Here is a 144,179-nt window from a genome sequence, read left to right as displayed (position 1 = left end):
ATTTACACTTGAACTTCCTAGCACTAAGTGGTGGTTTTGCTCTCAGGTTTCAGGAGTGGTGATGAAAGGTATTTCCCACAACACTTGTGAAATTTAAATGAAAATGAGTCCCTACATTAAAGTTTTATTATACTTCAAATGTATTATTACAATAATTGGATACTCTTTCTCAGGCTTATTATGGTGGGGCTGTATGGTATTTCTTGACTTTTGTCATTAATTTTGCCTCAGATTTACACATTTATTTAATGTTTATCTGTATATAAGGATGGGTAGCTAGATAGCTAAATATTAATATATTTATAGTTTGTTTCTGGACAATTGTTGTCCTATCTGAATACTAGTCATGAAAAAAAATAGAAAGAAAGCTAACAGGAAAATATATTTTCAATTCCAAGTGGGTGAAAAGTGGGGACAGGAGACAGGAGGCAGAAAGGAAGGAAGGAAGGAATCAGTGAATAGTCATAACAGAGAGGTGAAAACACACATATTAAAAAAATCAGTAAAAGCTTTAGATTCCTTCTGTGTTTTTCTGAGGCCTTGAAACAATTTAAAATATGAAAAACCTAGACTGAGAACATTGTATTGATTGGCCCTGATTTCCTTTCTTTCTTTGTTTTCAATCCAGCCTCTCTCATTATAGCCTCTTAAAATAAATAAATAAAAACTCTTTCTATAAATATCTGAAAGAGTCATTCTTATATAATAGCCCTTTCTTGCAGCAAAATTTATCATTATAACAATACTGTAGTAGTTTTGCTGGCAGAATCACAGCCAATCAAAGCTATTACAATAATGGAACATTTCATGGTTTGGAAAATTAAATGTGTAACCATGGAACTGAAATGTCTCTTAAATCATATTTGGAGATGTATTTTTCACCAAGTGATTTGCACATTATCTCATTCCATCTGAATTTTATTTTCATCAATATTTCACCATTGACTTTTTTCCTTTTTTGTTTCTGCAGTAATTTTGCAATAGAACTTCCCATCTGCTTTCACTTTTTGCAAGCTTGATCATATTTGCTCAGGAAGCAAATCTAAACCTTCTTTTATCGCAAGGCATAATTTAACAGCTGACTAATGGTCAAGCTGTAAATTGTGCTGTAAATAACTAGCATGCTCAGTTCCAGGAGTGAGTAATAGTGTTCTCAAAATTAGTAGCTCTTTTTGTTTCCATACATAAGAAAGTGGCTGATACAGTCATTGTTCCAAGACCTGAAATCAGCTCAGGGCACAGGAATCTTCACAAATTTGACCTGTTGGAGAATCATGGGAGCCAGGTACTTTTGAGTAACTAAGGTAGAAATCTGCAGGTGTTTGTTCTCTGTATATACACCAAATGTTTCCCGAGGTGTTTGCATGCATCTGGAGCCATTTTTGGAACTGAACTAACATGCAGTCTCCTATTTCCTATGGACTGTGTCTGTCTCCTGTGCACAGGCATTTCATAAGGTTTGTTAGTAGAACTCCCTGGACAACAGGAAGGAAACATAAAATAAAAATTGAAAAACATAGAGAAAGTAAAAATATGCAGAGAAGATAAAAACATATCTGTGGCATGGCCACAGACTACATTTTAACTTGTACAGCTCAGGTGGAGCATCTTTCCACTGGAGAACAGAGAATTAGTATAATCAGTGCCTGCAAAGCATTCACATGAATATATGGGTTTGAACAAAATGTTGAATGAGGAAATGAAGTAAAACCTCATCTTGGTTTTCTTTGTCAGTCATGAGAAAATGTTTTCTTCAGCTTTATAATTTTTGTTTATATGGAATTGAATGACATTTTTGTAGATAAGGGAATATATGAATATAATTTGCATTTTAGTTACATCTCAAAATGGAGTGAACAAAACTGTTAGTGATATTAAGATGTGTGGATTTTTCTGGACCTATAGATTACTCGTGACAATGGCAGTGGCTTGGGTGTGATTTGATTACAGACACACTCAAGGTAGTTCCTCCTGGAAGGTGCAGAGACACCAGACAGGGTTGGTGAGAGTCTTTTTTGTGAAAGTGATCCAGCTCCATCAGAAGAGCAGGCAGGGCCATTAATTTGGGTGCAGAACAAAGCTCTCTGGGCTGGGGCATGCACAGGCTGCTGTGTGAGGTCAGGCAGCCTCCCTGTTCAGGATCAGTCAGCCTGGGATTCCCTCACCTTTGGTGCAGGGATTGCAGTGCTATTCCAGGGCACTGGCCTAGTGACAGGGCTGTTGGGATGTGATTTCTCCGATCAGAAGTGCCATCTTGTATCCAAGAAAATGTTCCAGACAAACTTAGTGTGTATATTCCTGCCAAAAGCTGTGGTTTCAAGTAATTGACATTTTCTTTTGAAAAACATCTTAGAAAATGACCAACATGCTCTGGTTTCACACCCTCTCATCTGACCTGCTTAATGAAGTCAGGGTTCCAGTAGTTCTTGCTGCTGGGCTTTTAAAAATCTTTTAAGCTGCCTTCTGCTTTTGTCTACATTTCTCTTACTTCACTCATCTGCAGCTATTTTCCTCTCCTTAGGGAGAACCCTGATTCTGCTTTAGTTTCTTTTACAAAGACTGCCTGCTGGTTTGCTGGCTTTTCCCTATGCCCCTTTCCCCCCCAGAAGTGTCCATAACTAAAATGTAATGGGAAAAGAATCACCCCAACCTATTTGCAAACTCGAATTAGGATTATGCTGATATTTGGCAAAGGTTCAGATCATGTTTTCATGTGAGATCTGGATATGAATCCTAAATCCTGCGTCCTCTGTCTGGTTGGTTCTTGCAGTACTGTTCTCACAAGCAGTTCTAGCAAGCAAGCCATTCATTAATCTGATTCATCATAGGCTAAGAATTTGCACCTTGTGATTCCTACTACTCTTTATTTTTGAGGGGCTAACTTATCTTGGTTTTAAACTTCATAAAAAAATTAGTAAATTTTGCCCTGGTTGTCACAGCATCCTACTCCCACAAATAACCAGAATGTATTCTAGACTTTGGTGTTTGTAGCTGCCAAAGGTAATTTCTTTATACAGTATTTCATGTTGAAGAGGAATAACATCACATGATGGGGAAGGGAAGTACAGGGGTAATTCTGGATGTGTTGTGCTTCAGTGAACAAAAGCATTTGCAAATCTCCTTGCTGTGATATAGTAGATTGCAGGAATGCTTTACACATATCTTTCTCAATGTGCCCATAAGTTACACAGGGTAAAAAAACCTCCTCTAACTAAAACTGGCAAGTGTTCAGAAACCACAACTATTCAGTGTATTGCCTGGCCATTTTTTAAAATGTATTTTGCACTTTTGGTAGATGTTGTAATGCATTCAGCACAGTGTGAAGTCTTGGCATAGATGCTGGATTCTAAAATAAGATGAGCTCTGCCTTTTAAAAAAGAAATGTTTGCCTGTAAAATACCTTTGCTATTAAGGGTTTTTGGGAAGGGGGATAGGAAATGATTATGATGCTGTTACCACTGAGAAAACAGATTTATTTTGAATTTTGATAAATAATCTAAGCAATGGACAAAGCCCTTCTCAGTGAAGACTGGGTGGGCAGAATTTTATTGTCTTTATATGTTAGTCTCCTTCCCCAAAAACCTCTTAACAGTCAAAGATGCTCTTGTATTTTGCATGTGAAGGTGGCATGTGATTTGGTAGAGTGGGCAGAGGTCTGTCCCACAACACACTGTTTCTGAGATTGTTTCCTCCTCTGCAAATTGCACATCAGCAGCTCTGTTCATGGGGCCTGGTTCAGCCACTGGCTGGGGGCAGCCTTCAGAAATGCTGATGGGTTGGCTGAGTCTGTCAGACTCCTTTCAGTGAGCACAGACCTAGATAAATGTGCAGAGCATGAGAAGCTATGGTTGACAGCAGTGGGATTTGCTCACCTTCAGCAGGGCTGCAGCCTTGGAGGGGTGTAGGGATGTGGGCAGTGTGGTTATTGTGTGGGTGACACCCCTGAGAGCTGCAGTGCAGTGTGCTGGGATCCTGTCCTTAGTGTCTGCACAGAACATAAAGGCTATGCAGATGCTAAACTTTTGTTAAAGGTGGGAAGGTTTTTGGAGTAGAAAGGAAAGAGGGGGATTAAGTATGCCTGTGCAAAACTTGTAATGAGCTCCATAAAGGTGAAATTCCTGCTGTGGCAGTATGAAGAAAATATGTGAATATAACTGAAGAGGACTGAGCAATTTGCCATGCAGATGGAAACTTTCCAACTTGTGTCAAGCTGGAGATTATTGCTCCCTCCCAGGCTCTCCTGTGATGTGTTTTGTACTTTAGTTGTCTTTGAAATTTCCTATGCAAGATCCCCATCCTCTCTAGAGGAATGAACAGTGGAACAGGGTTTTTATGAAAGCCCTGAGATGGCTGCCCTCCAGACTCTGCCAGTGCTGCTGGTGGGTGTTTTATAGCTGTGGTGTGAGGTGCTGGTTCCTGCTGGTACACACTGCAGTGACTGCTACAGGACTTTTTCTCCAAAGGAAAGGTGTATGCCAGCCCTGCTCTGCTTTAGATGCAAAATATAATGTTTCTGAAGTATTCCTATGAGAAAGAGAAAGGATCTGGAGAGTAGCTGAAGCCTCTTCTGCAAGAGAGACTGGTTGCACCAAGTGACTTGGCCTCAGCCACTTTATGGTGCTGAGAATAATGTGGTTATTGAAATCAGTGTTTAAATGAGGGCAGAGGTACAGGGTGTCCTTATTCTTGTACTGTCAGCACTAAGATTCTCTTCTAGGCTTAAAGTAGTATGTGCAAGAAAACAAAACAAATGAGAAAGTACAATCAGTGACATAAAATACTGTAGCCCTTTCTACCTTCTCCTTTATTTTTCTCCATATTTTGGTTTCTTTCTAAGTCAGGTTGGAGCTAATTGGTGTAAGAAATCTTTCTCCTCCTGAGAGCTGATCACATTTGTACTTTGACCAGAGCGCTTCTGGTGGTCCTGAAGGGCCTGAGGAGGCAGCAGGGCTCGCTGCAGCAGGCGCTGGCTGCTCTGCCTGGGGAGCAGGTGTGTCACCCTGCAGTGCCAGGGGATGTAGCGGCTCTGGGCAGTGCCATGTTCTGTGTGCCTCTGCCAAGGGCAGGCCTTGTTGCTGTGCTGCAGGGTGGTCTCCTCATTAACATGGTTTCACCCTGTTACCCGTGTTGTTCGCTTCCATACATGATCCCTCCTGTGTGCTCCATCATGATTACGAGCGCAGGGCTGGTCTGGGAGCTTTGCAGAGCACCTTTGTCACTGCAGCCAAGCTGCGGTGACAGGGGGGTGTCTCCCGGCGCCGAGCCCCTTTGGCTGCTGTCAGCCCTGCAGTGTGCTGCCGCTTCTGCAGCTGCGCCGTGGAGCAGAATAAACCTAAATTGGTTTGTTTATGAGGGCTCCAGGGAGCCGTTCTGCAGCCCTGGAAGCTCGTCTCGTGTGCTTCCCTTGCAAGTGCCGTCCCTGTCTCGCAGGGTTTGCCTCTGAAGTGCTTCCAGCTGCTGGCTGCACCTCTGAAGTGTCCTGCTGGGAACCTGCAGCCCATCCCCGGGCGGCACGGCGGGCAGCAGCCGCTGCTGCTTCGGGAGCCCGGCTCATTGTCCTCGCTTGGCACAGCCCGTCTGGCTCTGCCGTGGCTCGCTGTCTGTGCCTGCAGGCAGGACTGCCTCTGGAGATGCAGCCGGCCGCCTGCAGGGTGCGGGGATGGCAGCGCTTCCGAGGGATGGACTGCGGCCCCTGGATGTGCTAAGCGCTGCAGGGCGGCTGGAGGTGCCCTGCCGCAGGGCCGTGCCATAGGGTGCCATTGTCCCCGCTGCCATCCCCCGGGCGAGGCAGAGCGAACACGGGCCCCTGGCGCGGCTGGAGCTGCTGCCCGGGCTGCCAGAGCTCCAGGCACTCCCCTGGGCTCTGCGCTGAGGCTGGCCCCTGCCCAGGTGTGCTGGGGAGGGGAAGAGGGCTCCATCTGGCCTCCTCTTTGTCTTGTGCACCTCTGGGAAAGGAAAGCATGATTTAGCTCCCAAGCATTAAACAAAAAACCCCTGAAAGGCTATCCCTCCAGAATTGTCTGACCCTTTATGGCTTAATATAAGCATGCCTGAGGATTGATGAGGAAAGGATGTTGCTCGTGTTGGTAATTACAAGTTTGCTCCTTTCAGTGGTTTTTTTTTTTTTGTTTTGTTTTTTTGTTTTTTTTTTTATTCTGATTGTTCCATTTCAGCATTTAGCCTTTGTCGTAGGTGTGTGCAAATGCATTCTGCTGTGTCAGGAGCTTTACTTAGCTATTCATGTGCTCATACCCTTGGTAAGATAGTTATCCTTTCAGGCAGATCAAAGACGTATGTTTGGTCGTTTGGAATAGGTAAGCAGGAGGAAAGAAATCTCTTAAGAGTGATGACATGGTATAACTGCTAAGTAACAAATACAGTTACATACATATATGTGCTCATCCTTCTAATCGTTACTGTTGCCCATGACACAGAAATACATTGCAGTTGAAATCTTTTAGTTAATTGCAATGTCTGTCAGTCAGCCTGTCTTACCAATCATGATTTTTTTCTATTTCAATGATCTTCACTCTTCTATTCAAGAGACGGGCTTCTGCCAACAGAGAGAAAATGTAAGTTTTGCTTTAAGAAGCAATGTTTAGACCTGGGTGATGAGACTAAAGTGCAGAATTCTTCCCCCTCCACACAAACCTAAAGGCAAAAGAGCTAACAGATGATTGCTGGGATTCATTTAAAACTCCATGTTTCAGTCACAATATAAGCACGTGATGTAGTCAGTGTTGAATAGGAAATGTGGCGAGATGCAGGTGCTCTGTTTATGTGTAGATTGCAATGTGTGGATAGATAAATAAGTTTCAGTTTAGGAACAGACATTTTTGCATACTGAAGTGTTTAGAATTCAGACAGCCGTGGCACTCAGACAGCAGTGGGTCTGCAGGAGCAGGCCTGTGATGTGTGGAACAGATAACATTCAGCAGTGCAGAGACAAGCGAGCTCTGTGCAGTGAGGGGCTGCCTGAGCTGCAGAGGAGCTCGTTCTGGATCAAAGCAGTATAATGCAGAGCTAGCCTGAGCTCATTAGCCTGGGCGTAATGCCATGCTAATATATCTCTACTGCTCCCAGGACCCAGGCTAATGGCTCAGCATGGCGCTATGCTGGGCACTCCCACCAGCTGGTGCAGGGATTTCTGCATTGTATAGTGTGAACATACCATAAGGTTTTCACACCAGCTCTGTAAGCAAAGAGAAATGGATTAAGGGAAAGATGTAGCCCAAGACTTTAAAGAGCAGACATGTTTAAATTTGGGTTCCTGAATCCTTGTTCATGAGGAATCCAGTGTAAGTGTTATGGAAGTCAAGAACAGCCTTTGGATCAAACTCAAGAACTCCAAAGTCCCCAGTAATTCCTACTGATGTGATTTTTCAACACCATTTAATTGTATCTCTGGAAAACAGGCTTGTTGAGCTAGTCAGTCAGATGCTGTGCTGCCTTTTGAATTTATCAGGAATGAAAAGTGACTTCCACCCTTGTTCAGGGAACACTTATATGAAAATTAAAAATAATACCCTGTTGTGTCTCCCTCAAAACCAAATAGTAAACAAACAAGAAGTGGTTGGACTAGCTGATATTAGTTAATAAGGATCTAACTGCCCATCTCTGGCTGAAGATTTTTTTTTACAAAAAGTAAAAGAAGCACTAATGCTTGAGTTATATTTTTATTGATATTTTCACTGACTTGATTATCTGCACTAACCTGTACTTACTAAGGCTGTAACTCTAGGTGTTAAAGAACCCCCCAAGACAAACTCAAACTAGAAAAGAAATAGTTCATGATATCATTGTGGCCCAGATGCACCCAGGAAATATAGGAAATTGCAGAATGAACCTGCTGTCATACCCAATCAAGCCTTAGATTGCTTAGTGAAGAGTTTAGGCCCAGTAGACTCAATGCACTACTAATTCCCAACATAGCTGGTATCAACCAACTGATGTACATAGGAAATACAAAATCTTCCAGCGGGAGTTCTGCCCAGGAAACTACAAGTTCTGGTCTCAAAAGAGCAGGAGGTAAACAGTTTATGTCTGAAAAGAAGTTTTATATTATTTTAGAAAATGCCACACAGACACTAGAACTCCAGAACAAGAGATTATTGTCACTGGGTGACAATAATAAAATGTTTATAATGTGCAGTTGAAATCCAAACTATTCTAAAATGTAATCTGGTGGGATTTCAGTGAATAAGTAAGGAGACAGAAGTGTGAGGGTCAGAACTGGGTAGAGTTGTTTTTCAGGGAGAGAGGATTAAATAGTTTTTCTTTGCTAAGACTCATGATGTTTCCCTTTTTTTAGCATTACTGAACACATTCTGGAGCTAGATAATAAATTAAATACCTATTTTACCAACTTCACAGCTGAGGAAAGTGAGGGAGAGAGATTAAATGTTGGATTTTCCATGTAAGTAACCTCTGTCCCACAGAAAGTCTAGCCTGGGATTTTTGTGTCTATAATAATGCCCCAGAACTGCTCTTCTGTGTCATCAAGGTCATTGATGCTGCAGTGATAAAAACCCCACTAAAAATCAAGGCTGATGTGTTCTTGATTCCCACTCCTCTCACTCCAGCAGTAGTATACTTGACTTTAATACCTGCTTTTTTGATTCCTTGGATGCTTTTCTATTCCTTGAAAATTATTGCATATGCTTGTGCTTTGAACTAAATGAAAACGTATAGTACTATAATAACCATAACTGATATCTTAAATACACTGATTTAAATCTGTCAGTTATATCTTCCAGTAGCATTTCTGTGATTTTGTAAACATCACAAGGTAAATTTCTCTTAGAAAAGTCAGTTCTGTAACACTGTTCACAACTGAAGCAGGATGTGTGGAAATAGTGCCTGCTGCAGAATGTCAGGAGGTCCTGAGGTCAAATCCCTCTTGGGAAATGGTAATAAATGGTAGCTCAGCTGCTGTGTTCTGAAAATATTTGTCAGATAAAACTGTTACCTATCCAAGAAAGATTAGAATCTTCTGTGGCACAGATGGGAGCATGCAACTGTCTGATCAAACATGTGATTAAGTATGTGCCAGTACCCAGAAAGCTGTAGCCTTAAAATGCAGCTCATGCAGCATCAACAAAATTGTATTTGCTGTCTAAACAGGGAGCTGTAAAGTGGTAACAGTGGTAAATGCTTGTGCTCTAGTGTGCCCCAAAGGTTGTCAGGATGTGTGCTAGGGGACTGTAAAAAGGATTAGAGAACATGGAAAGATGTTTTTGTCAAAACAGGATTCATAATAAATATTAATCTTCCATGTGATTCTAAACTGCATTTCTGGAGGAATCTTGATGATGGCTCTCTGGTGCTTTGGAGCTCACAAGAAGTACTTATTGAGAGTAGTATTTTTTAAAAGTCCCTGGCTTCTTGGACAACTTCTTTGTATTCCTTCCAGGTCACCTGTCTTTGTTTCCACCCTCTGTAGGTTTCCTTTTTGTGTTTGAGTGTTTGACTTTGAGCTGAGTGTTTGTGTTTGTCCAGGAGCTCCTTTTTCATCCACACTGACTTAGCATTTTAACCTGACTTTTTCTTTGTTGGGATGACTTCCTCTTTGTTGGGATACCTCCCTTCTGGGTTTGGAAGAGGTGATTATTGAATATTAACCAACTTTCTTGGGCCTCTTTTCCCTTCAGAGCTTTTTTTCATGGCACTCTTCAGATCCCTGAAGAGTGCAAAGTTTGCTGTCCTGAAGTCCAGGACAGGGAGCTTGTTGTATGCCCTCCTCAATTCCCCAGGGATCTTGAATTCCACCACTTAATGGTCACTTCAATTTTTTTTAAATTTAAACTTTTCAATATAATTTCTTAGTGCTTTATTTAGTTTCCCACTTGCTAGAATTTGTGGTGGGACTTGAGGGAGAAGGTGACTCCTGCATCAATTTTCTTTCACAGGTTTGAAAGTCATTTAGTGTTTCTCACGGGGCAGCAAAGCTCTGGAGTCATGTGTTTAAAATCAGCCTCTTGCCAATGAACAGGCCCGTTAGAAGGTGTGTGGAGGACAGAGCAAAGATCTTTGTTGACTTCCTTGGAAATAGCAGTTTAAGGAATGAATTTGCAACTCTTCCAGTTTCAGCACACAGTCTTGAAATGTCCTTTTCCTCAAATTTCCTGTATTTTGTGTGTGTTAACTGATGACCCTGTGCTTTCTGACAGCAAGCATGGATTCTAGAGTTCACCATGTGCCCAGGCAGTCTACCCACTCTAAAGCCCTTTTTTAGCACAAAATGACACTTTGTAAAGCCAAGAAAATGAGAGGGTGCTGCTGCTGCCCTTCTGGGAGGCACCATTGCCTCATTGCTCCCAGAGTCTGAGGGGCTGTGAGCAGCAGGCTGAGATGGCCAAAGGCTTGTGTTGTTCAAGGGCTTCAGGCAAAGCTGAGCCCCATTTGTCAGTTCTGGCACTGTGGACAGACTCCTTTGGGGCAGAGCAGTCCTTCAGTGTCCTGGAAAGTCACATGCAGTGACCTCCTTTCATCTGCTGTACAGCAGAGACCTGTGGACTCAGCTAGCAAAGGGCAGGAGGAGCAGGATCTCTTTCTGGGAAAGGGGGAATGGCATCTTTTTGCCTCATGCTTCTACCTCTTTGCTGAGAGGTATGTAAAGAGTTACTTCTTTTTGCTCTTCAGTAGCTTTGTTTAATATTAAGAGCATTGTTTACTGCTAACAGAAGGTGTCCTTTGGAAAGGACACGTGCCTCCTTCTCCTTTGTTTGATTCTAAACAACATGGAGAAAAAAGAGGTTTTGTGCCACGTTTTGCTGACTCAGTGTGTTCACGCTCACAGAATTAGCGTCACTGCTGTTTCTGCTTGTGAAAAATTTGCTGAGGTTTGGGAGAAGGTAAGCAGGGGAATGGTGAGAACCAAGGATGCAAATATTTATCCTCATTTCAATCATGGCTTTTCATTTCAAAATTACTAAGCAGCAAGTATTTTGGCATTTTCTTTATTTTGCTTATTAGTCTCATGAGTCTCAACAGGCATGGACCAATCCTGTGAGAAGATCTCTCATAAGTATCTGGGATGAGCTATACTGCATGATGTACTCCAAAGAGCAAGGGATCTTAGAGGCAATGGCTTATGTCTGCTGTTTAGGTCACCAGCTTAGAAATAATAATAAAATAAGACTGTATCTGAATCATTTGGACTCCAGAATGACTGATTTCAGAATGGCTTTAGAAGCATAAGAGTGGTAAAAAAGGGATCCCCTTGGATGGCCCATCTGAAAAGCAGCAGTAAAGGGATGAGATGCAGAAGAAAAAACCAAAAGCTGTTGGTGTTGGGAGGGGTGCCAGCAAATTAGCCTGTGTCAGATGTGTGTGGGATTTTCACAGAGTGAGAGCAGTGGTGTCTTCCCCTAAGTATTAGACAATTTCTGAACTGCATCTTTCCTCTGCTAGCAGGACATCATGTAAACCATGATCAAGCCTTGGTAATTCTTGTGCTCTTAGCTGGTGTATCTTGTCCCCCTGGCAACAAAAAGAATGAACTTAATGAGCAACACTCATTTTGAAGTGGTGTCTGTAAAACCACACCACTTCAAAAAAATTAATATTTCATTTTTCTTCTAAAAGACAAGAAATTCCTTAAAAAACATAAAGCTTGATACTGATATCAGTGCAGTGATTTTCCTGGCACTGAAAAAAGAGTTTTCGGGGTCATATCACCAGAAACAATGCTCACAGTTAGGAGATGATGGCACTAGTTCATGTTTTCCCTTTGCCATGGGGAACTGTTACTGTAGGGGAAGCTGGCAACTATATTTTGTTTCCTATCCATTCTGCTGGATCACATCTATTCAACCTCAGCTGTATTTGTGTAAATATGTTTATATACATTTGCATACATTTGAATCTCTTTATCTCGCATGCTATTCTTGGATGTCTGAATGAATTAGAGAAAGAACTAATACAGAATTAAGAAGGAGTTTTCAGATTGTTTTCTGTGTATATATTTAAACCATGAAGAGCTGTTTACTTGAACACATCCAGTTCTAAGGTGTGCAGGGATTATTGTAAGCTATGGATGTGTCTCTGCTGGTATAACAATATAGATGAGATAACACATGTAATGAGGGGCATTAAAAGGATTTATAGCACAAGTAGCATTATAAAGTATTCTTTGAAGATCTGAAGATCTTAAATGAGGAAAAAAGGGTCTGGTTTTCATATTCTAAACTTCCTAATTTCCTTACTGATAGTTTTAATGTCTGATTTATTTTTTTTTAGTTTAACATATTTGGAGATTTTATGAATGTGATCCCTGTTCCTCCCTAGTGTTGTCATGTGTTCAAAATAATTTTTTTTTATGCCCACAACAAATTAGTAGCAGAATCTGGAGACTTAGGTCTCAGTTTCATAGTTTTCAGTGAGAAAGAATGGGCAATGGTAATTTGAAAAAAAAAAACAGTCAAGTACTTTTAGTTTGGGTGCTTGGAAAATCATTAGCATTGTGTCAGTACTGAAGGATTATATACTGGCTGAACTTTCACTGAAATTTCCTTTATGTGTCCAAAATACTGACAATGAGTGTGTCTGCATATGAGAGTTAACCCCAAAATGTTTCTATTTTGGCATTTTTGCAGATGGAATTTGGAGATTTCCACATTTTTCACCCCTTACAAGAATATTTCAGCTCCATTCCCTTGAACTGCAAAGACTTTATTTCTATGCACCTCAGATAAAGGCACTCTTTGTCTTAACAGTTTTCTTCTCACTTCCTTAAATGCCATAATGAGAAATTTTTATACCTACCTGTAGGTCTGCTAAGTTACTGTATGAATATGAGAAATCAAATCCTCAAAGGCAGAGACTTGCACAAATTCTGGACCTTCACTTTTCTCTCAGCAGGGCCCTGCTGCTACAGCAGGATCTGCTGTTAGTAAAAGAAAAGACAATTGGATCTGGTTTGTGCTCAGCTCACTAAAGGAAGGATCTAGAGCTGGAAATAAAATATGACTTTTATTCTTTTTCTGAGCTCGAAGTTTCGGGATATTTGGAGTCAAAGGGCTTGGCTTGGCTGCTTCCAGGCTTTGTAAACAATATTAGCATCTCTGTTTGGTTGCTTCCCCAGAGGCCACTGATATCCTCAAAAGGAGAATTATCAGGGGCTGCAATTGCTATTTTGGCAGTACTTAGTGGTCAGCAGGCAACTTTACCTGTGCTTAAAATGTAAAGTTTATGTTGGGGATTTTGGAGGTGTCTAAATGAGTTCGGCAATAAATGAAATTTGATGAGAGCTTTGTGCCAATGCTCCTTATGCTTCCTTGAAAGTTCCAGATTAGTTTACATCATTCTGGCCTCCTGGGCCAGTATGGTGATGAATCACTGTGAGAAACCAGACAGAGTTGCTGATAGGATTGCCACAGAAACCCATGTTGAGGAAATATATGCATAGTTTCATCAGCCAGCCCTCTCTGTGGCTATGTTGCCCACTTTTTAGGAAGAAAAAAATCTGGGGTACATTTCTCCTTGATATTGAACATATGCTTTTATGTTTTTATATCTGTGATGCTAAATAAAGATGCTCACTTGAGCATTTTGTTTTGGCTGAGTCTGCCCTTTCAGGATCCATGTGTAACCTCTTTGTGAATTACTGAAATAAAGGAATTGCCTAATGCAAAAGAGAAATTCCACAAATATGAAACCCTTGGAATGTTTTCTACATCAACCATTTCCTTTTTAGCTTGTGCAATATGTATGGATTGTCAGCATGATGTGGTCTGTGGTAACCAATATGTGCAGGAGGCTATTAATCTTACAGTCCTGTGTTCGTGTAAGATTTGAGAGAGAAGTGGAATTCTGTTCAAACACGCTCAGCTTGTACTTATCTGCCCATATGGATCCTTTGCATGCTTTCACTAATGTGAATCTACTTTCTGTGTGTATCAGCATGTTCATCCTTCCCTTACACTCTGGGTAATCAGTCAGCTCATGGATCTTGATAGGCTTTATTGATCTATTCCCTTTGTGGGGAAGGGGGTTCATATTGTCCTGAGTATGCTCAGGGTAAAGAGTATGGTGGAAACAATTAAGTCTGACCTACCACCTATGGGATTTAAATGCCTGAGGCCATGTGCTGTACTTTCAGATATGGAGATTTTGAGTTAATTTATAGATCAAGATTTCATTCTCCAACAACTTGCCAGACAGTGAAGCTTGCAGATTTGTTATACTGCAGTTGAAGTTTAAATAAGGGCTTAGCTGAAAAGGAGAGAACTCTTAAAGGCAAAAACATTGGAGGAAAAGTGATTTATTCAACTTTTTATTTCCACTGTATTTGCAATTATAAACTATCACATTGTATAGAGTTTTCTTCCCTACAATGCTAATACTCCCTCTGGTATATGTAGGGTATTTTTTTTTTCTGTGGTGTTTAAAGTGTGAGACTTTTAGCAGTTTAATCCAAACCAAAGCATCTATATCATGGGACTTGCCTTTAATTCTCTCTTAGATGCTTTTTTCCTGTATGCAAAATTAGATATCATTCTGAAGGCATTCTTAATTAACATTTTTTTAATCAATGGCTGGATTCTCTGGAGGATTTTTTTTTCTATGCATCATTATTTTTCTCTTTCCACAGCAACTTCACAAGCAAATTAAGTAAACAGAAAGAAACACTTTGTGGATTTTTCTTGTGACAGCCTGTAAACCTGTGAACTTTTTTTTTTTATTTTTAAGTTGAAGCTGCTAATTGTGGAACTGTATAATTAATGCATTATCCATGACAACAAGGTTACACGGTTTGTGTTTAGCAAACATGCTTTTTCTGGAGGGTGAAAAATTACATAGTGAAAACTTATGGAAACACTAGGCTGCTTTTTACCACTTTGCATGACAGCCAGTCTCTCAGCCATCATTAGAGCTGTGTGCCTAATCAGACTCTGAAAAGATACTCTGAAAATTGGCTGGAGCCCTGGTATCACTGAGTCCATGGCTCAAACCTGGTGTTTTCACCTTCCAAGATAGGCCATTGCAGGCAGATATTCTCAGAACTGGAATGTTTGCTCTGCTAATTGGCACATTCCTACTTAGATTTGGTAGGACATGCTGATTTGTAACATGACTCAAGAATTTACTTCTTAGTGGATAATTGCCTCATATTTCCTTAATCTTTCTGTTTACCAGCCTTTTTTCTATATTGTGCCTGTCTACTGCTTTCAGCATTTGTAATCTTCTTTTATTAACTAGACATCCTTCTGATTATTTCACATGTTTTTCACTGGTTTGAAAATTTCTTTCCTCCCTGGCCTTTTCATAAATCAACTATGCGTTGGTGTGTGCTGGAAGTGATGGAAGCTTTTCCTTAAAGCTTGCAGCAAGTGATGTTGTATCAATGCTGACTTTGTTACTGCAGTTGTAGAAACATTTTAAACAAATTGGATGATGTTCTGTATTCATAATTCAAATGCAGTGTGTTGAGGGACTTCTCTGTGAACTGAATGCTTGAGAGCCCCAGAAACAGCATGACCTCTTCCACTATAAAAATTAGAAGCTTATTCGTGACTTACACAAGTCTTAATGCATTTCCCAGGTCAAAAAATTAGTGTAAATACCATAGATTTCACTGATTTGGTCTTTTTGGCAACTTCTGTTAATGTAATTTCCCCTCATTTACTCCTGATCATTTAATTCTCTTGATTTTAAGATTGTAGTGAAAGGAAAACCTTATTGCAATTCTTGGATGAGTTTCATTATTATTGCCATTGTCCTTACATGGTTGTTGATATCTGAGGGTTTCTTGCTGAAACACTTATATCACTATTCCAGATTGAACTACCTGCAGGAAAACACTTCTGCTCTCAAGCGAAGTTTACACTGGGTTTGCTCTTTCCATGCCTCTGCAAAAGTGCTGAAAGTTCTAGAGGTGGCTTTGAGAGCAGAGATATTTTTTCTTGTCCTGACAATTTTCTAATACTTAATTTGGTTGGCTTTTCCCAGGATGACTTATGTGGTGTGTCTATGTTCATCAGCACTCAGAGTGTGTGCAGGGAGCCACTGAGCAGCACTGTGGGAGAAAGGAAAGCTTGCTCTGCTCCCTGCATAAGATTGTGTCTGTAATTCGTTGCCTTTGAAAACTGTCTTATCACAGCATCGACTCCTCAGCGCTTTAATACAGGATAAGCTTATTAGAGATAATCTGTTTACTGAATGTCCTTAGCACAAAGCAATCTAGTTAACAGCATCTTTTGAAGCTTTGTCTTCTGGATATATCTTTTAAACTCATCCCTGTTTATTTATCTATATCTGTATCTTTAGATCCTTTTCTTTAGACTTGTATCTGCTTTGGCATGAAATTACAGTGTCTGGTGAATACACTGATAAACTGATTAGTCTTGTAGGGAAATAAGGCAAACCAACACCAAAATGAGCTAGTCAGGGCAAATAATTCAATCTGTTCATACTTCTTTAGGCTTCAAAATAATTTTTCTTCTCTAAAGATCTACACTGATACCAGACATTTCCACAATTTCCACAGTGCTCTTCACACAGCAGCTTGTACGTCCAGATGATTCCCACCCAACTCTTTAAAGTCTGGACCACTGTTTAAGATGTACAAAAGATGAAAGGAAACCTGGCAATTCATCCTCAAATGGCTAGGTATTTTTGGAAGATATTCACAAGTCATTGTATTAAAAAAGACAAGATGAGGAAAGAGCATTACAAAAGAAGTGCTCAAGAATGAAAGGTGAGAAATGTAATATAGTGAGCCCATTTTACCTTTGGATTTCCTGACCATTGGAAACTGCTCAATAAAATTCTGCCTTGATAGTCCAAAATACCTTACATGTCTCTCCTGACACAAAAGCAACTGCACCAGTTACTGATGAAGGCAGTGTTAATGTGAATAGTGCATGTCTCTCTGCTCTCCCTCTTTTCTCATGAAGTTTAGCTGTGTTAAACAGAATTACAAATGATCAAGCAGCCTTTTCCCTTCATGGGAAAATCAATCACAAACTTACCAATAAAAACAGTGTCTGAACACATGAAGAAATTGTTTTCTCCAAAAGGCCCAAGTTTGAGACATAAAGATAACTGATGGAAATTTTCCTGTGATTAATTTTTAAAGTGAAGTGACTGTTTAAAAACTTGTGTTATGCACTCTGTACCTCTTGCTTAACTGATCCTTTAACTGCTGAGGAGGCCTGGATGCCAAGGATGTAACCAACCTGTCTGAAACCTCCTGAGGCAATCACAGATTTTTGTGCAGCACTTAGGCTAATTTTGCTTTGATGATTATTGTATCTGGTCAGGTCATAGCATGTGATAAGCAATAAAAGTGCTGCAGTTGGAGGGAATTGCATCTCAGGTGCAGGGCATACTAGATAATGCAAACTTGATTAGTGTCTTGTAGGCAAAAATCTTAGAGTGTCTTGACAAGGCAAAACAAGCACCTTGTCATAGACAGTTTTTATTTTGGATCTTCCTTAATCTTTCCTTTTTCTTGGCATTATTAGGTACATGCACAAAAGCAGGTGCAAGAGAGAATAGGCTGGAGTTGATATTTGTGCACCCAGGTGGTATTGTTTTAGATAGTGCTCAAAATCTGAAAAAGCTTTCAGTAGGAGTGACTGGGTAACATCATAGGCAAATTCTACGAAGTTCATTCTTTTTAGTGGAAAACATAATCATTGCAAGAGTAAAAAAACTTTTGTGTACATCAAGAGGAAAAGGAAAAAAAAACCACTTTCTTGCCAATGTTTTTAGAAATGTATTACCCATTCTTGCTGGTGTGGACTGAACATTGCTACCCCAGTTAGAATATGGCTGCTACATGCTGCAGGAAAAGTGGAGAAGTGTTTCATTGCAAACACTTTAAAGCTACTATTGAATTTCTCTAAGTCCAGAGAAATCTAGTACCTCCAGCCTGTAAAACAAGCTTCTCTATTTGGCCTCATTAATGTTTAGTCTGTTTTTTCTTGGCAAAATTACTTCAGTGACAGTCTCCACCAGACTGACACTAAAGTGTTTTCTTTACTTGCCATCTGTCTGGACTGATTGGAAAAAGTAAAGTGGGGCTTGTTTAGAAAAATATATAAGCAGTTCATTTGGCAAGTTTGTTATAGATGTATGAAAAGCAGCTGGGTCCAGCTCAGGAGGTTTTAAAAAAGTGTTTTATTGCAGAGGGATGACTTTTTATGTACAAGTTCATGCACTAGATCTGTTCTTTTGTTTAGCTTGCAAGAAGTGACTAAATAAATTAGCTATGGCATTTAATTGGTTCTGTTTGTGTTTTATCAGGTGACTTGTAATATTATGGGTGAATAGGGATGTGATGTTACAAATGCCAGTCAGTTGCAAGTACAACATTTAAAAGTAGCAGAATAGAGCTGAAAGCTTCATAAGCACTTTCTTCCATCTTAAGTCTGCAAAGCACTCAAATACACCAAAGTTAGCACTTTTACTGGATTGATTCTGTTTTCTTACAGGTTACTCTGACAGATTTGCAGCTTCTTGGTTGTTTTTTTTTAAACATTGAGAAAATTTGGCGAAAGATGGCTTAGAACAGTAATGAGATCTTGTTCAAATCAATGCTTTTTCTAAAGATGTTGGGATGTGTGCCTATAAGTACCTGTATGTGGACAGAGAATAAGCATGGTCACATGGTGCTGTTTTCTCCAGCTATTTGCATTGCTTAGCTTCCCCCTTATTAGCATTCAAAATCCATTATGATTAGAGGTCAGAATCAGTCTTTAAACCAGCCATGTTTGGCCCAGTCTTTTCCCCTCTCCTCCTTTGAGCCATCCATAGCTGTCTTTTGCTGTGTTCTTACTCGAGACTTACTCTCTACATTTATTGGCTGAGCCTCTGCCATGATGAATGTAAAGCTGAGCAAAAGTCATTTTTCTATGGTTCCTGAACAAGAGAGGAAGGCTGAATTCTAACAGGAGAAAAAATAGGAAATAAAAATTTCTTTCTGCTTTCTGAGGAACATTAATTCCTGGTGGGAATTGTCTACTATGTATATTCTGCTTCTGCTTGATCACAACTCTCTCATTACAATTTCTTCTAAAAATTAATCAGTTTTAGGAAGGAAATTATTTTTCAGGCTCTCAGGTAGGAGGGGTCAGACCTCTGTCTTCTGTATTTCTGTTTGTGGAGATTTTGTTGTTTGTTGTTTAGGGTACATAATTGTTACAGCCGAATTGTCAAAATGAGAATTGATTTCCCTCAGGTTTAAATTCTAGTGCTGCACCAGTGCTAAAGGTTAGGCCAATTTCTCGTTCCAGAAACAAAAGAAACTGAGTTAGCCCTGCTGAACTACAATTTTGTTTTCTCTGTGTTTTATAATCATAGACAACACATCTGAATGTGTTTTTAAATTTCAGACCCTCTGAAATGTCATATTTATATATGCACTTGTTAACATCTTTAACTGAACTGGGAATATTTTGCACTGTTCTAATGCTTTTCTCTTCCGAGACTCCATTTTTGGAGGCATTAGTCATGTTGTGTGGTAATTCCTGAGTTAAATACTCAGGCCTCATGGATTAGGTCTCATCTATTACTGGACAAGAATTTTCCTTTGATTGTGCATGTTTAACATTGTTAACCTCTTCTAACACATGAAGATTGAAGACTCACCATGGTCTAGGCAGCTAACTTTGGTTTTCTTAATTTGGAAGTATAAAGTGGTAAGGTGAAGTTCATCAGTCCCCTTCTGATACAAAGATTGGCAGAAATGATGTACCTGGAGATTATTTATGAATAGGTGAATGTTTTCATTAATGAATTCAGGTACTCAACTGTGTAAGACACTATCAGTCAGCAAGGTAGAGATATCTGTACAGAAATTATTTGTATAGGTTGTACCTGCATTTCCTCCGTGGCTGAATTGGCAGGTGGGGTTTTTGCAAATTCTGTTGTTCAAAGCCAGATGCAGCTGTTTTGATGCTTGCCAATATATTGATTTTTTTTCTCTTGAGACTTTGATTAACATATAATTATTGTTGCCATTTTCCTTGTTTTGCAGCATCTGTTCTACATGACATGTTTACTTTGTCTCATCTTGGTCTCTGTGGCATGTTCCCACTCAGTATTTTTCAAGTATTTTCTGTTGGGGTGGTTGATTCATGTTTTTGCTGGACTTTTATTGGCTCAATTTACTACTGCTTTTACTACTGTTTGTTTTCAGTTCTAATGTAAAGCCTTATTCCTCCTTTCTTCATTAAAATTATTACTTTCTGTACATAATGTCTTTATGGATGAGTCAGTTATCTTGTCTAGATGGAGAGGCTAATTTTCTTTGAAATCTCATGTGTCCATATGGCACTTGATTTGTCTTTGTTATGCCTGTTTTCTGCTGTCATGGTTCTACTAATGGCAGTAGAAATATATTTATATAAAATTTATATAATAGTCCTTTAGTACTGATGGCACATATTACAGCATCTTTTCTGCATATGGTAGGACAGGGTATAAGTATATATACTTACATACTTATTTTATATATATATATATACTTATTCTATATAGTATATGGCCTATTCTGTAAATTCTCTGACTTAGCAGTTCAGAAGATCTTACCACTGAAGTTTCATTTTTGTAAGTCTAGCTACTTTCATAGAGGAATTAGTAGGAATCTGCACCTTGTTCACTCAGTGTTACTGGTCACTGAGCAGTAATAACATTCCTGCCTCTTTACACAAGCTATTGATTGTTTTGTGTGTTGATGAACTGGTTTTGACTACACATAGGAGTCTGAATTCTTTATAATAGAAAGAATATCATGCATACACAAATCACACCACACTAGATAAACACAAGAGGCATGATTGATTAGACTGGTAATCATGTGTGCTTTCATTTTAGAGCAGAGACAAATGAGTTTCTTCCTACACATAACTTTGAAGAACAAACTCAGTTTCCTGTTGTAAATCTACCAAAAAGTTGAGGGATACTCTGTGGTTTTCCTGCTTTTTGCATAAATAATTGGGTATTAACATAAACGTATGGGATAATAATATTCTTGACAGATGTAGTGTGGGCAGAAGTGTTACAATTGTCCTTCATAGTGGGCTGCTATTGAGTTGCAGGCTGGTCAGGCAATGTTGAATTAAACTTGAAAGTCCTTTTGGTAGAGAAGGCAATTTTTGCTAAGTTTTTATATGATAGTTTATGAACTGAACAGACAAAGACTAGAGATTTTTGTTTAGTTCTATTGTGTACTCCTGCAAAATTAATCCTAGTCTCATACAGGATGCAGTAAAAAAGGTAGTAAGGAAAAGGAGTCACTGTTGTGTGTTTCAGGAGACTGTATTGAGCACATGGCTCCAACTTAGCTCTCATTGTATGGGTCTAGATGTGATAGGAAATACCCTGCAGAGGAACTCAGATTATGTACAATGTACTGTTTTAACTCACATAAAGACTGTCACTAAGGACTTGCCAGGTTTCCTTATACTGCTCTAATCAAACAAGTATGGGATTAGAACACACTGAACCAAAGCTATTTGAGAGCTGAGGCAGTCTAGGAAAAATTCTCTTTTCTGAAATACTTTCTCAAGCAAAGACCATCTCCTTTGGATGGTAAATTTGCCTTACTCATCTATGACATAGAGTTCTCTGTTCCTGAAAACCATTTTGGCACCTATGTTCAGCTGTGAACAACCAGCAGCAAGAACTCAAGAAGCAGACTGGAGGCAGTGGATGGTATGGCCCTGTGCCTTTATCTCATAAGGTTCATCTTGGTCAACTAGTTTCTATTCTAGTTTTTTAGCCCTGGAAAGTAGGGAGTGGAGCAATCTCCCTTTGGCTTACAGAAAGTTGTTCTCGTTTTCTTCCCATGCAGCTTTGAAAATCCAGCTGCAATTTCTTGCAGTTCATCCAGATCTCACTGTGTAATTTGTGTCAGGACAAAAACCCTGCAGCTGGTTTTGTGCACTGATACCAACTGAGATGGTTGGTCGAGACCCTGTCTGTAGTGAGGGATGAATGAGAGGGATGGGTGCTGGAAACTCAGTCCAAAATTTACCCTGGGGTTTTGTTTCTGGTGAGGGTTGTGGTTGCTGGAGATGTTTAGTCATTAGGGAAACTAATGCTGGTTCTCATCTCCTCTAAACCAGTCTGTTGGTGTCATACCAGCCTAGCACAGTGGTGCTGAAGTTCGCACCAGGAGTGATTCCACATGAGGTACCCCACTCACAGCCAGCTACCACTTACATCAGTGCTTGTGTGCTGGATGCAGAGAAAGGTAACAGTCCACTACATCATTTGCCAGGTTTTAATTCTCATGTTTACTTCCCATTCCAGCACTTCCCTACAGAATTCAGACTTTCTTCTGTGAGTTTGGGAAGTGTTTTGCTTCTTCCTCATCAAGTGAGAATGATGGCTTTTTTAATTCCTTCAGTATTTGAATTGTATATGTGATGCATGAACAGATGCTCTTAGGGCTCAAGGTATTTTGGACTTTCTGGTATCCTTTTCCCCCTAAAATTTTGCTTGTCCCATGGTTGAAACCTGAGACTCATAAGAAAGACTAAGAGGGAGAAAAAGAAGCCAAATTCCCATAAATACTTTTGATAGATAGGGAAACAAAGGCATAGGAGACCACACAGTAGTTTCATGTCCAAGCCAGGAGAAGCTTCAGATGATCCAACTTGTGCTTTAGCTATGAGAAAACACTGTCTTCCTCCCCAGTGTCTTAGCTGGTTAAAGCTCCTTCTCTGTCATGGAGTGAGATTTCCACGTACAGAGCTTCTGAGAATCACCACTCTGGGGATTGCTGTTAACTCCAAAATGTGTTATTTGCACATTGAAGTACTTAACTAAGGAGCTTTTCTTTTTCCAGCTGCAGTCACTGGAGGCTTCATGGTAATAGAGCTGTCTTCTGCTCTCTGCCAAGTTTAATTTCCAAAAGAAATATCTGAAAGAGGAAACAATGACTAAAGAGGATATGTGAACTGTCTAGCATACTCCAAAGGTCCACATATTAAGAAGAGAGAAGACTTTTGGATGGCTGAAGGATGCATTATTATGACTAAATTAATCCTTGGTAAAACTGAGAAAAAAAAAGAAATTGGCTATCAGGAAACACTTTGAGAAGGGATTTTGTGAAAGCCTCATGACCTGAACAGTTCCAAAGGACAGAAAATCTTGGGACCAACTCTCAATTGATGTGAGGTGCACTTTGTAACCAAACAGGTATTTTCCATCTCTCCACTTCTTTTTAACTGATTCTGTGTTCAGCATCAAATTCATGTGTCAGTGTCAGGCTTAAAACAATTCCTATGAAATTGGGCATGATTTCAATGCTGCTGGAAGAAAGAGGCAAAAAATGTTTTAAACCTGGGGGCCGTTGGAAGCTCTGAGGGGAGAGCTGAAGGTGGGCTCAGCCCATTTATCACACCTGTTTCTGAAGTCCCACTAACAGTTTGCAAAGGGCAGGACCTCAGAGCCTTGATTGCCCTGATGGGCCCCACCTGGGGCCCACCCGGGTTAAATCCTGAGAGCCTTGATTGTCCTGATGAGTCTCACCTGGGGCTCACCCTATTTAAACCCAGCGCAGAGCCTTTGTTCTCTTCACGTGGTCCCTCTGCAGTGCTTTGTCTGCTCCATCTCTTGGCTGGTTCCTGTTTCTGGGGCAGGAAACAACTTTTTTTGTGAAGAGACTGTTAGTGGTGAGTCAGCTTTTGTACTATTTTCATATCGTACTTTTAATTTGAGACTGTTTGTTTGTTTTTGTAATTTATCCTGTCAAATCGGTTCATGTCCATAGAGCAGAAGTGATATTTAGGCCAAATTGTCTGAGTGCTGAGGAAGAAAATGGGATACCTCACAGAGGAGAGAAAGAAACTTGTGTTATCTGCCAAGTTTCAGGCTCAGATGGGACTTAAAATGTCAGCCAACTGGGCCAAACCACAAACTGTGATAAACTCTGGCCTTCCATGGAGGTTGCTCTGTTTGGCTTAGTTTGGTATGAAATCACCTTGCAGTAGCTTGGAGTAAAGCTCCCATATCTTCTCCTTTTCTTCTGTGTAGTGCTTACTACACCTTAAGATTTGGATGTCTTTGTTTGATTGAACAATATGCAGAGTGAAAAATGGCCTTCTAAAGTGAATGTCCTTCCTTGTTCCTTCAAGAGCCTTTTCCCAGTCCTTAGTAGTTTTAGCAGCCATTTCTGTGACCTGTGTCACTGTTTGAAACCCACACAAGTTGTAAGGTTTGAAATAGTTCTGCTATAGTGCCTCAAGCTTCACCTGTGTTGTAATTTGGGGATTGAAAGCAGCTGTGAGAGCTGGTCAGGTGTGCTGCAACCAGGGGTCTGGAAGAGCTTGGCTCTGAGAGCTGCTGTGGAAAAAAACTGCTTTCAAAACTGTCCTGGAGCTTGGGCATTGCTTTACAAGGTAGCAGTTTCTCTTGTGTCAAATTACACTAAATGCACATTGTACTGTTGGTGACTGTGCTGTACATAAAGACACACTTTTCTAACAGCACTCGCAAAGGTGTTGAACCATTTGTTGGGATTTTGGATTGTTATTCACAGATACCATTGGTTAATTCAATAGCCTTTACAAGTTGTCAAAGTTAGTTTGAAGATTCTCAGGTTTCCATGAGATTTTCTGTCAGTAAAGGTACCAGAACCTGGTCCTTGGCCAATATTTTACAAGGATTAGAACAGTAAAAATTAAAGGAATCCTGTTAATCTGCCTAAACAGTTACTGCAGACATTTGAATTGTGGGGAATAGAGGTGGATTTGTTAGTTCTTTGTGAGAGAGAAATATTTGAAAAAAGGCAATTTTGCATTCTATGCAGCTTGTTGCAAGTCTTGATTATATAATACTTCTACAGTAGAGCAATAACAAAATCTTGATAGAATATACTTACAATTTCCAGTGGAGAACTTTACTGGCCACAGGAAGGTAAGAATGGCTATTATAACACATAGGAGGAAGATTGAGAAATGGAATAAATTAGTGAAAACATGGCCTGGTAATGCTTTTGGGAGAGGCAGCAGGTTAAGTGCATCATGCAAGGGGGCCACATGCAACTGCAAGCCCCAGGAAATTAATGGAGTCTTGCCAGGTCAAGACCCACCTTGTACAAATGCATTTCAAGTCTTTGAACACACAAGGTTTTTTTCTGCCATCTTAACTATTTCTTCTATTAGTATCAGCATAACTGGAATTCCTCATAGTATTTGTTCAGTGCTCATTTCATCCTATAATAAAAGGATCTGTCTTTCTTAAGATAAGCCTATTTTTCCACCCCAAAGAGAAAAGCAAGAATGCTTGACAGCTCCTTTCTTTCTTTCCTCTACTCACTATGCAGCAAATAATCAATCTTGGCTGAATGACATTTTAGAGAAATTACAGTCGTAAATGTGTCAGTACTTAAGAAAAGTGTAAAATGCCCCTTGCATTTGCATGGGTGGGAAATCAGAATTTAGCTAAATATACATGTGGCTGAAGAAAGCATAGAAATAAAAAGGATCTTGTAACAAGAAAATTACAGGGCAGCTTTTTGAACAAAATTGCATGAATGGTCACCACTATGAAGATTTCAATGGGTGGCTCCCAAATAAATCCTTGAGAAGCGTGAGGGTGCCTAATTCTAGTGGTGCTGAGTGTCCTTGGCATCAGACCCTTTCTTAGAAAAGGTTCTTCTTGTGCTCTCTTTGCTGCTACAAGATGAGACATCACATGCCAAATGTAATTCCTCTTTTGTGGGCTGGTCTGCAACTGTGTCTCTTCCTTTCTCCCAGGTTTTTGGTACAATGTATTTACCATTATTTCAATAATAATGTAATAACATGTATCGATCCTTTAAACACATTCAGTTTAAGCTTTTTCCCAGTGGCACCTCGGCAGCTTTGCAAACAGTGATCAATCAATAACCTTCACAAAGCCCTCTGCATCCCTCTCTTAGTTACACAGTTAGAGAACTGAAGGATAAGGGTGTTGAAAGACTTGGCCAAGGTCACACAAGGAGTTGGTAGCTGACTTTTTACATCTCAGACTCCTATTTCAGACTTCAGACCACACGTCCTGCACATAAGCATGTTTATATTTTGGACAGGGTATAGGGAACAGTCTTGCCACAGTGACTTGCCAGGTCAGTGACTATTCCTTTACAAATTCTAAGCTTTCCAAAGCCAAATGTCCGAAAAGGAAAAATATGAGGGATGCTTCAGGAGTGAGAAAACTGATGTTGCAAAGATGTAGATTTCTCACCAAGGGAAACCACTGAAGTGTTCCAACATAATTTGGTTTGCCACCAACTAACAGGCTGGTGATGGTGACACTGTCTTGCAGTCAGCCTGTGTGAGGTGTTGGTAATGTTGCTACAACACATATTCATTATAACCTACAGTTACCCACAGTTTACTCTGTTTATGCAACCATTTAGTGGTTATTCATTAAAAATAAAATTTATGTATGGTTATTGGATGTGTATTTTGGCAGGGAAGTGACCTTGGCAGAAACCTGTCTGGATCGACACTCAGCTAGCAGTCACTGTTTATGTTGTCATATAAAACCTTGTTAAATAATATTTTGTTTCTATCTTCAATTGCTGTTATATAAGACCAGTAATGAAAGTCTCCCAAAGGATTGGTAAATGGAGTGAGTTTTTCTGTGCATTTTCTCGATAAAATAAAGAGCTAAGCCAATGAGTGTCAACATTATTGCCTAGTTGAAGTGCTTGCTATAAACTCTGATAGTAAATTGTTTACTTTTAGATTTTTGCAGGTTTAAAAGGGCTCTACATTTAAATACAATTTGAATGGCTCTTGGAGAACTAAGGATAATTCATGCTCAGAAAGCATTTAACTTTCATTTCAGTGAGACTACTCACATGCTTAGAGTTAAGTGGTTGGTTGAATTGTTTAATGCTCAGAAAAGACACTAAAAATAAAGCCAGAGAATCTGTGGCTTTCAGTGCCAAAACTGATTTCAGCTGTGATATTTTAAAAAGACACCTTAATGTCAATGTGCAATGTCATTGTGTTTTACTAATTTTCATTTACTTGATGTCATTTCAATATAGCTTCAATTTCACCATATTTTTCCCTGGCTTTTGTGATTTATTTTTGGCCCTTTAAAACAAAACCTATGCATGAAAATCAGTGGATGGAAAGGTGCTATAAAGCTAAGAAAGAATGTTGATTCCTGCATGGATTATATTTAAATATATTGGTACAAGTTATTGGCAGCTTGAGGATAGAGGAAGGCTAATTGTGATGTCAGTTCATCTTCATCAACATTATCCAGAGTAACTAGGGCTAAGGGCAGAGACATGTTACATGGACAGAAAGAAATGGTTTGTCAGCTTATGGACAGCTGAAATTAGGGGTGGTGCAGAGACAACCTGTTCTTCGTTGGCTGTGATCACAGGACAGGGGGAGGAGAGCTGCAGCCATGTGGCTGCAAGGCCCTTCTGGGGAGCACCTACAAAGCTTCCTCTTGTACCGAAGGGTTTGCACAGTTGATAAGGTGAAGAACAGGCAAGAAGGGGTCCCTACCACTACTAGCTACACTGACAAATGAGGGTAAATTCTATCCTTAGATATTTTCCCAAACCAGGGGATATCTCCCTTGTGGCACACCTGAGGCTCTCTTTCTTCATTCAGATAAATAAGTAGTTTGTTTCTTGAGTCAGGAAAATCTGCCATAGAGCTTTGGTTGGCGGGAGAATGGATGATGAACCTGCCCTTGACTTCCAGAACAAAAGGAGTGCAGTCCCTAGTTGTCAGGGGAAAGCAAATAAATCAAGAGAAACCTCAGGTTCTTACTTTGGGGTAAAAACAAACCAAGAAGCGTCTTTGCTCTGGGCTGCCTGTGGTAGGCACCTTTTGGAAAAGTCAAACTTTACCCACACTTACCACATGGCAAGAATTATTTTCCCTATGTCCACAGGGATATCTGTCTGTCAGGTGGGAAGTGGCTACATGGTGACTTCTGAATTGTGACCAGCGCTGTTGTGTGTGCCTCAGATCAGTGTAGACTATGGCCCTTTCTGATTGATTGGTGTTAGGAGACCAGGGCAGATTCAGTTTCTCCCTCCTGGGGGGGTCAAAAATAGAAAAGGAGGAATGCAAAACTGTTTTAATGATGTTTCTTTTGAGAGAGTCTTTATGACTGGCTTTTGCAGGACTCTCTGAATTGTTTAGATTATAGCCCTTACCTACCTGAAGGGGCTAGTAACAACAGTTTCCATGATTATTTGCTCAATCCCCTGTCTTTGAGCTGAGATCTTCTTTCTCACTGTTGAATTGTGCCCATATGGTGAACAGAACAGTTTATGTAGTCCTAACAGAAATTCAAAAATGACTTTTGCCTCCTGGCCCCTCAGCACTCCCCAAGGTGTTCTGCCTCAGAGTCCTTGCTCAAGGCTCTCCCTGGCACTGTGGCAGGAGGGTCTGGCTGCCTGGCCTCAAGCTGTTGTAGCCCCTGGCTGTGTGTGTGCTGAAAGGCAGCACTGTTCAGTGTGGCATTTCATCTTCCCACAGTGGCAGCACATCTACCTCACCCCATCTTTTCTCTTTGCAAGGGAGAGGCATCTTTGTCCCTCAAAGCAACTGTACTGGGAGGTGTTTCTGAGTGGTTCAGTGTGTGAGAAGGACTCCAGATCACTTCTGTTGCTTTCCCTATCACAGCATTTTTGTGAGAATCCATCATCTTTCCAATGACGCTGTAAGAATCTCTTGGAAAAATCTTGCAGCATTGTAATGCAAAGGAATCATCAATATAGGTAAAGGATATAATGCAGTGAAGAGAAAGTCTTTAGTTTGATAACTTTGAGAGCTGGAATTTGAAGCCTTTCAGAAAGCTCTTACAAAATTTCTATTGCTTTTGTATTTATAGCTGGTTATTTTGTTATGTGTTTTCTCTGTACCTCATGTAATGTTGTACAGGATGTTTCTTATATTTAAGGAGAGAACTATATGCCATGCTAGGAGTAGAATGGTGAAAGGCCTTTATCCACAGGCCATCAGGAGCCATCAAATGAGCACTGCTCTTCACAGCAAACCAAGGCATGCAGTTAGGAGCTAGAGTCCAGAGCCACACTTTTCATTTGTTCAGCTTCAAGGGATCCCAAAGATCTACTAAATACTGGGGGGGGAGGAATGTATAACAATAAAGGGGTCACTTCATATGACTAGATACATTGTTTCTACTGCACAAGCATGGCTCTATTTGTGGTATCTGGATGTTTATCTACCAGAGCCTAAACATGCACTTCTCCCACCCTTTCATTTTTTTTTTCTCTACTGTAGAACAACTTAGGAGCTGAGTAAGCTGTATCCTGGAAAAACACATTGCAGGAAATGGTATTTACCCTTTGATCTTTAGATCCTTCCTCTGCTGTGATATACAGTAACTTGTTTTGTCTTTGCTCAGGGAACAGGCTTTCTCCATTTAGATTTATGGCAATGGCTCATTGCTGTTAGAGGAGGCTTTATTGCCTTTCATAAAATAAGGGAAGAAAGGCTGTGTTTTCCACTTATTTTACAACTTTCCATACTGTCTGGAGACCAAGGAATTTTGAATTATATATTTGTTTGATTGCAAGGTATTCATTGCACTGGATTGGCTGCTACTGTTCTGACTTTGAAGTGTCACTCCATGCACAGCCCCATTGAACTCAAAAGAAGCCTTTGTAGAGTAACTTGGCTAAATCAAAGTAAGGGTTTGCAGCACTTATCCCAGAATAGAGTATTTTATATACCCAGTTAAATGCTTGGAGAGCAATGTAGTATCCATTGAGGCTGCATATTCACCTCCACGTGAATATGAATTCTGAATACTGAATTCTTTGTATTGACATAGCCGGGGATGCTATTCAGTATCAGCAAGGGAATCAGAATCTAGACTGCATCTATTATTGCATAATGATAAAGGAGAAAAGCTGGAACCAGTGTGGGGAGTTGATACATACCTCTAGCACGTGCTTGAAGCCTTTCTATTGAACTGTAAGAGAGGACCACTTCCCATTTGTCTCTGTACATTTCACTGAACCTTCTGGGATGCTGCCAGGGTAGGATTTGCTTTCTCTGCCTTTGCTCTGTGTTTAACTCCACCTGCCTTTTGTTATGTTGGAGGCTTGCACTGATTGAGTTACAGCCTCAGTCTCCTCCTGGCAGGGTCCAAATTCTATTCCAAACTGCCTCTGTTGCCTTGGAAATGCCAAATCAGTATGCTGAGGTACTTGATTGTAGGCAGTGGCCTTATGGACACCAAAGCTGTCTCTGTAATGTCTATCTGATGGGTTAGTGCTCAAAACACCTCCCAGCCACTCAGGGGACAAGGAGCTTCAACAGTAAAGGGGGAATTGGTAGGGCAAGCATAATTTACTTTCAACCCTTACCAACAACTTAAAATTAACACAAAAGTGAAATTCCAGGGTGTAAATTTGCAGAAGGAGAAATAAAAAAAAAATTGACTCAAGTTTGTGGTAAAGTTCTATAACTTCCATTGGCATACAGTTATAAGGCTTTGTATTTGCTATATTTAAGGACTTTTAGACACTTTTACCATTGTAGTGTTTTTGGAATATAAGGGATATAATAACGAAGGGAGCACTGACAAGATGCAGAGGTAAATTCCCCCCCCCGCCCAAATTGACTGTTATAAAAGCTGTAGGCAAGCATATGTTTGAGAATTTTACTGGTTTACTATTTTATAATGCTACTTAAAAATACAATGGATAAAATTTTATTTCTGATCCAGAATTACATTCATATGTAAATATAACTGTTGTACAGAAAAGAAGTAGCAAATCAGTAAAAATGTCTCTTTACATAAATTTTCCATGTTTTGATTGCTTTATGTGCTAGCCCTGATGATCTTTAATCTCCAAGATCTACAGTCGTGCAACTGCTTTCTTTTTTAATAACTTACACTTGAATTTTTCTAAGGAAAAGAGGCTCTTTATACAGCTGTATGTTTTCATGAGGAATTAATGACTTGATAAACATTAGACTGCTATTGTTTATTCAAATGCAGTCAGCTCCCTGAAAAGAAGGCCAGGTCGCACAGTGTGTGCATGATTTAGTGCAAGAAAGGGAAAATATGTTTTTTAGAGCAAAACAAAGAGTAGGATCCACAGCATAAACACCAGTAATTTCATACATGGAAAAATTCTCCTCTCTTAGAGAAATCCCTGCTCCTCAATCACAGTTTTCTTTAGGCAAAGAACCAAGTCCAAGTAGTTGAGTCAAGCCTTTTTGTAGCTGTTCATGGGTCTCTAATCAAGGAACTAATTATGTCTATTAAAAGATAATGAAATATAAAGGCTAATAGAAATGGTCATGCCTTGGCTACTGAACTCACTTTTGTTTTAAAGATTATGCCTGATAGTCACCATTTATTTTGTGTGGGGATCTTGAGAAGGCAAGGAAGAAGAGTTTTAGCCATGAGGCAGTAAAGCACTTAATGTGCAAAAATTTTGTTGATTGCCTGTGAAGGACAGATAATAGAGGTATTTTTTTTTTCCTAAGAGTTTAGGAGTTGATTCTGAAATTGACATTTTCAGGAATGTCTTTATGAGGAGTCATGATAGAAACAAAATGACAGCCAAGGATTGCAAATATATTCCTTGGGGTTGTTTGTGAAAACCTCCACCAGAGCCCCAGTTTTTGGTATAGGTTTTATTTATGTGGGCTGCTGTTTGGGGACATTGTGTGCAGTATTCTGTGCCCTGCAAATTACTACTTCTTTCCAAGTTTCAAGTGTTGCTGTTTCAGTTCTAAATGCCTAAGCCTTTGGGTAACACACATGTGCATTTTAGCATTTTGCACCCAGTAGTGAACAGACACCTGGGAGAGGGCTGACTCCAGGCTGCTGGGGATTGCATGAGGTGTATTGCCCCAGGAATGCAATTTTGTCTAAGGGTCAAAACTTGTCAGTTCTTTGTGGAACTAGGAAAGAGCTGCTGTCTGGGGGACAATGGGGATGTAGGGGAAATATGGAGCCTTTGGGTTCCCTCAGCCTGGTTTACTGCTGCAAAATCTCCCAGGGGAGCAGCAGGAAGATGAAGATAGAAGCAGGCACAGAGCAATAATGTCAGCAGCCTTTTTTCTTCTTATCACACAGGGATGTTTTCTGTTGCTATTGTGACTTTGCCAGCCCCAGGAAGCCACTGTCTGCTTTGTGGCTACAGCTGACCATAGCTGGTGTCAGGAGATGCTGCCATGTCAGTCTGGGATTTACAGTTTTTGGAAAGCCAGAACTGGGGTTATCCCAGAATGGGATGGGTTGGAAGGGACCATAGCAGGTCACCTGGTCCAACTGCCCTGCTCAGGCAGGGTTATCCTTGAGCCCACAGCACAGGATTTCATCCAGACAGTTCTGTAATATGTCCAGTGAGGGACACTCTACACCCTGTTCCAGCCCTTGGGCCTCTGTTCCTCTTTGTGCGAGCATTGCAATTGTAATTATCCTATAATGAGCTGAGTTACTAAATGAGTCTAGCATCAGTTATTGTAGAAATTAATGGACCTAACTGGAGTGGATAATTCTGTCGTGGATTATGGAAATGGAATAGGTTGGTCTGCACTCTTGTAACAGCAGAAGTATTTTAACTTTGACCTGGAACAGATTGTCAGTTGACTCTAAAATGTAACACAAAGCTCACACCAACTGAAAGTTGGCTGATGACTTCAGTGGTCAGTGGGTCTTGCCAAAGACATCCATATCTTTTTCTTTCACTGGTGCCAAAGACAGTTTCCATTGTGTTGGAGAAAGCCAGAGTAGTCCTCCAGCATGAATAATGCTTTAGCAATAGGGACATTAATTTGGTCATGCTTTTTTTTGGCTGTGTGAGAGTAAAACTTCTTTTCAGACAATTCCAGTTATTGTTGTCATCATCTTCTGCTTTGAAAATAAGCAACATATGAAACACCTTGAAGCATCAAATAGACATAGAAATGATGTTTCCCAAGAAAGCTGCCTGAAGTTTTAGTTATGGATGTGACTGAGGAGCAGTATGGTTGAAAAGTCAAAATTTTGAGAGGGTAGTGGTCCCAAGGCATGTGATTTATTTATTTTTTATCATAGTCATGGTTGGCAGTGTTGATAACTGGCATAGATCTATGTTCTTTTATGGAATTTTTTATGTTGAAGTGCAGGGTCAAGCACCATACAATGATGCAGAATGTTAAACTTTTGACTAATCTGAATACTAATGAATATGTTAATGGGTAGGAACTGATGTGAAGGAATATACAGTTTTATATGTGGCCATGGCCGTTTTGATTTAAAAGATCAAAGAGTAGAGTAGCTTGCACTAGACAGTTACAGGGCAATTGTTGTGTGTTTTCTGCTTGTCATATTGAATTACATGTAGTGTTTTATAGAGTAGTCCCTGTTTAGGCCTCCTAACCCAGAATAATATTTTGCTGAAATTAAATATTCTGTGGTAGATGTATGTCTAACAATAAATAATCACCGACAGCCTGAAGTATTTACTGAGGTATAGCTGTGAAATGTCAACAAGATGTTGTAAGTGCACTTGCCAGAAATTATGTATGAGAAGTGTCTAAAATCCTGGCTTTGAAGATGGGTTCTAAATTACAAAAAAGCCCTACCTCTCATGTCTTTTGTTTTCTATGTGCTTTTTACATTTTCTCGCATATGCTCCATAAATAATGAAGTTTGAGGCTGTGCTTCCATTGTATCAAAGCTGGACACCTAAAATGCTTCCTACTGACCCGTGTTTCTTAAACTCAGCATATTTATGGCTGGATTCCACCAATTTTAGTTGAGGTGCCAGAAAATGTCCAGTCACAGCAGGACTGAGTTTAGCATTGGCAAATTTTCCTGGCCTCCTGGCCATTCATTAATTTACTCTGGGCATGAACTCTGTGCTAAAGCTTACACTGATGAATTTCTGCAGGTCTCCTTGATCATGCACGGTAAAATATTGCTATGATAGCCTGCACTACAATGATGCCATTGTAAGGACTTAAACATCAGAATAATTATACAGTTGCAGACTAAAGGTTCACCTTGCCTACTTATTGTCTGCAGCAGTGACCAGAAATGGATGGCTAAAGAGTTTACAATTAGGCAGGTACATGGGAATACTTTGCCCAAACACTCTTGATAGCTTTTCAATAGCTTGCAGCTCAGAGACAGTCAAAGTGAGATGGCTCCTACTATTTAATTACCTTTTGGAGTTTCTCTTTCATTTAGTTGTACAGTCTCTTCTCAAATTTACGTAAAGTTAGGAATCTGCTGCATCCTTTGTCAGGGTACTCAAATTTTGGGTCCTCATGAGTCTAACACATGACTAATGTTTCTTTAGATGGAAAAAACTGGGTATGGAGTCAATTAATGCTTAGTATTGCTTTGAATGTTTTTGGTCTCATCAACTATGATTTTTTGCATGTTAATTATAGCTGTGATCAATTAATGATGTTCAAATGCATTTGATACATTTTTAAATGTGTTTTTTTTCTTCCTGTTCAACTGCATCCTATTGGCCAATGGCAGCACTGGAAAGCAATGAAAATAAGTAGAAGACAAATGCAATTTAATTTCCCTAGTTGTTATTTAGTCTCTTGATAGACTGTGGCCAGAGTGTTTTCACTTTTCTGTTTAGGAGGGAAATTATGGCTAATATTTTAAATGACAATTAAAAAAAAAGTGAAAAATTTGTAATTGCTGAATGAAAGTATCTGAAATTCTGTCTGATAGTTGGAATGATGTAATGGGAGAGTGGAGAGTTTGTGCCTAAGCATAGCTCAAAAAAGCTTGAGCAAGCTCAATTTTTTTTGTTGTTTCACATCTGAAAGTGAGACTGTTATTCTGGTTGTAAATCATGGGAGAAAGCCAAGAAACCTATTGCTGCTGTCAAAACCAATTGTGTGTGTTATTGTGGCCACTGTATTGGCAAAGTAAATATATTTACACATATAATGGGGAATATGATTGTGAGTCAGCATCAGGAGAACTATGTCAAGAATTTTTCAGCACTACTTTTTATTCAGTGCTTTTATGTTGGTATTTGTGGCAGTTTCTCATTAGTCTGGCTCCACTTTTTTAGCATGCCTACCAGTATGATTATAGCTGCAATCAGTGTGAAAAGTATTCAATAATCAAATAACATTCTGTGCTTCTGATGAAAAAAGTTGTGATCAAAATATTCACAGGCCAGTTTCTTTTTTGCATTCACAGGGTTTATTCCTGACTATATTCCTCAAAGTTGTTGAGGAATCAGAGCACAGAATTCCACCTGCACACAAGAAACTGTACTGAAGAGTAATCCCTTTTATAACTTTGCAGATATGATGAAAGGAGATGGGTTGTGTCCCACATCAATCTTTTTCATTTTTAATTCCAGAATGAATGTATACCTGGAAAAACAATTAAAATAAAAGAATGTTCCCTAGGTTTTATGTTGCAACAATTACTCATATGTGGCTAAGTATTGGATCATGAAATCATAGAATGGTTTGTGTCAGAAGGAACCTTAAAGCCCATATGGCTTCAATCCCCCTGCCATGGGACATTTCAGAAGGACAGGTTGCTCAAAGCCCCATCCAACCCACCCTTGGATATGTATCAATAGTGAGGTGGTATTAAAGGATTTCTGATATCTATTTATAGATTTCTCACTCCAGATATGTTTTCTATGAGCAATTAATCCGTCACTATTTTGAGATTCTTCTAGAACTCTAATAATATTTCTAGATAGCTCAAAATTACTGCTCTGATGGGATGGTCTGGGTTATTTTTCTGCTACTGGGTGCCTTTTTTATCCTGTTCCCTGATGAGTTGCTTGATGTTGAGCTGCGTAGAAGAGTTACAGCAAATTTTGGGATGCAAAGTGTAGTGAAATAGAAGATACTTTTGCAGTGATTCCATGATGTGTTTGTCTGTGTGCCCAAAGCTTGGCTGGCTCTGTGGGCTTCAGCTATCAACTCCATGAGAAGTGAAAGCTGGGGGAGAAACAGAAATCATAAAAAATGTTGTATGGTGGGTGAAGAGCAATGTGTAACTGGCTTATCTGTCATATCACAGTGCTGAATGTTTTGAATGTCATCTGAATTAGTCTTGTGGAGTGCTGAACATTATGAAATATGAAGGTATTTTCTTCTGTGATCGGAAGTACAAAGGTCATCTTGAGTGCACATCAACTTGAATGTGTAGAGAGTGGCATAACATGAGCTAAGCACTTAAATATGCAAATTGCTAAGATGAGCTCAGTTTGATGTGCTGTTTTCCAGGTGCAGCTCAGGTTGACAGGCTGTCTCCTTGGGTGGGTGTGAGATCGTGTTTGAGATTTTCCACTTTATTCCCTTTGGCTTGGGAAAGGGCAAGGAACATCAATAAAGGGGCCACAGACACCTGAAGTCTGATTAAGGAAGGATTTTTCTAGTACCAGCAGTGTGAAATGCCTGTTTAAACATTCATAGGACAGCTTCATAGCAGACATTGGAGCATTCACCTGAAAGATGTAGATTCAAATCTATTCAGGCAGTAGAGGCTGTTCCACAGATGGGTTCAAGACTCCGACTAATGTGCAACCTCATGAGAAAGATGGGGGAAGTAACAATATCATGGCAATATGGCTGGTATTTCCAAAAACTTGCTGAAACATAAATTCTCAAAAGTCTGTCCCTATATATATATAGATGGTATCTCTAAGAATAATTTCTATTTTACTTGAATATTGAATTTAGTTTGCAATACTTAAAAACCCTACTAAGTAATGTAGAAAAATAAAATCTTTTAAAAAAAAATTTAAAATCACCACCATTCTCTTTCCTCTATGTGTCAAAGGAGGTCTCTGTTTGAAAGGTGAATATCAGTCAGGGAGCAGAACAAATATTAGATTCCTTTGCTTTGTTTTTGCGTGTTTGGAAGGAATTGCCTTCCAAACTGCAGCATTATAAACATGACTGTTCCTCAGGGATTCAGTATAATACAGAATATATATAAACAGGTAATGCATAACATACTGTGCATGGGCTGGTTTTGCACTTGGGGACTTCAGGCTTTGCTAAATGATGGAAGGTGCCCAGACTGCTGTGGTATTCACACAAGGTTCTTTTCCAAATTGGCTACTTCACTAGACTGGTAGACAGAGACTAGCAAGGATTTTTTTTTAATAGAGTAAGAACATCTATAATTGAAACTTCTCTCCCATCCCTATACAGCCACTATGTCATAGTAGCCTCCATGGAAGTCATTAAAAAAAGAAATTGTACATTCAAATGTTGTTTAGTAAAATCTTTGTTGGCTCAGAGACATGGTGCCAAAACAGTTGCTGCAGATGTATTAGGTGACTGAAGCTGTGGTTCATTTACAGTATTATGTCCTTTCACTTCTGTGTGGCCTTGGAAATGAGCCCACTCCATTTTGAGGGGTGCCCTTGGTAAATTCTTCACTTATTCTCTTTCTACATATTTACTCAGATCTATTATGAGAGAGAATTGAAAGTAATGTAGACATTTAAGAGATGAAACATAACATGGAATTTACTGATTAGGCCCCTGTAATTACAGTTTATGCAGCAAGAAGCACTCCCAGGAGATTCCTGCAGATAAGCAGCAGGAACGATGGTGCCTTTCTACTGCATTGCTGAAATGTGGCTTTCCCCAGATGCTCCTAGGTTTCAGATAAAGAATCTGGAGGCTGCTTATACCACTTGCACTGGCTGCTGCAGGGCAGCTCCAAGGGACTCCCATCATCTGTCCTGTCTGTTAGCAACTCTTTCCATCACTGCAGCTCCCAAAGCTCTGTTCCTTAGGCAGGGGCCCTGCTCTCGTGGTGAGCAGCAGTTTGGCATTTCCCAAGGGACTGTTTGGTCCCATGACTTTACATGTGATTGGTCATGGTTTTTAGCACTTGGACATAAGAATGACTCAGGTAATTTAAAACAGGTGAATCAATGCCCATGTGCAGGGCAGCCAATGTACAACTTAACAGAAAATTACTGAGTTCATTACTCTGAAGTGTAATCTCACTAAGTGTGCCAATCTCACCTGGGGAAAATGTCTTGAGTCAGTTTTCTCTGCCTTTATTACAAACCCTGAACATTGTGTAAAATTGGAGGGTGAAATGAAATCAGAAATCAGAAATGAAATCCTATTTCTTTGTGTTAATTTTTCCAGTGGTACATCAGCTGTGAAAGCAATGAGGACTTACACTGTAACAGAGACCTGCCTGCCAGTGAGTAGGGGCTTCTCTGCTTAACCTCCTCACAGGGAGGAAGAGAGGGGGGACAATGGAAAATCCAAAGTCATTATACTTTCACATAGGTCTTGATTAATTTATAAAATTTCCACAATTAATTTTTTGCTGTTAGGTTATCTGTTGTTGTGATAAATCATTTTGCTGCTTACTCTGGGCTAAGGGTGCTAAGGATCCAAAAGTGGAAAATGCAAGAGTATTCCAGAATCTTTTTTGCTTGCGCTTAATCTCTAAGTTTGATCTTCCTGACAAAATTGTGACATTTGAGATATAAAAAGAGTAATTTTGTTTGGGGGTATTATCAGATTCCTGTTCATCTTTCCCTGTATAATAATTCTCTCCAAGGATCCTTTTCCCCATCATATTTTCAGACTTTAATTTGACAGAGACAGGCAACTCTAGTGCTACCCTGTCCATATTACGGCTGCTAGCTAAATCTTCCCTTCCCCCCCCCCCCCCTTGCCTAATGAACATTTTTTGTATTCTGCCGTCACAAAATCAATTACACTTAGCTGTTGCTTTGCAGGAAAAAATTTAATTTGTGAACTGATCTTCCACTGAACCAAAGGGAAAACAGCTGGGCTTATTTCATTTGAAATGACCTGCATATTGAGGGTAGTGGGCTGTAGCTTTTCACCTGTAAGTGCTGTTTGGCTTGCAGAAGCTGGAAGCCTTGTCCAAAATCAGTGCTCATGCAGCAGTAATTAGATCATCCAGCTGTTCTGTAGCTGTGATTTCCCCCCTCCTTCCAGGAAATTGGAAATTCATGTTGAAGGCTTGTGTTTGCAAGCTTGGGTCTTTAACTGAAGTGGTTGAAGTGTATTTAGTTACTGGTATGACCAGTGCAGTGTTTTGTTCTAATTTTTTCCTATTAGAGAAACTCAGTTTATTTAGCTGTGTGTTTGTGTTAGGCCTTGAAGCTGGAGTAGGACTTCAGTAACAGTGTTACTTCCTTTGTTCCTGATGTTTCCAGCAGCTTTTCTGATGAGGAAGAAAAGTATTGGAATACAGAACCTTTGTGCTGCTGCTAATGCCTCTCTCTGCCCTGGTGTTATTTGTGGAAAGTAAGAATAAAAACCCCTCTGAGCATGCCTAGCATGTTCAGCCTCTGTTAAGAAGGAGTTTTCAGTTATCTGAAAGGAAAGATGAATTAGGCTATAAAGGAAGTTTCCAGTAATGTAGATGTTAAATATAACCTCTGTCTTTATGAACATCCTCTGTCCATTGAATTAAGCTAGATCCATTCCTGTGAACAGCCTGGATGTGGATCTGGTTGTGAGGAGCATGGCAGATGAAGCAAAGCTGCTGGGACAGGTGCCTGAGGTGTAATGTGTGAGGAAGCATATGCTGCTTCTGACATGGATCTGTTCTCACCTCCTCACCTGTCTGGGTTCCCTGTGTGTGGTAATGGAGTGGAGTCAATGAAAGTTTCATTATTTGTGTCTTAGTTGAAAAAGTGGAGATTTGTTTCTACAGTTGGTGAGGGGACCTTGCTTGCAACACTGCTTCACTGGAAATGAGGGTTTTCTTTGTGAGGAATCCATTCTTCTGGAATCAGACAAATGGAAAGGAAAGTCTGGCTGTTCACAGCTTATTTTAGTTGAACTTTACTGCATAACCATGCTGCGAACAAAAGTAGAAATTGTGAACTAATTTTGGACGTCATTTTTTTTTTCTTGAGGAGTATAGACAGACTTGAGGGTTGTCATTCAGTGCATAGATACGTGGCATTTCAGCTGTAGTGCAGTCCTGTCTAGATCCAGATGCTCTTTTCTGTTCTATTTTTTTTTGTGTAGTTTTATGCCAGGTGTTTCTCTTCTGATATTAGTGTGATATCAGGTTGGACCAGCACTTCCCTGGTTCTATTCTGTGTTTTTAAGTACAATAATTTGCCCTTGAAAAACGCAATTTTTAAACATCTCATGCTCAAACAGCATTCTGCCTAAGATGATTGCTGTAAAGTAACATCTGCAGCATTTCCACTACTGCAGTGTCTGGGACACCAGCAGGCATGTATTGTACAACTTCAGACCACCGTACATTTTGGGTTAATTTAAGAGTCTCAGTGTGTTAATGTATTTCTGTAAGGAGAGGATAAAAATGCCTCTGAATTGCTTTTGAGTCACTTAGTCTGTGTCACTAGAAAAGGATTTCCCTCCTCTGTTTATTGTCACTCAGTTGCTGCGTTGGGAGCCTTAGCTCAGTGTACAGCACCTCCCTAGAGACCTTCAGAGGTGGTCAAATGTGGAGTTGTGGTGAGTGGGGGTCATTGACCAGAGCAGACTGAATTGGAAAGCCTATCAAAGGATCATTGAGAGGGAGTGTGGTGTCTGTGCTAGGAAACCTGTTAGGACTAGAAAAAAGGGATTTTTCTGCTCGGAAATGCAACATTTGTCAAGTATTTGAAAGATAAGGATATTTGTAGTGGATGAGCAACTAGAATTCAGATGCTAGATGCTATCCCATAGGGAAAGGTGTTTTATCTTAGGTCTTTGAGTAAAAAAATATAAGCTATTTGCTACCAATAATAACTAAGGGAAAGAAATCATGTTTAGGCTTATTCTGACTTTGTAAAAAGCAGGTTTGGTGAACTGTGCCTCCCAGTGACCCCTTAGTCAGGGGACTGGAATCTGTCTGCACTGTTCCCTTCTGTCTTACACTCCAGCCAGCGACAGAAGATATTTAATTATACATGGGATTTTAAAAAGTCTGGCACTGAATGGCTTTGAAATGCTGCCAATAATGATGTTCCTAAATAATATTCTTACTGCTTCAGAGATGAAAAGTACTGGAGTGCTAGCAGCTACCTTTTCATTTATCTGTGACTGGCAGAAGCTGTTTTAAATAGGTAGAATGTAGTCAGAAATCAGTGTGCTACATCTAAAATGCTTTTTTTGACCTGAATAGCATTCTGTTGGTAAACAACAAAACATTGTATCTGGAATTGCCTGTGGTACTTCCAGTAGCCACAATCTTGCTTCTGTTGGTGTTTGCTGTGCATCCCCCCAGGTCCTGGAGGGCTCTTTGGGGGTGGTGATCCAGTAGTCCTGGTGTAGCAATTCTTTTAGTGAGCAGCTCTCCAGGCACAGAGGAGCAGGTGCAAGCAGGATTTTGGTACCTGATGCAGAGGGAAGGTGTCTTGTGTGAGCAAGTTCCTTGAATGCTCCCCTGTTCAGTTGCACCTTCATGGTTGGTATGGTCTATTCTATCCTAAAATCTCTTATCCATAGTAGGAATCCTGTTATTCTCTAATGCTCCTTCTGAAGTTGTGCTCATCACTTTTATAGAATTACAGCTTCAGTTTCATATTAGGTGATTTTTTTCCCCCCTTAATGTAGTCACTAAAAAAAAAAAAATCAGTGTTGGTTCCCATGAGATTATCCTTAAACTGTTCTGATCCAGGAAATGGTTGCAGTTGAAGAAAAACAAGTCAGGACTGGAGTGCTGATTAGAGAGCCAGCTCAGATGGTGTGAGATACTGCTGGTGCATCCTTCCATCCTTAGGAATTGTAGACTCCTGGATACAAACTGGAATATGATATAGAATACTTGGGCTCAGATTGTTCTGTGCTTGCTTGAGCTTGGGAATGTGAACTTGGATTTCCTGTGACAACTGTGATGGTTCCAACCAGTGGCAAATTGGTTTTTTTTGAAGCATTTAGTTCCTTAGCTTTTATTAAAATCCCCTGACTGCTGTAACTTCTATCATCCATCCCTTCCTCCAATCCAACAAAAACCCCTAATCCCAAACCAAACAACTTTTTATGTAGGAAAAGGGGTAGGGGCACTTGAGCTGAAACAAATGTTTTCATCTTGCATGACATTTAGAATAAATGAAGTTTTGGGACTGATGTGAAATACTTCTGGTTCTTCATCCGGTGAGCCGTGACATCAATTATTCACACAGGGGTTTTTAATTTCTGCTGTGTTAGAAAGCAGGCATTTTATGGGAAGTTTTATGTTAACTTTTGGCTTCTGAGAACTATGGACAAGAATGAAGTCTACCTGATCTCTCTGGCAGAGAGAAGGAATAATTTATACACAGTAAAAAAGCCATGGGAGAGGTAAGTGTCTCCCCTTCCCAACGAGTCTCTGCTGTGCCTGCCTGCCTGTAGATGTTGGTATGGAGTGACTGAGGTTTGAGTGGGGAAGGGGGTCTGTGTTTTATGTTTGTGCACAATAGAGCAGAAAACAGCCCTGCACAGAGCAGGTGCTTTAGAAGATGTGAATGGCTCCTAGGAATGGTAGCTGGGCATCCATCAAGTCCCCAGGGTGAAAGTAGGAAAGGAGCAGGAAACACTTGAAAATATTGGCAGTTACAACAGTCAGAGAGCAGCCGAGTCTTATTCCTTGAAGTGTATTTAAGTTGTATCCAGAAAATCCTTCCCTCACCCTGGTAGCCTTATCTGGAGAAAAATTCTCATGTTTTAATCAACTTTAGACTCCCTTTTGTGTCCTTAGAAAGCTGATATATGGTTTCGGAGTAACTAAAATTTTTTTTAATATTTTCTTTAATGTGTTTGTGTGGGATTAATTATGGGAATTTCAGATTTTTCTCCAGATCTGAATATAACAGTTTTCCAGAACTCAGTGTGGTCAGGTGGCAAGTCCTACTGCTCATGCTGAATCCCCATGTCCTATCGTGTACAGAACAGACAGGACCTCTGCCTCTGTGTTTTATAAGCCTTTCTTGTTCAGATCTTCAGGCTGGTTAGCAAAGTTACTACAGTGATGTGATTCCCATACCTCCTTACCTCAGTACATTTCCAACAGCTCTGCAGCAAGCAGGAAACTTCAGCTGTGTACAGCCTTCCTGTCAAGGGGCCACTGAGGGGGATGCCAAAGACTTTTTCTCGGCTTTCCATGTGAATGCAGGGTCTCTTACCAAATTCCACAGCAGTCCTGTGTGTTATTCTCCATGAAATTGCTGAATTACAGGTCTGACAAAACAGACTTCCATCTGTGGCTGTGTGTTGAGAAGCTGGATGACGTACTGGATACTGTAACATAGGAAACACCATATAAATGGGCTTACTGATAGGGTGAGAACATAGCAAACTGCCTTTTTTTTTGATGTTTGACACTTAACTTTACCATTCTAGATGCAGTTTTTTTATCTAATCCCCAGAAGTTTACTGGAAGACATTGAGTTGAATGTTTGTGATAGGTTTCTTAGTTATCAACCCTGCTGAGTTTTCCATGCTACATATGATGGATTATTATGCAATTCCCATTAACAATTTTCAAGTTAGCATGTATTTTTGTTGTGTCTATCTACATGTTTAGAAAGTTATGCATAATTTATAATTATGCTAAGAGAAATAAGCTTAGTAGGCTTTGAAAAAGGGTTAAGCATTTATAAGTGTAATAAGATAACCTAGAGTTAAGTTAGAAAGGATTAAAACCATGAGATCTAAATCCCTATGCCTCAGGGTATAATTGATGGAGTTTAAAGAGGAATTTCCCTGATGGGTAAATTAGTCTATAATTGCCCCCATAGGGACTCCCTCCTTAAACATCTGATACTGGTGTCAGTCAATACCATGTTTGATGGACCTTCAAACTAATTCAGGATGGCAACTCTCATAGTAACTAGCACAGTGCTGTGGTGTATATCATGTTCCTTCCTGGCAGTGTAAACCACTATTAACTGTTTAGCAGTAGTGTGTTTTACTAATATGTTACATCTTGTGTGATATGTTACAGTATGTAATAAATAGTAAATGTAATTGCTGGTACTGTGTATTGGTTCTTTGATTTGAGCTTTACAAGAAGTGATGTCTCTCCCCTACAGTGGAATTAAGTGATGTATTTCAGAAGAAAACTTTCAATTTTAGAGTTTTAAGCAGTAGTAAAGGGGCTCTGAGTCCTGACCACCTGTGGAGACCATAGAAAGACAAACTAAGGACGGCATTCCTCTTGTTGCCACTCTGACTCACATGAAGCTTCCGTGGGTTTTGTGACAGGCCCTCAGGCAGAAAAGCAAGTTAAATATGTAGGTAGGCAGGGACTGAACACCTCCCTCACCTCTGAGGCATTTTGGATGTGTTGAAGAAGGGGGATCATAGGACTGAGGCTCCACAGATTAGACCCAAGCCACTTCTCAGGAGACTTGTGTAACTCCAGAAGAGTGACAGTGGCAGCTGAGTAAAATATTTAGACAACAGAAGAGGTTTTTTCCTTTCTGTTCAGTGATCTAAGAAGTAATCTGCTGGATGCTTCTCCAGCCACTCTTGAGAAATGACTGTCAGTGTAGAGGAACTGTTGCCCTTTGAATATGTGGTATTCTTAGTGAGAGTTATGGTACTGCACATGACCTGCTCATAAGTAATAATTCCTCAGATTTGATGTGCATTAATGATAAACTAACACTACCACTAAGAAACCATAAACCAACCACACACACCAACAGCAATAACAAAAAAATCATTCAGACTTTCCCTGCCTACAGATTCAGTTTCCCATACAGTATGTGGAGTAATTTTATTGCTGGAGTTTTGGCTAATTCTCATGCTAATTGTGTATTGCTGATTTGGGAGTCAAATTCTCTCTGGGGGCTGAGAACGCTGTTAAATGCAAACCTGCAGGAGCTGTGTGTAAGGCCCCTGCTTCACAGTCTCTGTGTCCTGGCAGTAGAGACTATGCTTTAGAACATTTACCCTCTTTTGTAAATGATGTCAAGTCCATACCTTGAGCATTTTTTACTTTTAATTTAGCTATATAATATTCTTAAGAAATGGGCTTAGTTAAAATGTTCCTAAAAATGTTCTGATTTCAATCTAAATACTTCTTTGCTCTGAGGGAGTAATTCAAGAGATCTTTGGATTCATTCCTCAGAACAGATTAATTATATTACAAGAAGGACTATAGTGCAATGCAGAAGTACTTCAGGACCAGCGCTAGCCATTGTTTGAACCATAGCAGTGTGTGGTGACAGGACACACACCTCTGTTGCCCTGCTGAGCAAATACCAGATGGGGCAAGTAGGAGAATGCCACTGCTTTGGATGATGGAGCCCCAGCCAGGTGGTGCAAGAAGACTGAAGGTTAAAGGAGACAAAGGGAATGGGGAAATAGGCATGTGGGGACAGGTGAGGAGCTTGGCTGGAGGGTGAAAGAACCCTGGAGACAAGGATACCTAGTACATAATCAGAACAAAACATGCATGTTCCTTAAAAACAGTGGCTTTTGTATCCTTTTATTTTCAGTATTCATGGTTCCTGTTTCATTTAATATTTACATAATAATGTTTGCTTTTGCATTCACTTAATACAGGGTTGTCCTATGGGAATTTTTTAATATGAATTTTCTCTTTCCAATTAACAAACAGTGCAATGGATTTGCTCCTCAAGTTTTTAGGTGAAAATATGATAGAACAATCTCTGAAAGTTCTCACCAGTGCATTTTCTCATTCACACATGAATTTATGGAAGTGTGGAATGTGTGCTACTGAGTTTTTGCTACAGACATTAGAAACAAAAGCAAGGTTGGAGTGGCCTGCAAGGGTTCAGGAACATTTTTATACTGTGAGTTGCCTTTGTCAGCCAACAGCCTGCACAGGGACAGCAATCAAGTCTGGTATTGCTGAATGCTGGCTGTACCTGGCTCAAAGCATAAGCTCTTCTCAGGGCCACAGGGAAACTCAGTGATGGTGTCAGGTGAGTTTTGTTTCTGGACATGAATTCTTATGAATGTAGAATTATGAGCAGCAGAAAAAGCAGTCTTGTTTTTACTTAAAATTATGGATCTGACAACTGGAAGACAACGCAGAGCTGGTTAGAATGAAGAGAATGGGTGTATCTGCAGCTGGTCTGGTACCTTCTGCTTTTGCAGTTTCCTCCATTTTGCTGCCTCCATCAATCATGATTGTTTTATGTAAGAGATAATTTTTTGAAGATGAGCTTCAAAATTAATACACGGAGTCTGCTCCTACTAATGAACATTTGGTATTAGGCAAGGAGGAATATGAAGCTGCACAACAAACTGTGTGGCTACATCTCGCCTATAAAGCCTCAGTCATCTGGTAGCAATGCCAGAGTTTTGGGCTACAATGATGTCTAGGTTCCACTTTCTGTGTAAAACTGACATCGGCCAAGCAAAACTATAAAATTCATGTAGCTCTAGAATTTGGGTAATGCTGGTGAAAGATGTTTTTGGAGAGTGTCCTTGAACTATGATCTTGGCAATGTGGGGAAAGAACAGAGCCCTCTCCCAAATACTCACTGTCCATCTTGCCTTGCCTGCAGGTCTAGCAAATGAGATCAGGCCTCTACACATCAAATCTTGCCACAGTAAATAATTCAGTGTATTAGAATGCAACAAGGATGTAAACATCTGCTGACAGATAGCTAGAAAATCAGTTTCTGTAGGGAAAGCCAAGAAACTTGGAGAAACTGTCTCCAGGTAAATTTTCTTGGAAAAAAAAACTTGTGTTGCCCTTCCCCTTTGCCCCCATGCATTAAAAAATAAAATATGAAATGCGTTAAGGGTTATTGAGCACTCTGGGTTTTAGTAATTTACCACAGGTGTTGCTGTAATTTTGATGCATGGGGCAAAGTCAGACTGTCCAATGACTGTCAGGCCCTGGCTTTGTGGAGTGCGGGTCCTGTGCTACTGCTCTGGGTAACAACATAAATCATGTTGGTTGACTTAGATATTTTGTGTTTTTCTCTTATATTGCTCTGGGCTCACATTTGGTTTTGACCAAAACTTGTATCTTCCCAGTTTTGATTTTTAGAGCCTTGTGTTTTCATGCTGGGCAGTGACTATGCTGCAGGTCAGAAGCCATGGGGAGGTTTGGCACAGTTTGTCACTGCCTGTGGGGACTGGAGCACCTACAGGGGTCAGTGACTTGGGAGGGAGGGATGGTGGGGGGAAGGATGTGTGGGCTTGTGAATTCTGTCTGCCATGGGATGTATGGCTTGTGTTGATTAAGACTGGAAGAATTGACTTGTGTTATAGTTGAGTGGTTTTTCAGGCTACTCTGCTCATCATCATGTTTGTCAGCCTGACAAACTGTGTCTGCTAGATTCACTTCTGAATTCTCCTGGACTTGCTCTTCTCTTCAAACTTTGTACCTAGACAAGACCCCTTTGATTGGTCTGGTTGTCTTGAAATGAGATTCCATTGGTAAAATAGAACCAAACTTTATTTTTGTAACTCTTGCCTGAAGTGTTAATTAAGTCTTTAAGAAGTAAATATGAGTAGCTCTACTGGCATGTCTGGGGCAAGAAAAAGTTGAAAATAAGCTCAATTATTTAGTGTCTGGTAGCTTTCACATCTGGCACCTAAACAGCTCCTTTGGCTCCAGTCATGTTTTTAGTAGATACAAAAGCTGTCTCTGACGTAGTCAGTGATTTTGACCAGATAATTTAAGGTTTGACATGGTAACAGTGGTGTCAGGCAGAACCTTAATCTTATTTCTAATACAAAAATCCCCCAGTGGCCTCTCTAGTAAACACCAATGAAAAGGCTATCATTTTCTTCTGCTTCAGTGTTATCTTAAAGACTTCCACTGTGATCATCCAATGACCTTGCCAATTCCTACTTAGAGTATTTCACTAGAGGAAAAAACCTCTAAACAAAAACAAAATCAGCTTCTATTAGTTGATATGCTTTTAGCATGTGGCTTCTCAAAACTCTGTGCCCCTCTGTGTAGCATCTTAGCCTGTGAGTTGTTTTCTACTGGTCAGAATGTCTTTTGAGATATGTATTTACTTCTAAGTTATGATTGGTTTAATTCCCATCTGGTTTAAATTTTTTTTAAAAACCTTTGTTGCAGGTTATTTGTTCTGAATCCTATGTTGTTTTATGATAGGTAAGCAGGAAATGGATCTTTCTAATTGGTGTAGGAATACCTGTGAGTTCTCTGTAGGAACACCAGTTTAAATGTTATAATAGAAGCCCAGAACAAATTAATAACTCATGCCACCTGTAGCCTCTAGAGATTCCTCAGCCATTTTAACAATTTATATTTTCCTTTAATTTCCTTACAACAACCTTCACTACTTAGGATATGTTTTTTTAATTTGATGAGTGTTTTACAGGATAAGTGTATCTTTGATAGAGCAGTGTTGCATGTGTGTAGAAATGTATACTGCTTGTTGAGTGAGATTCACTTCTGTGTTCTGACACTCCCTCAACTCTCCATGAGTTTGAATTCCCCTCAAATATTGATGAAATCCTCTTGGTGCCATGAAGATTTCCTGAAATAATGGCCAGATAATTCTCTGCCCCCATTACACCCTTTCAAAGATTGCTTTATAACTTTTAGGTTCACCACATCATAGAAATTTTTACTTACTAAGAAAATGTTTTCTCTATTCTAGCTCGTGTTTTTTGCATACCAGTTTAGTGGTATTTTTTTAAGCTGAATTTGTTGCATGTCCTTTTATTTTTCATCTTTAATTTTTCATAGTTGCTTATCCCCTTTGGAATTACTGTGCTGGATGACAGAGCCCGCAGGGAACAGGCTTCCCCGGGCCTGTGCATTCCCCTTGTCTGGGGCATTACATGAGCACAAGTGAAGGGTGAATTTGGCACCTGATGTGGGTGAGTTGTACTTGACTCACTAAGTATTTAGGTGGGAGCTTATGCAACATCAAACCAGCTATGCTCTTGATTTAGTAAATCAAAGAGTTTTCTGGTTAGGACAGTCTGGCCTAGAGCCTTAAAAAAAAGATGTGATAAGGTTCAAGTATTTACTTTTCACAGGGTAAATTAGTATTTTTTTAAAGTAGAATACTTTAACAATATAATAAAGGAAACTCAAACACAGACTGCTAGATCTTGATGAGAATGTAAATTGACTTGTTCTGCTTGGTGGAAAAGCCCCCTGACCCAAAACATGTCATTCCATCTGTCAGTATGTAGGCACCAGAGGAAAAGATAAATGAATGCTGTGGCTTTAGAGGAGTTACTTTTGGAATTGTTTATGTAGCACCTAATCTGTACCCTGGTTGAAAAGATAAAGTTTTTAACTTTACATCAGAGGTAAATATTTTCTTAAGTCAAAAGAAGGTAAATAAAATATTATGGAAAACTGTGCCTTGATTCTGTTTTTACTTCTGTTAGTCATCAAAGAAAGGCAGAACAACAAAATGGTATTACACTTTGGTTCATCATACTCCATTGTCTTGCTTGTAGGCATCTTTCAATGGAGCTGATATGGAACAGCTTTATGCTTTTCCAGTGTCTTGCTGATGGTGTTCAATGTTGATTGTTTATGTGATGCATCCTACCTTTTGTTCAAGACATTTCATTTCCTTTTAAAAAAAGTCATGAAATAAATTTAAAAAGGCCATTTAGGAAATACTTCAAATATATTCTGCTGCACTTAGCAAAGACATTGAACAAACACTTGGATAAAATATTGCCTCTATCATGAAGAATTTGTTTTTACAGAAATTAGATAATTTAAATTTATTTTTTCTAAAATGTATAAATTAAATTTTCCTTGCTTTTTTTGTGACAATCTTCCACAAAAGAGAGAGAAATGTGTTCAGTTCTGGTGGAGTTTCTCAAAACAGCTGAATCTCAATGTACATGATTTTCTCTATTAATTCCTGTTATTACACAAAAATTGTACTCCAAAATGGTTTTACTTAACCACTTTGTACAAACATTTATTTTACTGAGATTTTGTCCTGCAGGTTATGTAATATCACAGGCATTCATGGCTGTTTACAGGACAAACATGCTGTCATTCTATCCTTGGAGGCTAAACCCCAATATTTACATGAACTGTGATGGAATAATGAACAAAGGTATAGCTCATTTTTGAGGAGAATAGCATACCAGCTGTGGCCTTGAGACTTAGAGCTTAATCCTGCCACTTTCTTATAGTTGGACTCCAGTTTAAAACAGAGTGTATCTTCTAAATGGTTGTTTGGAAGGAGATTCAGGCTTGAATTATCAAGCTACAAGGCTTAGAAGTATTTTAGTGAGTAGATTGTGGAGGTTATCTTAGCCCGTGTTCAGCACTAGACTAAAATATTCAAACAGTCATTTTGCAGCCTTGGCAGAGTTTTTGTTTGGCCTACAGCTACCTAAAACTCTGTAAAGTTTTATCTTACAAGACCTACAGGATCTTCAGATATACTTCAGGATTGCACTTCAGCATGGAGATTTTGTTTAAAAACTGCATTGGATTTTGGCAGTTGTTTAGTGGCTTCCAATAGAAGCATTGGTGCTTCCTTGCATTTTTCTTAATTCAGTATCACAATTTTAGCCTCACCTTGCAGAGAAATATTATGAAAACAGAGTTCAAGGGAGGAAGTGTAACTGCTGGTTTAACAGGTGGTTCTAAGTGGAAAAAACATGTAGCTCTGTAATCTGTGTTCCTATCCTGTAAGCTGTGCAGCAAGAACATGTTAGTGGAGTTGGATGGATTTTACTGTTGTCTCTAAAGGGGTCTGAACAGAAATTTTATTCCAGATCTTTTTAAACAGTTATAGGAGGTTCTCTTACTTATGTCTCTTTCAAAAACTTCACTCATCTCATTTTACTCCAGGAATAATGGATCCATTCACCAACATCCCTTTATAAATGAGTAAAAAAGTTAACCAGATATTTGTGGAAAATATTATAGTATAGAGGGCTTCATGGTCAGTTCTAATATTCCTTTAGTTCTTCTCTTAATGCATCAAGCTTGCAGCATTTCTGAAATACAATCACCTGCTTTTCTGAAGAACTGTTTCTAGTACCTGATTGCATTTAAGTGTGTCCATATGAATGTATGAGCATTCATTGAAAATTTTATAGCCTCATATTGCTAAGACTCTTTCCTCCAATAAATAACTTCAGAATTTTCCTGGATAACTTCACAGGTTATATTCAGGGAACTTTGATTTAAAATTTTAGACTAAGCCAGGAATTTGAATGTAATCTGTGCAGTAGCAATGCTTCTCTTGCTGCATGCTTACATTTACTTTTTCTATCACTTGTGCAGGTCTTTGCTATTCAGTGAAGCATGTTGAGCATGCTAAAGGTTAACCCCAGGAATAAATGTGTTGCTGAATAAGGGAGATGATCTGAACTGCTGCCAGAATTTTGTAATTTGCAAATCCACCCTTTACCTGTGGTACTGATTTTATCATAGGATAGAACTAAAAATAGCTCTCTCAGAAGGGAATATCCACTCTTTCATCTGCTCTAATGTAATTGCTTCAAGAACAAGTACTACTTTCTGCAGGTTGATGACCATCCCACAGGTAATGAATTGTTAGTGGCTTCAATCCCTACTGGGCACCTAAGGCTTCCACACAAGTACCACAGAATATTCTAATGGGCACCCAGAGGGCACTATTCACTGGGCACTAAAAAGAAACTCTGAAATAGTTTGATCCTTTCTCTCCATGTTTTTAGGCAGCTTGTGATGATTGTGCTCCTTTTGTGGGCATGTAGCATTTCTTGCCATTTGAGTTTGCAGTTTAAAACTGTTATCAAAAGGATGGGAAAGAAAACATGACTTCTAAGGCCATAGTTGTTCCCTGTCCATCACAGCAAACTAATTAGTGTATTTCCATCCCCTTTGGAATGTGCTGTTCAGGTGATTTTTCTTTTTTTTTGCCTTTAAAAATAATTGCTTTCATGAATATGCAAGGTTTGGTCTTTAACTGCTGAGGCCCCATTACAAAGTTCAGATACTTTTTCACTCTAAATATCCATTTTGCTTATCAACATCTTGTATGCAGTTTGTCAGTTCATATTATTCATCAACCAAATTTGCATATGATATTAGTTTAAAAAGCCCACAACAAGAAGTCCCCTAGGATTCTCACATGAATGTTAAAGCAAATGTGATGCATCTGAGAGGATGCATTTTGAAGTGGTAAAGTCTAATTTTAATTACAGTGAGAGTGTATCCTGATATTTTTCCCCACTTGGACTTAATATGTATTTATAAAATGTGAAATAAAAGGTTTAAATTAGGCACACAGGTTTCTACCTTCACAAAATGAGGTTAAATGTTGTTGTTCCATGTGTGGATACCCCTATTTTGTTCCTTGTGCTGTGAAATTGTCTTAAATCATTTCTTATGTGTGCTGGGAAATCTCTGAAGATGGAGCAAAACCAGATTTGCCTTGGTGACCCAGCAACATTTTAAGCAAGACAATGGAAAGAGCCTATCCTGGAGTCTCTACGGGCAGCAGCCTGGTTCTTGATGATGTTTTCTCTGTGAGTAGTGAGATCAAAGGTGATTTGTGACCTTCCACAAAGACCAGAAAGCAGTCTGGGTCTGGCAACATCAGTGTCCAACAAGCTCAAACTGAAGTTCAAAAGCTAAAATGGAGCCCTATCTGCAATTTTTTCTGGTTTAGGTAGAAGAGGAAGAAGCTGAAAAATCTGGCTTCCCTTGCTTCCTGCTTAGGAAACCTGGGGTAGAACTCATTGAGGTGTTTTCCTTTGTCACAAATAGCAGAAAGAAAGGGCTAAATATCTTTCTAACCTCTGCAGTCAGTGACCTCAAGATTTATTTTATGTGGTTGTCATAGGTTCATGGTGAATTCTGTTCTGTCCATGCCAGGTATATCTTTTACAGCTGTCTTTGTGATACTGGGTTTTGTTTGGTCTAGAATCCTTACTAACAAAGGAATAATGTAACAAATACTTGGAATTTTTGTCCCTGCTGTTTACTAGATTAATTTTTTTATTGAGTCTCCAGACACATCTGTCTAGCCCTGCTAAAGTGCAGTGTTTATAGTATGGCTGCAATTCTCATATTTTTGTGGCTTCTGTTTTGCAAATAGGGTGACACTGGTAGCTCATATGCAGTTTTCAAGTAATAATGTTACTCTGTGTGCATTCCAGCAAGTCTGGCCAAGTGTATTTCCTCTGTGAGATCACAGACTACTGTGCACAGCCTTCACTTCCTTCTTCAACTTGCTTTTATTTCTTTGTTTCTTCTGTTTTTAAAAAACTTTGTGTATTTAGTTTCTTAATTGCTGCTGATCACCACATTTTTTAATGTATGTACTGTCCTTGTTTTTTCTGCTGCAGATAAAATGAAATTTCAATTGCTGCAGATGTTGCTTCCTTCTGGATTGACTTTGAGTAGTGGCTGTCTCTTTACTGCTCTAGATGTATAGGCCAGAATCTGACTGTTATAAAAATGGCATTCTTTTTTTAAATAAAGTGTTCTACTAATATCAAATTGAAAAGCAAAACTGTTTGATCAACGTTTTTGTTGATCAATGAAATTTCCATATCCTAGTTATTGTGATTTTGGACAAAAACATTTGACTTTTGTTTGTTGATAGCCAGATACTTTTTGCTCTCTTGTTTATTTCTCTTAAGTGGTGTATGTTGGGAGGGAAACTGTAGCATATTGTCATTATTCAGGCAAATTCCTAAAATCTAATGCTTTCAGTTTTGTGCAAATAATTTTCATTTTGCGTGTTTTTCTCTGAAAGTCTGCTGTATGTATGAAAGCATTGTAAAGTGTCCTTGTTGTGTGAAGTTAACAAAACAATTATTTTCAACATTGAAAAATACCATGGTTTATGCAAGATCTTAGGAGGTGTGTAATGTAGTGTTTGAGAACTGGCTGCAGATTTGAGATAAGGTGGATCAATTTACCACTTGAGTGTGGATTTGCTGTTTGGATGAGGGCTGCTTCTGCTTCATTTTCGTTACTGCAGTGTGTTTACAGTGACACAGGGTGCTGTGATTAATGTTTGCCAGGTGCTCTAATACTGCTGTGAAGGGAGACATCTAAATATTAGCAGTATCCAACTGAGTACCAGCGTGTCTGAAAATCAGAGAATCTGATTGTAGAACAATGTTCAATGACTCTGAGCATGAGTATACAATAATGTGCCAACAGAAGAAGCATCTTCACCTTTGATAAACCCCTCAAAAATGAGATTTTATCATATTTAAAGGGATAATGGTAACTGTACTTATCTATATCATATCTGTCTTGATAATTCCCAATCATCTCTTGGTCTGAGGGTCCCCCAGGTTAATCTGCACATAGCAACAAAAGATACACCTCAATTTCGGTGAACACTGGCCATGACAGTCAAGCAAAAGGAACCTATATGCTTCACTAATATTTATGCCCCTCTCACATCTGCTCCAGATCAAGTCCCCAGCTGAATGTAGGGCTGGTGATATTGGCCTTGGGTAAGTGATGAAAGTCAAGGTCATTCACCTGCTCCTGTCTCAGTCCTCTGTGTGCAAATACCTGTAGAGTATAGGAGATCCTTTTCCAACCTAGACCCTTTCAGTGCTCCAGAACACAGGTTTGCTAAATGTTGTAGAAATTATCAGAGTGCATTTCTAATAGGAGAATGCAATTTTTCTGTATTAAGTCTATGTTCTGGACCAGGAAATCATTAAAACTTTGAGGAAGCAAAATGGGCTCCTAGTATGTGTTTAAAAAAACCCCAAAAGATAAATTGGTAGCTCTGGCAATACCTGTCTCAGTAATTAGCTTAGAAAATATTCCTGTGAATATTAGCTGCAGCAGAGACTTGCTAGATTAAATCTGAATTGTTAAATGTCCTGGAAAATGGAGGGGGAAAAATTCTGTTGTCTTAACATGCCCTTGGATGTATTTAACAGCTTTTACTGTTGTGAATTGCTTCTAGAAGGCCAAATGACATGCCCAGGTATTTCCTTAAGAGCTTTTTCAGTTTCCTGAGTCTGGCATTTTGTAGCAGCATTGCTCCAAGGATTTAATTGGTCTCCCTTTTTTATATCTGGCAATTCTCTCCATAAGTTCAAACTTTTTGTTTGCATTACCTCCCACTCTCAGTAACAGGAGATGTATATCTGCAAATACTTTTATTTTTTAATTTTATTTTGTTTTTACTCCATTACTGCATGTTAAACTACTTGTGAGACTCCAGAGCCACTCGGACCATTTCTTTACCCTGGTGCTAACTAATGTTGTGCTCTTTGGCTGTGAAAATTTCACATTTGGGCAGAATAACTTGGCAGAATTTTCAAGCATGTTGACTGTGCTCATATTCAACTGTGAAAGTAATCTCACACAGGGAGGCATGGTTTCATGTCTGCTCTGGGACCTGCAACTATCAGCACCTGTTTATACCTAAGGAAAAACTTGAACAAGTCAGCACGGTTCTTCACGGGCTCAGTGTTAAATCCTGTGGTGGCAATGCCCAAAGCTGCAGCTTTGAACACAACCTTCTCTCTGAAAATGCTTCTCAGATTTGTTCTTAATTAATGTCTTCAAAGTTGAAGTTTGCCACTTTCTCAGTGAGCTCGTTTTGCTTAGGAGTCTGCCACTTAGCTCAGTAACATTAAACGCTGCTGCCAGAAGCTGATTGATTGCTGCTTTCCATGAAGTTGGACACAGGCCACCCAGTGGGTGATACTTTTGCACTTTTCCATGTTCCTCTATTTCTGGCTCCTTGATGATAATTTCTTGTCTACTTCTCTAGGTCTGTGCAGAGCTACTGGAGCTACACAGATTAAACCCTCATTAGATTGGCTCCTTTATATATTCCTCACCTCTGGATCCTTCTAAACTTGTATGCTGCATTCCTAAAGGTTTATTTTTCTCCTTTTTATTTTAACCACAGTACTTTTCAAAGCTGTACAACAGAAAAGAAATATGCTGCCAAGTGGAATGCAATGCTCTGTGAATGGCATAGAGAATATGGGACCTGTGGGGTCTCATATGCATTTCTGCAAAACAGCAACAGCAGCAATCAGGCATGTCCTGCAGCTTCTTCCAGCTTCTCTGGGGATGGTCTATGAGCTTTCCATCTCAAAGACTTTTTTCAAGGTTTCTACCTTTTCTGTTACAATTTTCTCTTAAACAGTATGCCTGTATGATAAAAATGGAGGATGAGTTGCCTTTATCTCTCATGGAGCTTTGTATAGGAACAACTTTGCCTTTGGGGAAAAGTTCCATCTGGATGGTGAGTGCAGTTAGAGATTGTTCATTTGCATGCTAGAAATCAGTTTCACTGAATATTTTATTGTCCATCTTAATATTCCAGGAAGAGTAAGAGATTGATGAGGGTCCTGTCTCTCACTGTATGGACAAGCTGGATGCCACATGGGTGTTGCTTTAAAAATACCTGAAAAGACTTCAAATGAAAACTTAGATTCTTTAGCCTGTGCTCCAAAGGCCATGTCTTCTATTAAAAAGCCCAGAGGAGGCTCCTGTCATTAGAGGCAGTAAGCTTAACAAATTTATTCATATGTTCATAGGAACAAAACAGCACCAGAAAGCTATAAATTCATGAGTTTTAGAGAACTCACTACGATGAGGGTGGAAGTGATCACGGTAAACTACATCTGAATGCAGTATTCTGTTTCTACTCCTTTAAATTGACTTGGCAAAGATATGTGATATTCACTATTAGGATAAAATTATGTGAAGCAGCTGCACTGACTGAAGATTAATTATCCTTTACGCTGCTGACATTAACCCTACCTGTCATCAGGGCAACGGGAGGAGTTGCCTGCTCATCATGTCATTTTGTGAACACATTTACTGCCACGATGTTATTTTAAATTATCATAAAACATGAGTGAAAATGGAGACTGTCACTTGTGGTTTTCTATCAACACTTTATGATGATCAAATCTTAGATTTTTAAAACAGAGGGAAAATTCTAGTAGTCATCAGTTAGACTTTGGGATTCCTACAGGGCATGTACACCTTTGATAACCTGTAAGTGACTTACTGAGGTGAACCTGAGATTGTGTCATAAAAAATCCCCAAGCCCAGAAAGCTTACTCTGCTTTCTATAGAAATACAAATAAATAACTGGTGTGCCTTGAAGAGATTAGTATGTCTTGCTGGTTTCATTGAAAGACTGCTTTAGTTTCATTTTTCTATTTATATGTTCCAATAATAATAATGAGGTAAATACTTACCCCCAGGGCTGGACTGCCCTAACAGAAACCAGGACCTGGCCCAATGTGAGGCACAGAGCTGCCCAGTGGGTCTGCTGTCATGCACTCTGGTGAGGTGAGTGTCTGTCAGTCTCTGGCTGTACTGTCTGGCTCCAGACCTCTGAGAAAATGTGTGGGTTGTGGGAGCTCTGCTAGTGAAAGGTGTCATGCTGGCAGCCTGCGGGTGGAGAGTCCTGGGCCTCTGCCAGCCCGGTGACATAATATATTGAGGAATGCTATTCTGATTCTGTGCTGTGGGGAGAGTGTCCAGGGCATATCTCCACATACAGGGAGTGGGGAGGCCAAAAAGGGCTCTCTAAGCTTTGTTGAGACCTCCATTGCAGGACATGGTGTTTTTGTGTCTAAAAATTCACCACAAATTTCTAGAGGTCAACACACTGGAAGGGTGGAATTCCATCCAGAGGGGTTAGGCTTGAATGGTGGGTCTGTGCAAACCTCCTGAAGTTCAACAAGGCCCAGAGCAAGGTCTGGCACCTGGGTGGAGGCAGTCCCAAATACAGAGTCTTGGTAGAGCATGGATTGAGAGCAGCCCTGGGGGAAGAACTAGAGGGTGTTGATTGATGAGAAAGTCAAGGTGACCTGGCAATGTGCCCTTGCAGCCCAGAAAGCCAACAGCATCCTGGGCTTCATCAAAAGCAGCATCACCTGCTGATCAAGGGAGAGGATTCTGCTGCTGTTGTCTTGTGAGATCCAACCTGGATTTCTGGTTGGATCAGCTGGATTTCAGCTTTGACAGGGAGAAGATGGGTGAGAAGGGTGGGGACCTGTTAGAGTGAGTCTAGGGGTGGATCAGGAAAGATGCTTGGAGGGCTGGAGCAGCTCTCCTGTGTAGGCAGGCTGGGGGAGTTGAAATTGTTCAGCCTGGAGAAGATGAGGCTCTGGGGAGAACTTAGAGAACCTTGCAGTATCTAAAGAGGGTTCCCACAGAGCTGGGGAGAGACTTTTTTTATGGCCATGTAGTGACAGGACCACGTCTAACAGGCTTAAAGGGACAGAGGGTAGATTTCACTTACATATTAGCTAGAAATCCTTTACTGTGAACAGAGAGACACTGGCACAAGTTACCCAGAGAAGCTGTGGGTGCCTCATCCCTGGAAGTGTTCAAGGCCAGGTTGGATGGGGCTTTGCACAGCTTCATCTAGTGCAAAGTGTCCCTTCCATTAGCAAGGAGTTTGGGACTAGCTGGTCTTTGAGTCCCCTTCCAACCCAAACCATTCTAGGAACATTTTATAATCCCATAGAATTTTCAGTAGGAAGTGGGAAAGTGGCAGTGGTAATATGAAATGAACACATAAGCTCTCTATATCAAAGTAATGCTAAATTTTCAGCTCCTCTGTCAATTTTAACACAATTTTGGGGCATTTTTCACTGCTAAATCTCCATGTGGGATGTTAGAAAAGTCATGGGCTTTCAAATTTGTGCACTAAAACTTCTCCCTGTAAAGAGAAGAAAAACATTGTTTTGTAAAGAAATTGCATTTTTAACTTATGACAGGCTGGAGTAGCCCATTCCCTAGTTTGCAACAGTGAGCTAATTAGAATATGGAAACCATGAAGAAATATAAAGTGTTAACTTGATTAAATTGGAAATGGGGCCCACCTGTTCATCTAAATATAAGTGACTCTGCAATATGACCCGACAGTCGTCAGAGGTGGGTGAAGCCAGCAGAAGCTTCCACTGCGCCCTGGCTTGGGCCGGGCTCTCTGTCCATGAATGAGGGCAAGCCAAGGAAGGGAGAAGCCTGCAGGAATGTCTTGGCACTGCTTCCTGGCTCCCACAGTGACCTTAGATACATATCACTTTATGTAATATTTTTTTCAAATGTGTATAGTCAGCTCTAACAGCTTGTTGATCCCAGCTAAGCTCTTTGGCTTGGCTCTGCTGTCAAATGTTCTTGTTTGCCTGGGTCTAGTAAGGCTGTGTGGCTTGAAGCTAGGGGAGCTTCCTAAATATTATGGAAATAAACTCAAAAACTCCATTGTGATCACTTGTTGAAACAGGTCTTAGTGCACCAGGATTCCCTGATCCTGAGGAGCTAAATGACTTTGACTTGGTGCAAAACTTCGCCAAGCAAATCTGCCTCCAGATCTTATCCAGTGCTAGAGGTGTCTTACAGAAGTTCCTTTAAATAACTTCACACCATCCTTTTCAATAGAATTGAATCTGCATAATCCACGTGAAATCTTTTGACTTGGACGTTGAATCTCAATTCTTCTCTGCTTAGTGGGTGACAGTCACCATCCCAGTACTGCTAATTAGCTCTTTGAGTCCTGACACCAAACTTCTGTGGATGGCATATCTGCCAAATGCATCTCAAAGCAAAGCTTTGAAGTGCTCGTGGTAATTCCACACATTGCTCTCAGCCACCTCTACTGTGCTGCTGTCCTGCAGGTATTTTCCTCTGCTCTGCTGCTTGTTCCCTGAAAGACAGGCTTATTTCTTCTTGTGCCTAACATGCATTTTTTGTAGGGCTACCAAGTGTTAAATATATGCTTTGGTGCAGAAATGTTATGTTCCTGCTGTAACTCTGCCTCACTGCAGTGATCCTCCCTTACTTGATCTTGAGCCTGTTAGGGTGCACTGGCCAGCAGCTTCTTTTTTGAATATGCTTTATTTCCTTTCCCAGGAGTCCTAATTTGAAGAAGCAGCCCACCTTCTAATGATAATCTAGAGCTTGACTGTTGCTTGCAATTAATGGTGTGTTGACATTGAAAATCTGTCTTCACTCCAATTTTATACATTTTATTTATATACATCATATATTGCATTTGTTGCTGAATTAAAAACTGTGTTCCTAATGACTTCCATGGCAATTTTGAAATAGCTGTCTATATTGCATAAATAACAAGCTTTTCAGCTCACAAGTGATTTACATCTTCCCAAGTTGCATGATTCCTTTGTTAGGCTTATTAAAAATTCTCAAAGGGCACTTTATTTTTACCTCCCTTCCCTTTCCCTGCCATTGTATCTGTAATTCAGTGCTCTCAGAAGCCACAGGGGAATGGCAACCCTTCACAAGCAGCCAGGCTGACAATAAGTAGTGCTGGCTCCAAGTCCTACCCCTGTGCCTTTGCTACAATTACACCTTGCCTCTGCTTTGCAGTATCCTGCTTGTTTGTTCCTGGACCTCTTCTAAACAGGAATTAAGGGTGTAAAAATGAATTGTGCAAGAACTCTCCTTTGTAGTGATTTTATGCTGTGGGGAACTCTGTTAGAGATTAGCTTTTTGGGCCATAAAACTTCTTTCAAATCTCTTAAGCTGGATGTGAATTCCAGTTTCCTGAGGTAAATAAATACAACTTTCCAATCCTGTTCCATCCACCTGCCAAAACTGGGTCTATAAGGGCAGCCAAAATATATTATTGGTTTACACTGGTGTGAATCTTCGGACGTTAAAGGTTGAATCTGTGTAACTGAGAGTGGAATTTGGCTTGTGGCCTTGGTATCCTACATGGCATGGGTGAAAGCATACAGTTGAGAGCAGAGATAAGTGTTCTCAAGGTGGGGGCTGGTGGGGGAAGTGATGGGAAAAAAAGGTGCTAAAAAAGGCTGTATACAGGCATGTGCGCATAGGAGTTTGTGTAAATCCTCTGACTGCTTATTTCTCCTTTGCTTATTAATAAATCTGCATGAACTCCTTATATTAAATAAAATATATTTGTATTTTTAGGTTTGAGTTATCACGTCCTTCCAGCAGGATAACAATGCTTTTTGGAAGTCTTTGACAGTATGTGCATGAAAGCCAGTATGTTAATGTTTTTCTGTAACATGGTGAATGTTTGGGTGTCACCTTTGCCAGTTTGTGCAGTGTGAATCCCCATTTGGTAGTGGTTAGAACTGAGGCTGTATTACAATAGAGAGTTGTGAGAAGTAACTGTTGCTTTTCCTCTTTCTTGCTGACTTTTTTGTTCTTATGTTCCCTTTTTTGGTTTTTACTATGACATCTTTAGATGATCTCATAATCTTTTCAGCAGAATGCTTCTCTGTTCCACCAAGGAAATCCAGTAGCTTTTTTTTTAAATGTAATTTTAGATAATGTTAGAAACTACGAGTTTGAAAAACTTAATTAAGCAAAAATTATAATAATGGTTTCTTAAAGAAAAAATATTTTGGCTATGGAAAGAACTTTTGTGTATAGAAACAATTCAAAGAAACAATTCTGCTTTATTCTGGAGAAAATAGAGAATAATAGGAATGGCCACTTAATGATCATTTTAGTGAAGTAAATTCAGCTTTCACTCGCCCTGTTTTAAGTATGAAGCAACTCCATTGAACCAAAAGGAATTGAGATCTATGTGCTCATAGTCTCTTTGCTGTTGCCTTTCTTTACACATTTACTGGTGACTTTGTCACAAAGCTCAGCAATTTTGAATAATGTCCATGGGAAGAGAGGCTTGTTCTAAACTATAATGTAAGAGGGCATCCAGGGCCAAAGTGGTTATCTGTGTGTTGAGTACTGTTTGTCAGAGCACCAAAGTTCTTTGATAGGCAGGAGAGTGATACCTAATATAGTAACTGGAGTAGGTTCTTGGCCCAGTGCAGGAAGGTTTGCATTGTGCATGTGGAAGTCACTTGAAATCCGTGGAGTCTTTCATAAGTGGACTGAAAACCATTTCTCTCACCTTTGTCCAGCATCGAAGATTAGAGTCAGTCTCAAGGTTTTAAAAATATGAATTGTGATTTCACATGGTGAAAACTCCTGCTTTTATTTTAGCCTTGAATTTTTGTCGTTTGGTATTTGGAAAGTAATTACTTTCATTAAGGCTTTTTTTCTGAATCTTTGCTGGTACAAAAATCTGTCTTTAAGTCTGAAATTCATTTCCTCAAAAATGTTATTAGGGTGTTTCTGGATTTGTGGGTGTTTGGATCAGATTGTTAATAAATTTGCCTTAGAGGCTGTTTTACTTTCCTTTGGGACTTCAGAATTTGGGATTGTTATTTGATATTTCCTGTCTGACTCTGAAAGAGGGCAGGAAACTGAAAACAGAAGGGAATACTTGAGGGAACAGCTGTCCTAATGGTCCCACAGGATTTCCTCGGAAAACCTGGCTGTCCAGACTCTGAGATGGATGAACATCTTCTGTCATCTGAGTCTGCCTAACAAAAATGGTGAATTGTGTTGGGGAACAGCAAAAGCTGGATAATTCTGTTAGAAAAGAGGAAGAAAAAGAAAGGCTAGGTCAGAGCACCAAAGTTGGCTTCAGCTCTGCGTTTCAAAGGCTACTGTGCAAAGACTTTCTAAAGTTCTGCCTCCAGTCCCTGGTGTGTTACAGGACATGTGCAAGAAGAGTGGCTTTTTCTGTTGGTTTGGGGTTTTTTTGCTCTTGTTTTGTTTTTTTTTTTTTTCCCTTGAACTTCTATGCAAATTTTATGCAGTGCTGTAGTCCTGTGCTTTTTGAGGGAAAAGTTCACATTTCAGTGGACACAGAGCTACTGAGTAGGCAAAGGTCTGGCTACATTAAAGATTTAACTACTGGGACCTTGATTTTATTTCTTGATAGACGTAAAAAATTAAAACAACACAGAAGTGACTCCTGCATGCATTATATTCCTCTCCTTATCTGTGAAGCTGATGTCAAGACCTAACCATTCTGTAGTGTTACACATAGAAGGAAAAAAGCCCAAGTGTGCTATTTTTTCATCAGCATGAGCTTTTGTCTTAGGTGAGTAGTGAGTGAAATCTGAAGATATGAGGATTGATATGCATTTGATCAGTACATGGCTAGTAACACAATTCTGGCTTATACTATGGAGCAGGGTGCCAGGATGGGCCTCACTGGCATGAGGAATCCTGCCCTGGGGAAGGCTGATGTCTCTGCAGCTCAAGGCTCCAGCCCAGGGAAGGTGCCGGGCAGTGGCCAGAGGAGTAAGAAGGGGATGTGAGAAAGTGCTGGTCCCCAGGCTGTCCTGGGGCTGGTGGCACACAGCAGTAACTTGATCTCTGGGGAATGGGGCTTGTTTGAGAGCTGGTACTGTTGAAAAGTTACACACACACTGCTTCAGCTGGAAAAATACATCAAGACACTCATAGCAATGATTACTAGAAAAACTTTACATTCACCCCCTTACTAGTTTATGCAGACAAAAAAAATTGTTTTTGGAGAGGAGATCAGATTTAAAAAGTAAGAAAGGATATAGGAGACCTTGTTTCAATATCTACTGAGTAATCATCACCCTATAACTTATTGTGGGAGTTATAAAACCTGTGTTTCTGGAGGACATGAAGAGCAGCAGAGGTAGTGTGAAGTGTTATGATGTTTTGAATTGTCTGACTAGTATAGATTTTTAGTTTTATTTTCTTAACTGATGGTTTCTCTGGTATTAAGGCTCAATTTAAATATGGTGTAGTGTCTATGAAGTCACTTAAGAAAATCTGTAGATTTATAAAACCTCTTAGTTTATACAGGAGAAACTTCATTGTTTTGCACTGTGACTGAAGATAGTGGTGTGTATTAAATGATGAGTAGGACAACATGAGAATCAGGAGAATGAACTCCAAGTAGCCTGTGATCTTAATGGAAAAACTGTGGGGCATGTGCAACACTACTCACAGGTTTCCTTTGTTAAGCTTTGTATTGTAATGGATACCTGGTGCCAAGGAAACTGGCGGCTGCTGCCTCCACAGGATCAACTCCCAACTAATAAGTGAGCCCCTTCATTTTCCTTCTGTGGGGTTTTTTTTTCCTTCCAGCTCTGTTCTCTCCTTGTATTTTCCTTTTTTCTTTAGCTGTTGAGATAAATGAGAGCATGAAGTATGCCGAAAAAGTATACCAAGCAAACTTGAAACTTCTGGACTAACTGTTTACGGGGTCAGGCTCTGCTTTCATGTATAACTCATACTCAGGTATGAAATGCTAAATGGCTTTGTGTAAGAATCCTACTATTGCTAAAACCAGGGAAAGCGTTGGTGTGTCTTCTTTGGTTATAAAATTGTCTTGTCTTCTCAACTTTCTGGTAAGTTCAGTAAAGTGTTCACCAGGTAACGCAGCTGCAGGGAAAGCTCTCCTAAGCTTGTGAAGCTGATAATTTGTCTTTTAGAAAAGCATTATGACAAATGATAAGGTAAGCTCCATGTCACTGCTTGCAAAATTTGAATTGCTGCAAGCAAAGCATCCAGCAGAGCTGCTGAATAGGATGGTGTAAGACTTGGCACTGCTGGTTTTTGCAAGTTTTGCCAGACTCTTCTGTGACTTTTCTTCCTATGATATGAATTTTGTCTTTTGCAACTCTCTTAGAAATAAATGGGAAATTAAGTAGTGAGCAATGTTTTAGCTGCCTTTAGGCTGCTGAGCTGCTAGGCAACAAAAATAACTTTTGAAGTAACTCCTTTAAAATAATCACAAATATTTAAACTTTTTTGTCTTGTTTTAGATTTCGGGATAAGGCAAGGAAGAAGAGAGAGAGAATCTAAGCCTCTTCTCACAACCATATAATCTGCATTCATCTGTTACTTTCTTTTAAATTAAGGGGACTATGGCACTACCTTGGACAAAATGTCTAAGTACCTAGGTGGCTAAGAATTTGGTGAGAAAAATATTTAATTTAATTCATTGTATAGAAGCAGTTACTGCATGCAAAGAACCATAATCCATGAGGGCAGTTCTGGTACCAGGCTTAAATATCTTTTGCCAAAACTGTCATTGTTTGCACAGGTATTTTCTCTAGATATTGACATGATATAATTAAGCAATAAATCACTATTGTTTGTAATTGAGTTGAAAAGTTTATTGTTGAAAAAAGGGATAGAATTTTTTTAATGGAGAAAGCTTTTTGGATGTATATTGCAGCTGAGATTGAGTTTGTTAGTTGAGATCAAAAACTTTTAGTAGCAAATTTAAGTATTCAGGAGTTCAAAATAATACATGAATTATTCTTAAACAGATTACTTTAATTTTTCATAAACTTTTCATCGTGAATGCAAATGCACATACATGAATTTGTACATTCTGTCCAACTTGTCATTAGTATAAAAGATTATGCTGCTGGCAAGGTAACTTTTCCCTGCAGCTGGAATACAATAAGGGTTTTATTTGTTTGTGACATGAATTTTGACTGATTCCTGGGATCCAGTTTAATGACTGAATTCTGAATCTCTTGGTACTGTAAAGAGTCTAATCTATAACATCCCCTCTAAAACAAAACCAAGGTTAAGAATAGGAAACTTTCTAACTATTTTCTGTTTTAAGTCAGCATCCTAAATATCTAGTTGGCTCAGGGAATTGTTAGTGTAGTTGCTTTCACCTGTAAGTGACCAGTGTGAATATTACTAGGCTTGATAACATCTAAAAACTGTTGGCGTGTGTGGAGTAAATTAGGAAATCTCAGCTTTTCTTGGACAGAGACGTGTGGTGCAGGAGCTGTTTTCACAACTGGCAGTTCTGTTGCCATTTGTGTTGCACAGAGTGGATGAAAACAAGCACCCTGCTGGCCTCTGGACGGCATTCCTTGAGTCAGGCCTTAAAGGCTTCAGTGAGGGAGTAGTGTGAGCTCCCCCTGTTTTGTACCGATTTGGGAATCTCCACCTCTAAGGCTCTGGTTAGGCATATGTCACATGATACCTAAGCCAGGGATTCCCTTTCCCTGATGGAGTATTCCAGCAAGGGAATCATATGGATCCAGGAGGTCAAATACTTAAAGCAAAGGCCAGAGCTTTTGGCAGATTAGGCTTTTTGCAAAGGCAGCTGATTTTGTTTCCTTCCTGGTACTCATGGTTGGCTGGCACCCCCTCTTCCCTGGGAGCACCAGTAACATGAAGTAGACACTCCTGTGCTTTTAGATCCAGTGTCCATCAAAGCTGGTAGCACTGGCAGTCAAGGCCCTTGGTTTCTCAGCCTGCTAGTATTTTTAGGAAGCTGATGGAATTTGGCTTGTCATCTAATGCGCTGATGCTTTGCCAAATACCAGGTCCCCTGACCGGCCACCCAAGTCCCTCTACCAACTGTCACCCTGCCCTGCAGAAGGTGCAATGCCATGGCGTCAGCCTCTCAATGAAGGATTAACAGCCTCTGCCAGCATGCTCTGATTAAACACTATATACGCAACAGCTGGGAAAAATTCATCAATCACACAATGTTTATTATCGGAATTAAAACACCTTATAACTAATGCATGGATTTGCATTGATTAGCATATCCTGGAAGGAACAAGTGGTGCCAGCTCCATGTGTCTGGGCATTTTGAATGTTTGTATCACTTGTACTGTCACCCATCTGCCTCTGGTTTGTGAACTATACTTAAAAGGTTGATCAGCTTTGCAGCTAGTCAGGGTCAACATCTGTAGAACTGTGATGCTGAACACTACACAAGGAATTCTAAATTTGCTTTGTTTCATGATCTGTGGTATATTTGTGTTTGTCAATCTTTCAGGCATGTGAACAGGACTCTTGATTTAGTCACACTTGAGCAAATCAGTAGCAATGCAGCAAATACTAGATTAGTTTCAAAGACTTATAACCATGGTTAGTTTATAAACTAAACTCAGTTTATTTCTCTGAGCATTATGCTGTCTAATGTGCCAGTAGTGCAGTGTCCTTTTGTAATATGGGGTGGCTATGTGGCAGTCAAACCACTGGAAAACTTAATATATGAAACACTTTCTGAGCTTTTGAAGATGGTCATGTAAAAATATGCTTATGTGCACTTACACTTGCATATATTCAATGGCTTTTTTTTTTAATAAGCGAAACATCTTTGCCTGATTCAGAAGCAAATTTTTCTATTTCTGTCAACATTTACAAGGGCTTCAGTAACATGAATACAGATAGAGTTCTGAAGCACTTGATCCATGTGTTCATGCCTACTACAAGGTCTGAGGTCTCACTTAAGCCCTCCGAACTTTTGGTGTTCTTCCTAGAACCATTATAGGCAAACTTTAATGTTAGAGCTCTAATACAACATCCTTCTCCAAGGCATGAAACTGAAGATGCAGAAAAGAGCAAGCAAGAGAAGTTAGTTTCCAGGTTCTGAACCTCAGGGTCTTCAGTGCTCATGAAATGATACTTAGAGAATCATGTGCTTGGCAAGCTAGTAGTAATTACTTTTCCTCATCTGAAAAAAAAAAAAGGCTTGAAAATACTGAGTGACACTGATAGAGTTTGAAAAATATATTGATAGGTATGCTCACAAAAATCAGGCTACTTGTGAATGAGAAAAATTGTATTGTTTTAATAAAATTTAAAAAAATGTTATCCAGTCCTGGAATACTTTTATGGCACAGTAAGCACTGGATTTGTTTGTCTGTGGTAGGATCTCATTCTACCTTTTAGCACAGCAGACATATGGTCATTGTGGAGGAAGTCTGCTGGATCTATTTTAAGTCATAAAATTAAAACCTAATATAAGGTGTAGGGATCTGCACCTAAATATCTGACTCCTGAAAGATAAGATTACCAGCCAACACTTTATGGCTGGAGTAGAAACTGTTTTGGTTGGTATTTTAAATTAACTTTTAGGTCAAGCCTTGAATGTTGCCCACAGTGTGCAGACATTTGAGGAGGCATTATAACAAATTCTCACTACTATATAGTTAAGAAAAATAACAGTTTTAATTAGTAAGTCTAACCTCTCATTCAAGATGTGAAGACAATAAATGTGTCTAGAGAAGAGCAAAGCAGAATTTATTATTTATCTCACCTAATGACTTGGCATTCATGACAGCAGGTGTTCATGAGGGAGTTCAGGAAGTTGAGGAACCCTTCCTCAAAGGGGTATGGGGAACAGAGTTAATTCACCATGTTCTCTTTCTTTTGACAGGTCCTTTGCTATCCTTTGAGCATGGCCCAGACCTCTGAGAATACCAAGAAGAAAAAGAATAATTCCAATGAGTATTTCAGAGATTCTGCTGTCAGATGCTTTTCTGCTTTTACACGGGCTCAATCCTGACACGACTGACTTCAGTAAAGGTAAGAAGATATACTTGTGTTGGTTTTTTTTTTCTCATGAACAAACTGAATGTGTCATTAGATTTGCCAGAAAGTACTACTGGGATTGGCAGCAGCAAGACAAAAAAATCCACAAACCAGTGAATGTTTATTGATGCACAATGTACACAATGTAAATGCTTCATGTCTTTTGTGATAGCTGATGGAGATTACAGTCACAGCCAAGCTGAATCTTCATTTCCATGGACAGATGTGCTGGCACAATGTGCCCTGATGTTTAGGTATATTACCTTCCCTGTCTTGGACCAGGAGGCACTTGCTTGATTGTGGCTGAGGCAGATCTACTAATAGCTGCACTTAAATTTTGTGCTCAAACTATGGCAATTTATTTCTGACATTTGCTTCTTAAACTGCTCCATCACACATTCATGTGTAGTGTCAGTCCTGACCCTGGTGCATGCAGCTCCAAAGGCTCCATGTGTGTTAGAGGATGAGACAGAGGGGTTTAAAATGTCAGTCTTTACTGCACTGAAGGATTTGACTTTAATGCCATTCTTGCAATATTTCTTCTAATTAAGAAGAGTGAGGAATACTACTAATTCAGCAGTAAAGTTAATTAGCAGAGACTATAAATGTTTATTTGTTTTTTTAATAGCAACAAATGCATTATAAATTACTCCTGTGTTCATCTATTGTAAAATCCTGCTGTTGGAGTAATTTGTAACATAGCTTTTTCTTACAATAGTTGTTGGCATTGCAAAAGCATGAATATGATTTTGGTGTTGATTGTGGAATAACTATGTTAATCCTAAGCCTGCTAAATTCTTAACTAGTTCTGTGAAAAAGATTAAAATAACTTGCATGTGTATTGATGGATATTGAGCTGCTTAATGTAATCTTTATTTACAACCAGAAACCTGCTTTTGCAGGCATTTCAACTCTGAAATAGATATGTTTATCCTAAACAGAGATTTATTACATCTGAACTCTAAGAACTTTATGATAATTCTTGACTTTTGAAATAAGTGTGGAAGTAGAACTTTTAGTTTTATCTGTTAGATTGACTGGAATTTCACAGATGCTTATGGAAACTTGATAGCAAACTTTAAATTATTTATAGGCTTTTATAATATTTTTTGGTAGCAAGTACTGTTTTTATAGCATTGTAGGTGTTACCTAATAGTTTCAAAGCGAATATTAGTGAACATTTGAACTAAAATATTGAAATCTTTTAATTGACCCCTTAATGCTTTTCTGCAGTTCTTACTTTTTGAAGTAGCGCAATCCTGGAATGAAAAGATGCCTTTCAGTCCTGTTTCATTCAGGACAAACACTTTGTACTGCACTTAATCCCATCTAAAATGAGGGGAGCTTAAGAGATTCAGGTTTAAGACATATGTAATGAAGAGGGAAAATAATGTGCAATTTCTGCTGTGAGGTGATTTCCTTAGAGGAATATCTTTCAGAGGAAGATAGAGAACTGAGAGATAGTCTGTATTTCTACAGTGTGAACCTTCAGTAGAAGTGGAAGACAGACTAATTTGAAAATGACTAAAAGAGGGCTGGTTTGGGGGAACAGAGATGTTATGTGCAGACAGAAAGGTTATACATACCTAATTCACATAACACTAGACAGCTGAGAAATTGCCATCTCATACTGTCTTTTTTTTCCTTTTGTTTCAAGTCAACTTTGCCCTTGGGTGTTCTGAGAGAGAAATCCTGACTCTTAATACCATAATCAATGCTATCATCTTTTCTGCAACTCCAGTATTTTATAGTCTTTTCAGTTCTTGAGGCTGGTCAAACTTTATTGAGCCACTTAAATTGATTAAGTTTTTTCCAATTTTGCAACATCATCTGTAATGCAGCGAATCTGGTGACATAACCATCTTCTCAGTGTTATTTCTGACTCAAGAAGAAAATGTGGAAGATCATTCAGCTGTTGATAGGGTAGCTTCTGTATTGGCAATATTCCTATGGAGAAACAAATAGTGTATGGAAAGCAGTGAACTCTTTCTTTTTTGGGAACAAGAGGAACAAAAGCCTTATATGCACATTCAGATATACTGTTGGAGACACTGAAATGTCACCATAAAGGCTGAATATGATTTACTTGCACAGCAAAAGCTCTTCTGGGGAGTTGTGACTTTGGTATGAAAATCAGAGAATCTACTGCACATTTTTCAGGATATTCTCTGCATAAGGCATGGTTTTTTTCAGTATTCTCTGCATAAAGCATGTATTTTCTGAGGATTTCTGAGTAAACATGTTTTTTCTTTAATAAGTGTGCTTCTAACACTTATGATTATTTTTGAACTTTAATCTTGGCTTCTGAATGCACTATGTATAACTTTGGTTTCTGCAATAGTTCCCAGAAGGGAGTAACTTGGCTGCTGAGGAAATAGTGTCTTAGTGAGGTTCTCTTTTATTAGCCATTGCCTGCTTTATACTTTTCACAAAGATATTTGCAAACATGTCATTAAAAAAACAGTTCCAAAAGAGTGGAAAGGTGGTGTCTGATCTAACCTTCAGTGAAGAATCCTGGACTGCAGACTCATTATGAATTAATTCCAAATGGTGTAGAATAACCTGTAAAGCTATGGATTATGTTTTCTTAGATTTAGAAGACTAGCTGCAGCTCTGACAAAGGCAAAGTTGCTTCATGTTTTCTTGGATGTTAAAATAGAAAATAAAAAAAATCCCTGGAGTTTGAGCTGCATTTAGTTTGAATATTGACACTGGACTGGTGGAAGGGGATTAGGGGAAGAGGAGCAGAACACAGTGATAGGCAATTTTCAGATCCCTACCAAAGGCTGATTGCCTTTTCTCCAGCCTTAAGTGAATATCTGGGTCCTTAGAAAAAGGGCTTAATTTAATGAAGAAGAAAAAGTACTCACTGATTTTAAAAGTTGGTGTATGTTAGTGAGGAAAGCTTGGGGCAGTAGGTAGGTTTGAGGTGGACTTTTGAAAATCAGTGTGCTATGAGCTTGCTTTGCTCTTCATGTGGTTATCTCTGCATTTTTGCAATCAGGAGCTTTTACTAATCAATGTATTGATGGCAAAGTCAGTTGAATTTCTATGTTCTGGGCTGTTTGTGTTGCTGGACCCTAAAATTACTCTTGCAGGAATGTTGTTGCTCTTGTCTTTCATGTAGAATGCTTGGCTTACCATTCACAGAATTAGAATGGTGGCTAATAATCATCATATGATACTTTGGGTATAAAATGTGTGTCCAGATATTTCTGTCCACCAGCTCTGTTAGATTCTGTTGCCTTTAGCTGTGGTTCCCTTGAAACAAATTGGTCATTGAAACTTAATCAATCTACCGTGAATTGTCTTGAAAATTTGAGTTTTAAAATTTCAGTTTTATAAATTGAAAAGGTTTAATTATTTGCTACACAAATTGGAAATCCTCTGTTTTAAATAATAGCATAATGTTATTACTCAGTGTGTTATTACCTGCCTTTAAGCTTAGAAAAACAGATATTTGGCACTGGAGAGACTAATAATTTATAGTGCCCTAATACATTTTCAGAGGGGATTTCCCATTCATGTGTAGGTGTGGTTGTACCTTTCAAAGTTTGATGAAGTCAGCATTGAGAGCTGAAGTATTTTTATCTTTCTTATAATGGGGAATATATTAGAAAAACTTTGAGTGCATGTGCATGCTGTTGCTTTTTCAGGAACACACATCTCACTCAGAGCCTCAATGCAGCTGGTCTAAATATTCATTCTTTGGCTGTATTTAAGGTCAGCATTGCTGTGAGCTAAAATGAAGGAATAGCACATTGCTCAGGCTGCAAACTCCAGACTGGAGATTTTCACCTATGGAAATGTTTATATTTTATTTCTGCTGTAATTCTTAAATAGGTTGTTCAAAAAATTGAACTGAATTAGTGAAGCCTTGCTGAGCAGGTGCTGCTTGAACCCCTGGATGGCAGATGAAAGGCAAAGTACTATCTGCCTTTAGTGGTAAAAAGTTTTATCTCCTGTTTGAGAACTCTATAGACACATCCATCAAGTGATCTGACAGGGAAATAAATTGGGTTACAGCGCTGCAAGAAGTCCAGATTATGTTCCTGCTGAGCAGTAACAAATTGTGGTGAACTTTATAAAAAGTTTCTTTCTGTTTTTCACAAAATAATGCAGTATAGAGGCAGTCAGTGGTCACAAGAGACAATGGAGAAACCTCAGGACAAGTTTGCAATTCTTTAATAAGCAAAAGAAGTGAAATTATAGATGTGCTTTTCTTTTTCTATAGAACCATTTGTGTTCTCTGCTCCTTTATAAGCACATTAAATCTGCCTAAGGTGAAATTTGCTTTATTTGCTGCAAAATGAAAAAAATTAAATTAGTCTCCTGACCATTTGTACTTGGGTCCCAGTTGTGATGGGTCACACTTAACTTCCACTGAACATGGTAAGAGAGGCAATTAATTCTGCTGGGGCTGACTAGGGAACCCTAATTTTCCTCCAGTAATAAAATATTTTCATTCTACTCACCTCATGTGTGCATTTCAACTAGATTGAGAGTTCAGTAGGCTTTATCTTAGATTTATTTATAAAGGAGTTCTTATACACAGGTAGGATCCAAGTGCTTTTGAATGCAGCTATATTCAAATTTACAACCTCAATGTATTGCTGGCTTTTTCCTATCATTCCATCCTGGATCTGAATATCCTTCAATTTGAAGAAACTTCAGACTCTTCTCTAATGCCAGTGGGAAATGATGAATGTTTGAGAACAGGTCCAAAGTTGTTTTCCAGCTTTGTGAACTTCAGTCAGCCATTCCATTATGGTGTCGTTTTCTTCAACCAAATCTGAAAGAGAGAAAGGTTTCTGGTGTCAGGTTTCTTTACATCCTTCTGAAAATCTTTGCATTCATATGGAAAATCAACATTCTTTGTATCTTTGCACGTATCTAGGTATGCACAAACTAAACCTTTAAAATGTGTGAGATCCTGGATGTTTTAACAAACAAGAATGAATTTCTTCTGCTAATTCTTTTGTGTCACTATGACTCAAGTTGTGTTTAACTATACAGCCTGAACTATTTTTGAGTAACATCCATGCGTTCTTAGACTCAAAAGAAAGATATAAAAGGGAGAGAGATTTCCTTTCAGTTGGATGTTTCTCTTACAGTGTAAGCATTAAGAGCCATTGGTCACCTAATATCTTGTTTATATGGAAGATAAGCTATCTTTTAAAAATAGATACAAGTGACTGCAATAGAAAAATAAAGGAGAAAGTTATTAGACAAGGAAGGCTGATGTTGTTTAATGAAGTGTGGCATTCTGATCTGTTTCTAAAAGCCTTGTTCCTTCTTGGTAAGCAATAGGGGTAAAATGTTTCTCTTATGGACTTCTGCTTTACACATTGCGTGCTTGCCTTGAGGGATTCGAAACCTAAATAAACCTGAACTCACAAAAGATGTAAGTATGAGAAATCTCTTCCTTTTTCTGGGATGGCTTGGGGGCTGATTGTTTATTTAACAAGCTGGTGCCCTGATTTTGCCATTGACACACTTCAACAAAAATCCCCTCACAGGCATTTAAAGTTGCAAAAGGGAAGAGAATTGAAAAGAAAGATGTGAGTCAACGCACAAAGCCACAAAGGTCTGCTGATGTAGGTGTTTTCAATATTTTCTAACTGTGTCCAAAGTTGCAGCACTAGAATAGTCTCAGAGAGAGAAGTCTGTGATATTCTGATAGAATCAGACCAAATGAGAACTTCCTAAGAGTTGTTGGTTGCTTGAGTTATGTACAGGAGCTCACTTGGGAAGTGGGAAATCACATCTGTGGGAAGACCCAGAAGAGTCCTTGCAAAAATCCTAACAGATTCAAGTGAAATTTAACTAGTGCACGGGCTTTGTGCCAGCTCATAAAAGGTGAATGTGTTTTATCCTTAGATGTCAAGATTGTTGAGTGGCTGAATTTGGGAATTGGCTTTTGTTCTCTTCACTGAAGCAGCTGGGAGTTGTTGCAAAAGGCAGGTCAGATGTAAGCATAGCATCCCTACAATTAGCACTTCCCAGAAGAGTGTGAAGTGCCAAACCCAATGATGAGAGCCAGGGCAAAACTTGGTGTTTAGTTAATGGATTGGATTTTGATGGTTTGTTTTGTTTTGTGTGGGTTTTTTGGTAGTTGTTTTTTATTATTTTTAAATTTTGTTTTGTTTGTTTGGGTTTTTTTTGGTTGTAGTTTGTTTGTTTGGTGTTTTTTTTTGGGGTAGGAAAAATACTTTTGAATGTTTTGAAACACTGATACAAAACTATTTTCATAGCTGCAAGATTCCCTTCCCAACTGGATTTTTTTTGGATACAAAACTTCATTCTCTTTTAAAAACTTTCTAACTAAGGTGCATTGGCTGGTCATCAGGGAAGAGGGTTTCTTCACTTGTCTAGTTTCTTTCTCTTTCTTATTTCCACATTCTTCTTGCATCCAAGATGCCAGAAGAAGGGGGTATGATATGAGCTGAGGAATGGGGAAATGGGTGGAAAAACCCCTATGTATACAATTAGGAACCAAATAGGGAAGAATGAAAATAGTGGTTTTCCCACTAATTTGAATTACTGTACAGTTGGATGGAAAGGGCAAAAAAGAAGGTAAAGGTTTTCTTTCATGTCATGGACATTCTAATTTTTGTTTTGAGTTTCTTGAACTGTTTCTACAGGACTAACTATCACATTTCCCCAGATGAGATTTCCTGTGGTTGATTCATTCCAAGTCTCAACAGGCTCTTCGGCAATCACTTCTTGAGTTCCTGTTTTTACATTGTACAAGTTGGATTCTACTATAATTATTAAAATGGAAAACAAAAATAGTCATATAAGCAAGATTTTAAATTTCTTTTCATGTGCTTGGGATGTTTATGGGTTTCAGAAGCACTGTTTCAATGTGATTTCACCTTTGTCACCTTTGGAGTGGTGACAGGGTTAGAAAACCTTCTGATCAAAAGGGAAATGAACATGATTCTGAAATGGGCAAGCAGATTATATTAGTAACTGATATATATCTCATCTTAAATAGTTCATTCAATTTTTAAGTATTTAAACAAATTATTCATGGAAATACACATTTAAAGCATAGTTTAATATGAAGAGTTATAAAAAAATTATAGACAAGTATATCTTAAGTTGCAATTAAACCCAGCATCTCAAATGCTCCTCAATGAAAAACCTTATTTGCCCTTGAAGCGGTTCAAGAAACTTGATTAAGAATAATTTAACTTGAATTTTTTTTAACAAATAGTAGTATCTTTTTTCCATTAAAGTAGTTTTTACTGTAAAATAACATAGTTTGTATAATTTCAAATGATATAATTTTCCTTAAACAACTTTTTATGAACAGCTTTTTCTCTAGTGTTTTTCTAATTTGCTGAGGGAGCTGAGAGGGAGTCAAGAAGGAGAACAGGGCAGGCACCTATTTTAATGAAAGCTTTGCAACCAGTTCTGCTCTGTTTGTTCTCTTTTCTTGAATTGAATTTTTCCTCACTGAATAAAGGATTCTCCCTTATTATCTACATTTGTAGTTTTATTGTGTTTGACCTATTAAATACTGCATCCAGCAAATCTTTAATATTCAATACTAGATGGCTAAAGATGAAAATGGGTCTCCTAGAGTAACTGCAAAATGGGCTTTAAATTCTAATTAAAAATCATCTTATCAACACTACATTTCACATTGTATAGTTATGGGTCTGATATTTTTTGAATTGGTTATGCCAGATTACTTTATAGTACATTGTGATTGAGAGGGAGCATGACTTTTTGAACAATTTCTTTTGCACAGCAGGGTGGCTTAAATTAGTGTGACTGACATCCTTCTAATATGCTTACAAATCTTTGGAACAATTGATTTGAAACTTGAGCATTTTTGTTCTGAATGGATAACAGAGGGAAAGAAGTTGGACATGCAAGCAAATTCACAGAGCTGTTTCTCTTAAATCCCAGTCCAAGGTATATCTAAGCATATGTGTAAACTTAGCTTATGAATATTGCTAAAGCAAGTGGAAAAACTCAGGCCTAGAAGAAACTGTCACACCTCATAGGAACAAAAATGAAGCCAGGACTTCACCAATGAGTAAATTTACAAAATGCAGCTGCTTAAATGTTTGAGAGAAATACATAAAAGAGGTGAAGAGAAAAATATTGCCTTATTTGAAATTCTCCCAGATTAAGGATCTAGCATATGTAAAAATCCCAATTAATGTCAAAGATGCTTTCTCTGGACTGAAACCTGAAAATTTACCCTGACTGACCTCTTAAAAACTATTTTCCTTAGCCATGTTGCTGTTAATTGCCAACATTTAATATATTTTTTACTTGAGCAGGGATTCCCTCTTATGGAATTCCAGTGCTGCCCCTTCCCCAGTGTCAGGCATTAATGAACTTTCTTAATGTATTTTGTGTAAAAGATCTCTAATCACCTGTCCTTTATATCTGGCCATTGGGGTAGTGCTATCATTCTAAAAGAGAATTTGGAAAACAGTAGCCAGTGTTCAAAGGATCAATCCAACAAATGAGTTGATAATTCTTGTAAAGAGCCATGTTCTTCCTGCTGCTGTGTGTGCACCTCTGCTGAGAGCCAGTTCACCTCACAGTGTGGTGAAGGATGTCTGTGGGATTAGGACTGCAGAACAAGCTGTCCAGAACTGTTAAACACATGTAAATGAGCATGTCCTGAGCTCCAGAAACTGGAACTATCTGAGAACTATACAGCAATTTATACAGTGTCTTGATTTTTAAGGAAACTGTTGAAGGTAACAGGAATAAATTTTGTGTGAAAACATCCACATGAATCCTTTAAAATACCTGGGTGACTAGTGGTGTGGTCAGACTCCAATGGAGTTCCCAAGTTTTGTATTTATCTGTCTGGGAGGTGACCATAGTGCTAATAATGCCCAGGTCCCAGGCTCAATTCCTCTATGGGCCAGTCACTTAAAAGCTGGGCTGATGATCCTTGTGGGTCCCTTCCAACTTAGAGTATTCTGTGATTCTCTGATTCTGCACTCACAGTTAATTATTGATGCAGTGTAATTTGTTCTAGACAGTTATTAGACTTCCTCAATACCATTCTTTTAAGAATTTGCATTACTCTCTGGGTGTACTTATTTTGTCTTGGAGATATCTGAGAGCTTTATTATTTAGAAACAGATAATTTCTATGAAATTACCAGGCAACTTTTCCTAGTTACTCAGAAAGTACCATTTTGTGTGGAATGTTTGAAGTAAGATGCACTATTGTGGCTGAAATATTTTCTAGCGACAGCATGAGTTTTCTCTGAAGAAGTAATACTGAGTCTTGCACCTGATGCATCAGATTAGGAATGCTTTTGCATTGACTCTCAGGATAACAATATGGCAGTGCTAAAGAAAAGTACAGTCCTTTCCCCTTAATCTACTTGTCTTGCCTTTTTCTCCTGTGACACAAATGCTGTCTAGCTGGAACTAATGTGGATTGAAGGGGAAGTTGTGTTAGCAAAGGTTTGTGAGTAGACTGAGCATGTGCCTGTCCTTTGGTACCCCCCAATCTGTTTGGGGTTGTTCGGTCAGCTGAGAGCAGAGATCTGGAGTTCAGTTGGCATTTAGCACAAATGATGTCAGCACCCACCAGGGTGCACTTACAGGGCAGAGTAAGAGCTGCTGCTGATCACATATTGATGGGTAGTTTGTTATGCCATGCATTAAGGTAGTACATTGTTACTGGTAGGCTTGCTAAAGATGCATTTTGCCTCAGTAACCATACTGCATCTTGGTTGGAGATATTTACCGATGTTTAAGGTGGTGAGTTCCTAAAAGACCTAGAGATGGGTGCATAAATGTGACATTCTGCTCTGAGGTTCTCACCTGCTAATTCTCCATTTGTACAAAACTGGAGAAAAACTCCTCATGTAGCTGGATGGTGCTTCCTCTGCTCCTCTGAGTGCAGCCAAGCTGGGCTGGAGGGTGCAATAACTGCTATTCCACAAGGAGAGTCAGTAGTGATATCAACAACCCTATCATGTGGCACCCACTCACACTGAGGCATTAAACCAGAACAGCCCAAGACCATCTCTTGCAACAAGCATGTTCACACGGCTCCAAGAAGTAGCTCAGTTGCTTTGCTTTTTTCCTTCAGTTGCTGTGCTTATGGCCTCTTTAGTTTGTCATATGCTCACAGAACAACAGTAAGCAGAAGGAAAGGTAGGTCTGCCAAACCCCAGTTTCTAGAAATCATGGGACACAAAGGTCTGACCCAGCCCTGGACTCCAAGGAGGGTAAAGATTGCTCTGCATGGGTTTGCACTGGAAAGAGTTGGAAAGCATACCCCAATGCTACCTTGGAGCCTATTGCCACTTTAAAGGTCACAACTGTGCCACCTTAAAACTGGGTCCGGAAAATCCATAAACAGCTACAAACCTGCAGTTCCTCTGAACCTTGGGACTGTTGTGCTTTTGTGGTACCTAGGCATCCCTGGCAGGGGCTAGAGAGTGAGTGTGCATCTGTTTTCTAGGTGTTGGAAGTTTGTTTCTCTTTGGTCTGCATAGGATTGGAAGCTGTGTCTTTTCCTCCAGTACTCCTCAGTTATTGGGGATCAATCTTTTGAGATTTAAGTGGTAAAAATTCCTGGGTTTTTATGGTTACTTCAGAGAGTGGGTCTTTTGGGCTGGTTCCTATATAGAACTTATACTGTCAGGTTTGACATGTCAATCTGATCTTGAAGTCCTGCTCAGTTTTCATCTAGTCCTAGAACCATTGCTTTTCATACCACCTGCACATTATGTACTTGCATGGTGTGAGGCCTGAGGAGTGAAAAACCACTCCAATCTTTCCAGTTTTACAAAAAATTCTCTTAAAGTATGAAAAATTCGACATATAATAAAATAATGCTGAATCATGTGAGTATGTTGCAGTCTGTGAAGGATTGGAACTGGGATGCTGACAGCTCTGAAGCTTATTTTAAAAGTTGGTAACAGTTCAAATCTCATCAGCTTCTGAGATTTCATCTGTTTCTTTGGGAGGGTGGGATAAATGTCTCTGGACATGATGCCAAGATTGAATCTTTTGGAGGAAGACTTGGATGAAAACTCCTTTCTTCTTCTGACCTGATCTCTTCTCCCCCATTGTGATATAATACAAATTAAATTTCAGGGGTGGTGAGCTAAGGATTCTGCAGTGGTCGGCAGAAGTGTCTTTCCATCTGATTACCCTTGAGGTCAGAAGCATGTAATATATTCAGGGGGGTTTCTAATCGAACGAAACTCAGAATATGTGAGGGTTGTAGACAGCAGCTGGCCCCAGCAGAGACTAACAGATTTGCTGAGAACCTGCAAAGATCTTGGCAGGATGTCAACAAAGATACTGCAGGGTTGCTAGATGCCAGGAAAAAGAGATCTTTGGTTTGCAGCAAGGAAAATGGTATTTAGGGAGGATGGGGTGTAATAAATTACAATAATAGCGCTGCAAACAAGTCTCATCCAAATGTATCAGAGGCTGACTATAGCTGGAAAGCTGTGTACTCATTTTCACTGGTGAAGAAGCTGAAGTGGATGCAGGTGATTTGCTTTCTTAGAGTGGCACAATATTATTATTAGAGCCAAGCAAAGTAGTAGCTGGATTCTATTTTGGAATTGGTTTTTAAATTTAGTGAAGGATAACAGGAACAAAAGCAGTGATGGAGAAAGGAATGTAAGTGATTTAAAACAATGGGAAATAAAAGAATGGAATCTGGATGGGTAGCATAGACATTTGTGAAGAAGATCATAAAAGATTTCTAAGGACCTTTCTGTCTTTCTGGGATGACTCTGGGTTGACTCTCTACAGCACCAGGAGTTTCTAGCTTGCAGTATCTAACTATAAATTTAAGTTTACTCTGCATTTGCTTAATGAATTGTTCTGGCAAAAGATGTAGGTATTTGTCTGAAAGCTTTGGGAGCTCTAAGTATTGGCTGGCCATTTACCTGGTTGAGTGTAACAGTGCATGCCACCCCCACACCTGACCCTGAGATGCTTTCTGAGGACTTTTAGGTCAGGCTGCAGGAATTTTTTGATCCCTTGTGCTAAGGTGTTCTCCCTGCTTCTTCAGGAGAATTTTAGTGAAAAAGGTGCTCTCTAAAGAGCCTGTCCAGGATAAGTATTTTACTTGAAGCAAAATCCTAACATTTAAAAAGGCAACATCACAAGGAGAGAAAAGAAAACAGGTTCTCATCTGATTGGCACATTGCACATGGCACGGAGAATAGCAGCTCTAGTCAGGACTGCCTACATGGAAAATTTCTGCCCTACAGGACAGGTTTTTCTCAGACCTCCAGGAATTTTATTTATATTATTTCAGGGGGATTTCCTATTCATTTACTCAGTAAAGCAATCCCTGTTCCTTATCATTGTTCTTAGGACTTGATTTGGTGATTACCTCATCAGGTTAAAGTCTGTTACTGACAATCTGTCTTAACTAGATGGCTTTGTTTTCCTGGCAGGATGCCAACAGAGGGGGGGGAAAAGCAGCTGTTCCTTGAGATGGGAATAATAAAAAAATGCCAACTGGTAAAATCTTCCTGACTTTTGCTGAACTGAAAAATGCCATTAACAGCTCTTGGAATTCCTTGGTTTCTTGCATCCAAGAGAAATAATGTGGCATGCAGGATACAATTGAAAAAGTAGTGCAAGTGGTACTGGACTGAAATGTGTACACTGAAAATGCCAGATGGTGGGGGCTCAGGAGAAATGCGAACTGCAGGCTATTAGTAAAATACAAGGATCACAATCAATTCTTTACCTGTATATGGGTAGATTTCAGAGTAGGAGACAATGTGGGCTGTTTTTAAAACTACTGAATGGACCAAATCCAACTTCCTACCATGCCATCAGCCTGCTCAGAAAATAGTGGCTTCAGATAGCAGTATAAAACTCATTAGTTTTGTGACAGCACTCCAGGCCTTACAGAAACTTTTGAACTACTTGTGCATTCTTCCTTTAGCACAAGTGTTAAACAGGTAATAGAGTAGAGGACATGTTTCTGGTGACAGTCTCCATGTGAGCAGTCTGATGTAGAGAAGAGAAAACCCTGAAAATCTGTGAACCCTGGGATAAACTCTTGTTTTTCAAGATCCTGTTGGAGCAGGGAGGCCATGGCAGCAGTGATCAGTGTGGCTTCAAAAGCCGTGGGGAGCTTTCGGCAGCAGCTGCTGCGTGTCACGAGTCTATAAATTGACTTCCTGCCACAGGGGGCCTCCAGCAAGTTCATCTGGAGAGTTACTGGGGGAAATCCTCACCTTTCATCTTACCAACAGAGCAAATCTACCCAGGGCTGGGAAGGGATTTGAGCTGGTACAATCCTTGTGCCAACCAGCATGGTATTGATGAATAAAATTGTGGGGAGATCAGTGTTCTTTTGAGGGAGAGAAGGCCCTCTCCTTTGAGTAGTATATGCACACATCCATCATATTCTTTGTTTTAAAAACTCTCAGATGAGGACACAGTTCTTTCATCATGTCTCAGATAACATCCAACAATATGTTCCCCCCCTCCCCCCACCTCTTTCTTTGTTCTCAAGGCAGTTATGTGCTATCCCTACTCTTCAGGGTGGATGCATGTTCCCTTTCCAGTGTTCAATTCCCTTTACAATAATCCTTATCTAACAGTTTTGGAACTGTCCTTCTCCAAAAAGATTTAATTTCCTTTAAAAATTGCACTCTCACCGAATCAATAATCCAACAAGAATCTCTGGCAAAGGATGGGTTTTGGTGTGGTAGGTGTCTCAAGAGTTAGTAGCTAATATCATCTTTGTTGTACCTCATTGTTTAATTGAAGTTCAACTCCTGAGCTGCTGAGTTCAAACTTCTTGCATTTTCTGTCTGTCCCTGAGGAATCTGCCTGTTTTCTGCCAAGCAGAGGTGTATAATCTCAAAAAAATATTATATCTTCTTCTGTATTGCTGAAGATTTTCTTTACTCATTCAACATATTAGATATGTTTGAACTCATTAAGATTAAAACCTGAATATGCTGTTTCATACCAAGAAGAGTCATTCTTTTGCATATCTGTGGTTTTAAAATACAGTTATGAATGCTGAAATGAGGAGGAAAAATCCACAATGAGATATTTTGAGAGTTTATCCTGGCCTATATCCATCCTTGATTCCTTTGGTGTGCAGGATAAAGGCTGTTTATAGCGAAATGTGAAATACAAAGAAAGCTGAAGGTTCAAAAGTGTGGACATGTGTTGAGCCTTGTGGAAGTTGGTAAAGTGGAGTAAGTGTAATTTGATTTAGAAAAGCAAAATGCAATGCTTGAGTTCTCAAAAGCATGTTAGGCTTAGATTGTTTTGGCATAATGGATTCTGGAAATTGCATTTAAATGTAATTTAGAAAACCTATTCAATAAAGCTTTCTGACCTTGTTGACTTTTGGGCTTGGAAGGGTGAGGCATAAATAATAGTGAGGGGTGGGGGGGAAAGGGAACCAGGAGCTGTAGTAATTCTTAAACCATGCTTATTAGTATTGTGATCATGGCAATATAAGAAAGATGCTCTTACACAGTATCCAAAGGAGAGAAATGAGGATGGTGAAGGGCCTTGAGAGAAAGCTACTTGAGGAGCAGCTGAGGGCATTTGGTCTGTTCAGCCTGGAGGAGGCAGTTACATCTTCCTTGTGAGGGGAAGAGGGGGGATAAATACTGATCTCCTCTTTGTGGTGACCAGTGCTTGGCCTGAAGTTGTGTCAGGGGAGGTTTAGGCTGGATATTAAAAAAGGTTCTTCACCCAAAGGGTTTTTGGGCACTGACCAGGCTCCCCAGGGAAGTGGTCAGAGCACCAAGCTTGGCAGAGTTCAAGAAGCATTTAGCCAATACTCTCAGGTATATGGTGTGATTCTTGAGGTGTCATGTGCAGTGCTGGGAGTTGAACTCAACCATTGTGGGTCCCTTCCAAGTCACCATATTCTGTGATCCTGTAATTTAGGCACCCCTGAGTTTAGCTGCTTACTGGAACACTCTCTAAAGCACTGAAAACAGCTCTCTTACTGAGTTAAAATCCCAAATACATACATTGGTTCAAACACTCCAAGTCATAGACACCAGATATGAATAGCACAGATTTTTGTCCTGTCTCAATGTTCTATCATGTGTGGCTGTGTGGGTAATGAGAATTCTTGCAGTAGTTGGATTCCACTCTGCAAAGGCAATTCACATATCTGGGTATGGGGTTTGTTCTGCTTAAGGCACAGTCTGCCTCACTTGTCAGCAAACCAGCCAGCAGTCAAATAACACTACTAAGGAAAAAACTCCTGTGAAATTCTATCCCCTTTCAATTAATTTCATTTCAGAGTAAGGCAGAAGTTGGGCAGAGCTTAATTATAAAACTCCTGTGACATGCTGTGGCAATTTGCTCTGAGAGACTTAATTGTCTGTCTGTGCATGCATATTTTGGAGGGATAATACTGGGGAAGGGCCCTGAACCCATCAGGTAAACAGTCTGGGGTTCATACACGGGCTCTCTTAGAACTCCCTTGTGCCTCTCTGTACAATTACCTGATACATGCATTGAGTGGTTTGTGCATACAGAAATTCAGAACACTCCTAGGAAGTGTATGTATATCATTGAGAAAGCACTGTTGAATTTTTGGCTTATGCAGGCACATTCTGTGGCCTGACAAGATTACTCCCATTGGAGTAATAACTAGAAGTTTTGCTTATTTAGGGCCTGTTCCTACTCCCTTTGAAGCCAATGGCATAATTCCCAGTAATGTTTAATGGTGCTGGGTCAAGTCTTTAAGGATGACAGAGTTTGATGTTGGAGGCCTCAGCCAGTGCTTACTGGAGTACACAGGGGTTTCCTCAGTTATTTCAGTGAGCAAAATGCCATTATTTAATGAAAATAATTATTTTAAAAACAACTTATGCAGAAAGGGTGTTAGTGTTAAACTTCAAAACTAAGAAAGTAAATTAAGAGACTTTATTCTGGCTGATACTACAGACTTTTTACAGCACTGAAACATTCAGTTCAAGTAAGTTCCCAGAAGCTGGAACAGCTGTATCCAAAAGCAATGAACTTGTTAAATGGAAAGGGACATGTTGTGTTGCTGCCACATCTCTTGTGACTTCTGAATGCATTTTACTACTCCTGTTGCAAGAACAGCCGTTCTCATGGTATCTCAGCCTTTATGCTTCTGGCCTCAGCTGCTCTGACACTGTATCATACCTGGGGAAAGGGAGATGATGAAGAGAAATGTTGCAGCTGCTTGAGAAAAATGCTGGCTCTTGATAATCAAAAAGGCCAATACCATTTCAGATATTGAAAAAAAATTCCTTCTTTCAATATGTTTTAAATACATAGACTTTGGTATTTCAGGCTTGTTAAGCTAGATCTTTAAAGGGATGAAGTAAAAATACAGCACAGTGAGGAGAAGCACAGAAAGCTGCTAGAGGGTGTTGGCATTTTCTTTCTTTGGTTCAACAAATCTTTTGACCTAGAGGGTGTGCAGGAGGGTTCATCTGTTTTCTCACAGGTCTAAAAGGAAAGCAGAGAAGGATGTGGAATTTACTGTGTGTATTGCTATTTGGATACTGCTGATCTACTGTGTCAGAAGGATGAAAAAAATGTTTCCTGTCTTGTGTTCTTCTGTTTAGATCTGCTCCCATGCAGTTGCAATGGACCTAAGTACATGCAGCAGTCTCTAGCCAGGCTGCCACAGTGCTTGGCTGGATTCTGTTGGGCCTTCTCAATGTACATGTCCTCTCCTTTGTGTGATTTAAGCTTCTTTAGGTCTGTGTATGTGCAGCACTTTTTATCACCTGGAATATTGGCTAAACTTTCACAGGAGTCGGGCCCAATGATCCAGATGTCCTTGCCCTTTCAATGGCAGCATCAACACTTCAGAACTTCCTATATTTTAAAGGCACATCCCAGAGCCCCCAGCATTTGGTGTGGCCACCTTGTGTAGAGGAGGCACAAGATTACACTTTAGCTAATACACTGAGCTCTTGGAGTTAATGAACCAAGTAAATGTTTCCCTGTCTCTCTTTTATTACTGCCCTGGAGAGTCCTCTAGGCTAGGACTGTAGGGTGGCTACCTTCTGGGTAATCCAGCACATTAAAAAAACACAGCAATGTGAAACCAATGTGGTTTTTAAGCCTTGTCACTAGAAATGGAGATTCTGGCTGTTAACGTTACACTAAGGACCTGTGTTTATGATTTATGATACTTTCTGCTCTTTTCCTTGTGTTTAGTCTTTCATGCAATTGCAGATTTTACAGCTGTTTGAATGATTGTCTTGTCTACTGCAGAAGATGGCCATAAATTTTAATGAGTAACTCTGCACCAGTACAACAAGACCCAGGTGAATGTCTTTTTGTACAATGCTTGCTGGAGTCCAGCTCAACAACTTTTTGGTTGTGGTGTTCACAGACAGTATGTTCACAGGGAGCTCTGGGTAATCTGAATGCTTGCCTCTGGAAAGAGGGGAATCCTGGAGAGTTGTTGAGATGATCAGTATTGCAGGGTGTTCTGTTCACACTGAGCTGTGTGTCCAACCCACCACCACCCTGCAGTGAGATGAGGGATCTTCTGGGAAATCTGCAAACCACTCCTGCAGCTCCTTATCTCTGAGGCACTGCTGTCTGTGTGTGGCTTTCAGCCTTGGGGTTTGCAGAGTTGGGAAGGCTGGTTGCTATTTCAGACTCTGCTTAGAAAATGATTAATTTCATTTTTGCATGTGTATTTGATCAAAAATATGAAAGTGTGTTAATAGTGCAAGTCCGTATATGCATAACTAGTGTGCATTAGTATTTAAGTCTGTAGCAGAATCCCCATCAAGAAGTGGAGGAAATAGAGGGTAGACATTATTATTGCAAGAGTGGCTGCAAAAAATGTGTGGTGTGTATTTATAAAAGGAAGTTCTTTGTCCAGATGTCCCCCTGCACTCCTTAGGGAATGTTTCTGATTGCTCTCTGAAATTTATATTGCTTCAAATGAAATATATGATACAAACCCCCCCTCAGGGCCAGGAAAATTAGCAAAGGCACTTAAACTGTACAACAGAATCACTTAACTGCTCTTGTTGAATTATTTTATAAATGAACCATCACAGAAGCCTCTTGGGATCTTCTGGTTGAACACTTCAATGTGAGAGAAAGCTGCTTTTCTTAGTGTTGTTTTAAAATTTACATTTGCACAAAAGATGAGAGGAAGCTAAAACCTAGTGTCACAATATTAGTCACAGAAATCTGCCCTTGTAACGCAGTAATAACTTTATCTGCACCAATGATGGATGTCGAATTTTGATATAATTCTAAAAGTTCATAGCGTTCATCAAAACTAATGGGGCTAATTTTTCTCTGTGGGATTTTTTACCTGATTTTTGCCACCTTATACCTGTAAAATATTCCCAAGGAATGTGAGTTCTAATTTGTTAAGGCTTTATGCTCCCACTTTGCACAAGCATGAATAGCTGTAAAGGGAAAGAAATCAAACCAAACTGAAACATGAAGAGTTCCACATTTACTAGGCATCAGACAAAAAATATCAAAGTACTTTAAACCAATATTTTAACCCAGGATTTCAACACGAATGAGTTTCTCTGCTACTGATGTATGTTGATGGTCAGATTTCTGGGCAGGAACAAATCAGAGAATTGTTTTTACCTCTCTCTGACCTAGGGCTGCCCAAAGACATTGTGTGCAGAAGATGCCCTTGAGTTGTTAACTCAGGATGGCTTGGAGGAAACAATTCCCTGAGCTCAAATAGTAGTGGCTCTTTCATAACTTCATAAAATTTTCATATTGTTCTTTGGAATCCCTTGGAAACACTCTGCCTATCATGCAGCAAAATAGAAGTGGTATCAGTAAATTTAAAAACTTTTAAAATACTGTCTAATACAACATCATAAAATGTCTTCATATAATTTCACTCCTTATGTAATTACAAAAAATGGAAAAAAACCTTGAGTCCTATACAACACAGACATAGAAGTTGAGTGGATAAAAAAAAAAATTTGATTTTAAGTTAATTTTACCATTGGTCTCTTCATGGCAGTGTTAAATTCAGACATTGCTGGCACTAAGTTTGAGTTTTAGGACAGACCCAACTGATGTGGAAAAGAAGAGTATCTCCTTGGTGCAAAATTTTCATTCTACAGGAATGAAAAACCAGGAAGGATGGAAGTTTGAAGTCGTCATCTCATGACAGTTATTAGTAGTTCAGTGGATCTTTCAATGGGCAAAAATGCACAAGAGACTCGTAATGGAATAAGTGAAATTCAGATTTGCTGGTTTTTGAAAGTCGCTTGTTTGCACTGCTGTGGTATCCATCTCATACTGATGCCTCTTTTGTCAAGTGACCTGGCTTCAGCAGCTTTCCACAGGTGCATATTTTAGTTTTTATTTGGTGGATACTGGGTTTGCTACTTCTTTCCCTTTTTTAATGAAAAATGTAATCTCTCTCTCTCTCATCTGTTACCAAAGAGAACAGAAGTTAAATAAGAACAGCCTCAAATTTCCTTTCACAGAGCTGTAACAGCAACTATGCTTCATTGAGACTGTGTGTAAGAATTTATAAAGTTTTCCATAGGATAGCATTACAGAGACTATGGTTTTTCTTTTTCTCAAAATATAAGCTAATGTTATTGTCTTGAATACAGAATTGCATCAGTTAGAGATAAAGATTGATTTATTATCGTACTCTACTATAAAATTTTATAGACCAAAAAATGAATTACACCAAGTAACCAATGGGAAGCTGATGCAATCTAAGCAAAAGGGAAAAACCAACTTCATGAAAACAACCCACCACATTTTTTCATTGATTAATGTAATTCATAGCCTTTGACAATTGCCCAGGAAATGCTGCAGAAATTTGCATCAGGCAAGTACTAATTTAAAAGGAAAGATCTCAAGCATCTACTTGGTATGGATAGTAAAATCTCACCCTTTTCTCCTTCCTGCTACTGACTGGGAATCCAAAGTTAATTCAGAGGGAACTGAGGCCTGAGAATCTTGCTGTTACTTAGAGTTGTATCTGTTTTCTAAAACTTACATATAGCTTGTTTTCTTTGTATGTATGTATATCTTCTAGTAGCAAAATAAAGATGCAGGCACACTCATAAATTTATACACAGGAGTTCTTGCCTTTCCAAAGGAAACTGTAACTTGAGTTTTTCAAGTTTTTCAAAATACTGTTATTCAAGTTTTATGAGTGATGCATATGAATCTTACAGGCATATTACAGAGTTGGTAGCCAGCTTTAAGCTGTAAAGAAAATAGTTAAATCTTAATTAACATTGGTTACAAAAGTGTATTGCATTTGTGTTGTAATTAACGCTACATTTTACTTATTCCATGATGTTTATTAACAAATATATGTCAGGAAAATGGAAAACATTGTTATTCAAAAAGGGACATTGTCACATTTATGAAATCAGCCTGTTGCAGTGGTTCTCCAGATGTGCCTGGACACTGCACAAGTCAGATGAATAGGCATCAGTATGCCTACACATTTCTCATTTGCATACAATTTATATTTATAAGCAGTAATATGCTTATAAAAGTCTGCTGGAAAAAGTAATTTACTTTTTTCCTTATGATTTCTCTGTCTAAGGCTGAAGAACACCCCTGGGGAGTGTAAATTTACTCATCTAACAGTTTTTTCCCCCCCAAGCACTCTTCTCCCATATTAACATCGTTTCTAATAACTGTAGCAGTTCACAAGACCACAGCAGTGTGTTTTCCTTGCTATTGGGAGTAGTAGAAAAACCCAGCAAACCTCAGGTTTTGGTTCCCTTTTGAACACAATAGGCACAAATCAGTCACAGACAGGATTGAGAAACCTCTATGGTGACATTGTTTCAGTGGCTTCTTATGTGAGCAGAATTCAGAAATTTAATTGGTTATGCAACCTATTACTGCGCACTTCACATTGAGTGGCACTAAATAATTACAGTGTAACTGCTGCACAACTGTTGTAATTTTTCATGCAGCTCTGTTACATGATAACACGATAACGCTGATGCTAATGCTAGCGTTGGGTTAGGCAGCTAAAGAGGGGATTACAACCCAGAAGTGCTAATAGCATGTTGTTAGGAAACAGGATGCCAAGGAGTCATTATAAATGAGAGTAAAAGAATAAAATGAAAACTACAGTGGGAAGTCGAAAAGATTTATTTAAGGCAAACTGCAGGCAGAGGGTGTTGTGCTGTTTTTAGTGTATTTAAATCCTTGTTAAAGGGTATAGACTAGGAGGTCAAAAAATCATGATGATGTGAAAAGCAGTAGGAAGTGATGGGCTTTAGAGTAGTCACCTCATTTAATGACTGCAAGGTGTCTTCGCATAATGCGTCTGCTGGGTTTGTGGAGTGTTTCTTTGGCATATTTCCGTAGATATTTTTCTGAAAAAGAGTAAATTGATATTCCTAAAAATACCAAAGGGTCTCCTGAGTAACATGAAAAGAAGAAAAGGGCTCCAGATGGCAGTGACAGGGATGAGATAGCAGACTCCTGCAGTTTTGTAATATCTGAGGCAAAGAAGGTCAAAAAGTGGTGTAGCTCTGAATGGACAAAGGGCCTCTGTACCCAGAGCACGGTGACCTCTCCTTGGTAATTAAATTGGCTTCCTTGAAATGTTACACATACAAATGGCAGCATGCAGAGATTGGGATTTTCACAAGTACACTCCGAATGTGCTAAGTTTCCTGCCACACTATCATCACAGTGACATACACACAAGTGTCAGCAAGCTTGCTTAATTCTGCACCCATATGTGGCAATGGGAACAGCACGGGGATCTGAGGGGAAAGGACAGGCAGAGGGCTGAGAGGCAGCAGGGGCTGCTCCTGCAGAGCCCCAGGCTGAGCCAGAGACACCCAGGGCAGGTGAGGACAGGGGAGCTTTAAGGGCCTGGGACGCTGAGAGCAAGGAGCCCCTTGGGGAGCAGGGCTTGCGCATGTGGCTGTTTGTGGCCAGAGATATTGTAGGGGAAGGATGAGGCCATACTTGCAGTATAGCTCCTTTCTTGTACACTGTTGTCTGAAGTACTGCTGCTTTTGCACGTCTTCCCTCCCTTCAGAATACAAAATATTTCTATATGAAATATCTAGAGGTCTTCAATTAACTGTTACACCAATAGCATTTGCTGACTTTGTTGTACCAACCACTTGCCTGTATTTGAGGACTGAAAATGAGGATTTTAGTGTTAGCTACACGTGCAAAGGCGTTTGTGCACACCAGTATATAGACATTAGACGGTCTGGTCCTTTCTAGGTTAAACTATAAGAAATGAAGTAACAAATCAGCTGCTCAGTCCCAATTTCTGCTTATGAGCAGAAAAATCTGAAAGAAACAAGCCATTTAAAAAGCTAACCTAAGCATTTGAGAAGTTTTTCTCCCACAAATTATGATATGTGGATGGAGAGGCAGGGGGCTCAAGTAAATTTTGGACTAATTATTGCGCAGTAATTAAATAGTAGGTGTTTCAAATACAGAGGCACGAATAGCTTACTTATGAACAAGCAAAACAAAAAGTCTCTGATTAGAAAATAATTTTTCAAACACAACAGTGTACTCAATTTTTAGTTATTTTCCCTCCTGGAAGGAGAAAAATAACATCTGGTTCCCATTCATTTTGTCTGAAAAACATCAGGAATATTAAACCTGTTCTTTGCTAGTGAGGGTGTAGGTAACATGGCTATTATGACTTCTTACACTCAGCTAAATCTTTAATGAGTGTTTTCTCTCTGAAATACTAATTAATTGCTTAAAATGAGTTCAATGTTAATATTAATGTGTCTGATTTCTTCTCAGCTTTTTTTCATGGTCATGCCTCAGGGATTTTCACCTTTCTGCTAATTCTTACAGGTCTCTCTGCTCTTTCAATACCAAACATTTGGGCACAACCTCTCTATCTCCAGGAAACCCTCAGCCATTTGTCAGACATAAAGAGGCAATGGACAAACCCTGTGGTTTCCTTTTGAACCTGACCCTTTCCAAGCAGTGAGGCAGTTATGACCCATTAATACTTAATGCTGAATTCCAGAGTGAAGAATTATTTATTTGGCCTAAGGCCAAAAAACCCCATTCAGGTTTGTTCCTATCTTGATCTGTGTGTCTGTATTTTTACATACTGCTCAAAAAGCATTGATGAGCTTATGTAGTATCTGTTTCCATGTTTCTTGCATTTGCAGTTTTCTCTCCTTGTATCTTTTCATCAGACCTGATGGCAAGAGTGGTATTTGAGATTGTTTAACACTATCACAGCTCTCTCTTACAGATAGGTTATTAAATGATAAGGGCAAAAATCTTCATGCTGCATATTTGCTGTCCATTGAATATTGGGGGAAAAATAAAAAGGCATCAAGTCTGATTTCTAGGCAAAACCATTCAGGAAAGTACATACTGTAATTCTTTATTTCAGGGTGTGGGGAGCTTGGGGAATCTTGGACTAACTTAGGAAGTTGTTCTTGAAGTGAATTCTCTGAGAGAAAATCTCTGAATCCTGACATAAATGTCTTCTTTTCAAGTTAATAATGTGTGTGTGAAGAGAGTCCTTTTTCTGTATTGTATTTCAGCTGAAATACCTTCCTAATATTACTCACTCTGGTAAAAGAATTTTCCCATTTTTTCTTCTACTGATATGCTTTTGTGTTTCCAGGAGAACTTCAAGTCAGAGGTGGTTCTGGGATCAGGGATTGCTTTTGCTCTGCTTTCAAGACATTGACCTAGGATGGATTTGATCAAAGCCAAATATCAAAACCTTTTGGTTCAGATTTTCTCAGTAGAAGCAGGTGACTTCACCTCAGGTTGAGTGGTGCTCTGAGCATCCCCCCAGGGCATCCAGGTGCTCTGTGTGTTCTCCTTGTGATCACCTCTGCTGGCTGTGCAGATGTGGGGCAAATCAGATAGAAAATATCTATTTTCTGGTGCAGAGATGATAAGAAAGGAGGAGAACTTAGGACAAGGGTGGGACAACCCAGGTTTTAAGGGTTGTTCAAGGCAGGACAAAGCTGAGACTGGATCACAAGCAAGTTTTCTTCTGATGAAGTGAGGCTGAGACTGCAAATGGGGACCAGTGAGTGTGGGGGGTAAACTGGAAGAAAAGGACATGGTCAGGAAGACTGTGAATGAGGGATAAGTGAGAGCAAGCAAGGAGCTAGAGACTGGGGTAGGAGTTTATAAGCTGAAAAGAGTGGAGTGAGACAAGACTTTGGATAAATGGAGTGGTACCCGGGTAAAGGAGAAACCAGAAACTGTGACAAGATCCTGGAAGTCATCATAGAAAAGTCATGTCTTGCAAGGTGGCATCCATTGTTTGTAAAAGTTAAATTTGTTCTTGCCACAAAAATGTTGAGATCCATTGTCCAAGCACTTGATGTCTTCCCTCCAGTGGCTGGTGAATAAAAAAGCCAATGTACTGTTTCTGTGGCCATGCTCTCCCTGCACCGGGCTCAGTTTAATTCTCCCCATGTTTCCATCCCCTGTCCTTTGAAACTGTTCCTGTTGTTTCTTCCTTGTGAACTTGCTTCCTGGGGAAACACATTTTAGGCATTTTCCATCTTTTGGTAGATTGAATTTGCATATGTGACAAATTTAACATATCTGTAATAACTACTAGGTTCATCCACTCTTCTGTAGCACTCAGTGGTGACATTAGTTTAGCACTAGACAATATCTCTCCTGAAGTTGTGTTTTGAACTGTCACTATTTGCTAGGACTGCTCTGCACAACAAATTGGGAGCTCACACCTCTAAGAGTTGACTCAACTGAGTCTAAATTAATTTAGACTCTAAATTAATTGCTGAAAATGAGCCTGAGCTGACTCCTTTTGCATGAATGTGGAAGTGGGGTGGTTCTGGGTCAGGCCGTGCTGCACTCCAGCAGCAAAGGGCTCTAACTATGGGCATTGCTGAGGTTGCTGGGTTAGGCTAGTCCCAACTGGATTGGGTTGGACCAGTGCTGTGAAGTCTCCCTGACATGACAGATTGTGTTGTGTGGTGTGGGTTCACTAGTGGGAGTCTGCAATTTCAGACAGCTTGGCACTGCACTCTCTTTCTGTGTATTAACATATATTTAAGTATGCAGCCCAAATCCTGCTTTTAATGTCAGCTCAACTTAGAGCAAGTTAACTGAGTAAATAAGAGTAGCTTTTTTTGTAAGTGTCTTAGAATTTGGCTTCATAATGCTAACACTGTTTTCCTCCAAAGTACTTATTATATTAGAAAACACTTTAAGTATGTCAGCCAGCCCAAAGGCTGCAGCTGCAGTCTGATAATAAATACAAGCTAATGAACAGAATTTCTATCTGTAGCACATCTCTTTATTCCAATAGAACATAAACACATATCAAATAGGGCATAGGATCTCATTTTCTACACCAAGTGCTCCAATTTATTGGCTTCCTGAGGAGCTAATAAAAATGTTCCAAGACCACAGGGAACTTCTGCTTTGGAAGCATCTTAGAAAACACTAATATGAGTAGTAGAATACCACAAAAAATTGATAAAATTGCTGTATAAGTGAATAAGTAGCACCATAACATCCATTAGGAGAAGAGGTTTTAGTGTTCAACAATGAAGGGCTGTTAATGGTTTTTGAGATGTTCTCCTTAATGGAGAATGAGCATTTCACTTCTCCTAACAGGACACTTCTGAGAACAAAGGCACCTTTAGTGTATTTGAAAGTCAGTTGTCAGAAACAGAAAGTAAATAAATGTAGTTGCCAAGAGCCAGGCTTAGTGACCTTTAATGTTCCAGGTTTTAGAATAATTAGATTCATAATAATTGTTTTGATCTTGGCTAATATTATTACATGGTTCAAAAATACTTGCACAACATGTCAACAGACAATTTTTTTGGCAATAAATATTAAAGTGAAGTTATTAAATCTGTCAAACTTGCTGAATAATATAATTAAAAACAGCATACGGTGTTCCACCAGGTCTGGTTGTCACCTGAATTTTGAGTTTGCAGTTTCAGATTGTGTGCCATTTTTGCTGCTGCAACTGTATGCCTGACTTGATAACACAGTGATAATCCAAGGCTTAAACTGTACATTCCCACAGGACTCGAGCTGCTCTTATATGTGTAAAATACTAAGTAGCAAAAATACTTCCTACACTACATTCCACTCTTGGGAAAGTCTTCATGAAAGTTGTGCTATCCTCCCCCTTCAAGCAAAACCTTTGATGTGACACTGACACTGTGTTTGAGGGTGTCTTTCAAGCAGGCATGAGTGCTTATGTGTTGCCAAAAATGAGCTGCAGCTGAGCCCAAAGCTGTTCTGACTGTGGCTCTGGGATGGACTCGCTGATTTGTGATAAGTAATCCTCTGAGGCTTCTGTGGTGCAGACAGCTCTGTGTATTCCTCTGTAGAATGCTAGAAAATTTGCTTGTGTTTCCTATGGGATATTGGAGGCTCAGCTGCAGTTGAACTTGTGACACTCTGACCTCAGCTTCACTGGCTGCACTGATGCTTGCCAGGATCCCTGGAGAAGGAGCCTGTGCTGACTCAGTGGGGCCGTGGCTGTGCTCTGCTTCTCCTTGTGCCAGACAGGTGAGCACAGAGTGGGCCAAAGAGCCTCTCAGCTTGCTACTGTCTCTGCCCCTGCTGAACTTTGGAGCTGGTAGTTGGAAGGCTTCCAAAGATCAACAGAAACATCCTATTTCTGCTTCCCCTTCTTTATCCACAAAGCCTTTTCAGGTGTTATTTGAAGCAGAGGAGCTCATGAGCTCATTGTCACCTGCAGATAGACTCTCTTACGATTTCCCAGTGCAAGGGGATCCCTGCAGTTTCCTCCCCTGAATATGGTGTGTGTGAATGTTAAAGAATGGCAAACAGAAATTATAGCTAATGGCCCTTGTATTTGACAGGGCATCGTCCCAAAAGATGTGAGGCCAAGAATGCATAACTATTCTAGAAATAGATGTTAGTGAAGTGGAGCAGAGTGGCCAGAGATGTCATGGCCATATTCCTCTCGGGATGTCACTCTTGGGTGATGCTCATGTGGAGGATACTGCACCTTACCTGGCTTCTGTCATCCCCTTAGTACGTGTGACCCAATTTCCCAGAACAAATAGCAGCTCTAAGTTCATTGCTAAAGAAATACTGTAGAGAACCACTCAGAACAGCTCATAGGAAAAGAAAGTATGGCCACTGCATTCCTTAACCATGTCTCTGGTCTTAACAAAATCTGCATACCAAAAAGAATTTGAGTCTCATTCATCACTTCCTATTTGTCTTAAAGTGAATGCTGTAGATGGGATCCGATTACCATGGCACAAAACCCTTTTGTGTTACTTTGCAGTGACACAGTTTTGCACCAAGATGTTATGGATCCTGTTTTCCCAAGAGCAGCCTGTGGCAGCTGGGATTTCAAAAGCTTTAGGATGCTTTCCAGCACAAATGGCATGTTCCTCAGCAGTCCTGCAGCTCCCACAAGCCAGCAGTGGTGGTAGACCAGAGGCAGCTGTGGAAAAGCCCCTCCTCAGCTGAGGCAGCAGGGCATGCCCTGGTAGTGGGAAGAGGTGGCAGAGGTAATTCCTTTGTGCTGGATGCTCTTCTTACCAAGGTGGCTGAAGAAATGCCAGTAGTGTGTTTAGAAGACAGCTTTCACTATTTTTCTGTACATCCAACTCTTTTTGGAACTTTGCTGTTTAACTGTTTACAGATCAGTTTTGGGAAATAAGTTCCCAGATTGTTGCTTACATTGGTTTCATTCCCTGTTCTTTTTGCGTAGTGTTTGTTGGTCACAGAAATCATGGGCTATTATTTGCTTGATATAATTGTTTTACAAGAAGAATAATGATAGGCTGGTTTGGATTGGTTAAGACATTAAAAGTAGGTCCCCCTAGACCAGGTTACAGTGCCCCATCCAGCCTGGCCCTGAACAATTCCGGAGTTGGGGCATCCACGGTTTCTGTGGAAAGCCTGTGCCAAGGTGTCACCACCCTCACAATAAAGAATCTAATCTAAACCTACCATTTTTCAGTTTAAGGCCATTATCCCCTATTCTCTCCTTGAGAAAAGTCCCACTCTAACATTTTTGTAGGTTCCCTTTATGTACTTTAAGGTGCTGTAAGATGTCCCCAGATCTGCATCTTCTCCAGCCTGAGCAACCCCAACTCTCTCACCCTGTTTTCAAAGGAGAGGAGCTGCAGCCCTCTGAGCATTTTCCTGGCCTCCTCTGCATTTGGTTCAGCTGATCCACATCTCCCTTATGCTGGGGACCCCAGGCTTGGGTGCAATACTCAAGGTGGGGTCACACTGTGTGTGTGACTGCCCAGCCAATTCCTTACCCACCAGCAGTGATCCATCCACCAAATCTGTGTTTCCAGTTTAGAGACAAGGGTGTTGTGCAGAACAATGTCAAACACTCTGCACATGTCAAGGCAGACCATGCCAGTCGCTCTTCCCTTACTCGCCAACACCTAAATGAACAGCAAGTAACAATGAATAGCCATAAATGCTCTTATTTATGCATGAATTGTCTCTCTAGCATTCTAATATTAGCATTTGTATGGAGGAGAGTAATTCCCACAATATTGTGAAACAAAACTTTTGAACAGATATTTGTGTGTTGAATATGATGAGAATATTTAAACATCTGGTATTTGAATATGAAGTAGAAGCACGCATTTGCTTTTATGATTTCATCAGAGAGAGCTCAGGGGGTGATTTTCAAAGGCATTGAAGACAGAAGAACTAGTTGAGACTCAGAAGTTTTATGATGGGGAGCTGTGCTTGAGGAGACATGAATTCCAGTATGTTTTTGTACTGAATTGGAACAAAAAGCGACATTTCAAAATTTTCCACTCAAAGGAAAATGGGCAAACATGGTTTAAGTTTTCCTAAATGAAAGAGGTGTCATAACTTCTGACTCCTGGCTCTGCCCTGCTTCCTTGGGGCACTCTGAGAAGCTCCCAACCTGTGGCAAGCAGCTGAGGAAGCTCCCTGAAGTGCCAAGGGTTGCTCAGGTTGGAGCCGTGGTGGCTGTCAGGCTCCAAAATCTGTGGAAGGAAATCGGGAACCCCTGAATATGTCAGCTATAATTGGGGGGCTTCCAAGCATTATCCTGCTGGTTTGCTCTGGTAGTCATTGTGGCAAGGTTGTTGTCCAGTGCAGGATCTGGGAAGGTGGGTTTGCAGCAGTGAATCAGGCTAAGTGGAAGGAAATACAGTTGTGCTTCCAACAGGAATCTGCTTGTCTTGCACCCTTTCTGAGAGATATTCACCAGGTTGGAATTCACCTGTTGAAAAGACAATGAGGTTTGGATATCAAATTGTTACAGTGTTTTGGAGAATTTCACTTGAATTTAAAAATGACTCCATTAAGAATAATTTCAGGTAAGAAGTCTTCCCTTCCCTGCCCCATTACCTGTCAGGGAAATGAGCAATTTGGCTTGATTTTTTTTGTGGTTTTGCTTTGAAGATTATCTATTCCCACTCTAACTTAATATACCCATAAGCTTTAAGATATTATAGCTTGTGCTTGCAAAAAAATTTGGAAAATTATTTTTAAAAAGCTATGCCAGTTTGCACCTATTTGGGGTCTGTTTGCTCATTTTTTATGGGATAAATACAGCCTTGTAAGTGTTGGCAGTGTTAAGGGGCAGCTAAAGCAAGCATGATAAACAACATTTAGACAACCTGTAATCTAATTTCTTTTTTTAAATGAATAGGGAAAATTATTTTATCCCATTGGGAACCAACTTGTCTATTGGCCAATGGTGTAAAAAGCAGCAATCCAGACTCCTGTACTGGAACAGGGAAAAGGTATCCATTAGAGAGAAATAACAAGGGCATGTGAGGGTTAAGCTGAAGAATGTACCAGCACAGTTCAGTAGAAAAAGGAAGGCATGCAGGGAAAGCTACTGCTGACATTTATTTGTTTCTTTCAAGTATTTTACCTTGAAAACTGGAGCTATTTCTCATTTTTATTTTCTCATAAAATAGGCCAAACATTCAATGGAGAAGGAGAGTTGGTGGACTTGTTGTTTTAATAATGAACATATGCCTGCATGTGTGTGATTTCTTTTTTATGCTTTATAATTGGCATAAACTCCTCATGTGACAAGTCTTCAACTTTAACTACTGAACTTGTGCAGACATCAAAAGTCATTGTGGAATTTCAGACCTTTGATGTTTGTTTTAACAGCAGAGCTGATGGCTGCTAAGGAGTAGCTACCAGGAACAAACAGATTTTCTAGGTCTCATCACACACAACTTATTTTCTCCCCATTTCTGACATTTTTCAAAGTTGCACAAATATTCATAGTGCTTAGTTGTATGTACTTCTGTAGTTTCTGATGTTCATAATGAGAATTTGGTCTAGAAACAAAAAAAATCTGATATTAAAACCTGCCAGTCCCACCCTCCACCCCCAAGGTTTCACAATATTGTGTAGTGAATTTTTTATTGGCATTTAGTCTTCGTCTTGCATGTCCTATTTTGCCTAAGTTGTATCTTCCTAACTCTGTAAGTTCTCATGGATGTGTATTCACTTGTTTCACTAATATTAAACCCAACGCCTCCCTGCAAAAAGAACCCCAAACCAAAATCCAAACCCAACAAACAAACCATATTTATTATCTGAAGTCTTGCAGACAGGTCTGGTCTCACATTTTCCTCCCATTATATAACTCAGTAATCCTGATTGCTATTTCAAGTGCAAGCACAAGCAGATTCTATCACCCAAGAGCCTCCAATTCATGTGGCACTAACTACACACAGCTCTGCAGTGTGCATGAACTCTTCTTGAGTAGCACTGTTAGGGAAAAGGAGTTACAGATGGCAGTGGAAGTGAAATTGCAAAAAAGGAAGAAAAAAATAACGGTAAAGAATGAGGGTGAAAGAAAAAAGGAGAACAAAAGAGGCAAGAAAACAAAAAGAATGGGAGAGAAGGAACCAGAGGTATAGAATTGTGTTTTTGTCCTTGCCTAGGCTGCTGTTTAAGTTGCTCTGGGTGGATCCAGCTGCTTTATGTAGCAAGGACTGCAAACAGAAATTCTGCTGGGTTCAGACAACCCTTTTGAGAAACAAAACAAAAGAAAGCTTCCTGTTAGTCTGGAATCTACTTCATAGGATGATCTCCTTCCACACTGGCTTTTGAGCAGGTTTGCTGGGAAGGGCCAGCCTAGCACTGCACATGAGACCCCAGTACCCTGTGGATCTGAAGTGTGGGCTGTGTGAGAGCCTCCTGAGGCACGGGCAGCCCTCCTGTCAGGAGCAGGCAGGATGCCTGTGACCTGTGCTGATCTGCTCTGTGCCTGCAGTCTGCTGACCCAGGCCATGAACTTTCCCTGCTCAGGGCTGCAGGCATGTCTGCTCAGTTCCCTTTCCCTTACCTTTGCACAGGCATGGATTGTTTCTGTCAAATACAGAGCTAAGCACTTTAGGAGATTTCTGTGCTTGTGCGTATTTAAGTAAGAGGATTAAAAACAATAGTTCAGTGTCTGGGACACTCCCCAAACAGTGTCCTTATTTGGCTTCTTGCTGAGGTGTGAATACTTTTTTGATGATGGAAAGTAATTTTCGTCAGTGTTTCTGAGAGATTTTCAGGCTGAGACATGATTGTCAGACTTCTGTGAGTAAGGAATATGAGGACATGTTCCTGCAGCCTCATATATGAGCACCATGCACACATTGGTTCATTTCTGTAGCAAGTAGCCATCACTGCATAGCATCTTAAAGGCTTTTTTTTCCCAAGGAACATCTGCAATCTGCTGGATTCAACTGACTGCTGGTATTTGTGTTTGGCTTTAACAGATCTATAAGTGCATGAACTGTCCTGTGTGTCCAGCAGCAACTGCTGATCATCTGCAGAGACCATGAGCAGCACTTAATTGAGCTGATGGAAATTTTCAGTTAGCTAGAGCTCTGACTTCATAGCTATCACAGTGATGTTTCTGTATCAGTAGTGTGATGGGGTGAGGAGATTCCCCTGCAACCAGCCCATGTCATTCCATGAATAATTAACAAATGCAGATATGTAATTCTTCATGAGTGACGCAGAAACGTGTGAACAGCATTCACTTCCCCAATTTCTGATAAAATGGTTTATTTACTTATCTCAGCTCATCCCCCTGGGTATCATAGACCCATGGAGCCTACTGTCTGAATCCAAGTTATTCTCTGGAACAACAGGCAGTATTTTCAATTGACTGTGCAATAAACTCAGCAATACAGATGTTTCAGACAAAATGTGGCTCCCTAAGGAAAAAACTCCACAAAAGGATTAAAAAGGATCTGTAACCACCATGAAGGGGTGAGGAGCAGCTGCAAGTGGGGTTTTCCAGAGTTCAAAGAACCACCCTAGAACACATGGCCCATCCTGGCTAACACAACCCAGAGCAATGATATGTGGTCACCTGTAATAACCAGCTATCAATTGGGATTAGCCTTTCAGGTGAGCAAACCTTTAGCAGGGATTGGAACAGAGCTTTTGGGACCACAGCAAGGTACTTTGCCTTCTGTCACAGAGCATGATGTGTCTAATTTAGTCTGAGTCGTGGGTGGAAATGCTTACACAGCAGCTTCAGGAAAAGGAGGTGGAAGAGACACAACAAACAGTTATAGCCTGGTGGTAAAGATGCCTGCCTGCCAGGACAAATGTAGGGGTGTGAAATCTTTTTGGGATAAGATGCAAATTGGCTCAGGTGGAATAAGTGTAGTATAGTGGCCACTTCTGGTTTGTTTGGGACTATTTCACAAAGTCAGGGCCTAAGCTTCCAATAGCTTGAAGGGGATGCATCCCTTTGAACACCAGTTTAAGTTTTTAAACCACAAAATGCAATTCTCCAAACTCCATGCTAGTTCCTGTGCATCAGGGAGGTGCGTAACTCTTTCCTTTCTGATGTTCAGAAGTATCTCTGACACTCACTGTTCTTCTACACCACCACAATAGAGTTCTGCTGCTGCCAGGTACCAGAAATTTGTCTGGTGCTTGCACTTTGACAGAAGTGAAACATCTGGTGATGTGCAAGAGCCCGGCTCACCTGCCTGCTGAAAATTCAGCAAACTGAAGGCTCTGCAGAAACCACAGTGGATCTGCAAATCCTGCTGTGCAAACAGCTACCCCTGTAATTGAAATGGGAAAGATGCATCCTTGGTGGCACTTGTGAGGGGAAACAAACTGCACAGCTGCTGCAAGCTCCAGGGGCAAGAGAGGAAAGTGGCAATAAGGAGATCACCTGTTCAGTTTTCCACGTAAATCTGTCCTGGATGGAGCCCTTGCCCCGTGTTGCAAACTGTGAAATTAGATCCCAGGAGGGTTCAAAGTGTGTTGGCTCAGCTGCTCTGTCCAGCAGGCTCAAACCTATTTTGGTACAGAGAGGCTGAGGATCAGCAGTTTCTTTCTTACTCTCTTTTCAGAACTCTCCTGCTTCATACTCCTTAGGTCAGAGAGAAAGAATGTGTCTTACTCTCCTCCAGATATTTTGTCTACTTATATAGGAAGCAGGAGATTTGTTGCTCCAAAATCAATTTGAGCATTTTTGCGCAAAAATAGAGAAAATTATTTGCAGAATACAAAAAATACCATTTAAACCATGAACTGAAATGTGGGGATTTCACCAAACCAGAGGCTGCTCACTCGAGTGTGCTTCTTCCCTCTCTTGGGCCACAGACAGACTGTGATATTGTCCTGGTTTCCTTTTCTAAGGATAATATGGTTTTGTGATCATCCACAATGGTGCAAGTAATACCTCAGTCAGCCCAGTCATTATTCATAAAATGTACCTAAAGTAGGCTTTTGTTTTTATTGGTTTTAAAGGGCAGAATATGAGCTCCTGAACTTTGTTTTAATTTTTCACAATGAGTAATTAATACTTTTACCTGCTGTTCAGTTCTTTTATGGACTAAATAAACAGCTGGTTTAAATAATCACTATTCTGTTAAGCCTGGCACAATGATGCCAGTGTAAACCATTGAACAAGTTGGCCCTATTTGACTTTTTCAAAAAGATTTTTTACACTAGCCGAAAAATAAATTAAGAAGAGGCATAGTGCATATCATTGAGGAGTCTACCCATAACAAATCAGGTTCATAAACAAGTGAGATGTGGAGCAGAACAGAAAATTTGGCAGGAAACAGATCTTACTCTAAGCTGACAACTGCTTATATGGCAAACTGTAGAAAATATCTTTACAAAAAAAAAATACATACCAGGTGTATGGATCCTTTAGCAAGTGGGAGACAGAACTCTTGATGAAATAATATTAACATGGTCATCAAACAGCTCAGTAAATCATTTAGATTTGCTAAGATCCTTTCTGCAGGAAAAAAAATCACCAATAGAAATGTACACATGCAGAATGTTACTGCAGCAGGAATGATAATTTCTAGAATATTTCAGCTGCTAAAGACATTGCTTCGCTTAGGGCAAGGCATTCCTTTCCAGCCAGCCAAAGCAGCAGGATCTGTACATGGCAAGGGGGAAGTTTGTACTGTGGGGCATAATCCACTTTGATACCTGGGACATGAATGTCCATGGTCCCAGTCACTCCACTCCCATTGTACCATTATGTGCTTATTTATTAAACATTCACTCTAAGTGAAAATTAGACCTTGCTAAAGCAGAGACTGAATGCTTTCCTATTTCTGATCATTCATATTTCGCTTATTCTGAATCTCAAAAAGCTTGCACCCCCCTTGTAGATAATGTTTATTTACCTTTAGCACAGTGTACAGTGAAGCCAGTAATCTGTATCTTCAGTGCTGCAGTTAATGGATTATGACAGGAGGGGCTTTCAGGGAGCTGGGATGCAGCTAATGATATCTTAATCCTTTTTTTTCTTAAGCACTTAGGGTTTTGAGTCTTGAAACTGCATTGAATGTGTATTAGCAAATCAAGATGGAGGAGAAGTTACACATCTTTAATTTTTACATCAGCAAATGGATGGGACTTTTAAGTTGAATACAACAGAGAGCATGTAACTGTTGTACTTAAATAGTTAGAAAGCAATTTACAGTACTGAAACAATCTCAAGTATGCCAGCCTTCATATTTATTACTCTCTCTCCATCCCTTTTTCTTCCTACATGCAAGTAAAGAAAGCTGACTGCCAGTGATATTACTGATGGTATTTTTCTTTACTAGACAAACAAAGACTTAAAGTTGCTATGGAAATACACAAATCTCACAGTTCATACATTTATCAAAGGAGAATCATCATCATCACATAATATTTATAGAGTGCACACTGTCTCCTACATGCTTATCATAAGACTCTTAATGTTGAACAGAAAAATGAGCTGCACTATTTCATTGATGTCATGTCCATTGATCAGTGCCTATGTGACCAATTTCTCATTTTAACTGCGTTTAAGGTGAAAATCACAGTCCCCAAACCCCAAATATGCAGGTATTATTTCAGAAGGCCATGGCTTTCCAGAAAGCCAGCTCTCTGATTTTTTTATATTTTTGCATGTTTGTTTTTATTAATGAACATTTCTTCGAGTGAGTTTGATTTTGTTCCCCATCCTCCTCCTTCTGTAAACACAGCAAAGGAGGCAGTAGTTTTTTTTTAATGATAATTTGAGATGTAGTAGCTCATTGCACCAGATGTTCTAGTGCTGCTGTAGAAACGCCCAGTATCTTTATCTTTCTGCTTTCTAACTTTGGATCCCCTTTGTTCTTTAGAGGCCTCTGGGGCAGTTGCATGAGGTTAGATTAGAAACTGGTTCCCATATTTGAACATGTGAATGCTGATGAACTAAAGCCCCCCAAAGCTTTCTGTGTTTATGTAGCATGGATGCAAACATTCATCATCCCTTGCCTTGGTTCCAGTTCTCAGATTTATTTCTGAATGGCTTTTGCATGAGCTTTTCTGTCACGTATTTCAGTTTCACAGATTACCGGCACCATTGGAGCAAATCATCTGAGCACTGAATGTGTAAGCAAAACTGAGATATCCAACATTTGTATAAAGGCAAATACATTTAAAAAAAAAGTCAAAATGAGCAAATCCCTAAGCAAAACTATTGAGTTGATAGCCTTGAAGAAAAAAAAAAAGGCACAAATCTAAAATAGTTGTGAATTTGCAATGTAGGAATGGCACCAATCCAGAAATTTATTGAGTATTTTGGTAGAGGAGTTTTTAGTGCTATCATTTCAAATATTTGCTTTGTTTCACAGTGCTGTGTTTTCAGTGGTATTCATGAAACTCTGAAGTTTCTCAGTGATGTGATCAGAACCCCAAAGCCCTGTTTTTGAGGTGAACGTTCCTATGCCTGTGTTGTCAGGAGTGAACTGAGAAGCCTGACACATGAATGGAGTGAGAATATCAGAAGCAAGTGGATGAAGGCAGTTCTTTGTCATCTGATTTCCTAAGGAAATATGGCTTGCATATTGTACTTTGTGGCTAATTTCAATTTTAAAGGGATGAGTTATCAGAAAAACATTATTCTCTCAAAACTTTGTGTAATAAATGAGAGGAGTATATATAAAGATGATCCCGTAATTCTGTCCTGTACATTTTCTACCAATGCAGAAGGCTACATGCTGAGTTCATACATTATTTGGCATTGGTGTGTACATGGAAGGAGTACTTTATAAATACCCCAAACTCTGAAAAATCTTCTGCCAGAGTTTGCAGGAGCCTGATTTTAGTAGTTCTAATGTCATGGTACTATTTGCATTTTCCCTTTGTCCCTCACCTGCAGAGAAAGTTCTCACTGAGTAGATGATCAATCTTAAAGTAAAGCTAGTCTGGCAAGAGAAAGCATCATGGTATAACTTGTGTCATGTCAATGAGCTCAACAGGTGTGAGGCATGATAAATGGCACATTGCTAATAACAGCTGACTAAATTTCAACCAGATACTGGTCTTTTAACTATCATCCTTCCTTGCAGTCTGCTCTGGGGGGTAGGAATTCTTAACACAATTGCTGGTCTCAGCTACAGGATTTTTGTTCTTATTTTTAAAGTGCTATTGATCCATAATGTATGTAACAGTCACTGGGGGCATTGAAGAGGCTGTGGAATTATAGCTGTAAAAGACCTCTAACATGCACTGTTTGTGGATTTAGTGTGTGTTTCTTTTGATAAGGGTTACTATTTTCTATATCCTTTTTAACCAATGTGCTGTCTCTTCTTTTGCAGGCCAGTGATTGGCTTAAATACTGGTGGGACAGACAGGTGATGATACAATTAGTTACAATTAAAAGACAAGATCTAATTTCATTGTGTAACTTAGCTACTTGTCTTTTCCTAATTAATTGTATTTTAGGGTAGACACACTATAAACTAATCAGTCTATTGTCCCATGCCTGCTAATTTTGTAATTAATTATTATTGCTAGGGATGAGTGAATAATTTCTAAAAGAAACTTGATGACTTTTGCCTTTTTTCCATTAATTAATCCTGTACAAGCATAAGGGTTTTCTGAAATTCACTTGTTATTTTAGTGTTATTCACTGAGTTACTCTTCATCAGTACCCAACACACAGTTCATCACAACCTTTAAAGACTGAAATAAATTGCATTTTGGCCAGAATCAAATGAGCATGTTACTTGTCACCCCCCTTTTTTAGCAGTGTGTTCCTTGCAGTTCTGGTTTTGCTGTTGTTGTGGGATTTTTTTTTCAGGTTTTTTATGGTTATAATCACTAATGTGATATTTACTTTGTATCAGTGCTCTCCCAACATTTAGCTATTGTTTGGTTTTTTTTATTTGGAATATTTTTGCCTGTTAACTTGTTTGGTATCACATCAAAAGGTATAAGGCAAATGAAGAAAGAAGCTGGAGAGGTTTGTTTAGGAAGGCTGTAAGATCTGCAGTTTTGCTGCTGGGTACCATCCCTATTAAATAGTTTGTGGAACCAGGCAGTCGAAATCCAGCTCTGCTACATCCTGACATGAATGGCATCTCTGCACCCAAGCAGTGTTTTATGATTTGAGGGTTTTTTGTAGGCTGCCTCCATTGAGGCAGTAATAGTGTGTTGTAGACATGTCATTTTGTTTAGCTGTGCTTTTCCACTGTCAGTTCATCCCTCTTGAATTTCTGCTCTGCTTTCTTGGCAGAGTGAAGTAACTGGTAAACTGGGCCCCACTCAGGCCAGGTTTGCATTCTGTGTTTGATTTGGGCCTGAATCAATGTTTATGTCGCCATTTACTAACCATCCCCACTGTTAAATAAACAGGGTCATTGACCTCAGCCTGGTCAGTGACACTGAGGTTTCTCTTCTGAGAAGCAAAGATCCAGCTTTCCTGGACTTGAGGTGTGCTCAGATGCTTTGATGCAATGTCAACACAAGAATCTGCATTAATAGCAGAGAGCAGCAGCTGAGAGGTGGCACAGCCCAGCTCCTCGGTGCCTCTGAGCTCTAAGGCAGTGGAAGGAAGGAAAGCAGTCCCTCTGCCCTGCCATGGGCCACAGGGGTTTGGGTACCTCATACTGACTGCTCTGGAGCAGAGGAGGAGCCCTCGTACTGCTGGGCTCCAAACCCAGCTGAGGAGGGGGTTGAGAAGTTTCCCTTTTCTGCCTCTGGGCTCTCAGATGCCTTCTCTCAGCAGGGAGGCACACTGGCTCTGCTAATTTGGACATGAGCAGCAACCAGAGGAGACTGGCCAGGCCAAAGCCCCTGAGCTCAGGCTTCAGGCCAAATACACAATGTAGACATGTCCTAAGAGATGGGAGTGAAACTGTGAGCCTGGATTTCACTGGCAGAACCCACAGAGTCATTCTACCCCCCTGTATGCAATAACTCATTTTGGACAAAGCTGTTGGACTGTGTGTGTCCTCCAGTGTGACATTCCTGGTGAGCCCTCAGCTCAACCCTTGGGCTCTGTTGCCATAGCTCTGTTTTGCTACTGTTTGCCATTCCTAGCTGATAACCTTCTGAGGTTCCCATTACTTCACACTCTCAGTGGATGCCCAGAATCCACTTCAATTGTTTCCCATCTTTTTTGGTGTGTGCTTCCAGCTCCTGAGCTCTCCTGCTGCCTTGTCAGATAACACTCCACCTCAGCACCTCCCCTGAGGCTCTTCAGTTTCCAGACTACCTATGGTATTTGTTTTTCTTGGTCTCCTCATTCCCAGGCAGGCACAGCTATTATGGACTTGTCTCGGGAAAAGACCAAAGCATTTGAATGTTCTTTTTCACCTCTAATGAGCTTCTCGGGGGGAAATCAGATTGCTGTGTTAGGGCATAGTGTTTCTGACAAATGTCTTCAGCAACCATCCAATGGCACCAAATGTGTCCACTACTGCATTTTACAGGACTGAATTTATTTTGGAGAATGAAGTTTGTTTTCTGACAAATGGGCTGTTGTTTTCAGCAAGGTGGATGCAACACAAGTGCTTTGGATGTAGCTGGGAAAGGAATGAAATGAGGAGCCTCTACTCCCTCCTAATGTGGAACTAAGTATCACAGCAGCTCTGCATGAGCATTAGGGTAGATTTGCATAAACATGACAGGAATCTGAAGATTTTCTAGAAGGAAGACTGCAAGTGAAACCCTTGCTTACCTTATTCTACTACAAACTTGTCCGGTTATCTCGGCTGTTTGTGGGGCCTGGAAAGGCCCGAGGTGGCCTTGGGGCAGCTCGCGTATCGAAGGACGAGAAGAGGCTTCAGTTCTTCTTTCGGTTTTTATGTTTATTAATTGTTTATCTAAAAGATGTTCTTTCAGCCGAACAGAGATCTGCTCAGCAGTCAGCCATGAGCACACTGTGCCGTCCTCCGGACCGCCACGTATCTTTATACCCATTGTTACGTGTACAATATTTATCATTTTTCCCCAATACCATTTATTCTCATTGCTGGGTGCACTCTCAGTAATAACCAATCCAAAAGTGCCACCATGGCCAAAGAAGATGGAGGAGAAGAGGAAGAAGAAGGAGGACAGGACACACCCCAATTCCTCCATCTTACTTCTCTAAACCCCCCTGTACATAAATCCTAAACCCTGTTTCTCACCCTCTAATTAACTAATCCCTTCACCATTCACCCCGGTGAAGCCCTCATCCTTGTCGTCTCCTGTGTAGGACCAAAGTCCAGCCACCAGACACTTCTGGCAACATTCCAGGACTCCCGAGCCCCCCAAGGTGGTCTCGGTGGCTCAGCACCTCAGGACTGAGATCCTGAGATCCGACACAAACTGGAGAGGCAGCTCATACTCTATCTCATGCTCATGCTTTATCTCATGCTCTGAGCTGAGTCAGAGGAAGGATTCACTCAATGCTTGGGAAGTGGGTGGTGGATTTGAGAACACCCAGGCAGGATTTCACCTTCCCTGAATAATTTTGTTGTAGTTCTAAGGAGAAATTTTCTTCACTGATTTCTATCTTTCAAGTCTACATTTCCTCCTGCCATGTATGCTACACTTGGAATATACTTACGGTATTTCATTACAGTTTTTATACTTAAAGGTTTTTCTTTTCCATACTTTTTAAAGTGAGCAGTGTTTCATGGGTCTGGAGTTCTAACATCAACTTCATGCTAGTGTATCACAATTCAATGCAGTGAAGTCCAAGCTGCTCTTCCCTAGATAGTTTATTTTCTAACAGCATTAAGTGCTTAGAAAATAAATAATAATAAAGAAATAAATTTTGCATTAAGCTCCTTTTGGTCTTCTACTATGCCATCCTTGTAGTAATTCTCTCTTGCCATTGGAACTTGCACATGGATGGAGGCTGAATTTTCCAGAACCATTTTTCTATTTGCCAGCTTTGTATTGGCCTGTTAGCTGAGGTTAGCCAAGAAGGCCAATGGCATCCTGGCCTGTAGCAGCAGTGGTGTGGCCAGTGGGGTCAGGGCAGTGCCTGTTCCCCTGTACTGGGCACCTGTGAGGCCACTTCTCAAATCCTGGGTCCAGTTCAGGGCTCCACAGCACAAGAAAGACATTGAGGTGCTGGGAAGGGAGTTGGAACACAAGTGTGCTTAGGAGCAGCTGCGGGAACTGAGGGTATTTAGTCTGGAGAAAAGGAGGCTCAGGGGAGACCTTATTGCTCCCTACAGCTCCCTGAGAGGAGGCTGTAGCCAGGTGGGAGTTGGGCTCTTCTCCCAGGTAACAAATGACAGGACAAGAATAAATGGCCCTAATTTGCACCAGGGGAGGTTTAGATTGGATATTAGTAAAAATTTCCTCACTGAAATGTGATCAGGCATCAGAACAGGCTGTCCATGCATGTGGTGCTTGGGGATAGCTTTAGTGGTGGACTTGGCAGTGCTGGGTTGACAGTTGGACTTGATCTTAATGTCTTTTCCAACCTAAAAGTTTCTATGACTCTATAACTTAGCTAGGTATTGCTAAACTAGAACCCTTTATATATGTCTTTTCTTCCTTTCTCTGTTATCACAGGAGCTTGCTTCTTCAATATTGTGAAATAAATCTCCCTTCTCAGAGGCACAGGGTAAGGTGTTTCCTCCTGTGTTTACACCTCCCAGCTGTCCATGCTCTATCCTGTGCCTCCAATCAGTCCCCCTCTTGCTCCAGGGTCTTTCAGCCACTACTGACACCTTGGTGCTTTCCCTCAAAGATACTCAGAAGTTTTTATCTCTTTGTATTGGACAGCAGCACGTAGGTTTTGAGTGGCTTTGATGCTGTTTCATACCCTTCTATGGTCACAGCTTTTCCAAGTGCAGTGATAGCTTCTTGGACTAAATACTAGGAGTATCTTGCCTTATGAATAGCTGGTAGTAGTAACACTCCTCACTAGTAGTGCAGAGTAAAGCAATAACAAGCAGTCAGTTGTTGAAGCCATCATAAACCATTAGTCTTATTTTGCTTTAAAAATAATTTTCTGAAACTCAGGTTTGGCTCTTCGCTTTTTGTGTTATGCTATAATAAGTTTTTCAAATACTTCAATGGAAATTTGCCTTAGAGTCGAGCCAAATTGCAATCTGGATAGAACACAAATGCAGGTTTGCAGTTTGTAAATCAAGATAATGGATGCAGGACAGTGTGGTGTCACATTTTAGAAATTTATTAATCTTTATAAGCCATACCTATTTTGGTGCTATTCATAAGTTTTATGGGATTACAGGATATTTCTGTTTGGTTTCTGGCCTGGAAATATTTCTGGGTTGACTTGAAACATTTAATTTGTCATGAAACTAAATGTTTCATTCCATCTTCCTATTGCTTTGCCCTTTTAAATTTTTTTTTTTTGTTAGAAAGGTCATTTGAAACAAAAAGCCTAAATGGTTTATTTTGTATTCCCTTTTTTACAGTTGGAAAAATTTGCTAAATTGAGTTTGCATTTAAAAACTGTTTTTTGCAGTATACTGTTTGCCAAAATAACCACACTAGTCATCTTGGAATAGTCTTTTACTTACATTGGTATCTATCAAAATTTTCAGTGGAAGATTTGCCATATGCCCTTTGCAATCGAAATAAGTGATGCACTGTCTTAAAAACCCCAAACAAACAAACAAAACCTCTCACAAGCCAGTAAATACCCCCTGCCCCCAAATCAACAAACAGAGCCCCCAGGCTTTAATATGTTCTTTAATGTTTCAAATATTCAGGGACTACTGATAGGTGTGCAGTAAGTTTGAAGTCTGCTTTGTGGTACATGTTGGTGATCCTCAGAAACCGGACTGTGGCATGCTGACAAGCAAAACTTAGAGTGATTTTGTGGCACTTGGAGTAAAATTTGCTCTGTAAATAACAACAAAAAGTTGTTTACGTTGATATGCTAAGCCCAGAGAAACTGCTATGGATGTGTCAACAACCCCAACTTTTCTTTTTTAAGAAAATAGCAATAAAAGGAAGAGATTAAATGCAAACAAAAAGCTCTGAGGGGACTGTCGGGCTGACTGAAAGGAACAAAATCTGATGGCTAGGATGTCATTATGCTGCTTTGCCCCTGGACTAGAATTCAGATGTTATTTCCTGCATGGCTGGGAAAAGTTGCAATTCCTCCTGGAAGCAGGATGGGCTGAGCAGGAGGCAAAATAGCTGCCTCCAGTGTGCTAGGCCTGCCTTTAGTCATGTTTATATTTACTGTTGAGCATCTTGGTAATTTAGATTTAGTCATATAATTTCACTTTTTCATGTGTCTGAGAACCCTCACCAAAGAGTTTTCCCATTCATGATACATGGTTTGTATGCACACTCTTTATAATAAAGAGCAAATAATGGAGGACTGTATAAAAAAGTCTATTCTTTGAAAAATGTGCTGAGTTACCATTTTTATCAAAAGCAGGTGTTAGAGTCTAGTGAGAAAGCCTCCATCTTATGGTGGTCACACAGGTTTTTCCTTAAAGGTGGCGGTTAGGATCCAGGTTTGCTTCAGTCAGCAGGAGCTTTTCAGTTGTCAGCAGTCAGGGGATCATGCCCTACATGTGTGGATGTGACAAAGCGCACCAAAGAGCTCCCGTGTTATCAACTGTCTGCTGGCCCAAGCTGAAGGAGCACCCCTGCCCAAGGCAAAGAAAAAGGGATGTGGTGTAGAGAGGGAATGGGTGGATTAATGGACACCAGGAAATTCATGTTGAGACAGGAATGCCTCAGTGTGTGCCTCTCAGAACGTGGCAGCATTAGCTGGGTGTGGGCTGCACCTGGGTGATAATGAGTTTAGCTAAGCCAGATTGTAGAGCTCAGTTTACCCAGGCCCGTGGCTTGAGCCAGGATTTGTCATTAAGCTTGAGCCCCATGTCTGTGGGATTGTACCTGCCACCCCTAGGAACACACACATGCTCAAACTGAGCTGTTTTGGTTTCTGGAAGTGTATGGAAAATGTTTGGGTGTTGCCAAATGCTTCCTCCTTTACCAGGGACCCAATTGCATACCAACAGATACAGAAGCATATGCTTGCAAACACATTTCTTTTCATCATATAGGCTGCAGAAAAGAATATTCTTCTATCACTAGAAGTGTTTATCTGCTACCTTTTCACAGCTGGAAGATTTAGGAAAGGAATATGAAGTACCTGTAAAATACAGACACTGGCTGAGAACGTTGATTTATTTAGCTGAAAATACTGTGCTAGTGTTTGTGTGGTACCAGATATACAGCTGAACTCAAGTCCCTGGTGCTGATCAATAGGTGATTAAAAAGAAGAGTTACAAAAGGATTTCAACCTCCCAGGATCAGAAGTGGGGCTGCCTTCAACTGTGCCTGAGACATGTGTGGTGTAAACCAGGTACAACAGCTCAAGAGGAGAGTGCAGAGAATTAAAAAAGCAGCAGTTACTTCTCGTCTATATGAGCTTTTCTTTATCAAAAGGCCTTGTCTAGAACATATTTTTACATATCTCTTTTTGACAAGGTCGTTTTTCTGGTTGGAAGTCATGCTTGTATTTCACGATATTTTAAAATAGCTGTATTTTATTTGGAATCTGACTGCTATTAAGCTACCCCTGGCACTGCATCACTTTGGTTTTGTGCAGTTGTTACATGTAAAATATTGTACCATGGCTGCTATCAGAAGGGCTTCCCTCTGTTTTTATAAGCATAATGTGTAATCAGATTTCTGGAGGTATTTCCTTATGGTTCATATATTTATGCTTTTGTTCACATATGAGCATATATATTTATATGTATATAATCATTGAGATATAAAACCGCATATCTGTGGACACATTTTTGCATGAAATGCAAAGTGGTAGCTTTTTGGAAAATGGTTCAGATGTAAGGTGTAATTTTTCTCTTGTGTTCTTGGATGAGTCTGTATAATTGGCTTGTACATGTTTCTGAACTGGATGAAGCCTTTTGAGGTTTAACAAGCTAAATACTAAGGAGCAAAAGAGACACACAGCCATGCTCTGTTGTATGTGATAGTGCTCTTTGTTTGTGTAAGAGGTTTCTCTATCAAATAACAGGATTAGAAAGATCTGGTATATCATCAGTTGTTCAGGATCATAGAGTTAATTGATTCTGAGCCATTTATCATGAAACTCAGTGGGAATAAGACTGAACATGATGAGAAGCATGATGAGTGGTGTTTTGAAATCTGCACAGCTAATTTGCAAGGTCTGAGTCTAACCAAGTAATCTGATTTTCAGAGGTAAGCAGCAGTGTCAGTGCACACCAAATACAATGGGATCTCCAAATGAACTGGTACTTAAGATATCTTTTATTTCAGTGACTAAACAGATATATGGGTGTTTAACAACAGCAGCACTGAAGTTTGAAAATGATCTGCAGTGTATCAGTTTGGGATTCACATGTGTTTGCTGCCTGATGACATTAATGTGATTATGAGGAAGATGTCTGACAATCATCAAGATCTCTTAATAATAGGGATGTTAAGGGAGATTTTAATATTTCTAATATTCTTAAGTTGCTGTTTTGCTTGCCCAGAACTGCCCCAGACTGGCTCAGGAGTCACAACTTTCAACACTGTGATCCATTTTCTTTGTATGGGCTCTTCAGTGCATCTGCCTCTGCATGCATGTGCCTCTTCACTTAAAACCTGTTGGCCTGAGCACTCTGTTGTGTGGTAGCAAATATGGGTTTCTTCCTCCTTGGCTGAGTTGAATGGCAGAAGTCAGTGGTAGAAAGAAGGCTCTGAATAAAGGAGACACAACTTCTTCTAAAGATTGTGTTTAAGTAGGACCACAACTTTCTTATATGTTATCTGTAAGGACTAATGTTAGCACCCAAGAGCAAATCTTCAGTCCGGGGATCCTGGTAAAAGACAATTGTTTCCTTTATAGTCTAGAGTCAAGTGCATCAGCTTTTGAAAGGAACAGTTGTATCCTAATTAGTGCAGGGGATTATTTTGTCATTTTCTCATTTCTTCCATGCACAGTTTAGGGACGGTAAGTGCCCTGTGCAGCAGACTTGATTGAATTTTGGACTACGGTCTGAAAGGTAATGGGTGACAACTGACATGGAGGCATTGATTGCTATTGTCAGTTCCAGCCCTTCACATACACACTCTGACACATCCTTATAGCTGCATTGCAGTCCCACAGACTTACACCTCTGATGTAAAATGTTAGGGGTTTTATTAATTTTTAGCTATTTGCATTCATGCAGTATAACTCTGGAAGCTGTAACTGATCACCTATCTAACCTTATACTTATTTTTAGAGACACCTCTTGGAATCATGAATTTCTGTAGGACAGGGAGTGTGTGCTCACTTGGATAATGTAATTTGGAAATAAGGAAAAGCCTGAGCACAGACAGTGCTAGTCTGGTGTGGGAGTTCTGGCACAGGCTTTGTGCTGCAGCCACTCAGTGCCCTGGCATGGGATCAGCATTCGAGCTCATGTCAGAGAGGCTGGCAAGTGATAAAGAAAAGGCTGATGTGAGGAACAGATGCATCTCAGATCCAGATTTGGGAGGCAAGAATTCCTATTGAGTTTGCTTAGAATCAAATGCTTTTGCAGCAGGTTTGGTCAAGTCACACCTCCCAAATATCCATCCAGCTACAGCACTCTACACATGGTTCAGAGAGCTCAGCAACCCACAAGTTATTGATATGCAGTTTATCCTGCTCAGTCTAATTAGCTGAGGCTGTGTGAAGTGCATTTGCTCAGGGAAAAATGTTTGTCAGGCTTGGGCTTCTAGGTCTGTTGTTAGAAATGTGACCATGAGGAAATAATGGGAATGGCAACTTAATCTCATTGCATTGTTGAAACTCTGAGTTTTTTCAAGTTTATTTGGAATATGAAGATCCCATGCTGGCACTTTTCCTCACAATTTCTAGTCCGTTATTCTGTCAGTGATGCCCATTTAAAACACATGATATAATCTTGGAAACAATAATTCCTTCTAGTCTACTGAATTTTTCTTCATGAAAATGGACCCCATGGAATAGAGGTCTATGTGGTCTCTAAGCCAAGATTATTCATTCTTCTTTCCATTTTATTTTTAGTTTTTGCATTTCCTAATTAAACTGCTGTACATCTGGTTACAAAACTAGGGAAGGAAGAAGACCTAGACAAAATCAGCTAATTCATTAAAGCAATAGAAGTTAGAATTATTAAGAGTAAACTCCTTTTTTACTAGATTTTCTGAGTTATTGTACCTCCAAGGGACTTGAGGCACTAGAAATTGTCAATTCAATTCCAGTCATAACCTTAAGCACTTGGATTTGTAATACCTCTGTTGTGAGTCAAATGTAAGAGTTTATCACTTTTAGAAGACATATTTTGCTCACCACTGCAAAGAAAATTTAGTTCATGTGCTGAAAACTTATAATGTAAAGTTATAAGTGTAGTCCAGCAGGACATAAAAGAAATCCTGTGTAGACTCTCCAGCTTAGCCTTTTAAAAGTATCCCAAGAAAAACTAATTGCTGGTCCTGTTGAGGGATATTTCAGCACCTGATACTGGAAAAAAAAATTCCCCTCCACAGTTAAACATATTGTAAAGCTAGAAGAAATAAAAAATTATCTCTTCCCTCTTAGCAAGAGATTTTTGTTTTAGTTTTCAGAACTTATTCAAGTTCATATTCATAGTAATAATCTGTAGTCTTGTTGACAGGTCTGCCAGGAAACACCTTTATGGCACTAATGAAAGGGGAAGCATGTGCTGCTTTTGTTTAAAAAAAACTGCTATTGCAAAAGTCCTGACTTTACACTCCAGTATTTTCATCAGTTGTGTTTGAAGGGATGGGCTCTGGAGAGTAATGTTAACATGATTCAGAGAAAATGAATCATTAGTCAGCACTTGTCTCTCATGTACCTGGGGTCATGGACTGCTCTAAACTAACTTTCTTCTTATTCAGTGATGCAGGAAGGAAGATTTAAAACCAGCAGGAGGGTAATAATAGTATGACAGGAAGGAAAAGGTCACTGGGAACAATATGAAAGCTGATTAATAGGATCATCCTCATAGGGGAATTTGAATTCTGCAAACGACTTTTCTATTTCTTATTCTTTCCCTACTCTATTTCTGGAGCAATGCACCTGAGCAGATGCATATGAAAAATAAGCCTTAAAAGCCTTAAAGCTTGTAAGAACTTTTTCCCATTAAATTTCCTTTGTATTTTTCTTTGAGCACTGGAGTGCACTAAACAAAATAGAGTATCAAGCTGTGTACAGATTTTGAAGAAGAAACCAACAAAATACCCTGACACCAAAAATCCCCAGTAACACCAAAACCCTCATGACCATCAAAGTGTGCTTGATCCAATGCAAGGAAAACTGCTCCTGCTGGTCAAAGACCGTGAAAAGTGGTTCTCAATATTAAGAAACGGCATTTCTTAAGTCATGCTGTTCATTATATGCTTGATCTCAGTTAAGGTTTAGGATGCGGTTTTATCACAGTCAGCATGTCTGGGGGAGAATAAAATGCTAATAAGTAAATGGATAAAACCCATGAACCTGTAATGCAGTGTTGCTGCAAATAAGATCTTTAGAAGGTTCTGAAGGTGAGATTTCTCTTCCTCACCATTAACTGTCTAAAAGCTGGTGTCCCAGGCTGTTTTTACACAAGGTTAAAAGAGAAAAGCACCTACAAGATGCCTCTGCATTAAACTTGCCTTCTTGAGGTGCAAGTTCTCTGGCTTTGGAGGTACAACTGGGATGCAAACATCCTCTACAGGCTGGACAATGGCAACGTCTTCAGCTTCCTGTTCTGATCCCCACATTCTCCTGGCAGTGCAGAGCCAGAGCTGCTCCCCAGAACATTCTGTTGAACTTGTAAACCCAACAGTTTGCAATGTGCTCTTCAGACATAGCTTTTGATTTGAACTTTCCATGTACTGGGAGAATGTATTGTGAATGAGACTTCAGCTGCAAACTGGAGGACTAAGATCATAAAGCACTTCTTTGGTATTTTAGTTCTCTTTTGCTGACTGTTCTAAGGAAGTGAAGTATGCACTGATTTAAGTTTTGAGTCGATTTAAGTTGATTTAAGTTTTCAGTCGATTTCAGGCTATGTTTGATTAGTTGCCTTTATTGTGTCCCCTTTTATCTGCTCCTTGACTGCTACCTGCCCAAAAGGCTGAGGGCTCACAAGATTTCCACAGGTAGATTCAGTGTCCACTGCAGTTACATATGTTTGATGGTTTTTTTTTCAGTAGTGCTAAATAAGGAACTGCAAATATAAAGTTCCATTAAAATGAAAAGTTTGAGTAAAAATGGATTTTATCCAAGTAATTTTAGAAGTACTATAACCAGACCCTTGAGGAAAAGACAAGGGAAGAAACTTAGCTGTTTCATGCTCTAATTCCATATTCTGACCTTCATACACTGAAGTTTGGTTTTGACATGTCTTCTCATTATTTCTCTCATTCACTTGCTCACTTTGGATCAGGTATATTAGGCCTAGCAATTTGCATGGGATCTTGAGGTACTTGTCCTGTGAAAAATCTCTCCTGAGCAAGAAATATTTACTGTTTATGAAAACTGCCATCTCCCACTGTGGAGAGCTGAAATTTCTATGATCTGAGGTCTCAAAAAGACTTTAAGTTCTTTTTCTTCGTGGCAATAAATTAATTAGCCTTAGCAGAACAAATCAACTAATTGGATTTGTTTAGGTAACTTCTAGTTATTTAAGGAAACACTGATGAAATCCAGTACATGAAGGTGATGCATTATATCAATGTACAGAGATGTCAGTATTCATTAGAGGTGGCACTTGGACTGTCAAAACAGCAAACAAGCTCCTGAACAGTTAATCCAGGAGAGCATTAATGGTGTGGTAGGAAGAAAAGATGAACACATAATGAGACAACACTTCTCTTTAAATGGTGTAATGAAGGAGATGGGGGATGAAATCCATATTCCATGAACTGAACTTGGAGCAGATCTGCTGCAGAGCTCCTCTGTGGCTCACTGGGGCTGGGAATTGACACCAGAGCTGGAACCAGCATCAGAGCATCATCACCCCTTGTCCACAGCCAGTCCCCATCTGGGTCACATCTTGTGAGATGACCAAACAGGAATGTGTTGAGAATGTGGCTGTGATTGGTCCATCCTGTTGCTTTTCTGCATGGGGTTCTCTAAATACCCCTGGAGTAAATCTCAACCCAAATCAATTAACTCTGAATTTAAACACAGAAAAATGAAAATAATAAACAGCATTGGCACAGAGATCACAATGGCAGAAAACTGAGCCTAAAGATACTTAATGAAATACTTTTTGAAAAACATATTGCTCTCCTTTACAGATTCATTTCCCTCTCCCTCTCTTTTATGACTTTTCACAGGTAGTAATTTAATTTTAATTTTGAGATTGGCAAAATTTCCAATTTTCCCTTTTCATAGTTCAATGGAAAATTCTTATTTTAAATGCACATTAGAAGAGCTTGGTTCTGTGTTAAGGTATTAATTATCTTTGGTGCTCTCCACCTCCTTGTAACAAGAGAATAAGTCACCAAGGCAGCTTGCCATAGAATCAGAGACAACAAGGAACTATTTAATGTAAAAGACAGCACTGGCACAGGAACAAGTATATGGTTTGATCATAAATGCATTTAGACTGCAAAAGAGAAAAAATATTTGTATGCACGCTTAACCACTTTTATGGGGGAAGAAAATGTAATTGTCCATAAAAGGTAAATTTCTGGTTTTGTGAGAAGAATTTTTAGATGTGGTGTGTGAAGACAACTGGAAGTGGTGACCCTTGGAAGGTTTGTAGATCATCTCTGGGGAACAGGTGTGCCTAAAACCAACAAATGACACATTTGTGTCAAATACAAACTCCCATTTTTCACTGTCCCCAGTTTCCCAACCCACCTGCCCGAGACTGGAAGGAGATCTGTGGCAGTCTAGCTACCATGTCATAGCAAAATGCACCATCTGTTAGCCAGAGAAAGATTATCCTGGCTTCCTCTAAAATACACATAGCAATTAACTGCTACTACCTTGATTTCCAGCGGGAGCTCTGCATAAGCATAGGATGCCCCCCAGGCAGTGGTGACTTATGCTCTGCAGTTTGCAGGCCTTGGGAATGCATCTGCACACAATTCATCTGTGTGAGGAGTGCTGGATGAAGCTTTGGTCTGCATGGTAAGTTTGTGCATACAGAACTAAATATTTCAATCAGTTGTGATGCTCCTTTTTGCTACCCCTTCCATCTGTGGTGGCTGACATGCACAGGGACCCTGGACATGACAGTTTATCAAACATATAATTCTAAGCTGACTATCAGACCTCAGAATTGTACCCAGCTCTGCTGGAAATAAGTGGGTGTTGTAAAAGTCAATATGAATTTTACTTTGCCAATATACTGAGGAGGAGACCCTCAGGTATAGCTGTTATGCTGAGGAAGGCATGTGAGGAAGGCATCTGGGGAAAAAAGGTATGGAAAAGGCCTCTAAAAATTAGGAAGAAGCATTCTGAGAATTGACTCTTTGAACAGGAGGGTGCAGTAGGGATACCCTGGATACCCTGAATTGTGCCTGGTTTTTGGAGTTTGGTTTCCATGGAAAAATAGCAACACAGTTAAGTTCTTTTGAGATAACTGGGAAATCTCTGAGTGTTCTAAATAGCTTCCCAGCTTACAGCTTGATCTGTGACACTTAACCCAGAGAAGACTGGAAAGTTGTACATCAGAAAGGATGTGGTGAATGAGTGACTATATGCACCTTTAGGTGTTTGTATATAGGAGTTTGTCAGATATGTGTTTGCTAAGGTTTGTTTGAGAAGTGTTAATGGATCTGTAACATACATAGAAGCAGGAGAGTCCCCACCTGTTTTCTGAAATTAACTCTGTAACTGTCCCTTAGATTGATAACTTGAACTGAATTTTTTAAGATCAGTTTTCAATTCATCAGAGCTTTTTTACCCAGCCTGTTCTTATGACTTCTGATATCTTGGTGTAAAGTCAAAGCATGCAAGGATGCTGTGCACTTGGTCAGCTGGTAATATTGTATATGTAAAATTCTTTGCTGGTATTTGTGCTGTTATAGAGGGTGAAATTTCATCACCGTGCCTCCACATTCAAAGCTACAAATAGCATAACTCTCATAGAAGGAACTGTGGAACTATTTTGAAAAACTGAAGGAAGACACAATGGTGTCCACTGAAGCTCTGGACAGGAGCATAGGGCTGTCATTTCAGTTACCTCTGAAGTGCAATCTGTGTGCAGCACTAAGCAACCATGAAAACTTCTTTTGCTGCAGAAAAGGCATGTGGTGGGTGCATATTTTTGCAAGACAAGAGAGTTTTCTTAAGAGCATTTTCTGATTGTTTGGTTAGAAGAAACAAGAACATCAGATCCATGTAGACAATTTCTCTTTTCTGCTGCAGCGTTAAAGATGGTGCGATACCTCTGGGAAACCCTGCAAGAGCTGGTGAAGAAAATCCAATAGTTTTCCACTATGATTAGGACAGCAGTTTGCTGCCTATCCCTGCTCTTTAACGATGTTGAGAGGCTTGTAACAAGCCTGGACGTCCTGTCTGAACTCATTCGTCTGATTAGTGGCAAATGATTCTGTAAAACATTTCTCCAGGGGTGGTTGAGTAGTGGCAATATTGCACTTCCCTGAGCTTGCTCTCTTTTTCTTAGGGAGTAGTTAAGGGATACTTTTAAACTATTTCTAAAGCCTAAGTATCATATTCTTGCTAGGAGGAACAAACTCTGTTGTCATAGCAGTTGCCTTCTGATAAGGGAACACACTCTGCATAAAGTATTCACTCCTTAGCATACAGTGCAGACTAATTCTGACCCCTTCCTCCATGTACACATAATATAACCTAGGCTTTGTCTGAGCCCCTGCCAATCTTGTGTCTAGAATCAAGAGCACTCAGGGTTTACTTGTGTTTGCAATTTTGTGTTGAGAAAACCTGCTGAACTTGTTACAAAAAGGGAGTTACATTTAAAATATTTTATAGTAAATTGTACATTGCAGCTAATAAATGGGATGGATTGAACACTGGATGTAAGTTCCTCCAGGAAGGCCTGAGAGTACCCTGCCCTGCCTAGGGTCCTGTGAGGAGAGCCTTGTCTTCACATGATGGGGAAAGACGAAATTTTCAGTTCTCTTGCAGAACAGTTTTCTATTTGTCATCTAGATCCTGCCTGAACATATGGACTCTGAAGACAAAAGTAGTGATGCTGATAAATAAGAAAGGAACAGTTTCAGCCATGTCAAAACTACAAGGCTTGGATTATGGATAGAGGCAGTTAGTGTTCACAAGAAAATTAGGTGCTTTCAGGATGAGGTGGTAGATGAGTAGAATATATTAGGTTCTGAAACTTGAACTGAATTTTTAGACTTACAAAAAGGCACATCCTTATTACTTGAGAGTGCTATTGTCTGGTTCATTACCTTTTTAGTCCCAAACCTGACTATCTCCAGGAAAAGATTAAGGAGTAGTGCATGTTTAGGGGTCTTACAAAAGACTTTGTCTTAGAACAAAATTCTTCTGTACAGCTTGTCATTGAGAAAATGCAATCTGTAGCCTGCTTCTACTGATTTTAATGGCTATGAAGGGAAGTGGGTTGCAATGATGTAGAAAAATATCTATCAATATTTTGCTCAGTGATTTATAATATTTATAATATTTTTAAAATGTTCTATGTGGAAGTTGTAACTGTCTTTAATCTGATTGGATGGAAATTTCTTGACTTAACAGGTTTCAGAGGAAAGGCAAAGACATCCTGTTTTTTTCCACAGTGGGTGAATTTTTGGAAAGTTGAAAAAAGTTTGCAAAAAAGAAAATCTCTATGTAGTGTTTGGAACCACTGTTGCCTTTGAAATTGAAGCTAATAACAGTAAAAACAATAATGAAAAACCCTCACACCTTCAATATTTAAATGAAGTGTTTTGAAGCTTGAAGTGCAAATGTTCTGATTGACCCAAACTAAATGCTTCTGTTTGAGGATTGAATAGAAGAAAGAAATGAAAAGTGTTATAGTTAAAGAGTTTGATGTTGTAACTCTTTTACACAATCTGCTCAGGGAAATGTCTGTAAAAACTCAAAAATCTTGGCTGATCTGAATTCAGTTTCTAATTCCTAATCTCTATGAAAATGTAATCAGATGAACACTTGGTTTAATCAATTGTGGTATGAAACTCTGTGTTGAATTTGAGCAACATTTATTGATTTTACCAAAACCTTTTGGTCAGCTCCAAGCACTTCTCTGTAGTTTAATGTCTCAAAGAATTCTGATAGAAAATATTCAGCAGCTGCTGCTGCTTTGGTGGTATCTTTATCTGTTAAAGATGTTGAGGGTTCTGGTTTGATATGAGATAAGGTTCTTAGCTCACTAAAAGTGAAGTGAAAACTTATCATCTCTACACTGCACTGTAGAATATTTGTTCCTGGAACTCATTCAGGAAATCAGTTAAAAATGACTAAAAATCAAGTAGACCAAAACTGTAAAGAAAGGCTTAGTGATTACCTCTTCAAAATCTGCAAAACAGATGCCAAGTTAATTTATCTCTTCATATCTCCATGGAAGCTGATGGCCCTGGAGAAATGTTCAAGTTTTTGGTGGTTTAGGGGTATGTCCATTTGGTTTAGGTCTAAATCCTTTCCCTGATTGTCCTGCAAGGTGCTGAGCATGCCCCCTTCAAAAATCAGGCCCACATCTCAAAAAGTGTGCTCAAAGGAAGACACTTTTTAATGCTATGATAACAGAAGAATAAAAAATAAAGCAGCATGCTTAGAGAACTGGCTTGAAAGCAGAAGAAATCTGGAACTCACATTTTCTTATTATTCTTATTTAGAGTTTGGTCCTGTCTCTGAGGCAAAGTTCCTCCTATCCCAAGGCCCATCTTCAAGGTCATCTTGTCCTTCACCCCTCAGATTCAGCTGCCTGTGTAAATGCCCTGGCCCTGCTCAAGGCAGTGAGAGGCAGCTAAAGCTGCTAAAAAGCTCAAGGTGGGGGAGCATTGCTGGCAGATTGCACAAGAGCTTTGCTGTTTCCCTCTGCAGAGAGCATTCCTCCCCCAGAGCCCTGCTGGCCTGGCTGGATGCAAAGCTCTGCTCAAGGTCTCAGCACTGAGCAGGAGAGTCTCAGGTCTTCAAGGCTATTGGTGAAGTTAGGGAGATGTGGCTGAAGATCTGGTTTTGGTGCCTATTGCACGTCAGAAGACTTTGGAATGGTGATGTTCTTGAATCCCAGGCTAACCAATAGCCCAGGGTGTTCTTTCTTATGAGGCTTTCACTGGTTCTCTGCCACTGGAGAAATTAAGTGATTTTCTGTATCCAAGTAGCCCTGACTTTGCTGCAGCTGTTGTAGAAAGGAAAAATGATTTTATCACTGACTGGGCCATGTGTTTGCACAGCTGGTGCTTCCTCTGACTGTTGAGCTGTGATCATACCTTCAACTTCTACTTTGGTGGAGCTGCAGAATATGGGGAAATAGTTCTGGATTTTGCATCTGTGGTGGATCTTTTGTGACCTGAAGTCAGTGATTGTTTCAAGAACTTGCTGGTAAAAATATCAGCAGTGGATCTTCAGAGTAGGGAGGCAAACAAATCCTACTGATGGAACAGCATTGCAATGTAAGTTCATTTGAAATTATGTGCTTTGCTTACACCAGCCTCTTTTAAAATAAATGCTTTGCAAAAGGAGAGAAGCAGGAAGTGATGCAGTAAATGAAGCCAAGATACTTCACTTAGATAAATAGATATCATATTTTAGGGCAGATATTGACTTACATTTATTATGCTTCACTGACCTTGCTCCTTGATCACACAATCTGTGCTAATTGACACAAATACATTTCCTGTAAGTTAACTCAGAAAGCATTTGTCATGGCTAAGTTCATGGTAACACACAACAGTTGGTAGGACTAGCATTTCCACTTTGATAATGCAGTGACAGTGCATGTACATTTAATAACAGAATTTTGGTTCCTATCAAAATTAAATTTAGCAGATTTATTAGTTTGAAGAAGGATGTTAAACAATTTTCTTAGACTGCTCAGTACAAATCACTTGGAGGCTAAGTAAAAGTCTTTCCTAGCATGAAGAATCACACATTGTTTTGAAAAAGTGTTAAAATTCCCAGAAAATTCTGTGAATCTTTGGGTGAAGCAGTAAAAATATCTCGTATCTGTTAATCTTGTTCCCTCACTTACCCTGCTGCAGCGAACTGTCGAAGGTTATGTAAGAACAAGGCAACTTTCCTTAAAAAAACAGAATTTTCAGTGAACATGCTGGAGATCAGAGCTTGACTACTGAATCAGCTCTTCTGTCCAGGTTATACAGCCTGTGCTTTTTTTCTTATTTATTGGCTCCATGGGAAATAAAATGAAGAAACAGCAGCGTCACCTCTTTTGTGCTGTGTTGTTTCACAGTCCTGCCTATTTCTGGACTGTTTGGGTTCATTTTCTGGTTGCTCCTGCACCAACTTTGCAAATGAAAGGTTTATTAAAACCAGTGGTGCAAACCTTTAGGGCAAACAGTTGAAGTGCAAATACGTCGCTACATTTTGACATCCCACAGGTCTCTAATCACAACAGAATTGTGGTTTTTCTGGTTTAGTAGCACACCTCTGCACAGCCCACTAGTGGGCTCAATCAGGGGGAAAAACTGGATTTATTTGTACTGTTGCACTTGTAAAAAATCCAGTGAACTAGAAACCACCACTGTATTTCCACTTGCCCGAGTTACATTGTTCCAGAAAAGAGCAAGAGACAAGGGGACTTCTGTGTGTGTGAAATGTGGCAGGTTACTGTCATGTTTTCCTTGTAGGCATTTGCAGCGAAGATGAGCTGAGATTATCCACAAATCTCATTTCCCCTTGTCTCAGGCGGTATCAAGAGCCTCCTAACAGGATTACAAGGGCTTTGATCTGTCTCCTGTGCTGACTGCTGACCATGAGGCACTGCTGCGTGGCAGGAGGGATAAAGGAAGCTGCTGTGCCTGGCACCATGCATGCCCTGGCCTTTGTCTCACTGTGATGCTTTGACTTATCTTAGGTAACACTCCACGGGGAGAAAATTTGTCAGCTGACCTTTTTGTTGGCCAAACTCTTTCTTTCCCTATAAAAACAAATTTCAATAATTTTTCTGAAAGGACAGTAACTTGTCTTCCAGAGGAAACTCTTCAGCTTTAAGTGTCAGTTAAGCAATCCAGATCAAAGTGGCAAAATCTTCATTGAGCAAAAGCTGTGGCAATTGCATTGAACATCCTCTGGAACAACACAATACCTTTAATCCCCAGTAGACTTTGACTTGCCCCTGTAAAAATCAGATTTTCTTCTCTTCATAAAACCTTTATCAAGCTTTAGTAAGTGTCTGATAATAAAAGTGTTCTGTCACCATAACTACACATTTTTGTCCAGCCCAGAACCCATTTAGTCCCTGCAAGTGGGTATGAGAAAAGGCAGAGGCAGTCTTGGAGATGCACAACAGCACATGAAAGACAACTGAGCATGTTCACTGTGGAACATGAACCAAAATAGGTTTTGAGTTTTGAGAAAAGCATTAACGAATAGCAAATGTGTGAGAAATAAAAGGAAGCAAGGGGAAATTGCCTGGTGGTCATCAGTGCCCAGTATCTTAGGAGTGAAATGATGTGGAGGAATACTCTGGATAGGATGTCCCTGCAGTGCAGACAGATTGTCAAGCTTTAGCCAAAACTGCCATTGCTTCTGCAGCAGTACCACAGATTGGGGATGTCATGGGACGATTCAGGCCCATGCTTGAGCACAGCCCTAGGTCCCATTACCAGATGGAGGGAGATGATGTGGTGAATCAAAGATGTCTGTCTGTTGGTACATTCAATATTCTAACCCTCAACTCATTCTTTGATTGATTTTTTTTTCTTGTATTCTCTCAGTTAGCTCTGGGATCTGCAATAGCCCAGCCTGGGATGCTCCTGGGAGGACAACCTGTACTCAAGTCTCGATGGTGTGACAGCCCAATGTCCCACTAGGCTGCTTCTCCCACCCAGGAGCTCTGTCATGGGTGGGCTTGTGAAGAGCAGGGGTGGGAGAGAAGCCCAACATCCATGCTAGAGATTTCTTTTGTAGAGGGGCTGTGAGCTTCAGGACTTTCTTCCATATTTCTGAGTTTTCATGACTTGGAATGAGTCAGAAAATGGTTGCAGTTCTCACTTAGATCATGCCAATAAATTAGAAAATTTTTATAAACAATCATATATATACCATTTCAACCTTTTTGAAAAAATAAGGGAGAAAGAATAACATCTCTTGTTTATTCAGTGATTTTAGTTAGTTATACTGTTCAGTAATTCTTTAAATTTTCCTTTACAATGCTATAGAATTGCATTTTGGGGTTATTTTTGTTCACATGACTTCTGGCCAAGTACATCAGGATGTTTCAAGACATTCACCTTATGAATATTTCTCTAACTCACTCTGTAAGTGAAGATAATTTCCAGAACTGATGTTAGATTGGTCCTATAGAAATCTTAGAAGTGTTTTACTCTTTGCAAGCAATGCAGTGAGGAGTAAAATGAGAGTTTACCAGGCACTATATATTGATTTTATAATTTTTAATTGATGTAAATTAGGTATTTTCAATTTCCCCATTGAAACTTCACTACAAACGGGGATCTGAACCTAAGGTTTTAAAAGGCCCCGCTGTAAAATTTTAATTTGTGGCTGATTTCAAAGGGGTTTTTTGAATTTGAAGGTTTTTTCATCTTTTACATATGTTCTGTGCTAGAGAAAATATTGCCCACATCCAAATATGTTAAATTATGGTAGTCTTGTCTTTATGTACGCTGTTGAGCCCACCATTGCTGTGTTTTTATGCACAAACTGCAACTTTTAACTTTTAGCAGCTTAAAATATTCAGCTTTTTTTCTAAAAGTTATCTCAAAATTTATTGCAGAAAATCTAGCACCAAAGAGGTTGTGCTGTCACGTGGACTTGAAATACACTAAAATCCAGTATAATCTAAAAGTTTCATACATTACGCTCTTATCCTTCACTGCATTTCTCGAGGAATTTAATGTGAAAATAGCCTTTAAGAATGTGAAAAGTTAATATTTCTGCTAAAGGGATGTTTTCTTAAGCTGTGCTGTTTTGCTCATTGTGCCATTAGCATATTAATAGTTATGTATTTTAAGAACAGAAAAATACATGTCTCTGTATGATACAAGATAATGTGAGGAATTAAAAACAGTGGATTCTCTATCTTCCTAGCTCTAGGTAGCTGTAGCATGTGACCTAATTTTTGGTCCATGGCTATAAAAATACCCTCTCCTTAAAACATAGAGGTTACCTCAAATAACCCATCCTTACACAGAGTTATATTGCTGGCTTTCCAAATCATACAAATTACTCTGAAGTGAAAACCGCAATGGAAACAGTCCAAAATCACATTCTTGGCTCAGCTCATCATACCCTATGTTATTTGCCAGTTCCCTTTTCCATGAGCTTTTAGGATCACTTACAGCAATGTTTCTGTGTGTCACATTGAACACTCAAACCAATGTTATCTTCTCCACATTCATTAATTGCTGCTATCAAGAAGGAACAAATTATTGTAAATTAAATGGCACATATATAGCTTGAGCTTCTTTATTGTGCTAAAAGATGGCAGGTTTTATTGTGTTTATATGGTCCATGTAGTAAACATTATAAATCAATACTTGGAAAATAAATAATGTAATCAAAAGAATGGAAAACATTCTTGTGATATGCCACAAGCTGTTGTCTTGTTGCTCAGAGCTTCAGCCAATCACTCATGAATTTCTGGGCTGTTGAAGTGCCTTTGGGGGTGTTTCTTGAAAAGGGATTTCAATGCAAGACAACATATAAATAATCAGAATGTTGAATCTGCACAGGGCATGTTCCAGGAGAAGGAATTTCAAGGGGGAAAAAAGAGACAGTCCAAAATGTCTACATGCATGTAGCACTGGAGATGGTGATTCTGCACTGTGCATTCTGCAGGTTATGCTGTTCTGTTCAGTGCCCCATTAAAAAGATTGATTGCTCCATGATGACTTGGTTAGAAGAATCAGCACCCACTATTTGATAGGAGAAGGCCAAGGTGGACAAAAATTACTCTATAAGAGGAGAGGAAGGGAACATATCTGAATATCAAGGAGAAACTTTCTGATGTGTTCAATTGAGAGGATCCATACTGCTTAACACACTTAGCAGAAGCTAAGGATCAGATTATGATATCCTGCTGTACCTGACACATCCTATGATTCTTCCAACAAAGCTATTAAAATCCAGTTGGATTACAAAAAGAGGCTGTTATTCTGTAAAGGTAAGTGTATCATAATCTCACCATTAAATGGTAAATCCTCTGAAGAATTTTTCCTGGAGTACTTTGGAACAGATATGTTATTACTATTGTTCACTATACCCAGACAAAGTAAGGCTGAATTATAAAGACAACTACTTCCCCCTGTAGAGGCAGGCAGCATAATTCCAGATCCTGAAAAATGAAGCAGCTACATGTTTAATTCCCATGTTTGAGCTCCTCTTTATTTGTGGAAGGACAGATTAGTTGGTGATTTCAGCTTTGAGTGAGTGCATCAGCTTGCAGTGCAGTTTGTTCTGAGACTGCTCCTGCTTCAGACTAACGATGCATCAGTAGCTTTATGAATGGACTCTGCTGGCAAGTGCTGCCCTGGCTCATCCCAGGCTTACTGCAGCCTTTTGGTATCAGCCACTCATGGATGTTTGTACTTCCACAAACATTTGGATGATGACTGCCCTTCTCAATTTTTTATTCTTGTGTGAATATGGTTATTCATTCAGATGTAAAAATTTTTTGCTATTAAATTATTAATTAAAAGATTTCAGAAATGTAGCCTGGAAAAAAAAAACAAACCAAAAAACTGTATGATATGAGTGACCAGTTACACAGCATAAATAAAAAGTGGAAAAGTGTCCAAGTGAATATTTCACAAATTCTTTGCATAAAGTTTGTTCATCTACAGCCCCTTCCCATAGCCCAGTGAAGTCAATGAGAGTTTGGGGCTTTGGCTCAGGCACTTCAATTGTTTGTCCTACAATTACAATAACAAACGCAGCAGTAGTCTGTTTGCAAACAGCTGGTAATTGGAAAAAGGGCTGAAGTTGTCAGCAAATGTATTTGTCAGCACTGATTTGACCAGTTGTACACATTACCTTAAATGACATTTCTTCCCTTCCATGAGGAATGTGGAGTCTGTGTCCAACGAGTTTCCTCAGTGGCTGTCATGCAGTGAGCATGGCAATCTGTGGTGTGTACCCTTTGCATGTTAAATACCCTCCAGCACTTGCTGTTTATTATACAGGATGAATAGGCTGGTTTCCAATTCATTTGTCAAAAAACAGTCCTAGTAACACAGTAGTCATGTATGTGACAAGTGGATTTAGGGAGCTCTGTCCAACTTTAGATTTGCCTATTGATAACAGTTAAAGGTTTTCTTTTGGCAGGATGATGGTGGCACTTCTAGAAGAAAAATATCCCTTCATCCAAGCTAGGGTTTTGTTTGTTTTTTTGGGTTTTGTTTTTGTTTTTGCGTTTTTTTTTTTTTTCTAGGTTAAGAAACATCCTAGTGCACAGTTCTCTAAAACAAGTCAAGCCTGTGTAGAAGTCACCAATGCTCACAGAGGAGTTGGTTGAATTCCTGTACTTTTTTACATCCTTTTTAGAGGCTCATATATCTCCCCTGAAGTTATCTGTGTTTCCAAAGGTCCCTCTGCTTGAGAACTGTGCTGAGTGTCTGGCTGCAGCAGAACCTCCAATGTGGAGCACAGACAGCTCCTTGGCCTTTGTGATGTAAGTGCTGCTGTTCTTGCACTTTCTCACGTTTCCCTTTCAAGAGCCAGCAGCTATCACATCAGCTCATGGCCAGTCTCCTGTTTACCACACTCTGTGTGTGGATACCTTCCTTTTTTATTTTTTTTTTTTAGTTTTTTCTAAGAAAGTAATAAAAAACACAAACTCTAGTAACCAGTCACATTTTTCAGCTGACATAGGGTCATTGTTCTGGTCTGAAGTTTGTATGTTCTTTCTCATTTATGGTTTGTGGTTGATTCACAGGTACTGATAGTAAATGTTCATGGATGACTTGTTAGTCATCTCTTGGTTTTTGTGGTTTGTTTGTTGTTTTGGGGTTTTCTCCCAGCTGTATTGCCATCTACCCCTGTCCATGTTGTCTTCTGTTCTTTTTGCTTGTTTGCTGTATTAATCTCTGAGCATGTGCCTCTGCTCAGCCTGGACATTTCTGTATTAAAATTATGTTGGCATGCTGTTCCTTCTAAAATTGCCTATTTCTTTTTGTGGCCTACAGATAGGAGTGAAGGCAGGGGTCACTGGTGGGTGTGCCTCAGCCCTGGCCTGTGTGTCTCATGCTTCCAGTACTCAGGCAGTTGTAAAATCAAGTACAAATACATTCCAAATTAAATGGAAATACTATTTGTACTGTCATTGACATATGAAGAAAAAGCAAAGCATAAAATTGAATTAATGAAGTTTTTTGTGACGCAGAGCAAAGAAATGGATGATACAAGAGCAGTTTTGTTGGAAATTATTGTTGTTCCCTGTAGCAGAAGGAAAGGCAGAGAGCAAAAAGCTCTTATTTCTCCTAATCTTAGACAGGCCCAGATTTGGATTCCTTTGGTTAGATAGGAAAATAACAGGATGGAGCGAAGTTATGAATCTTGCTACTCTCCACTGCACTGATAGGGTGAAAACATACCTAATAGGCTTCATGGGAGTGAATCCCCTTCTGTATTTCATGCTTATTCTATTGTCACTTCTTGACTGCAGCAGCTGCCATGGTTTATTGCACATCCTCTTTGCTATAGTTCCCTTTCCCTGGCTTTTCAGACTGTGGCCATGCAGGTTGAAAGGGAATTTTGCCTTTACAGCATTCCCATAATGGATTGAATAGTCTGAAAGCACTCAAGAAAGTAAATGTCCTACATTAATGTATAGGCAAGGTGTCTGTAAAAACATTACTGGTTTTGCAAGCATGAATTTTGCAGTCATCAGGTTAATCAGCAGTTGATGAAATTAAATGGTGAAATGCAGAAATATCAGCAATTCATTATGATGCTTAACAATTAGGAAAACAGCCCATGAGATGCATATTGGATCAGTTGGGCTGATGGCACTGTTGATGATACATTACCAGTCTAGTGCAAGGCAATTCTGTCTCTTTTGTGTCTTTTTCTTTGCCCTAATATTGTGTGCGCTTTCCTTTATGCTCTTTGCTTGTTGTTTGTAGGCTTCTCTTTCGGCTGTTAATGATGATACTTTACACTGACAAATGTTTCATTATCTTCAGCCACCAAACTGTGATCCAGAGCACAGCCTGGCTCACCACAAACACCCTCACCAGGATCCTTAAAGAGCAATTCCTAAAGTGGGAAATGGAAATCCTGAAGTCAAAATTCTCTCATCTCCACATGTCCCATTATCACAAATTGAAGATGGTTGAATATTATTCTACCAGTAATCATCATGTCAAGGCTAGAAATATTCTATCCACAGGGAGCCAGTGGATACTATGTTTTTTAAAATATTCTATATGCATGATAAGACTTTCTTCTCTGTTGGCTTGCTAATCGTTTTGACTATTTCTTTTGAAGTAAGAAACAGATGGCAGCATTCACTGTAATAAGTGCAGAAAAACATGCCAGCCAATTAGGGATGTTTCAACTGACTGAAAACCTGGATCCTTTTCCAATGTTTTGGTGATTTTTCCCTCCCTCTGTATGTCTAGAGGAAATTTTTATTTATCATTTGTTTATTAGAATAATAAAATTAGAGATTAGAGGAATCTTACATCATTAAACCTCTAGTAATGAACCTAAGAACAAAGAGCTGAAATACAATTTATGGATTCTTTTGTTTTGTAGAGGTTTTTTATCTGCCAGAAGATTAAAAAAAAAATACCCAAGTCAAATACCCTTGTTAATGTGAACTCCACCCCTCACTTGAAGGACCAGTATAAACTGTATCTGTATATGATTCTAAAATATTTACTATTTTTTCAAACTCTGCTTCATTCAAGAAGCTAATTTTAAAATATTGTAGCATTTAAATACCTCCTTTATCAATCCCTAATGTTATATCCCTGAGATTGTGATTCCAGCAGTTCATTTCTCACCAACATTTTGCAGGCAAGATACGCCTTTCTCACTTCCTCATCAGGGAAGGTTACTGTCCTCTCATTTCCTACCAAAATCAGGAAGAGTTTAAGATATTTTAGATGCCTCAGAAAGAGATTCTTCTTTGTCTTGTGCTATGAAACTGAAATTAGAGGTCACTGCTGAAAATGCAGGTCACTACAGCTCTGCTCCTTAAGCACCTGTTAATGCCTTTATCCCTTTACAGCATTCAGTATTATTGAGACTATATAAAAACGGGCATTTTGGCTTGTAATATGTATTTTAGTCCCTTATTGTGTAGTGCTTTGATCATTTTTTTGCTAGAGATTTTGTAGTCCTGTCCTCACTTTCTCACTGTTTCACTTCAGGAATAAAACTATGCAGATTTCAGTGCTTCAGGATTTTCAGTCCAACTTCTAGGTTTTTTAGATTGTATTCTACTGCTCTCTGTTACAACATTTATATTCTTGAGATTACACCCTCTAAATGTCTACTTTAATACCATTATGTGTATTTTTCTACTAATCATTTGGAATCACTCTTCTTCAATGACTTCTCAATTGTAGTCAATGAGCTTCTAAGGATGTGACTAAAAGCAAAACTGGTGCCACTTATTAGGGTCGATTTAGCCAATGAAAGATGAAATTCTGCTTCAGGCAGTAAAGCAATTTTCAAAGTAGCATACTGGCTTTTATCAGGTTTAGTCTGCTCTTCCTAAATGAAGAAATTCAGTCTGTTTATGGGTGACTATGGTCACTCTGGGATGCATTTGGTGGTAGTTAAGAGTAAAATACTGATTGTTCTTCAAAATTAGAAACAATTGGTAGCTCTGCAGTGATGATTTAAATTTCTTTTTAAAATTCTTTCAAACCACAAAGCTGTGTGTTGTTCGGTGATTGAATGCATTTGAACTTATGGAACTTTTCATTTAATGTTGCTCTCCATTGTTTTTGGCTAGAGCCCAAGCCTCACATCTTCCACTTGCAGGAGTCCTTTCTGCAAACTCCATCCTTTGCTGAAGCCTCAGTGTAACATGAGACCATCCCTGTTTCCCAGCAGGCAGCACATTAAAGGTCTGCCTGGTGACCAGCTGCAAAGACAGGTGTTTTCTGCTCCTATTTTTCCTTCTCCCTTTATTTGGTCTTATAACTTCCCTAACACACTGTCAATTCCCGGGTGAAATGAATGATTGAAATTTAGAAGCTTGGAAAAAGTTCTGATTCAGACAGTGTGGAGCTGGGGATTTTGGTCTAAAGTTGAGTGTTCTTAACTTCTTGCTTGCCACGTTTTCTTTGGGCTGGCAAGAGGCTAAGCCAGACTGGAAATGCAGCTCATAAGGATAACTGCAGGGATCACAGGCATTGAGCATTTATCTTTCCAGGGCACTTAGCACTTAACAGCATCAAAGTGCAGATGCTGCTGGAGCCTCAAGGTTTGGGTATGGCACAATCATACTCTTCACACAAACAAGTGTTTCCACGTAGAAATCTGTGTGAGACTTTAGTGCACCCCTCACTGGTATCTGTCCCATACCCATGCTGGGTCTGCCTCACTGCAGTCACAGCCTGTGTGAATCACAGATTATCTCTGTAGTGTTCACACACCTTCAATAAGAATAAGTAAGGCCTGAGGAAGATGTGCAGTGAGATTAAATCCAAGACTCAGTCCAGTTGCCTGCTCCATTATTGATGAAATGTAACTCTTCTCCTGCTTTTGTCACTATTGTACACTCCCAATATTCTGTTTAAAATCTAATTTAAACCATAGGTGCCTCTGCCACAGTCCATTTCTCATGCTTGCCTGTACGGTACTCTGGACACCTCTAGTGTTCTACTGGTAACACAGAATAACATATTTTAGGAGCAGATTATTTCTCAGAGGACAGCAACTGCTCTAACAGCAAAGAAATGACACCTGGAATTCAAACTAATTCATAGCTTTAACTTTTTTACCAGTGAGATCAGCTCAATCCAGTAATGCTCTATCCATCACTTAACATATTTCTGGGTAAGATTTAACACTCTGCATCAGTAGTTTTTCAAAGTACTTTTAAGAAAAAAAATCAGTGGTTATGTTCAGTCAAAATCATGGTAAGGCATCAATAAAAGATGGAGTGAAACTTTTAAAGCAACAAGGATTTTTTTTTTTTTTATAATTAATACTTAGATGTTGTAAACTGGGCCTGCTACAGCTAAGTGTTGCAAAGGTCTGAATTGTGATATTCTCAGCAGATGACTATTTCCCACTGAGTTGAAATAACTTGTTCAGAATTCCTGTGTGTCCGTATTTTTCCAAGTCATAAAACAAACCCCTTTGGAAAGTAGAGATGGATCTGCTGACAGCTGTTGAGTTGATTCTTCACAGCTGCTAATTATAGCATGGCTGAGTTTGCAATAGGGCATCACACAAAATATTTGTTTTATCTCGACTGATAAATATTCCTGATATCAGACTGATAAAGTCTGATAATGTGGAGAGGAGTAATTATTTTCTCCCCTGCTTATAATGTACAAGAGATAGCAAGAAAAAAGCAAACCTAGTGAGGGTAAATGTCTTTTGGTATTTTTGAGGATCTACCTAAAGACCGGGGTCCCTGAGATGATTTGTAGTGACCTTTTGTAGTTCTGAGAAAACCTTGTTCTTTATTTTACCTTAAAGAGCAGGGAAACTGGATGGGCATTAAGCAACAAGTCCTTCTGGTTTCAGAAGAGATTGGTTGAGCTGAAGAATTGCAGAATTTATCTAAGCATTGGTTAACCCCATTAAAGCGAGTTGTTAATTTAGTGGGATACGAAAAATGCATGAATATGCAGTGCTTTGTTCTATGTTCCTTTCAAATCAAGGGTTTACTCCTTTGATTTTGGCCATAGCTATGGCTTGAGACTTCCCCTCAGGCTTCAAGACTTCAAATTTTGATTTAGGGTCTGGAAGTATCTTGGCAATGTTGATGCTGACTTTGGGATGAGTTGCGGCACCACAGCAGCTATACTACAAGAAAGTCACACGACCTCTCTGTGGCCATGCACTGAGGCTGGCCCACAGAAGGGTGTCTTTAAGTCCAAACAGCCATTTATCTTAGGCTGCACGTGCAGGAGTGTGCTCTTGCACAGTAAGATTTCATTTTGACTCTCTTATGCTGATATGCTGTTGGGTTTCAGTGAGGTTTCATCCAATACTCCTTTGCCTGTTATGTGCAGAATTAATTTCTGATAGACATGGAAAGATCCATGTCTATTAGGGCCTGACATACTCGACTAAAGAACAGACAGAGAAAAGGTAAAACTTTTGAGACATAGCTAATAAGGTCTGCACCTTCCTTCCCCCACTGGGAAGTCCTGGAAGAGGACTTGAAGCCTTGAATGGACTGGCAGAAATTTGTATAAATGGATTTGCCAGAAGCATAGAAAGTTGTTTCATAGCTTGTGACTTATGAGGCATTTGGAACACACTACAAAATTTCAAGTGTGTATGGCCATACTTTCTGTATAACAAACCCTGTGAACCTCCTACCCTGCTGTGTTGAGAATTGAGAGCAATGCCAATCTTAAGATCAATTTTCAGCTACTGCCTCCTTTTGAGCCTCTGATAGCATGAGAACATGGGCATGAACAAAAAACAGTGGGGTTGGTATGTTCATGTGCTCCCTGTAAGCACATCCTGTGCTGCACCTACTGTAATCCTGAGTTCTGCACAGAAAAATGCCTGGCTTTGTTACAGCTGCAAAGGTATTTACAGGTAAATCAGAACAGCCTTGGCTCTGAAAGACACAAGGATGTTTCTTTGTGAGGGAAGCCCCTAAAAAAATTAAATAAGCAATCGTCTCTAGAGTACCATCACAGAATGCATTAGCTAGCAAAGGCAGCCATGTCAGAAATAGTGACAGAAAATAGATAGCTTCTGAGAAAGTGAAATGTGTTTAAGTTCTTTCAAGTAATAGGGGATTTGCTTTCAGCTCTGTGGGAAATACAAGGCTTGTTAAACATCAGATATGAGCTGAAGCTACAGTAGAATCTATTTGCATTTCTGTATTTGGATTTCAAAAAAAATTCCAGAGAGTTTGTAACTAGGGACTTCTATCAACTTGTTGTTAATGTGTGACACTTATATATAAACACAGGATAAGAAATGGAACTAAAAATGAATTTAGATTCTGCAAATTGACAAGATACCATGTATCATCCAAGTTACAATATTTATTTCTGTATGTTTTAAGTAAAAGCAGCAAAGGCAAGAGAATAAAAATTTGGATAACCCTCTTTAATAGCAGGCTAAGTTAGATTGAATTAAACTTTCAGTAGGCTGGTGAATATATCCAAGGTTACTGTGGCTCAGCCAATTTGCAGTAGCTTGAATTCCTTGCATCATCTGGCACATGTAACTTTTTTGTTTTGGGTAGCAGGAAGCTGTTGGCTGCACAAATCACAGATATCTCAATTTTTACAGACTAATGGTATTTCTGGACTCCTCTCTACAAAAGATAGAATGTGATATTCCTTCATGGAGATTTTGGCTTATGAAGATACAGCTGTAGAAGTATCACTTATACTTTCAGCTTAAAAGGACCCAATTCTGCAAATCATGTTCTGTTAGTTCTTTTCCAAGATATCTCATTGACATTTCTTGTTGTGTTTTTCCACACAAAAAATTTTACTCCAAATCTCAGCCCTGTACTGCACAAAAGCTATGCATTGAGCTGGCACATCTTTCTTTTGAAAGCATTTGTAATTTCATTTTTGCCCTGTAAGGAACATTGCTGCTATGAAAAACAACATCTTCTCCAAATGTAGTTCTCACCACAGCATAATAACTATAATCCCAGCATCAGATTTATCATGTTTTAATTTGACCAGATATGTCAGTAGTTTAGAGGGTTTTGCACTAATAAATTGCTTTAGGTTAATGTGAAGTACCTTCAAATCATTGCAGATTTCATTGTGGAAAATGTTTTCCAAAACTGCATATCCTAAATGGCTGCACTCCAGAGTCTGAAATTCAAATCTCATTTACCGTAAATGACTGGAAACCAGATGATGTAGAAGGTTTTTCTAACATACTTAATAGAATATAGGGGAAAGGGGCTGATTTTTCAATCCCTGTGTAATGCAAAGGGGTTTATTCAAGAAATTAGCTGTAAATAAAGGAAATACTTGTCAGATATTAATTGGGAAATGTGCACGATAATTGAAGGCAGTACTGTGAGATTTGACATTTTCTTAAGTAGTAACAGGATATAGAGCTCATGTTGTTGCTTCTGTGTCATTTAGCAATCCCTTTCAGGTGTGATTGCAGAAGGGCTCAGTGCTGGTCTGAAACCTCAAGTTACAGAAGCCGAGTGGGAAGAGAGAAAGAGTTAAATGGATGGTGAGTGCTTTTCAAAGCCCACATATGGGCCCCTAATGGGACTTGTGTACATGTGGGTGGGCTCTAACCTAGGAGTTTAATGTTCAGCTGGAAAATCGATGCTCATTATCCATGGTCCTCCCTACCCTAAGCCACCACCTGGGAATCAAGCAAGTACCTAAAAAAAGAAATCTGGAGTCTAAATATGGGCTCTTGTTTTCAAAACTATGTATTGACTTAGATAATATCTGTTTGAGTGGACTAATAGGCACTGTTTAGCTCTACACACTTTCAGTATGCAATTAAAAATACAGTAGCTTCCATCCTAATTTTGGTAACTGACAGTTACAATTATGAACATTGAGAGGAATAATATTTTGCAATAAAGAAGTTTTTCTTTATTGCTTTGGGGGGAGTTATTTATCCATCTGCTGCATCTCGTGGCAGTCATTACTTCCCCCATTCACACAAAGGAGCTCCTTCCAGTTTCCTCCAAAGAAAAAGTTTCTATTTTGAGGAGAAAGAAAGCAAGCAAAATAGAAGAGAGAACAAATGATGTCTCTAAATATTAATGAAGAACTTGTAGTAGGTCTTGCCAAATACTGTGGACTAATCAGGCTCTTGATGGGCCACAGAGTTCCCATTGCCACAAGTAGTAGACTAAGAAACTTGGATTCCATTTCTGTCTTTGCCATTGACTGGCTGGTGTAACCCTTGGCCAGACATTTAATTCCCCTGTGGTTTTGTTTTCCCTATTACACATAGCCTGTTTTGTCTGTTTGGTTTGTAAGCTTGCCTGGACAAGGATTGTCTCTGGTGATGTTTGTATAATGCCAGGCTGACAGGGCTTCAGTCTTGGCTGGACCTTTGACGTGCTATCTGGGTATAAAATTATTGTCATGTTAGTACAGTTAGCAGTTATGCCAGTTCATGTTGCACTGACAGTTTGCTTCTTTGACTCTTGGTAGTGTAGGGGAACTAATAATGGGTCTCTGTGTATTCCCACAGCGGGCATTATTGAGCTATAGAAATAAAATAATCATAACAAAGAATTAGTTGGAGCCTTCTGTGCAATCCTGGCACCATTTGGGTTATAAAAACTCTTCCTTTCTTTGGGCTGAGTCACTTGTGGGTAGAGATTGTCATGCTTTGAATGGGAGCCAACCTCTGCAAGAATACCGAGTGACTGTGGCAGGTCACATCCCTTGGGTTAAACACCTCTTTTCAGAGCCATGGCACTTGCTGGCACTGTGGGGATGTCATGGGCTGGGTGTGCTCAGACACTGAATTACCCCAGGTCTCAAGAGCTCTCCTCTGGGCACAAGAGGAATCCCACTCCCTTTGCATGGGAATGTAAAGGGGGTGGAGATAAACGAGATGTCACACTGTTAGATTGGCTACAGATAAGAGGTTTCTAGGATCAAAGACACTCGTGGCAATTTTATGAGTACAAATAAAGTCAGAGGAATATTCCTACAAAGACTCAATGTGCTTAACTGTGTCCTAAATGGCTTTGTCCATATGCCTCTCAACTTTTCAAATGCTGCCCCACATGGGATTGCTTTCACAGGCCCTCTGAATTCAGCCCTGCTGGTACTCACTTGTACTGCTGCTGTGCAGTGTGGCAACCAAGCATGAGACCATCCTTTTGGGCTGTGAGCAGGAGATGTTCTTTTCTGCCCTGAGACATGAACAGGCAGGTCTCTTCACCCACTGCATTTTAAGGTGTGCCTTTGAGAGCTTTCAGAAAGGGGATGGGAATAAAACTTAACCCATAAATGGAAACCCCCAAAACTTTGGCCTAGGGGAGAAGCTGGCGCTGTTCGTAAGTAGAAGATTCTGAGGTGTGACTTTAGAGATTATGTCTGTGGCATACTTTTCACCAAGGCAAGTGGTGAGCTGTCCTGGCTGTAGCAGAAGCAATTTCACAATACTCATGGAACAGGAATAGCACCAGGGGGAACAGTGTAGCAGGTAAGAAAATTGCCTTTGTTTTTAAGTAAGTCTGACTTTGATAAATATATTCTTGAGCAGTTCAGACCTTACACATTAGATAAATTATCATGATCAGTTTGGCATGTTCCAGTAAACAGGTACCATGCACTATTGATAAGAACAGTTGTAATCTGGGGAGTAATGGATCATGTCTGAGTAAGAGATTATTATGGTCATCTTTTGGGAATATGTAAAATCATGAAATTTGAGAAATGCATATTTGTTCAAACTGTTACAAATGGTGGCTTTTGCTAAGTATGAGGCAATTCCTGTTGCTAAAATGTGTATTTGTACTTGAAGTTTTTCCACAGCAGCATGGAGAATTAAATCTCTTATGGATTATATTGACTTAAATTACATTAATTTAGGTAAAAAGTATAGGCCTTTACTTGTTCCATAAAGGTTTGAAACCCCTTGTAGCACCCCATGAAATCCAGCAGCTACTCATGGCACTTTCCCCTTTAACTCAGCAGTGTGTGACTGCTGAAGACATGGATCTGTGATCACCTGTTTGCTTATGATGATCTTGGAGGTGTTTACAAAATATTTGTTTTAGCTGGGATGGCCACAGTGTCCCCTGTTTATACAGCAACCAGAACACTTGTTTTGTGGCTGGGCCTCTGAGGAGCTTGTACCATTGAAAAAAGAGGGTACAGTAAAGAAAGAAATTGTTCTGTTGATGGATTTAGTGTGGCTTTCAGTGCAAACACATTAAATGAAATCTGGGCAGAAGTTTGGTTCTTTGGTCTTATTGTTAACTTCCGAGTGTGTCCAAAAAATCTGCTTAGGGCTTGAACTTGTAAGGTGCTGAGCACGTTTGGGAACTCTAGATGTTGCTCAACACTGAACACAAGTTCTTTTCTCTTAAAAGAAATGGTTGCACTTTGAACAGAGGCAGCTTGGAGTTCCCTGAAATGGCAAATTTTTTGGAAGAGGCATAAATTACTGTTGGCTTTTGCAACACTGGGCTCTTTGGAAACATTCCCCTTGAATAATATTAAAAGCAATTCCAACTTATGTAATTGAGCTCATCCCTATCATCAGCACCAATAAAAAAACCATTTACAGATTCCAGGCTCACCAGGACCTTTCCAAGAGCTGGCATACTCAGAGCCAAGTAACTTATAAACAATGACTATTGATCTCAACAAGTGTGTCTGTTCTTGCAGGATGTTTGTGTGTGCTGAACTGGCACCACAGATGAAGAGCTTCTGTTGCTGTTGTTATTGCTTCATTGCTATCTATCAGAATCACTACCAAAGTTGCTCTGGCAGACAAAATCATGTAGTGTCTGAGAGGTTACTCAGGTGTGGTCTATTAATTCCTGCACAATTTATATCTACTAAGTTGTATTTTAGCTTAGGGGCTGTGAAAGTACTAAGAGTTTTATTTGTATTTTTTTGGCCTCTATGTACACCATGTTTTGTTGTACTACTGTATACCCTTAGAAGAATTGCCTTTGTGCTACTTGCACATCAGAAGATTTGGTGTGAAGGGAACTATAGCCATGATATTACAAGGATAACAAGACCCTTATTTTATAAGGTTTTACCTATATGCAACACAGTCCCTACTGCAGTTTGAGCTCATTCAACTCCATCTTGTAATCCCACTAAATTTCTGTGATCCTATGGTGGACTTCCCAGGCTATTTTTCAATCCTCATGCTATTCCAAAATATGTTCCACCTGCCTCACAACAGTGGTTTCAGATTATGAGATGCCTTTAGTTTCCGTGTCAGGATGGAGGATAGATCTAAGCCACACCATAAAAAGTCTGCCTTTTTTGTATCTACTCCTAGTTTTTTTCATTCACATAATTGAAGCCTGTTGGCTTTTGTACCAGTGGCCAACTTAAAAATATTAAATGTCCCATCTGCTTTCAGGCTGATAGCACATTCATCTGTTCTGTAGCAGAGCTGTCCCCTGGCCCTGTGTCTGTGCTGGCAGGTACAAACTCTTTGCAAGTGGCACAGACCATGCCTGGCCTCGGCCTGTGCTTGTGTTTGCGCCTGCAGGCTGCTTGGAGGGCTGTCCTCATTCCCTCGGTCCTGTGTATTGCTTAAGGACTCCTGTCACATCTTGGTGACACAGTCATGTCCACTCTTCATGGCTTTTACTCAGGCTGCAGGACAAGTGTCTGTCAAATTGAAATAGCATATAAAGACTTATTGTGAGGTCCTTTTGTGCTTTCTCTCTAGGTTCTTTTCCTGGATCCAAGTCATCTGCTCATCCCAACACGCATTGGACCTTGCTGCTCAGCTTTAGCTGAGAATGGCTCTTCTGCTTCCTTGTGCTTTTTGTTTATTTAGAGCTTTGTTTATTAGAGCTTGTTGTTGTTTCATTTCTGAGTGTGCAATACTCAGATGGCTGCAATCCCACTGCCTAATTAACAACAAAATATCCAGAACATTGCAGTGCTTCTGAATCAACCCTTTCTCTGCATTGTTCTGTCGTGTGACTGGTTTCTCTTTGCAGACACCCATTGCTTGCAGGTGGAGGGTGAACATCAGTCAGTTGTCTGAACCAAGGGCCTAAAGAGTTTAGGGAATAGTGGAAGACACTGCAGCAGTATGTAAATACCCTTAAGATGTAAACTCAAAGTAATTTTCTCATTTTCTGAAAGCTGCAGCTTCTGTGAAGCTTCAGAATCTCCGTTCTCCCAGGCAGAAGACAACAAAGAGATTCTTTTACACTGGGCACCACGTGCTGTATTCAGTGAGGTTGTGCAGGGTTTTAAACTTCTTGCAAGAGATCTGCATCTGTGTAAAACTACTTGGCTATGTGTAAAAAAAATCTTCCCTGTACCCTTAATAGCCTTCTAGACTCTAGGAAACATCTTCCTTAAAGACAGAACTAGGAGAAGAAACAACTTCTACAACTACGGAGAAGGAAAAGAAAGGTACCCAGCCTTTGTAATACCCATGCAATATGAATTCATCCTGCCTCAGAAGGGTAAAAAATTGCAAGTGAGAGAAGAGCAAAGATGCTTGTTCTGGGCTTTTAAGTTGATATTTGCCCTTTTTGCATGTTTGCAGGATCACCATCTGCATAATTGAATTGGCAAATAGATAAAGCTGTAGTCAAAGTCTTTGTTTTGTATTGCACAATGAGATATTGTATTTCATTTCTCCTGTAAGATGCTTTATGCTATTCCAGAGTGCCTTAGCCAGCTTTTTCTGGCTTGAAGCAAATACTTTTAATAACTGAGACTGACCAAAAGGATGTTGTCTTCTTCTGTAGTTTAGGCATGAGGTATGATAGCTCACTTTGTTACTGTCAAAGAATGGATTTTTTCACTCCATTGGCAACATGTTTAATTCTGGATCTTGTTATTCTGCTCTGCCTCTGCTGCCATTCGCCAGGACAGAAAGAGAAGAGGGAAGAGGAATTTTGCCTTTGAATGTTCTGCTGAAGTCACTAATTTTCATTGAGAGGCAAGAAATATTTGGTCCTATTTGGAAATTAGTTCTGCAAATTGACTGACACATTGCTGGAAGAATAAATAGTAAAATACAGGTCTGCTTGTCTATAGCTGACAATGTTGATTTCTTGTGAAAAATTGAAGTACTGGATAGCACCCAAATGTAAAATCTTGAGCTGGCTAAAAACTGAAGTGTTCTTAAAATCAGCTTCATCTGATTTTGGCTGTAGGCTGAAAGGGCTATAAGTTCAGACTCATTCCAACAATCATTTGGTGAGATTGCACCTCCTCACCTTTCTGGTGAAACCATCCTGCTCGATTAGGGCTTGACTATCTTTTCAAATCAGTTTTATGTGAAGAAAATACCACTGATTTCATTGAGTGGTTCATGCAGCATTGAGAATGGCCCACGCTGAGAGTCCCTGCAGTGTGCAATTCACAGGCCTGGAGGATTTTGTCAATAGGTCCTTCTTTGCCTGAATACCTGTTGCACAGTGTCATTCTGGGAGCAAAACGTCGCTGGCGGATCCCTTTGCTGCCCTTCCTGCCCTGCTCCACACGGCCCTGCCATGCCAAGGAGCTGTGGCTGTGCTGTCACTGCATCTCTGGGGTCCTGCCTTCCCATTCAGGAGATTTTTCATTTGCGTTCTGGCTGAAATGTCCTGAGCAATGTCCTTGGGAACAAGGGGCTTGGTGTGGTCACGGCTTTTCACTTGAGGTCTGTTTTTTAGGGTGTGTGTCCTCTGTGGCTAACGATGGGATGGCAGTTGTGGGGATGGAACAGAGATGCACTAAACTGCCTGGGCACACAGGGATCACTGGGATTCTGCTAAAGTGGGACTCTTAGTCCCTCAGCCAGGGCTTTCTCACCTTATCAGCTTGTGTGCTGTCACAGCTACAGTGTGATGCGTGCCTGTGTTGGCTGGATGTGCTCCTGTCCCTGGGAGAACTACAGCACCTCAGGCCATCAGAAATCCCACCTGGAGATGCAGGTTCTCAGACCAGCAAGGTGGGTACTCCATGAGCAGGGCAGCACCCAGTACCTTTGCATAGGTTGCTGATTACCAAAACCCCTCTGTCCAGAAGACTGAGTAAGATTTTGAGACAGGTTAGATCCAATTAATTTTATTTGGGAGTAATGCAATGCTGCCTTTTGGTAGCAATAGTCAGTTTCATGTAACTGTTTGGGAAGGATGGACTTGTTCTGATGGCAGGTGTCACCAGTTCCAGAGGCACTTGGATTCCAAAGCCAGGCTTGGACTACACCCCTCACATTGCTGAGAAAGATCCAAACATATCCCACCAAGGAAGTGCTTGAAGACTAGGATGTGAATTTTTCAGTTCTGGCCTACTGCAACCAAATTTTGCAATGAATCCAGAGCAGGAGTTGCTGTACATTTTTTCAGATTCTGCTCAGACTGTATGCTTAGACTACAGTGTGTCACTTTTCTAAATGGGAGGTCTATGATTCCACAATTTTTGGCTGTGTAAGCCACTTCCAGCTCTGTGCAATAGGATGGTGGGCTCTCTTTGGTGTGTTGATATGCACATATGGTACAGAGACAGTTGGTAAATTCTAAGGGAATGACCTTCAGGACTGACATTCTTCTATATTTTCATGATTTTGGCATGCTGTGGTGGGTTTGTTCATTCCTCTTTCATCTCCTCTGAGTGAAAAACTCTGCAATCTTCCAGACAGCGTCT

General features: G+C 39.8%; 1 long non-coding RNA gene across 6 annotated transcripts; it reads left to right on the top strand.

Annotated features, from left to right (window-relative positions):
• The first annotated feature begins 23,543 nt into the window (after positions 1-23,543).
• LOC135451910 (uncharacterized) lies at positions 23,544-137,080 on the top strand. Of its 6 annotated transcripts, XR_010441472.1 has the most exons (7): positions 23,544-23,630; positions 38,073-38,130; positions 63,778-63,894; positions 64,422-64,574; positions 67,802-67,950; positions 90,747-90,970; positions 91,540-92,164. It is a non-coding gene; the product is annotated as an uncharacterized LOC135451910 (long non-coding RNA). The 6 variants fall into 6 exon arrangements; XR_010441474.1 differs by lacking the exons at positions 90,747-90,970; positions 91,540-92,164 and adding an exon at positions 136,983-137,080; XR_010441477.1 differs by lacking the exons at positions 90,747-90,970; positions 91,540-92,164 and adding an exon at positions 118,602-118,720.
• Positions 137,081-144,179: the final 7,099 nt, after the last annotated feature.

Source organism: Zonotrichia leucophrys, chromosome 9, assembly GCF_028769735.1.
Source record: "Zonotrichia leucophrys gambelii isolate GWCS_2022_RI chromosome 9, RI_Zleu_2.0, whole genome shotgun sequence".
Lineage (NCBI taxonomy): Eukaryota > Metazoa > Chordata > Aves > Passeriformes > Passerellidae > Zonotrichia > Zonotrichia leucophrys.
This window is presented reverse-complemented; position numbering and strand designations above follow the sequence as displayed.